The sequence below is a fragment of the Zosterops lateralis genome (assembly GCF_965231275.1).
Source record: "Zosterops lateralis genome assembly, chromosome: 1".
Taxonomy (NCBI): Eukaryota; Metazoa; Chordata; class Aves; order Passeriformes; family Zosteropidae; genus Zosterops; species Zosterops lateralis.
Genome location: NC_139762.1, coordinates 2,825,711 through 2,969,455, shown reverse-complemented (window position 1 = coordinate 2,969,455; position 143,745 = coordinate 2,825,711). Strand labels below are relative to the sequence as shown.

Sequence of the window (143,745 nt, the reverse complement as noted above, 5' to 3'; positions counted from 1 at the left end):
GACTGATCATTGCAGGTGAACTCCTCCTCCTTTTAGCAACAGTTTCTCCTGCATCTGAAACCCCAAACTGATAAATATTCCTGAGACATATTGTGTTGGTGTTAGAACTGGCAGGCAGATGGTGGACAAAGGTGGCTAAGAGCTCCATGAGCCACAGAAAGCTGATTAGGTTGCCATTTTAAACTTTATTTTTATAGCAGCATCTCAATTCTCAAAGAAATGAAGTCTCCACTGTGCTTGGTTTTGTGCAGGAGCTCAAACTCTGTATTTGAGCGTGGGCAAAGGGCTGGTCCTCAGTCATGCAGACGACTGGAACCACCTGCCTGGCATCCAAACTCACTTTTCCCTGAAAATAGTGCAGCTGCATCCCAAGTGCCTTCCTCAGGCTCCCAAACTGAGCCAGCCAGTGCTCAGGGTCGATCAGTGCCAGGGGACAGGCTAAAAATTCAATCAAACACGGATAATGCTCAATTCCCTGCCCTTTTTTTTTTTTTTTTTTTTTTTTTTTTTTTTTTTTTTTTTTTTTTTTTTTCTTTTGTGCTGCTGGAGAGGGGCAGTTCTTACCTTAAAGAGCTTGTGGTGAAGGTGATGGAGAGGGGGAGGAAGGGCCCAGCATTGCCCTGAGTGCAGCTGGGCCTGGAACAGATATCCCAGGAATTTGTCAGGGAATTGTTCTCAGGCTCACAAATGGCAACACTGGCCCCACCATACAGGTGGAAATAATGAGAATTGGGTAAAAACTGCATTTTCTGTATGAATTGCAGTTTCCTTGGGGGTTCAGAGCTCCAAGAGTGGCACTTCAACCAACAAATGGAGCACCTTGATTATTTTTAGTGAGGTTTTCATCATCACAGGAACTCAGGGAGTTGAGACCTGCCCAAGGAAAACCTTCACACCGATCAAACAGCTCTGCCACAGTGACCTGGACCCCAAATTTTGTCACTCTGTCCCCTGAGTGTTGCAACCTCTGCTTTTGCATTTCTGGACTTCTGGTCCTCTTGTTCTCCAATGCTGTTTCCACTACACAGGTGGAAATAATGAGAATTAGGTAAGAACTGCATGTATGGAGTGAATTGCAGTTTCCTTGGGGGTTCAGAGCTCCAAGAATGACACTTCAACCAACAAATGGCAGCAGTTTGATTATTTTTAATGAAGTTTTCATCATTATAGGAATTCAGGGAGCTGACACCTTCCCAAGGAAAACCTTTACACCGATCAAACAGCTCTGCTACAGTGACCTGGACCCCAAACTTTGTCACTCTGTCCCCTGAATGTTGCAACCTCTCCTTCTACATTTCTGGATTTCTGGTCCTCTTGTTCTCCAATGCTGTTTAGGGTTTATCTGCCCTAAGATAAATCAGATAAATGATTCCCTAATCCTTATTCCTCCCTGTTGACCCTGGGAGGGTTCTTGTGTGAGCAGCTCCCACCTGAGGTGAGCGGCAATGAATCCCATGCCCTGCTGCCTGCATCTTGCTGGCTTGTGCCAGCTTGAACACCAGACTTGTTCAGCTCTGTAGGATTTCATTATTCCCAGGCACCTGGAATCTCAGATCATCAACCTAGGAAATGAAATATATTCCTCAACTCGAGGAATCAGAGCCTGGGTTGGAGGAGCAGAGCATTGTCCTTGGAGTTAATGCCACGTGGGATTTGGTGGCACTGATGTCCCCCTTGTGCACATGCAGCAAAGCAGGAGGTGCAGCTGAACAATTTTCCTTTTATTTATTTTTTTTTTCCCCTTTTTGGCTGAGAAGGCAAGATTTGCTTCAGGATTACTTATGCAAGCAGCTTGCTCTCTGCATGGCTATAAACACTAATTTGGAGACCCACGGCGAGCCAAGAGCGTTGTTTATGAGATGTTGATGAGGCAGAGAGGCCAGAGAGGTGTTTACGAGGCAAAGCCAAACAGCTCCTCTGAGCCGTGACTGGCACAGCCCCATCTCTCCAGGCTCAGCCACAGAGGGAGCTTATTGCATTCCCTGGGAATCCTGATGAGGAACTCTTCCCAATTAACCCGGCTGTGGGATGGATGGGCAAGAACGGAATCCTCCCCAGGTCCTGGCAGCTGAGCAAGAAACTCTTTGCAAAGAGTGAGATGGTTCTGGTTGTTTTTACCCAATAATGAGATGACACAGATATTATTACTACTTTTGACCACCATTTATATTTTTGACCACCATTTATACTTTTGAGTCAATGATGGCCACCCAATGTGGACATTTTTCACCCAATTACAGAAAACCACCCAAACCCATGAAGGAGGAGGAAGAAGAAGGTGAAGAAGGAGGAAGAAGAAGGTGAAAAAGAAGGATTTAGACAACACCCAAAGCCCTCCATCTTAACTCACATGTATTACTATATACTGAAATCACAAAATCCAAGTTTCCAGAATTCCAAAGAGGACGGAAAAGCTCGTGTGAGAAGAAGAGTGTGGTGCTGAACTCTATGGACAGCCAGTGTCCATGGTGTCCTTTCCTCACCATTCTGAACAGCCTGAAATCCCAAATTTTTCACTGTTCCGATAAATTCATATAGGAACTGCAATGTTGTTTCAGACCTTCCCCCCATGAGCTCTTCTCCTCTTTCAGTTTGAGGCTTCCTATGCTTCCAACATTTATTTTTAAATGGGGTTTTTTATCTGTGCAGACATCATGTTCTTCATTGTCCTGTGGAGATCCTACAAAGCCTTTGGTCATGGAAAGGACATGACTGAGAACTGTCAAGGACTTTATGGGAGAAACATTTTTTATCAAGAGTTGCCTTCCATCAAAAATCGAGGTGTTTTGGGCAGACATTTGTCCTTAAACCCCCTGCTGAGTGAGGGCCTCTGCTTCTAGTTTTCAGCCTCCTCTTTTCCTGACCAAAATCTCTTCGAAGCTTCCTTAAAGTTATTTTTTCCCTAGGTACATTAGAATTTTCCTTCTCTACTATTTTCCAGCTTGTCTGCATCTTATTTAAAATTGTGTGTCCAAAACTAAACCTTTAACTCTGTTCACTTGTACATTGCTTAATCAAAGAATACTTTTAAAGTCAAGAACTTCTCTCTCTTCTGGTTATTCTTGATGCGAGATTTTGTAGCTCCCTGGTGTCTGCACTCCCAATGAGTATCTCACATTAAAAATTACAAAAAATTACAAATCACTCAAAAATTACATTCAAAGAGAATCACTTCAAGAGGTGTTTCAGCCCTTCCTTTACAAATCCCAATTCCTTACAAATCCAGGTTTTTGTGGATCAGAGCTCTGAGGCCTTTGGGGCAGGTGAGGTTCAGTGTGGAAGGTTCTTGGTACAAACTGTTCTGCCCAGGATGGAGGTGGAGAATTCTAAAGGGGGAACCTCATTTAAATTTCCTGTGTTAAGTTTTGTGTCACTGTTGAGATCCCAGCTGGATCAAGGGGATTCCAAGGAGTGGAGTGACTGTGTCCAGACTTCCCCAAGTTAGGAATAGAGGATCCTAGCACAGGAGCTGGAGGTGGTGAGAGGAAGGGGAGGATGAAGAAATGGCATTTCACAGCTCGAGGGGATGCTCTGTCACCAGGACAAGGCTGCAGGAGCCTGCTGGAGTCCTGGACAGGGATCCTGCTGCAATCAGGGAATGCCACCTGCTCCAGAGGCAGAGCCTGAACTTCTTCCCTCCTCTGCCTTCACCAGCACTGACCCTGTGCAGATGTTCACTGAAAATAACAGGGCCACAAAAAACCAAACCAAACTCAACTAAAACTGAATCCACCACCCCAAACATCTCTGTGGAGGAAAGCAGAGATCCCACATCATTTAATTTGGGAAAAAGGAGTCAGATATTATAATAAGAATATTGGATAAAACCAAGATTTTTTTTAAATAAAAAACACTGATTGAAAAATGAGCACGGGGAAGGAGAGATACCAGCTGCTGCCCCCAAAATAATATTGCAATTGCAATAAGAAACTCTTTTTATAATAAGGGAACATGCAAACGTCAGCAATGTGGCATCTCCCCGAGCTGTTTAGATGCTCCATGTTTATTTACACAGCAAAGAGCCACGTGGGAAGGTGTTTTGTCTGCAGCGAGTTGAAACCTTGTGGCTTGATTTAGAAGAAAGACTTTTCCAAGATAAACACAGCTGTTGTTGTGGCACGGGAACACGGGACTGGGGAAAAGGAAAAAATAAAATAAAAGCAAGCAAAGATGACGAGCCAGCATCTTCTCAACCTTTGGTTAGAGGCTGTCGGAGTCATAATTCACTCAAAGGCACAAGAACAAAACCCTCATCGTTGCCTCCCACCACAGTGAGATCTGAAAGCCTCAGATATTGTGTTGGGCAGGCAGGAAATGCTCTGTCAGGTGGGGAGATGAGGCTTTTGTTGGGTTGTGTGAGAGGTTGGTGTGTCCATCGCTGCCCCCCTGCAGCAATTACAGGCTGCCCGTGCCCTTAATAAAACAGAGGTTGGCTCCTTGTTCACATAATCACCTGGAAAATGTTTTTTCTCAGGCTTGTTCTTGGCTGTATCAAAGCTTTGTTCCCATATCTCTGCTTTTTTGTCTGTCCCCCCTCCTCTCCCCTCCGTGCCCCCGCGAAGGGACCAGGGATGTCTTGCAGTGGAGCCCTTGCCTGTGATTAACGTGCTGACCTAGCAATTATTCACATCTGGATGGGTCTTTGTTCCACTTTGAAGTCTCTCAATGACTTCTCTTTCCCCCTCACCTGTCTTCATTTTCCCCCCCATCCCACCTCCTCCCTCCCCACCTCGTCTATTAGCCCTCAGAAGTGCCAGTGGGCCCGAAATGAAATACAAGGATGAACCCGAAATTCCTCCCTAATGGGCCCAGGTGAGCTCGGAGTGGCAAAGGGAAGGTTCAGACCTTGAAGATGACCTTTTCCCAAAGTGCTCAAGTCAATAACAGCGTGCAACCCTCCCCAGCCCCTTGGTTATAATTGACAAGGTGGAGATGGACTGGAGGCTCTTTCTTCTCCCCAAGGATGTGAGATCTTTTAATCTTCGCCCAAAAAGGGGAAAAAAAATTAAAAAGGGAGAGGGAAAAAGAAGGAGCAAAGAGCTGGATGATGGAAAAGATAGAATTGGCTGGGCACAGAGTGAGGCTGGCTCCTCCTGCAGTGGGAGAAGTCTGGGGTGAGCAGCAACTCCTCTCAAAAATCATCTTTTGTACAAAAGGAAAGGAGGAGGGGACACCTCCCTCTTCCACATTCCTCCATCCAGCCACATCCAGCAGCCTCTGGAGTAGGAGGAAGATGAAGGGGTTTGTGGGGCTGAGGGGGGAGTGGGAAGTCCCTGTGCTTTGAGGAGATTAACTTTTAGGAGTAAAACACAGGGCGATAGTCTTTCAAAATTGCCTTCCAGCCGTGACAGGCAGTGCTCAGATTAATTAGATTACTGGTGCTCTTTTATATCTGGCAGATGGGTTGGGACAAGGTGGGCTGGGGGGCTGGGAGATAAATGCTTAATTTTTAATTTTTTTTAATTTTTTTTTTAATTATTATTATTCTATGCTGCTATTTTTTGATGCAACACAGGTGCTCCCCACCTGCTTCCAAGCCCAGTGGTCAGCAAAAGGCCTCCAAAGGGTCTGAGTGGGCTTTGGAAAACACAACTGGAGCAAGCCCTGCTGCAGGAAGAAGTGAAGAAAAGAGGTCCACAGTTTCAAAGGAAGCAGAAAGAAATGAAATGTAGAGATGAGATGGTGATATGACCAAAATGAGATTTTTTTTCTCCTTGAAGTAGAAGGTGTAGGTGAAATGATTGTGGGAAAACACAAGTTTTTGGTACCCAAGGAATTACATCCAAAGGAAGCTGTGCCCATTTCTAGCACAGAGCATTCAACGAGTTTCAGGCTTATGTTTACATTTTTTTATCCACCTGACCTTGAGAACCCCCTTTTTCCAAGGCTTTCTAGAAATAAGAAAGGGAAGCAGTGTGTGCTTTGCTCCTCTGGGCATTGGAAAGAGCAGGGACAGAAAAATACCGACTGAGGATACATTCAGGACAGAGCAAGAAAAATTATCAACTTTATAAATTACAAATTTATAAATTATATTATATAATTTATCAAGCCACAAATTATCAAATGCCTTACAAAGGAAACCTGCTTTGGGAGGCATTTTAAGACACTTTGCTATAGAATATTTTTATTATTATTCCAGACACTTTGCTACAGAATAATTTTACCTGTCTTTAGCTGTCAAAACATTTAATGTCAGACAAGGCTCCTCACTCTCCTTTTATAACCAACTGCTAGAAGCAGGCAACTCTAAGGATGCTCCCCTGCCCTTCAGATGGGATTAAATCCTTGGATTAATTGATTAAGTCTCCTTAATTGAAGGAGGCCATTATGGCAAATTGTCTCTATTAAATCTCAAATTACAGCTGAGCAACCTCAGATTGTTTTAATTCATTTCCAACTTTTGACAAAGTCAAGGATGGTCCCTTCCAAAACATGAGATCCACTTGGCAGAGGTTTTGCTGATCTTGGTTAACCTCCCAAGACGCAAACTTGGAAGGAAAACCATCCTGTCCATGGATGGTGATATGGAGCTGTGAGTTGATGAGGTGGTCTCCACTCTTGGTCCATGAAATTCAGCATCCAGGATTTGAGTCTCTCTCCAGGCTCAAAGTTGGTCACAATCATTCAGGTTGGTTCTTCCAGTGAGAGCAATCAGGGTTGGAAGATGCAGCACGAGATAAACTCCCACAGGGATGTAGTTGGATTGAAATGTGGAATAACTCACCCACATTTAGGAATAAAAAAAGCAACTTGGTGAGAATAGGGAGCTTGAGACCCAAACAGCCCAAATAAGACCTGAAGTTTTAAAGAATGAGTCCTGGATATTGGCCAGGATATTTATGATACTGCAAGTGCATGGCAAGTGTGAGAACAGCTTGTGTGGCCAAAATCAGGACATGGAATTCCATGGAACAGAGAATTAGCATTCTGTTTGCTAAGGAAGCTGCAGCTTGGAGAATTTGGGACACAGTTACTGGAGGGTTGTGTCCCACAAGTGGAGGAAGTGAATCCTGCAGAATGAGTCAGCCATGAGGATAACAGGAGAATGTTTCCTGGTTTAAGCCCTACAGAGTTGGACAAACCCTGGGAAAAAAGACACAGATGGAGACACTCGTCCCTTGTGTGGGAACCTCTCCAAGGTGCAACAGAGCCGTGCCTGTGATGCCTTGGGAAGGCTGAGCTGGAACAGAAACTGGACAGAGCTGGAGAATAAAGGGGATATTTGTTAAAAGGCTTTTTGGGTATACCTTGGGCAGGGCAAGAGCCTGGCCAGGGCTACACCCAAGGTGGACCCAAAATGGACACAAAATGGACTCAAAATGGACACAAAATGGACAAATCATCACGAGGTCTCACACTTTGATAAGTTTGGGTCCATTTGCACCTTGGGGTTGAATTGTCCAATCCCAGCTGCAGGTGATGCAGTCCCATCCTTCTTGTTTTCTCCCTTCAGCCACCGTTGTTTGTGCTTTTGGGCCTGAACACTTGTGCCAGTTGTCCTTGGTGTGCAGCAGGACAAGGGTTTGTTTTGTGTCCCTGCTGTGTGCAGAGAGCTCAGTGACACTGACTGGGAGCTCAGAGCTGCACCCCTGGCCACCACAGAATGTGAAATAAATGAAAGTTAAAATTTAAGGCATCATCTGGAGCATCTCTGCCACCACCACCTGCCCTGACCTCACTGGTCTCTGACAAGTTGAAGGGACCTCTCACAAAGATCGCCCTGGAATAGTCATATCAAGATAACCCAACTTTCCAAAAATTCATTGTATGCCTTCAACGACTATTTCCTTCTGCTCTCAGGACTTCAGGAGAACTTCAGGAGCCATTCACAGCCATGAGGTCACCCCAGTAACACTGTTGAGAGCCTGCAGTGGGGAGCAACAAGCACCTGTGATGCAGCACAGCCACTGTGAAACCCCTCCTGGCTCCATCCCCAAAATCCTCAGATGGAGCCATACTTGGAACTGCTTTTGGGAGCCCCTGGCTTGTTTTTCCCCCACAGGACAGGTGGACACATTTCCTAGAGAGTCCATCCTGGTCTCTGGTCCTGGCCAGTCCTTCCCTGTCACCTCTTGAGGCTCCCAGCCAGTGCCAGGCAGACATTCCATGGTTTGGAGGTGACACCAACACCACCTGGGTGACACCTGAGCAACACCATTTCCCTTCCAGCTCCATCTCCCTGTCCCTTTCCTGTGCTCCTTGCAAATGTAACCCCAGACAGGCCTAGGAAGTTTCTCCTGGTGGGACAAGGGAATGTTTGTCCATCACAGTGTCCCATCTGTGTGGGCCTGATATTTCTGGGTCTGAGAGATTTTAACCTGCTGGCAGCTGCTGACTTTTCCCCAAGGAAAAAAATCTCAAGAAAGTTTCTTCTCAAAACAATCTTGGCAAACAACTCTCCTTTCTCAGAACAATCTTTCTCCGGGTGATGTTTTGCTGTTTCTCTGGTTTAACCAATGGATCAGAGAGGTGTCGTTCCTATTCACCAACCATGTTCAGTCTGTATGGGAACACCTTATAAAAGGTAGGAAGAATTAGACAATAAAAGCCTTTTTTCTATGCTCTTTGCCTTCTGAAATACTTGGAGTCTTTCTTTCACATCCTGCAATGCCCCATCTGCCTCCCTGCACCTTCTGAACCGTTCCTGTCTCATGGAATCATGGAATTGCTGAGGTTGGAAAAGGTCTCTAAGCTCATCAGATCCAATTGTTAATCCAGCACTGCCAAGGCCACCACTAAACCATGTCCACAAGTGCCACACCCACACGATTTCTGAGCTTCTCCAGGGATGGTGATTCCACCATTTCCCTGTGTGGGAAGTGTGATCCTGTGAATTGATCCAGCTCAGGGCTGTATCCTTCATATACCAATAGTTTTATACATTCATCTGAGCTGAGAGGTCTAGAGAACTACATAAACAGGTTCATGGAAATAAAATAAAATATGAATCCAAATGGATTTTCATGGATGAGTGACCCTCATATGGCAGGCTCTGGTAGGAGAAGATGATTTGTTCATGCACATGGCTTTGTCTGAGACTCCACGAGCACCTCCCCATCCCAAATTGCTGTTCAGTGCCAGAACAAATGGCACAAACCCACAAACTCAAATGTCAATCAGTGGATCATGGCTGGAGAGACTGTGCTGCTTTTTTTCTCCCCTGATGTCTTTATTCTTAATTTTAGACCAGTGTCCTGTGGTGATATCCCACTCTGTTGCCTTTACCTCTCAATTATGCAGGGGTTATTGCAGAATTAAAGGTGCATTTATCAGGCTTTTAGGAGGAGCCTGTGCTCTGCCACTGGCCATGGAAATGAACAATTCCAGGGACTTTTATCTCCATTCCAACCAAGGCAAAAAGCCTCTTTTCAGCTTCCAAACCTGCCAGTAAATAACCTGCCTTGGGACAACCCCCGACCCTCCCTCCTGCCCTCCACACTCCTTCCACTCAGTTTTCTTCCTGTAATAGGTCTGGAAAGGTTGAAAGGTGCTGAACTCTTGTGCAGGGAATTCAGCTTTAAAGACCCTGAACTCTGAGATTCCCCGAGGGGCTCAGAGGAGGGGGAGGAGGAGGAAGGGGAGGGGGGTGTCTGCTGCTTTAGCACAGTGACCTAAATGATACATCTCATGTACGTGTCATGTCAAATGTCATCTCCAGGGCTGGAATTACTCCGAATAACCTGTCTGGTCAGTGGAGGTGACTGAAAATGCTTAGCTGCAAGCCATTGCTTTGAGAAAGGCTTGCCTTTTATACTTCCTCTTTTATTTATTTATGGGCTGGGGATTTTTTTCTTTGCACAAGACCCACTGAGTGACTTTTGCTCCGACCGATTGCAGATCTGCCTGAGGAGCAGCAAACGGCAGCTGCTAAACAGGAAGGAAACAGTGAAGCCTATTAGGAGGTGGTTTTTTGGGGGGTCAGAAATGAGAAACCAGGCCCAGGAACAAGGGCTGGAGGCAAAAGTTTGAGCAGTTCCCCTTGGCTGGGCTCAGCAGGGAGGAGAACACTCAACTGGGACCCTCCAGCAGAGCCTTGGACCCTGTGTCCTGCAAAGCCAGGAAATGGTGACATTGATGCCTTGGGAAGGCTGAGCTGGAACAGAGACTGGGCAGAGCTGGAGAATAAAGGAGATATTTATTAAAAGGCCTTTAAGGTACACCTTGGGCAGGACAAGAGCCTGGCCAGGGCTACACCCAAGGTGGACCCAAAATGGTCACAAAATGGACACAAAATGGACACAAGGTGGACAAACAGTCAGGAGGTCTCACACTTTGATAAGTTTGGGTCCATTTGCACCTTGGGGTTGAATTGTCCCATCCCAGCTGCAGGTGATGCAGTCCCATCCTTCTTGTTTTCTCCCTTCAGCCACCGTTGTTTGTGCTTTTGGGCCTGAACACTTGTGCCAGTTGTCCTTGGTGTGCAGCAGGACAAGGGTTTGTTTTGTGTCCCTGCTGTGTGCAGAGAGCTCAGTGACACTGACTGTCAGCTCAGAGCTGCACCCCTGGGCAACACAGACACAGGAAATACATGGAAGCTGAAACATCAACAGGCATCAACATTGTCACTGTCCTTGGGGGTGACAACTCCATTCTCCAAACCGTCTCCTCTCTCCCACCTTTTCTGTTTCACACCCTCCCACCACCATCCCTGGGGAAGCACTTGTGGATTTTTCAAGGGATGGTGTAAAAGGTGCCTTGGGGAACGAGCACTGCCTGCTCAAAAGCTCTTCAATCCTCCCAAAAACAGGGAGCAGGAGATGAAAATGTGGATTAATTCGCAATAGAAATAAGGCAGAAATGCCCCAGGAGGGCAAACCAGCCCAGCTGTTTGCCTCTAGCCAAAACAAATATTTGGAACAATCTTCTTGGCCAGGACCAATGTCCAGAATTAAAACAGGCCATGTTTGGGATGCCATCAGAGAGGGAGAAGATCCTGAAGCAAAACTTGGGATCATAAACTGAGCCTTCCTCTGCATCAACAGCAAAATAAATCCGTGCAAAGGAAGACTTGATGTTTGCCCAAGGTCTGATCTTGGACAGGGGGATCAGGAGCACCAAAACAGGAATAAAACCAGATCTGGGTGTTTCAGGCTTAGCATTGACTTCTGCACCTTGGGAATGGGAGATGCAAATCTTCATCTCAGCAAAATTACTGGGATAATTCCTTCTTCCAGGTGGGCTGAAATGTGTTTTTTCCAGGCAGTGGGAACTCAAAACTTAGAAATTGGTTATGTGAAATTCAGATCAAGAGCTTCAACCCTCCAGAAGGAGAAGGTGGCCAAAGGTGAGAAGGTTTTCCAGCACTCCTGTGGACACATCCAAGGTTTTTGTGTACCAACTTTTTGGAGGACAAGAAATCTTTTGCAAAACAGCATCTAACTCCTGTTCCTGCACAGCAGAGATTTCCAAGGAAAGATTTTTTTCCAAACCCAGCTCTGCATTTGCCTTTTACCAGCAGGATACAGCTCGTACTTGGGATTTCAAGTGGGAAAGAAAAACTAGATTAGACCCTATTAAAATTTGTTGGGTTTTTGTTTTGTTTTGTTGGGTTCTTTTTCTAACATAGATCTACACAGTGATGGAATTCCTTTGGCTTTTTGATAAATGCTTTGAACTTCCAGCTGCTCTCGTGGAGGGAAGAAACATCAAAGACTTTTCTGCAAAGGCCATTCCTGTACCTGAGCAGCTCAGGGCTCTGCTCTTCTCTTGAGGTGCCTCATGGAAACTGTAGGGAGGGATGAGGGGTGTGGAAGTGGCTTCACCTGGGAATTGAGGAGAATTCCCTCTTTTCTGTGATTGACTGGCTTCTTTCTCAAGCTTCATTAAAAATATTTTTTCAACCCATGGCTGTTCTTCAAGGACTCACAACATCTCAGGACTGATTGTCCCTCTGAGTGTCCAGTTTCTTTTCCAGGTCCTTCCACAATTAAGAACAATAATGCTTCAAAACACCAAATTGCAATTTGATGCAATTAATTTGCAATCAATAATTACTGGCAAAGACAGGTGAAGGATGGCTCTGAGGCTGGGCCAGTCCCTGTGGGTGAGAGAGAGAGAGGAAGAGGCTCCCATGGCACAGATTCCATGGGTGAGTCTCAGTTTTATAACCAAGTTCTTATAACTGACTTTTATAACTCAGTTTTTATAACCTCAGTCTGTGTCTTGGTTATAAAACCCAAAATGTGGGATTGCTCCCTCAGCCCAGGAAGGTTCCCTGATGCCCTGATGAGGCTCGGACAGGGAGGGTGGAAGGGCTGTGCAGGGTTTTGGGGCCAGGAGGATCCCCCTCCCTAAAGGGTGAAGGCAGTGATCCCCTGCAGAGAGCTCACTGAGCCTCCTGTGCCTGTGGTTTTGGGGAAAGCAGAATTATTTAGGAATTATTCAGCCAGGAGAGCAGAAATGGGTGATTTATCACAGGAAATATCCTGATATCCCTTCAGTAATGGCTGAGGCTCTCGTGGCAGAAGGTAGGAGTGAGTCAGGGAGCAGCATCTCTTCCTTTTGAAACCAGAGCCTCTGTGGATGCTTCCTGTGTGTTGGGACTGGAGACATGAGCTGCTCTTTTCCCACTTTAGTTCCTTTTATTCCTTTTTTTTTTTTTTTTTCCTCTTAGTCTCCTGAGAAGAAAGCCCAGCTTGCAGAGAATCTACAGGGACCAACCCAAAGGATTTCACAGTTAAAGGATCTGATTATGCAAATCAGTTTTTATTTTTTTCAGTTCCAGAGCTGAAGTTAACAGGGATGGAGAAAAAGAGGTGAAAATTTGTGGGGTTTATTGAGAGAAGGAAGTTGTTTGGGGATCTGGAGAGAGTTTCTAACATTGGGCTGGGGCCCTCCACCTGAAAAGTTACCTCAGAACAACTTCAGTGTCTCTTGGCCTCTTTTTTAATAGGAAATGAGAGAGGGAAGGGAAGGGAAGGGAAGGGAAGGGAAGGGAAGGGAAGGGAAGGGAAGGGAAGGGAAGGGAAGGGAAGGGAAGGGAAGGGAAGGGAAGGGAAGGGAAGAGAAGAGAAGAGAAGAGAAGAGAAGAGAAGAGAAGAGAAGAGAAGAGAAGAGAAGAGAAGAGAAGAGAAGAGAAGAGAAGAGAAGAGAAGAGAAGAGAAGAGAAGAGAAGAGAAGAGAAGAGAAGAGAAGAGAAGAGAAGAGAAGAGAAGAGAAGAGGCAGAGATTGGTGATCCAGGCCTTTCCAAAAAGCCCCAGTGACCTCCTGGATGTGGGAAGATCTTTGAGGGCAACCTTGACCTCCCTGTGGAGGAGAACACCAGGGGTGCATTTGTGAGTTTAGGACCCATGAGCATCCCTTATGCTAAAGAACATTTAATTTTGAAAGGAAATACAAGGTTTTGTGGAAATTTTGGGGGCAGATGATGGGGAAAGAGATGGGAAAATCGTGTCTAAGGTACTTGGGGTGTCTGAGTCTTTTCACTGAGCATAGGTGGGCACAGGAGGTTGGATTTGAGATGGTGGGTGCTGGATGTGACCTCCTAAACCTTGGACAAATGTGAGTGATCCACTTGCCTGATGGTGAAACAGAGGAGTCCCTTCATTCACTAAAAGTCTACCCTCAAGACAAGTTAAAAAAAAAAAAAAAAAAAAAAAAAAAAAAAAAAAAAAAAAAAAAAAAAAACACCACCAATAAAAAGGGCTGTGACCCTATGAAAATCCAAAATTACATTCTTGATAAACTAAAAAGGGCTGTGGCCCTATGAAAATCAAAAATTATGTTCTTGATAAACTAAAAAGGGCTGTGACTATGAAAATAAAAAAAATCACATTCTTAATAACCTAGAAAGGGCTGTGACTATGAAAATCAAAAATTACATTCCTAATAAATTAAATGATTGGGGGGAAATGGCTCAGAAGTGATGGAGACAAAGTCAGTTCAATTTGTTTTGTTTTGTTTTGGCATTTCAAATATCTCTTTGAAAATAAATTGTTTAAACCAAGGAAAAATATTTTTTTGATAACGAAAATGGCATTGAGCCAGGTCGAAGATTGGAATGTGCACATCTTCTTTTGGAAAGTCTGAAACAAAACAGTTGGATTTTCCTCAGAATTTTTTTTTTTTTTTTTTTTTTTTTTTTTTTTTTTTTTTTTTTGCAAGGCAAAATGAAGGAAAACCACCCGTTAGACTGCCCCAAACTTAAAATGCATTTCAGGACCAGGGAATATGGGGCCAAAAAAGAGATGATGGATGAAGAAAAGCAACTTTTGCTTTCACCAAGGAACTCCCAATACCAAAACAAAAACATTTTCCCTACAAAACCTGCGGGATTGGCTGGGCTGTATTTGGGATGCCCAAAGATGCTCCTCAGACATCAAAGGCTGAATTCTCCCCACTCCCGAGTGTGACACATCCCGCTTTTCCTTGGGAAAACAGCCCCCAGCGGCACCAAGGAGGGATGGATATGCAAGAACTCCATCCCTCAGGGGATGCTCCGGGGGGTTTTGTGAAGGGCTGGGAGCTGATTATTCCCCCCGAGCCTTTTTTATGGTCATTAGGGGGGAGAGGAGTGAGGGGATTGAGCCCCCCCTCGGGCAGCAGCTCCTCTCTCAAGTACCTGCTAACAGGTCCCCTGCCTTTGGTCCCAGCACCATTTCCTAAGCTAATAGGTGTGAGGGCAGCCAAGAATGTCACTCTTTTACTCTTTTTTTATTATTATTATTTAAGGCTTTTCAAGGCAGGTTGTAAACCTCTTGTTTTCTCCTCCTCCTCCTTGGATGGGTTTGTTGCTTTGCTGCCTCCCCCCTGCCCAGTCCCAGCTCCCAGGTGGTGTTAGAAGTCAACAAGCTCCTTTATCCCGGTGCTGTTTTCCCAATGTTTTCCCATTCTGTGGGATGCTGGAGCAAAATCCGCATCGCTGGGGAGGCGGCAGTGCCACATCCTTTGGGATTTTCCAAAGGATTTGGGGTTTTCCCCAGCTTGGCTGTGGCTGGAGGGAGCCGGGCTTGGAGAAGGGTCTTTGGTTGGAGAAGTTGCAGCCAAAAAGGGCTGGAAATTCTCTTTTTCCTGCAGTTTGCAGTGATGCAGATCAAGAAATGATGCGGGACTAGAAATCCTTATTTTCCTTCAGTTTGCAGCGGTGCAACTCGAGAAATGCTGCAGGAATAGAAATTCTCATTTTCCTTCAGTTTGCAGTAGCATAGCTCAAGAAATGTTGCAGAAATAAGTCTGGAAATTCTCATTTTCCTTCAGCTTGCAGTGGTGCAGCTCAAGAAATGATGCAGGATTAGAAGTTCTCTTTTTTCCTGCAGTTTGGAGTGGTGCAACTCGAGAAATGTTGCAGGACTAGAAATTCTCTTTTTCCTTCAGTTTGCAGTGGTGCAGCTCGATAAATGCTGCAGGACAAGGGCTGGACTCGGTGGTCTCAGAGGGTTTTTCCAAATTTAATGATTTGCAGCCCCAAATCTGAGGCTGTTTCAGTGGGTTTGGCCCAAATCCCCAATACTTTCTTTGAATTCCAACGTCCCAGATCTGAATCAGAGTTTTCTCTCCTCTCAGTGTAACATTTCCTTTAGGAATTCCTGGATGGTGTTGAGAAAAATTTGTGATTTCCCAACCAGCTTTGTAAAGATCTTCTCCTTCAGAGGAGGTGGATTGGGCTCTGCTCTCTACAGACCAAATTTTAAACCTGTGGCTGCTGGAAAAGTATAAAAAGTAGTTTCAGGAAAAATCATACAGGAAGGATCATCTCGGTTTCTCCAACCACCACAGTAAAAAAAAAAAAAAAAAAAAAAAAAGTATTTATGAGCATTTCCTCGTGTCACTGGGAGCAGAGTGATTTCAGAAGAGTAAATGTGTTATCAGGTGTGTTCTCTGACTGTCTGAGCAAGTCTCCCTGCCTCAGTTTCCCCCTGGAAGAAGAAGGATATAAAGGGGATGGTGAGCACAACTCTGAGCTACAATGTGGCTTTGTCTGAAAGGGCTTTAAGTTCTCTCCTCTCCCTCCTCACCCCACTGTAGAAGAAGAACCAGTCTTGAACAGTTTTCTATTCCAGTGGGTTTTTTTGTTTTTTCATGGCAAACACCAAATCCCCTTCCAAGGGGAGAAAATTCCCTGTTGTGGTGCTCAGAAAACTCCCACCAAAATGTTCCTCTGAGGGACACGGGGAGATATTCCACAGAATAATGGGATCACAGAATGGTTTGGGTTGGAAGAGGCCTTAAAAATCATCTGCTCCAACCTCTCCACCCCTATTTCTTTAGGTTTTGTAGAAAAGAGGCAATGCAAGAATTGTAAAATTAAATCCTGTTGTCAGGGAAATCTAAATGAACATCCTTCTGACCTGGATAAGGCAGCAAGAGTTGTCTGGGCTCCCCCAAAATTTGGCTGTGTCATTCCCTCTCCAACTGCACTGGCTTTCCCAGAAGAGAAATGGGATTTTGCTCTTGACTTCCCCTGAATTTTCAGACTGGGAAAATCCTCCAAGTGGCTTTGATGCCTCTTGTGGAGGGCAGTGTGAGATTTGTGGGTGTGAAGCCTGGGACATGTCCCTTAAAAACCTTGAAAAAATTCAGATGGACTCTACAATGCCTCTAAATTTCCATATGCACAGGGGATGAACAGTTGGATCATTCCCTCACAATTTTTTTGTCCATGGATTGGGTTTCAGACACCACCCTGAAGGTAGTGGATGGATGTGGACCAGGAGGTACTTTGGGAAGTGCAGCCCGGGGTGTTGGGGGTTAATTGTAAAAGGATAAATACCTGAGGAATTAATAATGATTTGCTGCTCACCGGGCAGCCTTCCTCCAGAAATGTAACGCAAGAAAAAACACGTTGGGAAATGTCAGAAAAATGCAGAGAAAAAACCCAAATTGTGGGGCTGTGGGGGTTGGTGGTGTGAGGGTTTGGGACCTCATTCTAGCTCAGTCTAGGAGGTTTTTTTCCCTGCTGGATGAGGCCACCCCGAACCCCAGGGCCTGGATCTGCCCTTTGCTCAACTCCCCCAAAACCTGGGAGATGGAAGGTTTTGGGGGATTTCATGCAGGGCACGACCTGTCTTTGCTGTGGTGCTGCAGCTCCATAAAAGGAGCTGGGGGAAAAAAATTTCTGTCTGCCTTGGAAGGAGAGGCAGGGCTGTGGTATGAAAAGCATTCCTGAAGAGGATGGATCACCTGGGCTCCTGTCAGAGCGAAAATCAGGGATGCAAACCCAGCACAAGCCATCGACAGCTGTGGTGTTGTGTCCCCATCTGGGGAATTCCTTGCTGTGCCATCATAAAAAGAGAAAGAGGGGGGGAAATAAATGGAGAAATAAAGTGATTTAAAGGAGTAAAAGCATCTAAAGGAGCACTTGGACTTCTGAAAGCTCATAAGTGCTCATGTTCCAGGGAATAAGTGAAGAGTTTTTTACAAATTTCCCTGTGGCCACCAGATTATGGCAGGGGAGTTGGGTGTCACAGGGTGGGAGATTGGGACACAGGACACATTCCTGCTGCTATCCCAGCTGTTAATGGTCCCCCCTCGTTGTTGGAATGAAAAATCCCATTTTCTCCGGAGAGTGAAACCCTTTGGTTCGTGTCATTCCCACTTTGTCTTCCTCATTGAGTCCCACCACAGATTTCCCTGGGGTGAGCCTGGTGTTGGTTTGAGACCTGCTGGCTCATGGATATTTTGGCATAAAAAGGAGAGTTTTGTCACGATTTTCCCTGTGGCCACCAGATTTTGGCAGGGGAGTTGGGTGTCACAGGGTGGGAAATTGAGACACAGGACACACTCCCACTGCTATCCCAGCTGTTCATGGTCCCCCCTCGTTGTTGGAATGAAAAATCCCATTTTCTCTGGAGAGTGAAACCCTTTGGTTCGTGTCATTCCCACTTTGTCTTCCTCATGGATTTCCGTGGGATGAGCCTGGTGTTGGTTTGGGACCTGCTGGCTCACGGATATTTTGGCAGAAAAAGAGAGTTTTGCCACAAATTTCCCTGTGGCCCCCAGATTATGGCAGGGGAGTTGGGACACAGGAAACATTCCTGCTGCTATCCCAGTTGTCCATGGTCCCCCCTTGTTGCTGAAATGAAAAATCCCATTTTCTCTGGAGAGTGAAACCTTTTGGTTCATGTCATTCCCACTTTGTCTTGCTCACTGATTCCCACCACACATTTCCCTGGGGTGAGCCTGGTGTTGGTTTGGGACCTGCTGGCTCATGGATATTTTGGCATAAAGAGTTTTGTCACAAATTTCCCTGTGTCCACTAGATTATGGCAGGGAAATTGGGTGTCACAGGGTGGGAGACTGGGACACAGGACACATTCCTGCTGCTATCCCAGGTGTCCATGGTCCCCCCTCGTTGTTGGAATGAAAAATCCCATTTTCCCTGGAGAGTGAAACCCTTTGGTTCGTGTCATTCCCACTTTGTCTTCCTCATGGATTTCCCTGGGGTGATCCTGGTGTTGATTTGGGACCTGCTGGCTCAGAGATATTTTGGCAGAAAAAGAAAGAGTTTTGTCACGAATTTCCCTGTGGCCATCAGATTATGGCAGAGATGTCCAGAAATAACAAAATTTGGGGGTTTTTCCTCCCATTTTGGAGCCTTTTGGGATCCCTACCCTAATTGTTAAGCAAACCACCGAGCTCAGTGCAATCTGCTGCTGTCGGCTCCATCACCAGGGAATGACACAGCTGGTTTTGGGCTCAGGGTGAGGTTTTGGATGAACAAAACCTTGATGTGTCACCTGTTGGGAGGTACCTGGTGCCCCTGACATGAAGCTACCTTGTTGATGATGCTGTTGAGAGCTGGTGCTGCTGCCAGGCAGCTCCTGAGCCACTTCTCAGCACCACCACTTCCCCTGCCTTTTGCCAGGAAGAATTTCAGCCTTGAAGTCGTGGAGCTGTTGAAATGTGGAGAAGGACTTTTGAGGAGAAATCTGCAAATTGTACTGTGCCCAATCAGCATGACAGGGAAGGGGAGGGGAGGGGAGGGGAGGGGAGGGGAGGGGAGGGGAGGGGAGGGGAGGGGAGGGAAGGGAAGGAAAGGAAAGGAAAGGAAAGGAAAGGAAAGGAAAGGAAAGGAAAGGAAAGGAAAGGAAAGGAAAGGAAAGGAAAGGAAAGGAAAGGAAAGGAAAGGAAAGGAAAGGAAAGGAAAGGAAAGGAAAGGAAAGGAAAGGAAAGGAAAGGAAAGGAAAGGAAAGGAAAGGAAAGGAAAGGAAAGGAAAGGAAAGGAAAGGAAAGGAAAGGAAAGGAAAGGAAAGGAAAGGAAAGGAAAGGAAAGGGACATGGCTTCTTCCCAGACATCTATTCCATTGATCTTGGTGAATATTACAATTAATTTATGAAAATCCAAGAACCTTCACCAGCCTTCAAATGCAGAGATTGAATCCTGGCTGTTGGATTTTTACTTCTAATATAATCCTGCCTAAATGACTTTTCCTGAAGCTACCATCCCTGAGAGGAGAGCAAGGAAAAAAAAAAAAAAATAAAAAAAAATAAAAAAAGGAAAACCAGGACAATTTGTGTCCATTTACAGATCTGTGGTTCAACACCCCGGCTCATTCTCTCCTTTCTAATTGCTGCTTTCTTCTCTTCTCGGGCTCCTTTGTCTCTCTCTGCAAGCAGCCGCAGCTTTCAGATGTTTTAGGGTCATTCCTCCATGTGCTGCAATGCTAATTATTTCTCCTGCCCTAATTGGGTTTTTCATATCACCCAGGCCACAGCAGCAACACACCCAATTTACGTGAGAAACCCTCCCCAAAGCCACACTCAGGACAACAAAAATAAAGAAAACAAGACAGTGGGGAGCAAACCACGGGTTGTGTCATTTCTTAATTGTGCTTGTCTTAATTAGAGATTTCCAAACCTGCTGCAGCCCTTGTGCCCAGTTTGCCCCACAAACACTTTGGAATGATGAAGATGGGATTGATAACAGCCAAGATTCCTTTTCCCGATTTTTTTTAATCCAAAATATTCCAAGTGGAAACTACTCCAAACACTTCCCAGTTAATGAATGATTTGGGGAAAAAACTGTCTCTCTCTTCCAGACAATAATAGAATTGGTGCTGATGTCATGGAGCTGGTCCCATTCAGAAAAACTATTGACAAGAGTCCAAATTCCCCCAACTGTTAAGTCTCCTTTAATTTCTCCTCTTTGTGGGGATATAAGCTGTGGGGGTTTTGTTTGTTTGTTTATTTCTCCCCTTGCGGAGAGTAAGTTTTAATTTAATTTGCATGTTGGGTTGCTGCTCTTTTTGTGTTGCTTTTAATATATTCAGAGCATTTGGGGAGCCTGAGGTTTGGAGGCAGAGGAGGGGGAGATTGTTTTCACTGATGGATGTGGCTTTGAGAAAAGAAAAACTGGGGAAAATAAATTCCACAAGTACCGGCACAGGCAAAGAAATGGAGGATATATTTTATTTTCACCATGCATTTTTTCCAGGAAAAATAAGCAAAACCCTGAATTTCCTCTTTTTTTTTTTTTTTTTTTTTTTTTTTTTTTTTTTTTTTAATAGTATCTGCTTTAATAAAAATAATTGCAGCAAAGGCAAGGAAAAAAGAAACCCAAGAACTAGGCAGGGATTAAGGTAGATAAATTCCAGGCAAAGATTAATCAGAGGGATTCATGAAGACATGCAGCCTGCACCCAAAAATACACTGGAAAATGAACATAAAGAGGATTATGCAGAGCTTTCCATGGCCATCCTTGTGTCCTGTGTGTTCAGATGGAGTTTTGCCTCCTGTCCATGAGGACGTGGGGATGGGGATGCACAGATTGTAGGGATGTTTTTTGTTCTATAAACCCCTCTTTCCTCCACATCCCTTCTTTTCCCTCCCCTCTGCACTTCCAGCTTGCTCCTTTCCAAAGTGTCATCCCCTAAATTCGTGTTTTGGAGCCCGAAATGAGCAAAACAGGAGTTACAAAGGAAAGAGGAGGTTCCCTCCAGGCTGAAGGAGGTGACAATGCTGAGGGCTCCTTGCTGAGGACCCTCATCCCTCCTGAAAAAGGATTTAGTATTTCTCAAGGGTTTAAAAACAACCCAAAACCAGCTGCAGGAAGGTTTGTAGCTGCAGGAATACGCTGTGCAATTCAATCACATTTTGCCACCCCTGAGGTTTGGTGAGGTTAAAACACAGGACGTGGAAAAAAATCACAGGATGCTTGAAAAATCTCCATTTTTTGGGACCGTGTGGCCAAATGAAAGAGGAGGGTCCCTAAAGGTGACCTCGAGGGTGTTTATTTTTCCTTTTTCACCCCCCAAAAAGGCACATTTAGAAATGCCACCCTCCCAAGGGACCTGCAGAACGGCCCAAGGGATGCGATGTCCATCCAGAGGTGGGGACAGGTGACACTCAGAGGGTCAAACCTCTGCCTTTCCCACTCCACGCCATCCCTGGCCCCGATGTGAATTCCAGGAGACAATACCAGCTGCCTCAGGCCGATGAAAGGCTCCCACCCTGCTGGGTTTTTTTGGGGGAGATAACCCCGACAAAAAAACCCAGAGGAGGAGGAGGGGGAACCCGCAGGGTTGTGTCCCCGTGTTTGCAATTTGTGTGTGTGGCACCATTAAGAATTGATATGCTCTATATGAATGGCCATACTTCAAAATGCATGAATAGAGTCCGAGCTTGCCCCCACCACAAAAAAAAAACCCAACAAAACCCCCCCCCCAAAAAAAAACCAGAAAAAAAATCCTAAAAAAAAAAAAAAAAAAAAAAAAAAAAAAAAGTTGTTGAAAAAAAAAAAAAAAAGTCCCCTACTCAGCCTGGGAGGGAAAGTTTGTGTATCAATCTAGTTTTATAATAGTGTAATTTAGTGTCTAGGCCCGGGCTCTGGTGGTGATATTGTACTGCAATGAATGAGACAGAGGGCTCCAGGCTGAGCAAGAGCTCGAGGACCCGGCTGGTTCTATTCAGGCCAAACTAATCGGCTTCAGCTCAGCTCTCCGCCAAAGCTCCCCTCTCAGTAGTGGGTTTTTCTCTAGGTTTTTGTTACTGTTTCTTAAAGAGCTCAGCTGGCTGCTGAGGCTGAAAAGAATCAAATTATTAAAGATTTTGTGGAAAATCCAGTGAGAATGGGCCCATGCAAGAATAATAGCATTGTGCCACCGTGGGCCATTCCCAGCTTCCAGTCGGGAGAAATTGTCAACTCTGTCTTTGTTTTCTTAACCCTTTCAATGGAAACAAAATAATATTTAGCTCAGCACAAAATACCTTCTTTTTAATTTCTAATCCTTTCAGGTTCTTTTTTTTTTTTTTTTTCCTCCTTCCCCCCTTCTCCTCCTCCTCCTCTTCCTCCCTCTCTTTCTCTCTCCCCCTCTCCCTCTTTTTGTTGGCTGTCCTCTGAAATACATTTATATCCCTCATACATTCCCCTTTTCCTTGCCAGTTGGCCGGAGGGGCATCTGTTATCAGGAAAGCCCCTTCTTTTTTAAACAGGATGTAAAATGGGTGATTAAATCCTTTATTAACAGTCGCCACCAGAAAAGGGAAGAGGAAAGGGAAACGTTTTCTTTCGAGCTTCTATTTTTAACGTTTAGAAGTGGTTAATAAATTATTAGTGTGTTGTTCAGTGAGTGGGCTGGCTGAAAAAATGTGTCACGTTTTTAAATGTCAATTTAAAAACTTAAATTTGGAGAAGTATTTAATTAGTATACTGTAATGGCATTAAGGATCAGTAAGGAAATGTCTGCCTGCCTGTCTGTCCATCCTCAACCCACCAGGGAAGACACAGGCAAGCAATTTAATCACTCCCCTCTTTTATTTAGGGGCTAAGTAGCTTTTCATGTGTGATCCATCTCTTTTCTGGGCTGTTTTTCCTCTGCACACACCAACCCTAAATGCACTGAGGGGAGGCATTGTCTGGGAGATGGGAGGAAAAAGCTGCTGGACACGGTGTGGGTGTTGAACCCAGCTGGACCCAAAGAAACTGGGTGTGGGTTGTGTGGAGCACCCCAACTTTCCTGGGGGATGGAAGCCCAGGGTCACAGCTCCTTTGCTTGGGCAGCAAAGTTGCTGCCACCAGAAATGGAAAAGGAGGGGGGAAAAAATCGAATTATCAAAACAAAACCTCTCCATCCCCAGAACGCAGCACCAGGGACAGGGTGACAAAGCACAATGCCAGATCTTCTCCTGGAGTAAAGCTGATGGCAGCAGAGTTAAGCTGGATGTAAACAAGGCTGCAACCCTCAGAGTTATAACGTGGATAGAAAGCCCAGCATCAGGGGCTGGGGGTGAAAATCAAGGGACAAAAGGGGCACTCACTGTCCCACTGTGGGAGATCCATCCCATCAGGATATTCTCTCTCAGCTTTGCTCCGCTCTAACCTCCTGACCACAGAACTCGGTTATCTTGGTGAATGGGGCAGATTTGGGGCCAGGTCTGTGTCTTTGGGGCTGGAAGGACACAGACCTTGTGTCCTTCTGTCCCCACCAGCTGGACAAGGGGGACACTCTGGCCACTCTCCCCATAACAAACAGAGGGTCCTGTCCAAGCCAGTTGGCTTTGGGACAGGGGAAGCTTATTGATGTTTTTAGAGCCCAGCCAAGAAGCCTGAGATGTTTTAGGCTGGGGGAAAGGCGTGGGGACCCAGGGCTGCTGTGCCAGCTGAGGGAGGGAGGTGTTGCTTTACCTCGGTGTTTTCTGGAGTCTTTTGTGTGCTCTCCCAGGGATAGAGTTGTCTCCCTACCCCTGACATAATGCTGGCTTGGGAGGGGACTTTTTTTTTTTTTTTTTTTTTTTGTTCTCCTGGCACTTAAAGAGAGGACAAGTCCACCCCTGCTTGCTTGAATCACCTACAACAGCAGGAGAAGAAGGGAGGATGTTGCTGGATGTTGCTGAGGGATCTCACCAGTGAGTCAGCCCAGTGTAGGTGGATATGACACTGCAGCCCAAGACACTGACATGTCTAGTGATGAGCCAGACACAGAAGAACTGTTGATTATCTTCCTCTGGACAAGGTGTTCATTCCCCATCCCACCTCAGGATGTTTCCTCTTCAGTCTGCTCCGAGGAAGGAAGGAGGGAACATCATCGTGCTTTCCATCTGAGCTCATGGGGGAATGTCCCACAAAAAAACACATGAAGCACCTTTATGTAATGTTGCTCCCAGCCCTTTTTCAAGTGTAAAAACATCATCAGATCTTTCAGGGCAGGTGATAAGAAGATTTTCTTCTAAGGAATCCTACCCTAGAGACTCCCTCAGACATTAGCTCACGGCCTTGCACGCCTTTTTCTGGTTAATCAAACCTCACCACCATTACTCTGCTCTCCTGGAGCCTTCTCTGCCCATTTTCAGGCATCGTTCAGGAATGTTACCTGTTGCAGTTCTGGTTTCTTTATCTCTGCCGGGGTCAGGATGAAAGACACAGGAAAGGTAGATTTGAGTTTGGACTTGGAGGTTTAGTGTTTCTTATCCACTTACAGTCTCATGAGCTGTGAGCTCTAACTAGCAAGTTGGAGAAATGAGGTAAAATGGAGAGCTTCCAATTTTTTCCAGGGCTATTTAAGTGATAATTACTCAATAACAAGGTGAGACCTGTATTATTTATGCTTTTGACCCAATAATGACCACCCAAGGCCTGCAATGTGGACCTTTTTCACCAAGTTACAGAAAACCACCCAAACCCACGAAGAAGAAGGAAGAAGGTGAAGAAGAGGGACTCAGACAACGCCCTGAATCCTCCATCTTGGCTCACACACATTACTATATACTAAAATCTTAAATCTAAATTTTTCACCCTGTGAGATCACACAACACCATTCAAACTACACACCCACAATCCCCAGTGCTGTTACACAATTTTGGGAGCCTGTTCCAAGGTCAAATGTGGTGCTTGCCCAAGGGTCAGCACCCCTCAGCTCAGAAATCCTGGGATTTTCAGCCTCCAGGGTTCCAACAGTCACCTACCCCTCTTTGGACACCACGTCCTGTGGATAACCAGGAGAGAACACCCAGCACAATCCAATGGGTTCTCCATGACTTTCATGCTGTGATTCCCACCCCTGATCTCACTCCCCAGCACCCTTTGTTGGACACATGAGGTCAGGATGAAGGACGTTCACCTGGAAGGGGCTAAGCAGGGGTGGCTCTAAGAAGGAGTTTGTTGGAGAAAAACCTTCTCAAGGACACTTCTCATCCTGAGAACACTCAGCTTTCCTCATCACAAGGAGCATCACAGGAATCTCTCAGGTTTAGTTTCCTTTTGCCTGAGATTTCAAGGCTGGTGGTTTGAGTGGGTCTTTTTCTGTCTCTGCTCTCTCTGACCTCTGAGGGTTTTAAATTGGCGTGATAATGAAGTGGAGTCTCAAGACCTTGGTTTTCTCAGTTTCTCGCGTTGTTTATTAATTCTTATCTTACAAGTTCTTTGTGTCTGGCCAAGGTGTTCACAGCAGCCTGGACACGATGTGACTCCCCCCGTGATGGGAGGTCACTTTGCTTTTATACAGATAACTACATGTCTATTATTTACCATTTCATACCAATGCCCAGTGCCTATACTAGAAGGGTCATTTCTACTTTGACCCAATCCCCTCAAACTACCTTGTGCCCACATCACTGCAGAAAATGGATGCCAAGGGAGAACAAGAAGAACCCAAGGTACCACCCTAATTCCTCCATCTTGTCCCCTTGTACCTACATTCTAAAAAAACCAAAACTACAAAACTTTCTACCTGGTGATAACTACACTACTGTCTGTTACACATTTGTGACTTGTAATTCTTCTCTGTGTTGGATGTTTTTCTCATGGACCAAAATCAAAGCCTGTGTCCTCCTGGGCTCTGTGCCAGGCAAACCCCCCTGCACAGACCCCAGACCCTCTTTTTCAGGTTCCAGGCCTCTCTACCGAGGTCTGTGACCTTCTAGGGCACCCAGAGGGATGCCCTGGACTCTGACAGAATCCTACTCAAAATCTCTTGGGGTCATCTCCGACTGTCCTCTTTTGTCTGCTCTTGGAGATGAATTTTGCAGCTCAGGGGACTTTTGGTTGACCCTTGAGAGCTCTCCTCAGGCTGTAGGATGCTCATGGACCTGCCACAGCCCGTGCTGAAGATACTGTTGTACCAGAGACAGTGTGTCCTAAACTTGGCTATATGCCTGGATTAGAAATTAAAGGCAAATAAGGCAACCTAAGCTCTGGAACTGCATCAAAGGCAAAGCCAGGGTAAATGGGAAGGATCCAATTTCACAGTTAAGCTTGTTAAAGAGGTGGGTGGTGGCTGCCGGTGGTGCGCACGTCCCTTTATTAACAATTTAAAAATGAAAGGTCCCTGCCCTGGAGATAGCTGGAGGATCAGAGCTTTTTTTTTTTTTTTTTTGGGGCTGCCTTGCCACAGGTGATCCTCACTCCTGCAAGGTTCCTGCTGAACCCAGCAGAGCTACTCCAGGCACAAGGACCATCCTGGATAAATGGAATGCAGAAGCAAGGACAGTAATAAACAAATGGAATACAGAAGCAAGGACAGAAGTAGTCCCAACACAGCAGAAATAATCCAACAAATCTTCCTCTTTCTTTTTCATTTGTGCGTAGTCCATGAGTGAATAAGCCCCAGACTGAAATTATTCATCTGTTCATTCACACAAATATATTTTTTGTTTCGGATCCTCCTGAATTTCCCTGGAATCAATTCTACTCCAGAAAGGTGTTCCCCTCACACTGAGCCTCTGATTGCTTTCCCTGAGGTAGACTCTGGTTAAGGACAATTTGGCAAAGAGGATTTGCCAGATGATTTTTTTCTTTGGGTACAAATCTCAATGCCATCGTTATTGCGTAGTCATTATAGCCAGAGTTAGTAGAGATTTCACTGACAGCATTTTTAGATCTCTTTGCAATGTAAAAAGGGCTTTGTATAGCCTTAGAAAAAGTTTAATAAGTTTCATTTAAAAAAGTTTAATAAAAGTTTTATTCCAAGACTCTCACATACGTTTGTTTGCAGTATTCACCGGACAAGAATTATTAAAGGTGTCCCCTCCACCTACATCAGCATCAGATGAATAAATATGATTTCCATTTATTTTTATGCATAACTGTTGAAATATTGCAACTTTTTTGCCTGATTTTTTTCTTGCTTATTGCAATTGATGATTCAATTGCAGACCTTTTGTACCTGGACTTTTCCTCACATTTACATTCTCAGCCATAAAGAAACATAAAAAAACTCTTCCCTGGGTTTTTGGCACTCAGAACTCAGGTTGGAGAAGCATTCCCGTGAGGACTCAAAATTCAGAAAATAAATTGCATGGATCCAGCACGAATTATTGCCGAGATGTTTAAAGAGATCTGATAACTCTGGCAGAGAAATGCCTGGAGAGGTTGTTGGGCTGCCTGGCAAGGGCAGCGCTACACGAAACAGCCCCGTGAACAAAAGGAGGTAATTAAAATACATTTGCCAGAAAAGAGCCCAGATTTCCCATGCAACGTGGAACACTGGAGACAGCAGAGCTTTTTCCTTTCTGTGCTCCCCTCAGCTCCTTGGTTTTTATCATCTCTCAGTCAGAGGCAAGCAGGACAATAGACATTCCTTGAGACATTCTCTACAGGGGACACGACGCCGAGGTCTGTGGTGCCAGTTTTACATCTCCTTAGGGCTTGTCTTCGTGGCAAGTGTGACCAGAATAGCTATTTTGGAATTAGCTTTCTATGGTGTCACTATTCCAGAGGAAAGAGATTTTATTCCAGATGAATTACCCCGTTGAGGAAAGCGCTTGTTGTTTTGCAGCTAAAAACACTGTTATGTGTAGGACAGCACATGGCAACGTGCAGAGATAGCTGACATAAAGAGGGTCAGATTGACAAGGCCACATTATTGCCGTGCTCAGATCACGGTTTTATCTGCAGCATCAAGTGGGAAAAATAGAGTATTTCTCCTTAAAATTTATTTTACTAAAATACCTTGTCCAGCACGAGCTGCCTTCCTTGTCTCTCTCACCAGACAATGGGGTGAGAGGCTCCTCCACAAGGATCTCAGCTGTTCCAGGTATCTCTGGGTGGAAGAATTGCTCTGTATAAAATGTTACCCATCTTTGATTAGAAAGGAAGCCAAATTTCACCTAGAACTGTGGGAGTGGTGGTGAAACAAACCCTCCTTCTGGTGACCTCTCTTCTCAGATGGAAAGTTGGACTCCTCCTGCCAGTTCAGATCAGCTGCAGGTTTTGTTCTCAGGGCCAGCAGATCTCACACAAAAGTTCTTGCAGTCCCTGAGATAAACATTTAAGATGCCAGTGGGTCACCTGTGGACAAAATCTGTGCCCCTGAGCTCAGGTCTATCTGGATTTTTCAGAAATTGCCACCTTCTCATGAATTCCCCCACACTGTTTCCTTTTGACAAGTATTGCTTTTTGTGTGGCTCAGTTCCCTCCACGTGCATGTTCTGCCCTGGATTTAAAATGTTTTTAAGCCTTTTGGCTCCACTGGGAAACTGGCCCCCGCTGCCTGGCACTGACCTGCCTGCAGAAATATCCACCCTGTCAGTGGTGGAGGTGCTGATTCTGGATTTTTGACCACATTTGGCCCATGGGGAATGATAAAAACAAATAACAAATAATGTTCAGGCAGCATTTCTGAGCCACAGAGCCCCCATATCAACTGCCCCAGAGGAGAGATGTCTGCATGGGTTCTCCCAGTTTGATGGAAAATAAATAATCTTATTTTTTAGGGGAGAGAGGAGTGTGAGGATGTTCCTTCCATTCAAGTATTGTTGGGGAAATTGGTCCAGCCCCTGATCTCAGACTGAAAGATGCTCCATAAATGCCAGAGAAAATCAACCCTACGATGGACAAGAATTTGTGGAGAGGGGGAATGTCTTTTACTGGGCCATCTGATATGACCAGAGCAGAGAAATGTGCTTCTGGGTACACAAGATCTTCTTCTCATCTAGATTAGTAAAAAATTAGGAGAGATCAGACAAATGAAGTCTGTAGATTAGACTGTGCCCTGTGGTGGTGAAGGGTTTGCAGCCTCCCTTCTGTGACGTGGGCTGAGCCTTATCTCATCAAGTTATGCTCAGAATGAACCTCAGGGGCCTTTTCCTGCTGCAATCATTTGTACAGTCCCTAAGGATATGGATGGAAGGCTCTGGAGAGCACAGGCTGTAAGTCCAGTGTTTTGCAAGACCCATTCCCTACCCAATATGTGGATCAAATGTTGGCAAAAAGCATCTTACAAGGGTTGGGTTGGCCCTTGGGATGGGGGGATTCAATCCCTGTGATGCCAGTGCAACACTGGGGGAGTTATTTGCTGTGGGACCCATCTCACATTATTTACAAAAAAATTAATGTCTAATCCAAAGTAGTCTTTCACCTTCTGCAATTAATTAGAGAGATCTGGTTGTCTGGAAAGTGATTTATCCCATTCATGTTGGGGGAAGAGTGAGACTCACTTCACACCAGCCTCACTTCAGCAGCTTTTGCAGAATGAGGCATCTCCATCTGCCTCTCCAGGAGGCAGAAAGAGACTCAACACCTCCAATTCCAGGAGACCAAAGCCAGGTGATTAAAAAAACCCCAAAATCATCTTCTGTTTTCTTTGTGCTTCTGCTCCTCACCTGTAAAATAAAGACAAGCAGCCTCTGCCCCATCACAGAGAAGGTGTGGATAGAGATGTGTTGAGGAACATGAGGTGTGTGCTGTGGTCACACAGCTGAAGCTGTGGCTGCCCATCCCTGGAAGGGCTCTAGACCAGGGCTGGACAGGGCTTGGAGCAACTTGGGTTCGTGGAAAGTGTCCCTGACCATGATTTGTTATCAAAAGAAAGAGTGGTGGAAAAGCATGGAGGATTGTTGTCACTGGTGGATGGTTGATCTGACCAAAACTGACCTCATGAGCAGATCTGTCCCTCACTGTGCTGCCACTTTTGGACTCTTAAACCTGACAGAAATGTTGATCTAAAAACCTTGACCAACACAGAGGAGCAAAGAGTCTCTGTCCCTATGAAAGCACTTTTGGTGATGGGTCCTTTGCAGCCTACAACAGCCACTGGAGATCCAGGTGCCTCAGCAAATCCCAGAAAAAAAATAGAGATAATGGAAATGCTGCACTTCAGCTCTGAAGGTGCTGGGAGCAATGGGAAAACAACACAGTGTGGGGCAACAGTGCAGGATGCCGCTCGTTTGGGTCACTTTTTCTTCCCTATTATTTCATCCTCTGAGAGGAAAATTCCAGATCGAATCCCTGTGCTGGTGACTCTTTGGGTTTAGAGAGTCCGGAGGGATTTACAACCAGCAAAGCTGTGTCTGGATGGAGACATCAGTGCTCAGCTTCTAGTACCTGAATTTCTTGAGAAGGTTTCATGTCATGAGAGTGGAGAATTTGGAGGGATTATTGACAGTCCCTCTGTAGGATTAAATTCCAGATCCTGCTTTTAGTGCTGCAGCTCTTCAGACAGATTTTTTTCTTGGAGGACTTCAGGGATCACCCAACTCTCTGCCCCGCCTGGACTTCTGCTGTCAAGTGCAGAAGAGTTTAATTTGAAGCCTGGTGGGACAAAACCTTCCTTTTTTCCCAACAGTTTGTTTAGAAGAGGAGAAACCAGATTGATCACCACCCTTTGGACATCCTCTGAGCTGAAATGAGAGAGGACTGGGGTGAGATACACAAGCTGTCAGCAGTTTCCAGTGAAATCCAACATTTGAGGCACCAAGAAGAGATCCATTGTCTCAACACACACATTTTGTCACATTTTTAGCCCCAAAGAATGGATGGAAGGTTTGCTATTGAAGAGGGAGGTGTGGCAGCACATGATGGTGCTTCACACAAACTCAGTGGTGTCACGTCTCTTAAGGGACATGTTCTTCTTGAGACACTCCCGTTCCAAAAACACCTCCCCAAACACACATCTCCTGCAGTTTTGCTTGCAGGAAATCATTCAGCCACCAGATGTCTCTCCATGCTGCCCCGGTGAACAAGGAGGACAAGACTTGAAGTCGAGTCACATGGGAAAAAAAAGCTCGTTTATAGATTTGCACTATTGTCTTGGAATTGGTTTTTCCACCATCTCGGTGGGTACTCTGCATCAGGGATGAGTTTTGAGGCATCTCCATGGGTACAGGAGGTGGAATAAATTGTCTCTGGAGCTCCTTTTTGCCCATGGTGGTGCTGCTGAAAGGTTAGTGTTGATGAGGTCACTTTGGAGGTCAGAGGAGATTTATGGAAGAGATGATCTTTAATGAAGGGGTTTCAAGGTGAGGAGTGTCCAAGATGGAGTGGAGTAGCCTAAGAACACCCAACCATGGATTTAGAGCATGGAAAACACACCTACAGAAGACTCTGTTCCAACCTCTATTGTTTTTCCAAACTGCTGATTCCCAACCTTTTCATCCATCAGACATCCAAGATTCAAACTATCCAAAGTCTGAGGCAACTTCTGCTTTTTATTTGTTTTGAGAAGTTTATGGTTAAAGACCATTGTGTGAGCTGGACACTTCAGAGTATTCCCAACAAATGGGGAATTTCATATGGAATTGCACATTCCTGAGACCAAGAGGTCATGGACATGGAATAAATGCAAGTTCCTCTGTCCTCACAAATCATGACTGACTTCATTTTCCAGTTGGAGCAATCACTTAATTCTGCTTGGTGGTCACCCTGCAGCGGGTTAGGAATGAAATGTCCCAAATTTCCTCTCTTTTCCCATGGAAAATCCACATTTTTCTTCAAAAACAGCAGCATGAACCGAGTTTGTGGCATTTGTGGAGTTACAGCCACTTCAATTTACTCTTCAAAATCACTCCCAAATTGGATTTACTGCCAGCTCCTGAATCCAACAGGAATCCTTGTGAATGAGGACAGCTCTGATGACTTTGGATCTGGAAGAGGAGCCCACTCACCACCACTGGCACAACTGGGAAAGATTTAGCAAGGTGAGGGCTGGGTTTGAACACCTTCAAGGTTTGGATCTTCCTTGCAGCCACAGAGTCGAAATCCAGCTGACTCAACTCGAGCCTTTTGTGCTTCTTCAGCAGCTGTTCAGGTTAATGCCATTAAGGATTTATTATTTCATGGTCTGGGCAGATATTGAGGCCGTTTTTTGGTCAAAAATGGAATTTGTTTTGGTGTCTTCAGCTGCAAGTTTCTCCCTGGTTAGAAGTGGCCTTCATTCTTCAGGTCCTGTGGTTATCAAGAGGTTTTCCTTTTTATGGAAGGCATTGTAGACTTCTCAGGGAGAACTATTTTTGGGCCAGGAGCTGACATGCTCAAAGGAAATTTTGATACCTAAATTTATTTAACCCATGCAACACATTTTTGAAACATATGCACATTTTCTTTAGTGTTTTATACTTTTTTTAAAAAATATTTTTCTAAGTTCCACCTCACAATCGAGAAACCTGCAAATCTGAGGTGAGGCATGCAATTTTGGGAAAGTTTCATCAGCCCTAATTTACACCTCTAAAAGTGAGATGCCCAGGTCCAACTTAGTCAGCCCAGGCTTGTTTTGTGGTCAAGGGAGAGGAGAGTCGGCCCGAGGGGGAGATTCATCTCCTAAAACAGGCACCCAAGGTTGGTCATGCAAATCACTTGCTGGACATGTCCCGCTCTCTCCTTGGCCAGAAAGATTTGTCAGGCTTTCAATCTTTTTAAAGTCAGGTGAAACGACCACTGTCTCCATTTTTTTCAGCCAGACTGAGAGAATAAATTCCCCTTTTTTGAAAGTCGTTACACCCTGAAGAGTTGAAAGAACAGTAGTCTCTGGAGGATCTGTTTTGTGGACATTTTATGATCAGGTTGAGCTGGCCCCATCTCCTGTCTCTGACACAGGCCAAGTGTGACTGGGGAAGAGCAGGAGAACAGGACAAACCCAGGGTGATCCTCCCACCCAACTCCAGCAACCCCCAGCTGGGATTTCCAATGGAAAAGACTTGAGTCTTTCAATATAAAATCTCTTCACATGTCTTTCTTTGGTTAATACTGTCCAGTTGCTTCTCAAGTTCAGATAAATTGAAATAAATTGAAATAAATTTAAATACCTACATCTCCCTGAGGTGGAGATTTCTTCCACCAAACCCCATGAGCAGAAAACCTCTTTTCTGTCGTTCTCACCCTAATTACAGTGGATGTCTCCTGGGTGTAACATTATGAGAAACGGTGGGTATTTGATCCATATTCACCTCTCAGCACTATTGTGTCCCAAAGCCTGCCTGCCCCAAGGATTTCTTCAGTGGATTATGCAGGCTTGCACCACAAAACCTGTGCTTACAGAGCAGTTCCCACCTTCTTCATGCCAGCAAGCTCTAACCACCCGCTTGATGAGCTAGCAGAACGTTAAGTTTTTTATTGGCTTGTACTAATTGCAAGCCGCAAGTGAAAAAAAGTAATTTCCTTGACATTACAGGTTTGATAAATGAGGCTGAAAGGTGGACCTGACTTTTCTCTAGTTAACCACTCATTGTGCTGTTAATAATCTGACTTTTTTTCTGCATTTAGATGATTTGCAAGACTTCTGCTTGACATGTAGAGCCGTGTGAGCTCCTTGGGTACAGTTGTTTTTACAGACAAAGTGGCTCAGGCAGCCCAGGGCCATGGCTGAGAGCTGGCTTTATTTATCAGCATCACTGTGGGTGTAAACAGAGATAGACAAAAGCAGATCACTGGGCCTGGGAGTTCTTTAGGACAGGGTCCACCACCCTGTGCTGTGTTTGGGCATCACCCAGCACGAGGGATGGTCCTCAGGAGTGAGGAGCCCAGAGGCACCACCACAAAACAAGGATTATCATTGTGATGGAGGCTGTGATAACGGCAATGACACCTGGATCTCATTGTGCTCCCCAGCTATCAAAACATCCTAATTAAAGGGGAGGAAAACTAATCTTGTCCAAGTTGCACAGCCAGTCCTTTGGTCACATTTTATCCCGTGTTTGGAGTGTCTGCTGCCTTTTAATGAGTAACCTTTCTCTTCCCCCAGCAGGAACAACATCTGCTGCTGAGGCAAGGTGTGTTGAGCAGCCCCTGCCAGCCTGAAACAGCAGCTGGGAGCCGGGGAACTTATCCAGAGCTCTTGAGGACCACTCAATTATCATTCATTAACAAGCCTAAAGGTCAGCTCCTTGCCAAACTCCTCCTGTGTGACTGTGGTGCTTGGAGGGTGGTGTTCCCACTCCATGGCTGAACCAGGAACGAGTTTCCTTATTGATTTAGCTGTTCATGTCAGCCAAAGTCCTTCCCTTGCCCACTTCAGGACTATTTACTTGTCCTGCCCCTCTCCACTTCATCGAGACACCGCGTTGTCCCAGCGGACATTGAGGAAATCACAACAGAGAGAAATGCCCTGCAAAGTCTTGGCAGAGCAGTGTGGAAGATAAAACCACCTGTAGGTGTTTGAAGGGGCTGTGTCTCATTACATCCTGCACTCACAGTGACAATTCTTTGTCAAAAAAAATCTCCCCCATCTTCATCCTGATTAACCAAAGTCTCCTGTGTGGTCCCTTCAGTGAACTTGTGTCTAAAAGGCAGAGGAGGACCCAAACTGCTTCTTTATTTTTGATGGCCCCTGGAATTTGGGTGTGTTCCTCGTGAAGGAGCAGCTTGAGGAGCAGAAATTCCAGAGGAAGCATTTGTCCTCTGGAAAGCAGGGGTTTGTTGAAACCGGAATTCCAGCGGGGTTGCTCAAGACCTGGAGTGATCAGTCCCTGGGAGAGGGCTGGTGACTCAGTCAGGGTCTGATAGGGAGGGGAGCCTTGGACCTGGATTTCCATATGCTGCCACAAAGACATTGACATTCCCAGGATGAAAGACACTTCCTGCACCAACCAGCTGCATTGATTAGGGCAGAACAAACAGGTTCAAGGCTCTCCCCGGATTCCTGCATGAAGAAAATTCTCACTGCAGGGAAGTTGGCACTTCTTCATCCCCACCACTCTTTCCCACACTCAGAATTATCTCACATATTCAAAAAAAAAAAAAAAAAAAGGATTATAGAGAAATATATTTCTGAGAGCTCAGAAATATATTTCTTGGTGAATGTAGTCAACTTGGGCTTGGTGAGATGTAGTCAATACAGCCTTGCTGTGCCTCCTCTCTGGGGAAAGAGTAGATGAAATTTAAGGTGTTGGGATGTTCCTGAACCAGGAGGAATGGCACAAGGATTCAAAGGGTCAGGTCCAGACCACAGATCTGTTTTAAATCCCCGTTAAAGTGGTTTAACCTCGCTGTCCTTGCACGAAACCAACTTGAAGAGAAACTGAGCTGACCTCACCTTAACACCACCACCAAGTTCATTAGTTAACACTTCACCTGTTGACACTCGCAGGCAAATCCCAGACTGGATTGTAGCCCTGTGGAATGCAAATCTGGCTATGTGCCTCCAAATGACTGCACGATGGGGGGAAAAAAAAAACCCTTCCACACCTGCAAATAAAAGACATCAGTAAGCAAATTCCAAAGCCAGGCTGGGTAGCAATGAGATGACAAAGCTTTCAGATTTTTATTGGGTCACGGTGTGTTTCTTTATGGCCTGGTGAGCTGCTGGTCAGGAGCTGCTTTCAGCTGGATTTCGCAGCTTCAAAGGATGTTGGATTGGGCTGATTGCTCGAGCGGGATTCAACTTGCAGATTAAGACATCATAATTTGGGTGGCAGTATGCAAAGTGCTGCCTGCGTGTGCTCCAAGGCTCTGAGCTGCTGTTACAGCCAGTGGAGACTGGGTTTTCTGTGTGCTTGACTGAATCCAGGACCATCTGTGGTTATCTCAGTGTAATTCCTCTGGCCATCCCCCAGAAGGACTCCCAGAGGGTCTGTATGTGCCAAATCCATGTGATATTCAGATTTCCAAAGGGATCCAGGCAGCACTCAGCCTTTATGGTGGAATGAGCCCCTCGACTTACTGTGAACCATAACAGGAACTTGAAACTCAGACCTCAACTTCAGGCAAATTGGGCTCAGTCACTTGGCTGAAGGGTCTCATGCCTGGTGACATATCCTGGGGCATCTGAGACATCTCCCTGGAGCTCCCAGACATGACACAGTCCTGCAGGAGACCCGTGGAGCAGCACCCAGAGGAGCTGGAAATGCCCCAAGGGCATCCCCGTGCCTGTCTTGGTTCTGTGTTTGTGCCCCGTCTGTGGTTCTGTTTGTGTCCTGTTTGTGCCCGGTCTGTGGTTCAGTGTTTGTGCCCTGCCTGTGGTTCTGTCTATGCCCTGTCTGTAGTTCTGTCTGTGCCCTGTCTGTGGTTCTGTCTGTGTCCTGTCTATGGTTCTCTGGGCACCTTCACTGCTGAGCTCACCCTGAGCTCAGCCCCACTCCTCACAGTCCCTGCAGCCTGTGTGCCAAGGCTGTGAGCTCATGGAGGCTTTGGGTGCCTTGCTCACATCAAGGGTGGATGGTTCCCACCAGACTGGGGCAACAGGACAATTTGCAGGGTTCCTGTGGGTCTGGCACATCCCAGGCTGGTTTGAGGCAGTGTTTGTGCAGGGCTGTGCAAGGAAAGCATCAGGAGAGGGGATGAAGTGCTGCCAAAGGTGTGAAGCTGGCCATGGTTTGCTGAGCAGCAGCTCAGTCAGTGCTGAGGTGAAAGGCTGAGAAATGTGGGGCTGTTCAGCCTGGAGAGGAGAAGGTTCTGTGGAGACCTCACAGCACCTCCCAGGATCTGAGCAACTGCATGAAAGCTGGAGAAGGACTCTTCATCAGGAGCTGTAGTGAATGAGGAAACCTCTTAATACTCAAGGAGGGGGAATTTAAGTTAGATACAGCAGAGATTCTCTCCTGTGAGTGTGGGGAGGCCCTGGCACAGGTTTTCCAGAGGATCTGTGGCTGCCCCTGGATCCCTGGAAGTGTCCAAGGCTGGGTTGGACAGGGCTTGGAGCAACCTGGGATAGTGAAACATGTCCCTGCCCACAGCAAGAGGTTGGAATGAGATGAACTTCAAGGTCCCTTCCAACCCAAACCGTTCTAATTCTAATTCTAATTCTAATTCTAATACTAATTCTAATTCTAATTCTAATTCTAATTCTAATTCTGTGATTAATTTTTGCTGGTGACTAAGCCTCACCAAGTTCAGTGCACTGTTCCTCAAAGGAACATGGAGCTCTCAACTCTTCTGACTGTCAGGTACCTGGTACACCTCTGCAGCACATCTGGGGATGAGGTTTGATTTTGGCTTTCATGTCAAATATCTCCCACTTGGTCGTGGAAGAGTTTTAGGTGATTTCTGTGACCTGGCCTGCCTTGAGCAAAGGCCATTGCAATGGCTAAATAGTGGCCATAGTTTGTGCTGCCTTCCCGTGGGGAAATAACTATTTAACAAAAGGGAACTTCATAATGAAAATTCAGGTCATGAGGCAGCAATAAGTTATCAAGACCTTGTTTTATTTTATTACTAAAAGGATCTGGGGGGGGTTAGTAGCATGTGTAAGCTGAGAGTAACTGAGATGTCCACTCATTTCTTAGTTTTCCCTATTAAGGTTCAAAAAAAAAAAAAAAAAAAAAAAAGAGAAAAAATAAATTCTTGCTCAAACCTGGTGAGGCAGGCAACACAGCTTAACAAATAGGCTTATCTCAAGTGCTCTTTAATAAGAATGTTTATCATTTATTTCTGGAAAATATGCTGAGCCCGGAATGCTGAAAGCTCTCCGTGGTGTTTGACCTGTGTGGTTCAAAGCCAGGCATGGGGGGTGTTTTTTGGGAAGGGATATTTTGTCTGGGGTGTCCCAGTGTGCTGCCCACCTCCCTTCCCAGGGAAAAGCTGATTTTCATTTATAGATGTGTTCATTTAGAGCTTTTGTAAGAAAATAGATTTCTCTAGAATTTGATTTATACCAGCTCAGGTCTGTGGTTTAAATAACTAGGATAAATCTCTGGATGTGCTAAAAATCCCCCTGTCAGTTATAAAGGAATCATCAAGATTGGTTTTAGACGAGGTTCTTGGTCTGTGAGGGATAAAGCTGGGTGGCTTGAAACTCTCCTGATATGAAGGCCACAGGGATTCCTGTGGGACCTGATCCATTCCTGTTTGAGTGGGGTGGGAGGAGAACAGGGACAGAGCCCCTGGAAATGCTGCCCTGTCCCCACTGCAGCCAACCCACCCCCATCCAGCCAAACTGAAAATTCCAGAGAGGAGCTGTGCTGCTTTCTGGATCCACGAACCCACTGCCTCTCCTCACTGAGGACAGAAGGATGGGAAAGGCTGTTCCAGGGTTCCTTTTGGGAGCAGATTTAGCTGCACACAGCTCATGGAAGGTTCAATGAAAGGAACATGGTTTTCCCTATTTTGCTGTCAACAGTGTCTTCCCCCTAATTGTATCCTTGCAATCTATTCCTTTTTCCAGCACAGCTGCAGCCTTGGGAGCTGCAGGACTGTCCAAGAGGCCCCCAACCTAAATTAATAACAGAGGAAGGAAGGAATTATTGAAATTGGCAAAACACAAAATTTCTTAGGGCCTTCCAGAGACATTGTGAAAACTCATCCCTTTGCCATTTTGGAGTTTTATTGCTCTGGAGGAAGCAACTGTCCTGGTGATGCTCAGCTGAGAAATGGACTCGTGGCATGTTAAGTGGATTTGTTTTATTCAAAATTTAATATTGTGGTATTATTTTATTTATTTATTTTATATTTGGGTTGTCACCTCCCACTGAAGCTGTGCATGGGTTAAATGGTGACAACACAGGTGACGTCTCTTCTTCCAAAGCACACAGCTCCTCTCCTAAAAGAGGAAGGAATATTTATTTCTTATTTCCCCCCAGTTGAATTTCAGCCCATGATAGGAAATACCATCCAGTCAAAACTACAGAACAGTGGGGAAAAAGCACCCAAACGCAGGTTAAAATTAATGCTTTTTTTTTTTTTTTTAATTTTCATTATAAAGTTAACACATCTATCAAACTTAACTGGTAACAAAAAACAGTTACAAGACATTGCTAATGTGCTGTCAGTAGAAAATAGGGTAAAAAGCCAATGAGGTCACAAGCACAACAGCAGAGCAACAACACTGTCCCGATGAGTTATTTCCGCAAATATATACTCTTACTAATATATACATTTATTCATAAAATAAATAATCATAAAAAAATCATCAGACTTAACAAAATACTGAGAGAGAGGGAAAAAAAAAAAAAAGGTGACAACTCCTCTACTTTGTACAATAGCTTTGGAATTCCAGGTTGTATCATACATGCAATCTGTACACGGGGGTGCTGGGGTGGGGTGAGGAGGGCAGGGGTTACAGACAGTGATGGAGCTTTGAAGAGGGCGATGTAATCAGGCAGACAGTCTGTGGGAAGGGAGAGCAACAATGAAAAAAAACCAAAAACCCACTCACAAGAAGGTACTTGTCCTTGACTGCTGGACAAGCATGTTTTGTACCGTGGGGGGAATCCCCTGGGGCAATACAGGTTTGTGTTTTGTGTCTTCCACGCTGCTGGTGGGCTTGTCAGAGAGTCCAAAGCTACGACAGGTCTTGCTCGGGCAGGTTTTGGTCCTGGGAGGGACAGAAAGTGATGCCACAAAGGGGTTTGATGGAGTGGGTCCCCCACTGGGATGAAGAGGTGAAGGCTGAGCTGCCATCAGGACAGGGACTGTGGGACAGCCAGGACTACACCAGAGACTCGGGAGAATTTTATCTGTACAGAAGTTTTTTTGGAGTTTTTGGGAGGCTGGCTTGAAAAGACTCAGGCCTCTTGTGCTTTCCAAGCGGGAGCAGCAGGTGGCAAGTGTTGGGAAGGAGCTCTGACACCATGGTGACATCCCTCAACACCATGGATGACACTCAGCTGCTTGCTCAGCCCATGCCTGTGGCAGGCCTGCCTTCAGGATTTTTTGGTGGAGTGGAATGAAAGGAGAGAAATAAATAAATAGTAATAAATAATAAGAAGAAACTTGGAAAAGAAAGGGAAAGGGGGAAAGCTTCTCCTCACACTTTCCCCTCTTCCATGCAGGGCTGTCCAAGACCTCCCTTGGTGTGCAGAACACGTGTGAGAAAAGAGACAGAGGAGGAGATCATGTGGAAAAGACCCTTGTGGCTTCAGGAATTTTCTCTGTCTGGGTGGTGTTCTCCTAAGGCCAGGATTCTGCCCGTGGGTGACTTGGTGGGACCTGTCCATTTCCATTATTTGTTCCTCAACAGGAAGAGCAGAGATGCTCCCTGGGGGCCCAAACCATGACAAACCTGGCAGTGAAGTGGATTCAAATAATTATTTTTACAGAATAAGTCCACCTCTTGCTCCCCTTGAGACACTTGTACCTGACTTTTTTTGTCAGTTTAAGTGAGAAGAGAATTGAGACCATGAACAGTTTTCCACCTTGGAGAATCTAAAGAGATTTTGGAATGTGAATTGGGATCCTGCTCATGGATAAAGACACACACACTTGTGGATGTCCACAGGCCTGTGTCTGCATGGGACTCAGACATCTAAACACCCATCTCTGATGGAGAAGCATCTGCATGGATCTGTCAGATATGCCCTGAGATTTAAGGGAAGCCCACATTCTTCCAGAGGAGCTTTTAGGAGCCAGTGGGGTACCCTGGAGCATCCCAGATGGCTCTAGACACCTATTTCAATAATTTAGTTCAGCCCTAAACGCTGAGTTTAGGCAAATGGAGCCCATAATTTGGCTTGTATGGGGGTTGAAGCACCTTGCACACATGTAGATACCTGCCTTGAAGCATCTAACTTTGTATTCCAAACCCCACCGTAGGTACCAGTGCCTGGGAATCAACTATTGGCCTCTTGTTTGTGCTTGAGAAAAATCTCCTCCTCAAAGGTGGAGCTGCACCAAGGACCCCTCTGGAAAATGCAGCAAAGTGGGAGCAGATGACTTGTCCAAGCCCATGAAAACACAGGGAGGGGTCAGGAATGAGGACTAAACCCCCCTTCTTTGAAAGGAGCCTCCATTTCCCACCAAACTGAAGAATCTGCACCCCACAGCTGTTAATGGAGACCTGAGCTGGAGGGTGAGGAGCTGCAGGTCAGGAACTTTGCTGGAGAAGACAAGAGAGGGCAGGAAACAGGAGGATGGAAGGGTTAAGCCGTGAAATAAAACAATTCAGCCAGATGCCACTGCTGCTTCCAGTGAGAGAGGGGAAATATTAAAAAAAGAGATACTCCCATAATGAGAAGTCACTACTAAAATAGCCAAGATTCAGCTTGGAAGAAGGTAGAAAACAGGAAACTATAGGTATGAAAAAGAGATCTTGTCCTGCCCACCTTTTCTCCCATCATCCCACACTCTCTTACATCTTCTCATCCCAACATCTGCCTGAGTTCAGGGATGACAGATCTGAGCAAACATCCCCCTCACCCTGTCACTGCCAGCAGGGTGATCCTTTCCCCTGCAGCCTCAGCCCTGCAGCAGGACTCTGGAAGAGCCAGGAGCTGTTTTTCCCCTGTGGGCAGCCCATGGAAGCAGGTGGAAAGGCTGATACCTGCAGGGCAGTTGGATTTGGTGCCTTTCATGGGCCTGTTTCCATCTTCCCGAATGGATTTTGTTAAAGCATCAAGGGAAGTCTGGAGGAATTTCCATAGTGCAGATCCCAGGGCTGGATTCACAGCTCCCAGCTCCTGCAGAGTGCTCATGCTGCAACCCTGAATGTCCCCAACAACATCAAACACCAGATTTTCAGCACTGAAACCAATCTTTGAAGCTAAAAGAAAAAAAAGGTGACCCAAAGCTCAGAGTGTTTCTCCTGTATATGAATTTAAGGATGGAGGCACGATAAGAATATGAACACACATGACAGATTCAACATAATCCATGGACATTTCTATGGCAATATATCTGAATGCAGTGAAAACACCAAAATATTTGAGATTGAGAGGCAGAAGAGATTGTTTTCTGAGGTTTGTCAATACAGAAAACCTGCAATGCTCAGCTTAGACGACAGCACTGCAGGGCTGACGTGGTCAGTGGCCAGTGACTCAGGGATTTCTGTGCCATGTTGCATTTTGTGGTGTGGTTGTCTCTGCAATCCCCTCCAAAAAAATTAAACCCAGACTGCCTTAGTTCTGTGCATGGAGCTTCCCATGAAGACTGGAAGCATTTCTGGAGACTTCAAAATGTTTTGGGGAAGTGCTGGGCACGGCACTCAACTGAGAGAGACACACCGGGGTCAAGCAACAAAAATGTTATGCACTTCCTTCCCCATAGTTTCATTTTTCTCTTGAGAATGAAAAGCCCCAAAATTCTAAAATTAAACCAAACCAAGAAAAAAAAAATAAAACCAAAACAACCAAAGTCCTAAACTTTCCATTTCTTTCATAGAAAGAAAAGAGATGAGGCCAAATTCGCCCCTCGCAGGTAACTCCACTGTCTTTAATGAGCTGGATGTGGAACTGATGGGGCCCATCCGACCCATCTGCTCAGCTAAAGGAGAGGTTGGATAGCAGCATGTGAGAGGATGGAATTATGGTCCTTTTTTACTTTTATTTTTTACATCTGTTCCTTTGTTGGGTGACAGCTTGTCCCTTTTCCCCGCTCCTGCCAGACACACCCCTGGTCCAAACCACCTGCCTGAGGACAAACCTCACCACTGGACACTGAAGGGAAAGGACACCAGGTGAAGATGGCCAGCTCCCATTTGTGGGAAATGAATGAGGTTTTCCTTTTGACTATAAACTGGAGCATTACACTGAGGTGGGGCAGAAAAACCATTTCCAGAGAAGAGCCCAATTCAACTGCCTGCACAAAGAACATCTCGGGTCATTTTAAACAACCAGCAGTCTCTGACTGCTCAGGTTTATGATTTGTGTGGGTCTTAGGCCATTGAAACAACATCTGGACCCCAAAAGAACATCGTAGGGCACCCATAATATGTCACCAGATGTTTATATTATTGGGTGAAATGCCATGACCCTTCCATAGGTAAGGCCCTGCTGTTTTCACAGGAGAACCTGAGGCACAAGGCAGCTCTGGGTGGTATTTAGACCATCTCCTATAGGGAAGGATGGCACCTCCCTCATCACTGACTGAATTTTTCTCACCAGTGCAGTGGAAACCCTGACTGGAGACACTCAGTGTAGGCAGTGGAGTGGGATCTCAGTTCTCCAATGACACCTCCTGAATTTATGTGTGGCAGTGAGCAATGGCCCAAAGCCCCTCTCTAAAACCATGGGGTGAGACACAGGCCCAGCTCCCAGACCCCTCACAGGCTCTTTTCCCCCCTCAGGGATGGGCAGAGGCAGACCCAGGGCTGGCACCCACCTGGGGTGATGAACAGAATTCACGCAGGCATTTTTCATTGACTTTAGTAGCAGCTGCTCAACCCCTTACATTGTGTCATCACAGAGATGATTAATTACACAACAAACCCAAACAAATACCCATTGGCTTCATTAAAAACCCCTTGAACGGGGAGTCCCCAACCACTGAGCTGGTTCCAGCCTGACCCCAGCTTGGAGGGAAGGAGCACAACTTCCAGCACATCTCAGATGATGATCAGGTTGTGGCTTCACCTCCTTGACTCACGCTGGACTTCACATCATCAGTCTGGACCCATGGAAGAGCTCATCATCTGCTCTGAGCTCAGCAGCTGAAGTCAGAGATACACCCAGAGGGCACTTAACCAAACATAGGTGCCATCCTAAGTGTAATGAATCACCTTCTGGATTTGTTTCTTGCCATTGATCTCAGCAGAAAATTAGATAAATAGACTAGACCAGATGAAGTAAATCCCACTGTTGCAGTCAAAAATTGTTCAACTCTAGAGGCAATTGCTCAGCAAATGCCCAGTTTCAATTTTTTTCCCCTCTGCTTCCCAAAAAGCTTCACCTGCTGGTGATGCTGGGCTTGTTCTGGTGCAAAAGCAGAAATGGTGGATGTGAACATGCTGTGGATGGGCTGGGGTCAAATTCCAGCTCCCACAAATGGAAGTCAAATCCTCCAACCCATTTCTTCATTGGTGTGATATAAAAGAAAGAGTTTGAAACCACTTGGCTTAAAAATCTTAAGGTAAAACCAGTTGTGGGTGTGACCCTGCTGAAGTCAATGGATTGAAGAGACCGTGGCCTGCAATGATTTGAATTTTCACTGTTGGGTCACTGTTTATTGACAGAAGTTCCTGGTAGGACGTGTCTGACATCTCTCACTGTGGCTGCTTGCACTGCATCATATTAAGTAAATCAGATGTATCTTCCCTTATCCCATCTTCTCCAATTTATCAATGTCTTCCACCCCATACATGCCTTTCTGAAGGATTTACTTTCTTGACAGATTGTGTTTGAATGTTGGTTATAAGTACAGTCTCCCCCTGCAGTGGCTTCCTTTTCTATTTCCATGACTAAGTTTTCCTTTTCTCCAAGACTGCACTATGAAAATCAGCCATGCCTCCATTAATTGATCTTTATTTAAGTTTTCAATGATCTATTGTCTTCTCCACTTGTTGTGTGCATCAATGGGATGCAGGATTTACACAGACAGATATCACAGACTGATCTTCTCTCCATATTTTTCTTTGCTTCTCTTGATCTCCTCTCTCCTTCTCTCTCTTCTGCTCTCATTTCACTGCAGCTTTTTTCTTTTTTTTTTTTTTTTTTTTTTTTTTTTTTTTTAATCCAAGGCACTTATTGAAGTGCCTCCATCAATAAGCAAATCTTGCTTGTGCCCTTGGGCACAGCCCTGAGACAAATGGGTGATGCATAAACTGCACCAGCCTAGGAGTAGTCCCAGGAGACGCTGTGACTCAGAGCCAGTCCTCGGAGGCATCATTTCCTCCTGTTTTCTCTCTGATGGGATTAAGCTCTGTTTGTTCCCTTCTTCTTCTTCTGAGTACTCCCTCCTTTGGTTCCCGGGAAAAGGCTGACACGCAGAGAGGAGCGCTCTGATTTCTCTACAAAGATTTCCAGGAGTGAACCAGCCCGACAGCCATGATCACATTGCCATGAAATGGGAATTAACTTGTGCCCCATTCCCCTTCCTGTGCTGAAGAGACAAAATAAACACCAATCCATTGTCCTTTTTGCAGGAGAGGAACCCAAAAGCAGGGGTAAGGCAAAGAGGACACAGGGCAAGTGCATCTGGGGCTAAAACAGGCTGTGACTCCATGCTTGGTTCACCCCTCCTTTATCCCAGTATTGACCAGGAATAACCCAAGCCGGGTTACAGTGCTGTAAACACCAAGGTGATGGGCTGAGTTCATATCTTATACCCTGAAGGAAGTCCTGATTGCCCATGGAGGAGGTGAGACCTGTTTCTGTAAACTGTGATCCTGATCTGGAACTGGAAGCAGAGCAACATGCAAAGATGGGGAGTCAGGGGTGAGCAGCAGAGATGGGCCAGCACTGCAAAGCTGGGATTTGGCTCTGTGTCCAAGCTCACCCAAACCCTGGGCTGGTTCAGACTCTGGAGTTTGTCCATTTTAACCTGTGCCACTTTTGTATGTGGGAATGGCTGTAGGAAGTAGGTGTGGAACAAGGTTTGGCTTGAGTCTGAGTCTGCTCCAGCTTGTGGGGTGTGGTGGTGACGGTGGGTTTGTTCACCCTTATGTAGATTAATGGTGACAATGAGTCCTTCAGATCCATGTTCCCAACACACCTGTGGGCTCAGGCTGTGACCAGATGCCTGGGAAGCCTGCATGAGGTGCAGAGAGTGGATGAACTAAGTGCACTTTCCACTGCTGGAGATGGAACTCCCCAACGAGGTGGGAAGAGTGAACACTTTCCCTTTCCATCCTTTGCCTGGGGGGCTGAGGAGATGGATGTCCTGTGCTCAGGAGTGAGTGTCCAGCCCCAGCGGACTCACTGTTTCCAAGGAAGACTCACTGGCTGAGCCACTGGGGATCTCCAGGCTGGAGATCTGGAGCAGCATTCCCAGCTGTGGGACTGGGTCCTTCTCAATGCACACACTGAGTCCTCTTCACTTCACACACAAGACACTGAACTTCTCCATACTGTGCCCATCACCTGTGTGCCAACAGGGCATTTACAGGAGTCATCAGCAGTTTCCTCTCTTTCTCTCCCTCCTGTTTCCCCTCCTTCCCTTTCTACAGATGTCACGGAATCCTATGTCAAATCTGGCAGAAGCTGCTACTCTAAAAACTTCACATCAAGAGCTTGCCCACTCTCCAGCTCTGTTAGAGGTTCATAGACTTCTCTGGTTCCAAGGCAAAAGCAAAGAAGTAGTCATGTCCTTTATTAAAAAAAAAAATCCTTAATTTATCTGCTTTTATTTCTTTTGCTGCTGTTGCTCATATTACACAGTCTGGCCATTTGTGTTTGCAAGAGACATCTCTCAGAAAGCTCAGTGCTGCCATTCAGCACAGCCACTGCCTGGCTGAGGGAAGAGGAGATGCTTAGGAAGATGCAAGTCTTTCAAAGGACACTTAATCACACGAGTCACTTCAGGTGGGTGAGAGCAGAGCAAATCCATGCTTTTACTAATGCTCTTCTTTCCAGCTCGGTGTCATGGGCTGATGGAAAAAGCTGCTCTCCTGCCGGAGGGGGCAGAACTTGTGTGACTGCCAGACGCACCTCAGGATAGCCCAGAAGTCATCAGACCTATTCTATCCAACCAGTTTTAGCCTTTTATATTTTTCATTATTTTTATTTTTTTTTGTCCAGTTTTTTAAAATCCTTTTAATATCAAAAAAAAAAAAAAAAAAAAAAAAAAAAAGAGCAGACTTCTCTCTCATGTCTGCAACCTCAGAGGAAGGTAGGCTCGAAATCCGTTTCTCCACTCGGAGCCCCGGCGGAAAGGGTTTGTTGGTTGGTTTTTTTTTTTGTTGCTCCTCTTTATTTGCACGTGTGGACGTCGTAGACCCGTATGCACTCCTGGCAGCGGACGTAGCAGCACCAGTGGAAGATGCAGTGACACTTCTCCTTGCGTTTCTCAGTCCTGGTGTTGTGGCCGCGCCCGCAGCACAGGAGGTCACAGCCATCGATCCCGTGCGAGGTGACATTGCAGATCCTGTCGCGGGTGCCGAAGGAGCCCGTCTCAGGGTTGGGCTCGCAAAAGTTCGGCGAGTTCTCGTAGTAGACCAGGTCCTTCTCGGTGGGGGCCTTGAAGAAGTTGTATTTGGGCCGCAGGGTCTCCACCCAGCCGCGGGACTCGCGGTGTTTCTCCACCACCATTTCCGAGGCGCTGTCGTACTTGTCCTTGAGGTAGTCGCCGATGACTCTGAAGTCAGGCTGGGACCACCAGCAGGTCTTCACTTCGCAGCTCCCCGACAGCCCGTGGCACTTGCACTTGAGGTGCATGAGCTCAATGATAGACTGCCAAAGAGAAGAGAGGCAAAGAAGGAACATGTTAACCTGACATTAAAACACTTACGATGTTCTATCGCAATAAGATACGAAATAAAGATGTTTGATTTTCGTCAGAAGGCAGTAGAAATCAGAAATTCTTTACAATTTATTCAGCCCTTTTATAACATGCTGCGCTAAAAAGTCACGTTATTGATCCATAGGGCTGACACCTCTCCCATTGGCTCAGTTACAGAAATAGCAAACAACACCTGTTGTTATAGGAAAGGAATATTGTTCACACAAGGTTGTTTTTGGGGAAAAAGAAAACTGTTGAAAAGTTTCTTTTGGGAAGAGCTCAGCAATTCTCAGGCTCAGAAAATATCGAGCCCACAACATTCTGCTGCTTAGCCATGATTTTACAAAGAATTATGAATGTTTTAGTAGATATATTTATCCTCCTGTGAACAACAATCCCCCAGTCAATGCCAGGCTCACTGTTGGGTCTAAGCCTTAAAACTTTTGTCCTTCACAGTTTTCAGTGACTAGTTCTGATTTCCAACTCAAAATTAAGTATTTACCACAAATTTTCACCAAAGAGGTTTCTGAGCTTATTAACTTCTGTCTTATCAATGTTCATGTGGGAGTTTTGCTGTGCTGTCACCCAGGAAAAGAAGTCAAACACATCTGGGCTGAGAAGCAAAGAATATACAAAGCTACTCAAACAATGCCTTCATAAATGAAAAATGCAGCTTTTCTGATGGAAACAAAAGGAACATGAAATGTCCTAACTATCCAGAACAGAACTCCATCCTTTACATATGTTTCCTGTTTATTTAAGGTTCAAGCCTTGCTACTTTCAGAAACTGAGAAGGAATTTATTTTTATTTTGAAGCCAGGGTTATGATTTCTCTAAAATCATTTCAAAGGAAAAAAAAAATTAAGAGCCCAACTTTTGATTTGAAAAGTTCAGGCTTCAACACAAAACACTTTCCTGGGATAAATGGGAGGGTGAATACTGATCCCTTGTTTTTTACCTCTTATAAAATAAGTTTAAATAAATAGAGGTGTTGCCCTCCAGTACTCTGAGGTGGGAGACAACCTTATGCAACAGCTTGATAATCTGCATTTTCAGAGTGATCAGCAAATTTCTGGGTACGTGAACAGGCGAGTGCCAGCCTGAGCCCCAGAGATTTGTCATGAATCAGCACCTTGGTGTTCACCAGGTGCTTTCCTGCGTTATTTACGGAGTATCACCCACCACAAAGCAGGTTGTAATTAGCCATGAGAGAGAACCACAGGAGGTTTGGTTTGTATAATCACCCTGAACTTAATCAAAACTCCTGGCGGGGTGGTGGGGCTGGAGTTCCTATGGGAACCAACATGGAACGTTGCCCGTGGCTCAGGTACAGCTGGAAGCACTCGAGTGTGGAGGCCTGGAGGAGCTGTCCCATGGGTGCTGGCAGGGTGAGGATGGAAAATACCAGTGCTTTCTGAAACAGGTCATGGTGTGACATCTGCTCTCTAATCTCTGACAGCTGTAAAATGTCCTAGAAGATCTCAGCACCAAGGAACAAGGAGTAAAAAAGACCTCTGCAGGCCTGTGATCACAGGGACGTCTGTTGGGTTTTTTTCCCCCAAGGATTCTCAGTTTAAAGCAAATCCTCACTTTAAAGGAAACCCCTCCTTTCCACTCTACACAGCTTCTCCCCAGCCCTCTTTTTCCCACTACATATCCCAGTAACTGCCACCAGCACTGCCCCATCCCTGGAGGTGCCTGGGATGATTTAGGCCAGAGCTGGAGGAAACCACATTATTGCTTGTGGTCGTCTCCACTGCAGACAATTTTGGTTTCTGGTGGTATTTCCCTTCTAAAAGTTGTATTCCAACAGCTCTGCTGTGGTGTGAGGTGGGAGAACACCACTGGGAATTCACAGGATCCACATCAGGAGCTCTCAGGAAACCCCAGCCTGCCTGAGGACAAATGTCCCAGTACAAATGTCCCTCTGGACTTGTGCAAGACCTTCTGCTGAGGGGATAAGACCACATTAACCTGTTCTCTGTTATCTCAGAGAAGCTGTGGACTAATCTCTGTTAGGAAGGGCTTTGTGGCTCAGTTTTACAAATTGTTTCCCACAAATTAATTTTTTCTGGCATTTATGGGCTATTCTTGAGATGAAGAATAAAAAGGAATATCCCCTTTTTGGGATTATTCCACCTAGGGAAAAGATTCATTGTGTATGAGGCAGATTTTGTGCTTTCTTTTCCCCCACATGTTTTGTTCCAGGACTGTTTGAAGTAAAAACAGCTTCAGGGCATGATCCAAGTTTAATCAGGAGGCACCAGAGTCATATTGCCTCTAATTTTGTTTAAATACCTCCTGGGAAATGGAACAGGGTAGAGAAGATGGGCTGTGGGGATAACTCTCCTGCTCTTCTCCTCCCTCAAGGCTGCAGAGAAGGGGAATGGACAACTGCACTCAAACTTCAGGTGCCCCACAGTCAGTGGAAGGGAACAGGCACAATTAGGACATCATTAACTCAGTTAATAACTCTAATCATGGAATCACAGAATGATTTGGTTTAGAATGGACTTCAAAATTGTTCAGTTCCAACCACCCTGGAATGGGCAGGGAGACCTTCCACTAGACCAGGTTGCTCCAAGCCCTGTCCAACATGGCCTTGGATACTTTCAGGAATGGGGCATCCACAACTTCTGTGGGTAGATATCCTCATAAGATGAGATGAAATTCCATCCTAAACCTGCCTTGATCCATCCTCTATAAAAGAGATCTGGACAGCTGACTCCAATCTTCACTCCATCTGTGTGGGTGAATTTATGTGGAGCTTTCACAGATCAGGCACATTGACCTAGAACTATCATACGACAGGTGTTACCATTTTGTGATGTAAATTTACTCAGATTTACATCTTTTGAGTCCCCTTAATTCCCTCTCAATATTTAATAGTTCTGATTGGCAAACGGTTTCTTTCCTGGGGAGAAATATATCCCGTGAAAATGCGAACCTTCATTTCTCAGAATACTTTAGGCCTAGTCCAACTCCCACCAGTCAATTACATCAGGTAAAAAAAACAACAACAGGAAAAGAGGTGAAACTTAAATGCCCTTACGGTCCTTCCAGCCTCGTTGTTGTGTCTGTTCATGGCCGAGCGGGCGTCGGGTCTGTTCTCCCGGGCGTCGGCGAACTCGCGGGACACCATGCTCCCGAACTCCACGTCCTCACTGCAGCCTCCCCACTTCCAGCCCTCTCCAGGAGAGCCTTTGTGGCGCGTGTCACACCCGCAGATGGTGGCCGAGCCCTCGGCACAGGATCTGGTCACGGCAAAAGCCACCCCGGCCGAGGCGATGGCGTGGACGAAGGCGGATTCCCTGGTGGCTGTGGGAGAGAGAAGGCAGTGAGTAAAAAGGGCCAGCAGAGGATGGATTTGATCAGTCCTATGAGCATCTTCTCTGGAGGGCATGGCAGAAGGCCAGGAAATCCTCTTCTCCTGTGGTCTGGCTTGGATCTACTCCAAAAGATGTTTTCTTTCGCTAGGAAATGAAGCTCCTGTGCAGGCAGGACCAGGCTTGATGCAAGGCCACTGAGGTCAGCCAAGAAGTTCTGACTGGGGTCATCCTCAGGTCTTTGGAGAAGGCCATGGGTACCACAGAAAGCTGTGCAAACCTGAATTTCAGTGGGCACACGGAATATTCTAGGTGGTGTTGCACCACACAGCCAGGCCCTGAGCCACGGGTTTCGCTTCAGACACGCAGGACTTGGGAATGTTCCCAAAAAAAGTGGAAAATGCAGGTTTACACTTAATGACAGCCTCATGCTTTACCTCATGCTTTACCATGGTTTAATGACAGTCAATGCACCCCACAGCCAAGCCTTGAGCCACAGGCTTCACTTCAGATGCACATGATTTGGAAATGTTCCCAAAAAAATGGAGAATGCAGGTTTACATTTAACAACAGCCTCATGCTTTACCTGGTAGTAGCACCAGCACCAGATAAAGCTCCTCTTCCTTGAAAGGGAGAGGTGCAGGTGGCTGGAAGGTAGGAAAATCCCAGGATGGTCACATCCTCAATCCTCAGGATGTAAAACCAAACCTTGTCCCCACCCTCCATTCCTTTTTCCCCCACCGAGGCTGTGCCTCCCTCTCAGTGACAGTGCTCAAGGTGCACCTTGCACCTGCCCCGAATTTTCCTTACTTGCCTAATTAAGGTCCCTGGCAAGGGGACTGGAAATGAGCTTTCCTTTTCTGCCCATTGCCTCAGGGCCAAAAGATGTCACGGTTAAGGACTGAGGAGTTTTAGTCTTTGTGGAGAACTTCCATCCCAGGGAGAGGTGGACAGGGAAGGCTTTCCTGGCTGCCAGTGCTTTTTCCACACCGTGCCAAAATGAAAACCAAACTTTTCAAACTGCTTTGCAAGAGGAGAAGACCCCAAGATATCGATTTTTATTTCCCTTTCTCCTCGCAGTTTTGATTTCTTCACTCACCAGAAATGACCCTGCAGTTCAACACCACCCCTCAGAAAACACCACTGCTTTCTGGCTGCAGCAAAATGAGATTTTTTTCCATGAACAGAGCTGTTCTCAAACCCTTGAGGTAATTCCAAGCAGACAAAATAATTCTGATAACTGGCCTCTCTTACCTCCTGTAAAATTCCCCATTCACCTCATGCTTATAGACCAGTTATCACTGAAATTGTGTTGTTTCTGACACTTTTCAGATGATCCCACTGGGCCGTTGAAATATGAATTCATCCATAAAGGCACAAGGTCACATTTTCATCTGATGCAACTTGACCAAACCTTCTACTGAGCTTTGTATCAGCTGACTACTCAAAAAACCACACAAACCTTCCCTGCGCTTTATTTTGCTGATCTGAGCTTTCCCTGGGCGTTTTGGCTTAATCTTTGCCTTCCAGATGCTCCCAGGCTTTACTAATGTGAGGAGAGTTTAATGCAGCAAGCCAAAAAAGTCAACATGTTTTCGGGGAGCAATCCCAACTGCGGGGCTGGATTGGAGGCTTGAGCAAGAACTCGAGCTTTGCTTTGGGAAGGCTACCAAAGACAAGAATATGCAAATCCCACACAACCTGCATGAACTTACAAGCTGGAGGGATGAGCAATGTCCTGGAACGTGTTTGTCAGGGCACTTGGGGAGGTTATTAAGTCACCGAGGGCTACAACTGAAAAAAAAAAGGGAAAATGAAGGAACCCTCAGGTCCCCAGAGTGATTTTGAAAAACCCGTGTTCAGCATCTGTCCAAGCCTGGAGGATCCCAGCATCCTGCAAATGATGACCACGCAGTTCTTGACTGTGAAAGTTCAGCTTTGAGCATGAACAGAAGAGCCCCATTCAAACAGGAATGAGGACTCTGCATGTTGTGTTTTCCTAAATCCAGCTGGGATCCAAAAACCAAATTTTGGGGGCAGAGAACTTCATATGAGGACTTCAAGGACATTTTTGACCAGTCCTGGAGTCTCTGAAAAATAAAAGGCTTCTCACAAAAGCCAGTGAGATGAAGTTGTTGGGTGAATGCCATTATAATGCCATATATCTCTCTGGCCAGAGAAAGGCTCACACACCCTCCACATCCTCTCAGTGTGGCCCAACTGATCTTGAAACCTTTCCATAAAATCACAGAATGGTTGGATTGGAAGGTCCTTAAAGGTCATGTAGCTCCAACATTCCCAGTTTTCTACTCAGGGCTCCTTTCACCCCATTCTCCACCCACCCTGTGTTTGGGATTGGGATTGGCCTGACCCTTGTGCAGGACCCTGTTGAGCTTCCTGAGGTTTGCATAGAGCCCCATCTCCAGCCTGCCCAGCTCCCTGGGGATGCATCCCCTCCCTCCAGCCTGTGGCTGCACCACTCAGCCTGGTGTCATCAGCAAACTGGATCCCACTGTCCATGTCACCACCAGACAGTGCCAATCCCAACACCAGCCTGGCACCCTGATTTTTCAGCCTTCTGATATTTTCACATTTCTACTGGAGCTTTCTCACAAAAACAAAGACTGATATTTTGCAAATAACACATTCCTTCCAGGGGGAAGGACAAATTGATGAACTTCTAAGTCGATCACTGGGGTCATAGAGGTGTCACTCTCGTCTCCCAATCCCTGAACTAATTCCAAACCCTATAAAAACCCCAAATCATAATAAACTTCCTCTTGCTCCCCTCACTTCTCAATCTGATGGGTGAGTGTGGTTCTTTCGTGTCCTCTAGTGACACCGGCCCCCAAGGAGCACCACTGCATCTCCTGGAGTGCCACCATACAGGTAACTCCTCACCCCCCAGGTGCTCCATCCATCAAATCCAGGTTATCTCCAATTTAGAGACAAGGATGATGTGCTTTCCTCTGACTATGATTAAACCAAACATTCCTTGGTTGGGTCAGCTCTGATCCCTTGGGAATCTTTCCCACCCCTTTCCTCTGCTCAGGAGATATTTGATCCAGGCCTTTGGCTTGTTGGGAAGGTGCTGTAGGTTCTAAGCTGATGTTTGCAAACCTCGTGGAGACCTCTTGTGCCTTGCCAAGCTTGGACCAAAAATAAAATGTCTACAGCCATGGTGTAAGTGCAGGAAAACCTCTCCTGTGTGGATGGGAGAGGGGTGGCCTTGGCTTGGGAGCTCATGATTTGTGGATCCCAGCTTGGATTCAGCAGGAGCCTTCAGCTCAGCACAGAGTTGTTTTTTTTTCCCCTGTGCATTCCTCTCACTACAATAAAAACCTGGAGAGGCTGGGGCATGTCCAGGGAAGGGAACAGAGCTGGGGAAGGGTCTGGATCACCAGGAGAGGCTGAGGGAGCTGGGAAAGGGGCTCAGCCTGGAGAAAAGGAGGCTCAGGGGGGACCTTGTGGCTCTGCACAACTCCCTGACAGGAGGGAACAGCCAGGGGGATTTGGGATCTGCTCCCAGGGAACAGGGACAGGAGGAGAGGGAACGGCCTCAAGTTGTGTCAAGGATTGGACATTAGGGAAATTTGGATATTTGGGTTGGATATTAAGGAAAATTTCTTCACTGAAAGGGTTGTCAGGCACTGGCACAGCTGCCCAGGGCAGTGGTGGAGTCACCCGGAGGGATTTAAAAAGATATGGCACTTAGGAACGTGGGATACCAGTGCTGGCTTCATCTTTGGGCTCAGTGGCCTTGTTGTCTTTTACAAACTTCAGGATTCTCCAATCCAATGACTCTGTCCAGGGGCAGAACTCACCAAACCCCAGGGAGCTCCAGGCCCACCAAACCCAGGGAGCTCCAGGCTCACCAAACCCAGGCAGCTTCAGGCAGCACAGCCTGGACAATTCCCGTGTTTTCCAGGACTTGGCCACAGCCGAACCATCAGCTCCAGGCAGGCAGTTCGAGCTGTAGAGACCAAACCCCAAATCTCATGTCCATCACCTGAACTCCCCACAGCTGAAAGGGCTGTTGATGGGATTTGCCTTAAGCAGCACCAATTACAGCGAACTCTTCTCCTCTTCCCAGAAAGCGCCCGGTGCCTTTTACAGCCTGGATAGGACATAATCACTCCTTTGCTTTTGAAATGCAGCCGCCACTTAGGAGCACACAACAGGAAGCAAATCGCGTTTGTATCTGATGGTAACTACCTGGGGAATGTAGGCAGGCAAGGCAAAGGAGCCGAGATCTGGCCCCGGGGCATTGAGGGAGAGGAGTTTTGTCTCTTGAGAAAGTCTCCTTTAATGACTCCTCTGCATTAGGGCACAGGGTTTAACATCTCCCACCTCCCCCCTCTAAGTTAAGGCACCGGGTTCAATATTGACGCAGATGGAGCCGTGCCACGGTGTGAATCACGTCCTGCCACCTCCCCAGCCATGGGACTGTCCTGGTGAGCAGCCCCGACCCTGCCCCGGCTCGGGAAAGGGTTTTGGGGATGTAGCCCCAGGCGGTGATGCCGCAGGAATGGAGCAGGAGTGGATGGAGATGGAGATAAGCAGGAGGAAAGCATGCACTTGTGATGGAAATGAGGGGTTATTAAGGTGCCATATAAAAATGCGAGAGAGATCGGGCGGAGATAGCGGGGAAGTGCCCTGTGTTTGTCAGGTCGCCTCGTTCCTCTCCGGGTGGTTTTGGGAGAAGGAGCAGTGGCTGGTTTAGGGCTCAAAGGAGCTTCTGGAAAGTCATCTGGTAGGAGGAGGATAACAGGGGCAGATATCTCACGGGCAGGTTGACTTCAGAGCGTTTTAAACCACTTTTGGTCACCAAAACTCCTTTAATTCCTGCCTGCTCCTGAGTTTCCCTGCAGGGCCCAGAGATTGGAATATCTGGTGCTTTTCCACAGTTCCCTCTCCATTCTGGGGGGATTGAATATGACTGAAAAAGTGCTGAGACTTACAGAGAGCCTTTAGAGGTGTCCCCAAGTCACTGGTCCCTTCTGGAAAGAGTTTCCTAAGAAGCACAGGCTGAAATCTGAGAAAACTGAATGTCCCCTGAATATCCCGTGCAGAACCTCTCTGACCACTTGTCCCACCACCAAACCCGTCCTGAGATGCAAAAACCACTTGGCTGAGTAGTTTAATTTTGATAACCCAAGAGGCCCGAGGATGATGTGACCTAAGATTTGCTTTCCTGTTGTGACAGGGCTGGTTTATGTGACTTTGGGCAAATCCTTTAGTCACTCTGTGCTTCTGCCTCCTTATCTGCACACCCCAGGACAATCCTGCTTATCTCCCCGGGAGTCTGCAATGCTAAACTCGGTGATGTCTTCAGAATTGTAGGCAAGGAGGAATTGGAGGGTTCTCAGATTGTGGGATGAGGAAGGCAAATGAATGACTGCATGAATATCTCATCTTTCCAATACGTGAAAACTGCTCTCCTCTGTTCTTCTGCCCAGACAGTGACTTATTTTCCCTGGATGATGAAATGATTAACCCCAGGTCAGGCAGGTATCCCAGATGGACTATGGCGATGCAGTAGGATGAATATAATGGTTTATTTTGCTCTGAAAAATCCCTTTTTAACCACATCTGTACTGCAACACTGAGCCCTGCTGTCCCCATTCCTGACACCCTGAATCTTTCCTTTCTGAAACAGAGTGAAGCACTGACTTAGTGCCTTTTTGGGCTGGATAATGTATAAACAACATGGAAAAGTGTATAATTGTCCCAGACAATGAGGGAAAGAATTCCCAGCCACATCTGCTCTTGAGGAGAGGATCCTGCTCCCTGTTCCATGATTTGAGAAGTGTGGCTGTGAGCCCTGAATTTCTGACACCTGCTGGAGTGCCCTTGGGAGAGGCAATTTGCTAAAAATGGAGTGAAATAGAGGAAATTATTTATCTGTTTAGCAGGACTGTGGGGAGGAGTCATGCTGACTTCTCTGAGTTTCGTTTTCCAAAGCCAAAACCCCACAGAAAGGTTCCTCTGGCTCCAGCTGCTTGAGACACCCACCTTTGAGGGGTGGAAGGTGCAAAGGCTTTCCAACGTTTTTCTGATAGAAATTGTTCCCTCAGAACATGAGGGAATGTGAGAAAGGGTTTCAATTCCCTCCTTGGCTCGAGGGGATATAAACCCACAGCTGTCAGTTAGGATTTGCACAACAGTTGACACTGCACTGACTCTGGATTAAAAGGGGAAAAACCCGACCAAATAAACTAAATAAACCCTAAGAGCTAAGAAACTGGAAATAAAGCTGGGAACAACCTGGTATTTCTGGTATTTGGAGCAGCACAAACCCAGCCTTTTACACTGGGGGCCTTTCCTAGCTCAGTTTTCCCTGGTTCCTCTGGTCCTCCCTGCACATCAGGCATTGGAAGGTGTTGTCCAGTGGAAAAAGGTGGTGAGGAATTTGTGAAGAGCTTTGGAAACCTTTGACTGAGGTGAATTTGGGTTTTGAAGATCCCCACCCAGCTGCTCTCAGCACTCTGTGCTCTCCTCCTCAAGCCCATCAAGGGAGAGACACTTTCCCTGGATGTGGGAGCAGAGCTGTGCCCTTCCCTCCTGGGGAGGGTCACCCAAAAACACCCCCATGAAGATAAACCAGAAGGGTTCGAAGGAAAGCTCACACTGCATCACTTGGGATGAAAAAGAAGAAATCCCAGAAAGTATTAAAATACCAAATGAGCTCAGTTTGTTGAGTAGCTGGTGGCCCCTGGGAAAAGGAGATTCTGTAGGCTCTGCCAGCCTTGCAGGCACAGCTGCTTTCTGAACAGCAGGAGAGAAATCACACAGGGACTGGTGAGTCAGAGCTCCCAGGATTTGCAAAAGCACACGGAGGCATCACTGCTGGCTTATACCAACACAAATGGCATTGCCTGCTGGCCCCAAAATCCACGTGCAGGAGGAGCAGGGCAGCCCAGCCTGTCCCAGATTCCAGCTGAGGATACTCCAGTCCCTCAGCACAGCTGGGCTCTGCTAAACCAGCAGATACCTGAAAAGCCAAAAACTGAGAACTCAGGATATGAGGGTGATGTTCCCCACCTTTGGGGTCTTAGGAGAGAGACTTCTCAGTAGGAACTGTTGAACTAAAATAGAGATAATGGTGTTAAACTAATAAGATCCAGACAAAAGGAAGTGATTTTTTTATGATGAGGGTGGTGAAGAACTGGAACAGGTTGTCCAAAGAGGTGGTGGATGCCCCATCCCTGGAAGGAGCCAAAGTGAAATTAGGTGGAATTTTGAGTGACCTGATCGATTGGAAAGGTGTCCCTGCTCAGTGGAGGGGACTTGGACTAGATGAACTTTAAAGGTCTCTTCCAACCCAAACCATTCCAAGAAATGAAGGTTCACATTTTCACAGGACATATTTCTCCCCAGGGAAAGAAGCGAAGGTGGGGAAAAAGAAAAAAAAAAAATAAAAGCCTTTTTTTTTTTAAGTGATCACCAAGCAGGAAATCATTTGCCAATCAGAACATTAAATATTGGCCCAGCACCAGGGGAAGGCAGAGAACAGGGAACTCATTGGCACTGGCTGACAGATCCATCCACAGACTGTGCCCGAGTGCTGGAGGGGATCAAGTGTCATTCCCATTGCAGGGAGGAAGAGGAGGAGGAGGATGAAGAGGAGAAGGATGAGGATCACAAGGGTGTCACAGCTGCTGGGACCCTGACAGTGCTCAAGGGGAAAATACTGGGAACGCTGGAAACCAAATATTGGCTCTGGCAACCTCGGAGGCAGCTGAGCTTCTGTTTCCCCACATTCCTCTCAATTATAGCAAGAGAGGATCCCATCTCAGATAAAAAAAACAGAAAGGTTTAAAGCCTGGCTTAAAAGCCTCCATAAGCCTGGCTCAGCCTCCAGCTTCCCTCTGGAGAGGTCCCTGTTCCCAGTGTTCCCATTTCCCTTGACCCATCCTCACCACCTGCAGCACCTCAGACCTGGCACCTCCTCAATTTCCCCTTTTCTCCTGAAAAGTGGGTCCTTATCCCACACTTGCTGTTTGCTTCCCACCCATTAGCATGGAAGTTGTGGCCTTGAATGGGCTCAGCACGAAGACTATAAAAGTAGGGGACAGGTCAGGATTCCTGAGATCTTTAAAGCTTTTGTTTCTTCCCTTGGTGTCACTCCCAAGCCTAAACCACCAAATGTCCTGACCCTGATTTTCTGCTCAAGCTCAGCAGCCTCAGCCAGGGAACCCTTGTGGTTACTCTGAGAAGACTCCAGAGGCTTTGGGAAGGTCAGAGCCTGATGGGGTTCATGTGCTGCACAAAGGGCCTCTCTGGACAGGATTGACTCCAAAACCCTGCCTCAGTTTCCCTGTTTGCAAAGAAAATGGGCAGAAAGCTCATCTTACACTCTCCAGCCTGAGCTTTGGGCACCATTTCAGCCTGCAGCATTCCACAGGGGTAGGGAAAAAGACAGGAGTTTTCTCCATCAGGAGTGATGCTGATTCTGGGATCACTGTTTATCCATGGGGCCTTCCAGGAGAACCTCAGCACCTCCAGCCGCCCCTGGGCTGAGCTGTGGTCATCTCATTGCAAAGGGATGGGACTACAGGACCTTTAAATGTCCCTTCCAACCCAAACTATTCCATTATTCCATGACATTGGGGACTTTCTAACCAGTGCCTCATCTGGTCACAGGTCTTGGCAGCAGCTCCAGGATGTTCCAGAGCAGCTCCACGTTGCACTAAGATGTGTCCAGAGTTACATAAATCCCCACCAATCTTATCCTTGATTACTTGATAACTTTTAAACAGCAGCAGAGCCTAAATGGGTGCCTGGGATCCCTTGGATGCAGAAGGATCACTAATTGCATTCCTCAAAGATCTCTTTGTAAGACTGCAAACAGAGAATCACAGAATCACAGAATGGTTTGGATGGGAAAGGACCTTAAGATGGTCTCACCCCAACCCCCTGCCATGGGCAGGGACAACTTCCACTATCCCAAGTTACTCAGAGCCCCATCCAGCCCAGCCTTGAACATTTCCAAGGGTGGGGAGTCCACAACTCCAAGTCTCCTGTACAGACTGGCCTGGATGATCTGGAATAATTCACCAGAAACCCAAACTCCTGCTGCCACTGCCTGTGTCCAGGCTTCTGTCACATCCCCTCCTCTTCAACAACATTCCCATCTCTCCTTCCCAAACCTAGGGAAGCCCACTCTGCCCTTGGGGGGCTGCAGGTAACCAAGGTTTTCCCTGGAATGGGATGAGGGTGGCTCCAAGAGCAGCTGCAGCTCTAAGAGAAACTCAGCACCCACAGCACAGCAGGCGATGCCAACCAGGAGCTGCCCCATGGGCTCTGTGTGACACCACAGCCTGTCCCCTTCCCCACAGAGAGCCCTGCCAGCCCCGTGCCCAGCTGATTCTTGCACAGTTTCTCACCAAAATCCAGCTCCAGGGTTTGCTTGGCTTTTTTTTTTTAACCAGTTGAAAATCAGGCCCATAAATGCAAAGCCTTATGCAAATGCACAGTAACAAGAAGTTAACCACACTTTTGCATATCTGAAAGGAAAGGTTAGGTTTGGGTCCCATCTGTGTTTTGAGCGGAGTTCTGATTGAGTTCTTGTTTCCTCTGAACCAGCTGTGCTAGTGTCAACACATCCCAGGGAAGATGAAAGGCCCTAAAAAGACATTTGATCAGATTAGCTGTGATTCAGCTCATTGGAGGGAAATTATTAAATGGGCAATTCCTGCCAGGGAACATGAAGGCGATACAGATAAGAGGGAATGTTGGATTGGAGGAGGTTGGATTAGCACAGCTTGTAAAATCCTGAAGGCCAAGTTTCCCCAAAACATCTGAATGATGGGGTTTTCTTTTTTCTTTTTCTTTTTCTTTTTCTTTTTCTTTTTCTTTTTCTTTTTCTTTTTCTTTTTTCTTTTTCTTTTTTCTCTTTTTATTCTTCTTCTTCTTTTATTTTTCTTCTTCTTCTTCTTCTTCTTTTTTCTTTCTTTTCTGTTTTCTTCTTCTTCTTCTTTTCCCTTTTTATTTTTCTTTCCCTTCTCACTTTCTCTCTGTTGGCTGCTCACGGTTATCGTTGCACCAGAGCTCAACAGAGCCGCGACCTCCAGCGCAGTGCTCAAACCTCCAAACCTTTCTGGCACTTCCAAACCTTTCAGGCTGTACCTGAAAAAGGCAGAGCTGGATTGCCAGACTCCAGGGCAGCCTGCAAACATTGTGCCCTGGGTTTGGGGCCGGTGGTCCCTCTGAGCCACCTGAGCCCAGGGTGGGCTGAAGGCTGGAATGTTCTCCTTAATTAGCCACTGTCAAAACAACCCCAGGTGATCTCGCAGGTAACCAGACCCCTCAAGACAGGCAAATCAGCGGGACAGTCTGGTATCTCAGACCCTGAGTCTGATACCTGCAAAGCAAACACCCCCTTATCTCTCTCTCTATCGCCTTATCTCTCTGCTGATCTAATTATTACCGTGGATGTTTCCCTGCCTATCCCCACTGAATGTTTTATCTTTCTGTTGGCTTGGTCGTGTGTGAAACGCTCGGGTGGCATCCGATCCCCCCATCATGATATCCCAGAAATGCCTTCTCCTGAATATTCCATCGTCCTGGAGCAGCAGCAGCCCACAGGTCCTCTCGGTCCGCCCCGAATTACCCCGAGCCCTGGTCTCCCCAACATCCCTGGGAGGCTCTGGACAAAAGGAGGCTGTGTGCCAATCGGGGGCTGATTAGCAGAGATACAGGGCGCTCATTGTGGCAGGACAGAGTCCTTAATGAAAGGGGAAGGACTGGGGTGAAATTCTCTGGGGGGCTTTGCAGGTTAAAGGATCACTGGGGGGGGGTCGCTCCTGGCCTCAGGGGGGGGGAAAAGAAATAAAAAATAAAACAAATAATGCAAAAAAAGAAGGCAACCCCCAAAGACTGCCATGCAAAACAGCCCCAACGGTCAGAAGGATACAGGGAAGCAAAAAAAGAAAAAAAAAAAGGAATATAATTGTATTCTGTTATCAAGAAGCAACATGGTGGAACAAAAGGATCACCCTCGCCCACCTGAGAATGGAATGTGAGGCTCCATTTCGCTGCTCTGATCGCATTTGACAGCCCCCCTCGAGACTGCCTGGTTGGTATGGCAAATCGTCCTTATTACCTGCTGGGGTGAATGAATCCCCCTTTGTGCTGCCACTGTCACGCCGCATTAGGTTGACAATGGCCCGAGATATTTTATATGAAATTTGCCCTCACTTGTGATTAGCCAGCACCAACTAAGTCATAGCAACCTAGAACTATGCATTGGCCGGGCCCCGTTGTCGGCCGAAAGGGAAATCCCTATTCAAATGGTTTAATAAAACAATCTAAAGGGCGTGTGAATCGTGAAAAGCATTTTCACTTTTCTCTTTAGCTTAATCTCATGGTCGCTGGGATATTGTGCTCCGAGCAGACCCCAGCAGGGTGTGGGCTAAGGTCCCCCATCAACTTCTTTTACAGCCTCCTTTTTCTGCGAGTTAATGATATACCGGTGTGATTGCCTCCCGCAGCAAGAAGAAACACGCATTTGATGAAAAGGATGGACCTCCTAACACATCCTAAATGGCAACAATTTCTCATCCAAAGGTCACAGGTCATAACCTGGATTTTGAATCACCACCCAGATCTTTTTCAAAGCCGCTGCTAAAGCCGGGGGGATTCGGCGAGGCCGTTTTACACACACACACACTGAGACACGGCGTTATCTCCAGAGGTTCCTGCTCCCCTTGAGTCCTGAGCTTAGTGCTGGGAAACAATTGGATTTTTTCCCTGGTTTGGGGCTGCAGTTTGCTGCTTTTCACTTCCTTCTCAGCCCTGGGGAGAGGTGGGCAATGCAGAGATGTGTAGTCCCTGAAGGGTCACTTGGAGCTCAGCAAAGCACCACCTTTGCTTGAATCACCCGTTCACCCCAAACCTGTCACACTCCCAGCACCAAACAACACCTCCAGCAAGGCTTCAAGGTCTCAAAACTCTCCCCACTCGCTTGAAGGTGTGGAAAAGCTCCCACAGTGCTGACCCTTTGATAGATGAAATCTCCCACGCAAGGGGTGAGATGCAGCCACAGAGATCTGGCAGTGGAGTGGGGTGGGAGGAGGGAGAAGGAGACACACAAGGTTCCCCTTCTGCATTTTTATCCACTTCCTCACTCAGGCTGGGAGGAAGCAGGGTCCCTGCAAGGCTGGTTCTCCTCTTAGAATTCACCTGAGCAGGGGAAAGCTTTGCCTCTGCAAGATGAGGCTGGAAATCCCCAAAATAACGAGCTCCCTCACAAACCTCCTGCAGCCCAGGCTCCCAGCACAAACCAAAGGTGAAGGGGAAAGCAGCACAGGAACCTGCTCACTTTTCCCACTTTTCTTTCCTCTTTCTTCCCCTCATGAAGCCTTAAGCCAGGTGTTCATCTCCTGGTTGAACACCAAGATTCTCCCTCCAGGTTTTCCCACCTGAGCTCAGCAGAAGGAGCAGGGCTGCACTTTCAATATCCTCTGCTTCTACAGCAGGTTATTTGAAATTTTGGTGTTTTTTTTGGAGGTCAAGTAGCCCAGTCACGTTGGTGAGGGCAAGGTGAGAGTTCACTGTTTTAAACCACAAGCAGATACAAGTTCTGGCTACTTCAACTGTATTATTATTAATAATACATTACTATTATTATTATTTAACCTCTTTAAGAGTGGGTCCCTCTCGTGAGGGACCAAAATCCACATTAACCTCCCCTAAAATGTGCTGTGGTGTGTTTCCACTGCAGCTCCCCACATAATTGCAAACTATCTGGGGCAAGGAATGATTGTGTTATTAAGTGCTTGTACACTATTTAGCACAATGGGGCCCTGATCTCTGCTTGGGGCCTCAGAGTCTACTGTAATACAAATAATTAACCATAATAGAGCTGGGAAAATATCTTAATAAAACCATGGAATCAATTTGAGGCAATTAAGCAATTTTTCGGCTTGCAGAAGTTTTGGGGTTTTTTTTGCTTTGCAGGCTTCATTTGGAGAAGAGAGGGGGGTCTGGAGGAGCTGCTCACCTCCCTGCAGCAGGCTTGGGCAATCTGTTATTTTTGGGGGGGTTTTTTTGTTTTGTTTTTTTGGTGTTTTCTTTTCCTGTGGGTTTCAGTTTCACCCAGCTGGGGAAGCAGAAAAATTTGATGCAGCTCCCACAGCATAAAAGCCACTTATTTATAAATAGCTTGTGAGAGGAAGCCTGGTTTGGAGGCTGGATCTGTGGTTCCTAAAGGAGAAGGGGCTCAACCCTACAAAACAATTTTTCAAACAGATCCTGTGCCCCAGCTGCCCACCTGTGAGAACCATCATTATCTTCCCACTTTTCTAATCCCAAACACTTGAGAACACTGTGAGGGAATTTCAGGTCTATTTAGACACCCAGGAATAAGGAAATTGCGAAGCCCCAGACGCAGGCTGGATGATTTACAAGCAATTTTAAGTCAGCAGATAAGCTGTGGGTGACAGATATTCTGAATATAGTTGGAGCTGTTGTGTAAATTTCAAGCAGAAAAGGGAGCTGAATATATTGGACACTTGTCTGAAATTTCTCCAGTTGTGGGAGAAGTTCATCCCTGGAGGAGTGCACATGAGGAAACTGCTCCTGAAGATGGGAACACCAACAAATCCCCTGCCCCACCCAACCAAAAGAGGAATCTCAAAACCTGGGCTGCAGCTCCCCTTCCAGAAGGAAATAGACCCACCTTCCATGAACACATCTGCTGCCCAGGTGGGATAAAGAGATGAAGACTGAGATAAAGACTCAGAACTTTGTCATGCATTGATTTTTATGGCCCTTGGCAGAACCATTTATCACAGAACCGTGGAATCACAGAGGGCTTTGGGTTGGAAGGGGCCTCAAAGATCTGATTTCAACTCCTCTGCCATGGACAGAGATCTTCCACAATCCCAGGTTACTCCAAGCCCCATCCAACCTGGCCTTGGACACTTCCAGGGATCCAGGGGCAGCCACAGCTTCTCTGGGCACCCTGTTCCAGGACCTCACCACCCTCCCAGCCAAGAATTCCTTCCCCAAATCCCATCTAACCCTTCCCTTTCTACCATAAAACCATCCCCCTTGTCCTATCACGACTTGCCCTTTCACCCTGACCCACAATCTTGTTCTGAGACATTCCCTTAAATCTTTCAGCCCTAAGAAGACACAGTCAAAATAATCAGAACAGCAAAAAATGGAAAAAAAATATTTCCTCCTCACATTGTTGTGCATTGCCAGCACGGCTGAGAAAAGCCTATGAGCTGGTGGTCAGCCTGGTGCTGGTCCCAGATATGGAGAAATGAGTCCTAGGGCTTAAAAACTGCAGGAAATTATCCTGACCATGATTTCAAAGCAGACCTCACCCTCTACTGCATCATGTCCTAATAATGTTTAATTTCAGCCACCATGAGGAGTCAGCCTGTCATTGTGATGGGCTGAAAATGTCATTGGTTTGGTTGGGTTGGGTTTGGTTGGGTTGGGTTTGGTTGGGTTTGGTTTGGGAAGCTGAGCAAAGCACAGAAAGTGAACTCACAGCATGGGGACCTCCTGGTGATCTGTCACCCTGAATAACGCAAGGACCTTGTGCTCTTGGTGAATAAAAGACCACAGAAATGTGATTTGTGGAAGTTCTCCATTGGCTTCAGTGTCAAATCATAGACAGAGGTTAAATGATAATAAAACAGCACTAAAATTGCCAGAGCTTGTATCTGCTTGTGATTTAAAACAGTGAAACTCTCACCTCTCCCTCACCAATGTGAGTGAGCTACTTGACCTCCAAAAAAACCCCAAAAATTTCAAATAACCTGCTGTAGAAGCAGAGGATACCAAACAACTCCAGATCATTTTCTTAATCAGTCATCATTTATATTCACAAGATAAATGAATTCCATTCATCTGATGCTTGCCTTGTTTTACCCATCTTTCTGAAGCTCAAATAATGATCATGTCTAATTAAAGAAATGCCTTGTGCCACACACTGGCCACCCCTCGTGTCCAGAAATCCTCTCTCTCCTGGAGTTAATCTCTTCCAGCCTGAACTGCACATGGATTTTGCCCTCCCAGGCAAGGAAAGGGATGGGGACCCAGAATGGGAATAACCTCTGGGTTGGGATTGGAGTCTCTCTGAAGGAACCAGGGTTAGAAGAGGATGGGAAGAGCAGGGAGGTGCTCTGAGTTCACCCATTTTAAGCCAAATGATAACAGATCCTCTGATGAACCCCTCCCTTGCTCAGGCTGTGTGTTATTACAGTATATTTTCTTCTTTTCTTTCCCACTATGAGGGTTTTCCAGAGCTTTGCCAACCTGATTGCAGGAAACCCTACAATTCCAGCTTTGGCTCTTCATTCTTGCTGCTGTCAATCCACCGAATGCCTGTTTGCTCTTATATCAACCCTGCCTTGATATTTGAGGACTGGACTTGATTTTATTCCAGATTTGATGTTCTGTCACAGGTTCTTAAAGAGCGTCCACAGCCTCCAGCTCTGGGTTTGTGCTCTCCAGAGTTGGTGGGAACAACTTGTGGCTCCTCATCCAGAGAATATTAACTCAGAGAGAAGGAGAAGTGATGACTTATTCTGGTTATACTGATTTTGGTGACTTTCGTGGGAGGAAAAGGCACTCGTCAGGCTGCTGGAGGAACCCAGCACCTTAAGGATTTCCTGCCAGTGCACATCTCTTTCATCCCTGCCTGTCTTGGAGCAACGAAATCAAAGCTCCGCATCCTGCTGTCCCTGGGGATGGGAATTGCTGAAAATTCCTCTCTTGCTGTTAAATGTGAGCTCCCTCGGTGGCAACACTGCTGCTGCCCTGTGTAATGAGTGGGGGATAGATGTGAAGTGCAAAAAAAACTGGGGGGGAAAAAAAAAGGGAAGAACAACCGAGCAGCCTTCGGAATTGTCTATGCAAATTAGTTACTGAATAAATCGAGTCGAGGAAAAATATATGTTTTGGCCATCAGCAGAAAAACACGTGGCCTGATTCTCCTCTTGGCCTGGTGTAAATCAGAATAGTTTATCTCTAATTCAGTGGAAGTGGCAGGAAAGTTAAGCCAGTGTCATTAGGGGCGCATCTTGGTATTAAAATACTTTTTTCCTACAGAAAACTTGGTTTATGACACATTTTTGATTTTGCACTAATACCTGGACAGACCGTCAGGCTCAGGCCGTGCTCCAGAAACACTTCAAATCACAGATGTCAGACTCGGGCCTCACACCCCAAAGGCAGGATCCTCTCTGCCTGAACTATCCCTGACAGATGTTTGTCTAACTTGTTCTCCAAAACCTCCCAGGTCGGGGCTCCCACCCCGTCCCGGGGCGATCTCTGCTCACGCCTGGTTACCCTCCCCGTTACTCCGCTCACCCCCGGCTGCCACCCGAGTGGACGTGGAGGAGAACTTGTCAAATTAACCCGGGAGAACTCGAGGAGAGGGTGTTGGATTGAGGAGAAGGGGAGAAGGGAGCCCAGGGAGTTGTGTAACAGATCTGGAGGCAGAGCTGGGAATGAAGTGCGGCTCCCTGGACTCCGCGAGTTATTCCTGCGTAAGCAAGGGAGCCCTTAATTCCCAATTCCAGTGGGAACCTCGCCTTTCTCCTGGCCTTTTTTAAAAAAATATGTTCCCTCTCCACGCTCGCTTCCATCTCTCATGCTAATTTCCCTTCCCTCTCAGCATCTCTCCCATGTGCAGCCCCTGACTGAATCATCATCCCTTTGCCTCTGCATGACTAACACCCCTGCTATTTGTCTAACTATTTCCACTGATGTACATTTAATATGTAAAAAGTTAATTAAAGCCTTGTTCATTAAAAAAAAAAAAAGAAAAAAATTATCTGGGCCAATTTAATATTTTTTTTATAAATACCTCAAGGTAATATTTCAATTAGGGGCTAAATGCCAGAAAACACTGTCAGATTCACCCCCCCACCACCTCCCCATCTCTAATCAAAGCATCAGGTTTTGATATTATAAAGGAAAAGCCACTAAAACCACAACAATATTTAGAGGAATTCGCTCTGCAGGTGCAGAGATCAATCCTGAGAGAAGGTGAGAACTTCCAGCTCTCTCTTCCTGAGAACTTCCTTTCTTTCCAGGTGGAAACCTGTGGAAGTTACTCTGAGGAGGAGCCAGTTCTGCACCCAGAGCTCCTTCCCAAGTGGATTTATGCTCGTGCTGGGGTTGGAGAACCTTCTGGATCTTTCTAATCAGTTTGGTCCAGCAACCTTTAATCATGCAAATGGCTCTGTGCAGCTCCAGACTTGCCAGCAAAAGGCAAAATCCCAATTTCAGTCCTGGCACAATGAAGCTGCTGATGGTTCCAGGCTGGAAAATGCATCCCAACAAACAGATGCTGCTCCCAGGTCAGCTGGGAGGAGTGAAAATTCTGGAGCTTGTGAATCACCTCTTCCAAACAGTCTTGTTAGTGGACAAGATCATTCAGGAGCTCTTGGATATCTTGGTATTTTGTGGAACCCCAGAATGATGGAATGGTTTGAAAAGGAACTGGAAGATCATCCAGTTCCAACCCCCTGCCATGGGTGGGGACACCTTCCACTACCCCAGGTTGTTCCAAGCCCCATCCAGCCTGGCCTTGGACACTTTCAGAGATCCAGGGGCAGCCACAGCTTCCCTGGAAACCTGTTCCAGGGCCTCTCCACCCTCACAGGGAAGGATTCCTTCCTAATATCCCATCTAGCCCTCTTCCCCTTCATCTTAAAGCCATTGTCATTTAATCTGTGAATGTCCCATCCCCTGTAGGTGACCCTAGAACCAGATGGCAAAGCCACCTACAGAATATGGATTCTACCCATGTCAGGAATAAGTTCTTTACTCAGAGGGTGGTAAGGCCCTGGAACAAGTTGCCCAGGAGAATCTGGGGAGGCCTTTCATCCCTGGAAGGATCCAAGGCCAGGTTGAACAGGGCTTGGAGCAACCTGGGATAGAGGAAATGTGTCCCTGCCCATGGCAGGGAGTTGGAATTGGATGATCTTTAAGGTCCTTTCCAATCCAAACCATTTTGATTTGGGAAATCTCAAAATCTGCTCTGCCAAAAATGAAAACACCATGTGCCACATGGAAGGAGCAGTCCCCAAACTCTCCAGCAGAGTGAGATCCATTCTGAAGAAGATTCTCCAAGCCCATTTAACCCAAGTCTTCATTTCGGGAATTTTTATGGGGTCATTTCCCTTTGTGCCTTCAGACAGAGATAGTGGGGATACCTGGAGCAGTTGCTGCTACGGGATTTCCCTCCATGGAGCCTTGCAGGGCTCATGTAGGAGCTGTCAGAAATGCAAATATGGGAGCACAGGCCTCAACTGGAAACCTTAAAGAGAGGATTAGGAGAGATGAGTCCTCATTTGGCTTCCCAGAACAACAGCAGAGATAAATCTGGCTGCTCCTTTGGGGGGTGTTAAAGGAGGATTTCCTGGGAGGTGGATCCCCCTCAGTGGGGTTTTATTGTGCTGGCAGTGGGGCGGGAAGGAATGGATTAAAACAACTGGCAGTGGGATGTGGGGCCTTTGCCTGTGCTGACAATGGATCTGAGCTGGGGAGGGTGGAAAGCTGTCAGTGGGTGTAGGAAATCAGGATTGGTTCCTGGATTATTCCTGGAGGCCACACTGCTGCTCTGGAGCTGAGAATTACTCCTCAGAATTTCAGCCCTGGCTCTGATGGACCTCCTGGTGTGGAGGAGGCAGAAGTTGGGTCACTCACACACTGCCCAGTTCTGTCCTGCAGTAGAACAATGTCAATGCTGATAAGAGATGTGATATCCTGCCCATAAATCACTCCTGGGTCCCACCATCCCCTTGACTTCCTTGAAGATGCACAATTTTTTATGCTGTTTCTTGGCTACAGCAGGAATTTTGGGGTGTTTTCCTTCCAATCTCTATGTTTGCTCTATTGTGGATAAGTCCTCTTGATTTTCTTGAATTTTCTTGAATTTTTGTGCTGTTTCTTGGCTACAGCAGGAATTTTGGGGTGTTTTCCTTCTAATCTGTTTGCTCTATTGTGGATAAGCACCAGTGCTTTGGGCATCAGCACCAACCTTGGTGCTAATTTTGGGGATTGGTGGGAGCCTACAGAGAGTTCAGGAGCTGAGAGCTCAGCTGAGCAAAGCAGAGAGAGATTTTGGTGAGGAACTGCAGGGATTCTTTGACTTTCAGGGCCTGTGTTTGCCCTTATTTTAACGCTGAGTGCAACACTCAACCTTGTGAGGCTCAGAGTCCTCTTGAGTAAATCCATTTTTTTTATCCCAAGAAATAAAATTCCCACTATCTGCAGATCCCCACAGTCCCACAGAGCTGGTGAGAGGTCAAGCACTGAGATGAAGAGCTCCCAGATGGTAAATCTTACACAAGGAAGACAAATGTCTCACCCAAGCTGGTTAACCTCAGTTGGGTTAAATCCGTTTTTATGGCAGGGCAGTTTGAGCACTTGCTCGGGAGAAGTTCAAGGCAGGTTTGGGTATTATTATCTTGGGGGAGGAGCTGTGAGGGCTGGAATGACTCCTCAGCAGCCTCATGGGTCACTTGTGGCTCTCCAATATTTTGTTTGTGGTTTCTGGCCTGGCTGTGCCCAGTGGGTGTTGGAGCCCAGCACCATCAGGATGTGCCACTCTGGGATGTGGTTTTTCTGCCCAGATCAGCTCCTGAGGAGCCACCACCACCCTCTGAGGGAGTCCTGGTTCACCACCACCACCCTGGTCCTGGTGATGTGCATCACCTGTGGTGACAGCGGGCAGAGGATCCACCATCCCACACTGAGGTTCATCCCGAGCTCCCTGATCCCAATCAGGACCAACTTTATCTCCTCTGTCATTTTAAACCAGGCTTACTTCCCCAATTTCCCAGTCTGAGCAAAGACTCCTGATTCTGGCAGCATTGATGGAACCCAATAAAAACCTAAAGCATCACGAGTCACAAGCCTCACAAAAGAAGGTGCAGCCCTGTTTTTCCAAACCAGCAGGGTTTGTAAACCTCCAAGCCTCTTAAATATCAGAGCACCCATCCCAACCCAAGGAAAGCCCAAAATACTTCCAGCTTTTAGCCAGCCACATTAGTGGTCAACCCCATAAAATGGGTAAATAAATACCTGCAGTGGATTGTCTGGGGTGCTTGATGCAGTGAGCTCACTGATTTCAACACCAAGGATTGCAGGATCTTTTCCAGCTGGAATGTTGATCCATATTATTTTAAATTGCACCTACCCCACTCTCCAGACTTGGAATAATTAATATTTTGTAGCCAGCACCAGTGTAAGAGAGCAAAGTATGATCTGCTTCTAAGGTATATATATGTGAAAAATCAGGTTAACTATGGAAATATGTTTGGAGTCCTTAAAAAAAAAATCAACCCACGAAACAAACACCTTCATTGTTTCTTTAAAAAAACATCACTGGCTTTATGTCAGGTTGGTGTGAGGATTTCAGGGATGTCACAGTAGCTTTAACACGTACTGGAAACATCCAAGGTGAGGCTGGATGGGGATCTGAGCAATCTGAGCCAGTTCAGGATGTCCCTGCTCATGGCAGGGCTTGGACTAGATGACCTTTAAAGGTCCCTTCCAACCCAAACCATCCTAAAAATGAACAAAATGATGGGGCAGGAATGTTCTGGAGGTCGGTGGTTGGCATTGCTTGAAGTGAGGAGGTTTTAGGGAGAGTTTTTAGCTTTAAATTAGTTGGATTGTTCTGGAGGTCGGTGGTTGGCATTGCTTGAAGTGAGGAGGTTTTAGGGAGAGTTTTTAGCTTTAAATTAGTTGGATTGTTGTTGGAAATGGATGATCTTTGAGGCCACTTCCAACCCAAACCTATAAATGAAACAAAAGTGTTAATGGCTGATGGGGCAGGAATGTTCTGAAGGTCAGTGGTTGGCATTGCTTGAAGTGAGGAGATTTTAGGGAGAGTTTTACTTAAAATTTGTTGTATTGTGGTGGGAAATAGATGATCATTGAGGCCCCTTCCAACCCAAACCATTCTGTGGTTCTATGACTTGCTTCTTCTCACATATTGGTTATTGATTGTTTGACTTAGTCACTGAACCCTGGGAAAAACACTGGAAACACAGAACTGAGAACTGAGGTGGTGATTCTCTGCTGGTGGGGAAGTTCAGAAGTTCTGTCCTCTTGGGAACCAACACCAGCAAACAAAATCCACTGTCTTTCCCAATGGAAAAACAATGAGAAAGAGAATTTGCTGATAAAAACAGATTTATCCTCTTCAATCTTCCCTGATCCATGGATATCAGTGATATCAGGGTGTGTTTGGGCCAGAGTTGTAATTAATAAAGTCATAACCAGAACTTTACAGAACTTAATATTTGCCTTCAGAGTTACCAAATTATGTCTGGAGTGTTCAGGTGCAAGTGGTGGATCTTGAATGAGAAGATCTCTTGCTCAGGGGAGCAAAACGCAGAGAATATTCTTAATTTTAGGCACAACTCGAATATAAATCTCAGCAGAGCACCACAGAACATTCCCCATAAAAAACTGGGCTCCACAGAGCTCCCATCTACCCCATCACATCTTCAAATTCATCTCTCAAGGAATCTGTATCTGAAATCCAATCAGGAAAGCAAGACTGGAAATGTTGGATGAACAGACACAAATTCCTCCACCAAACCCAACTGCACTGAAATGAATTTTCAAAAAATTTTATTTTTCTCTAAGAAAAAAATCTGCAGTTTTTTTACGGGAGCACCTTCATGTCAGGACTCAGCAGTTGTAACTTGAAAATAAACCACAGATTTGGGTTTTATCTCTTACAGCTGTGGTTTTATAGAGCTGTGAGACTGCTTTATGAATTTAAAGGGGTATTTAGGTGACCACTGCTCAATTTTAATCCTGGATTTAGGCAGAATGAAGGAGTTCAGAGTTCATATCGTGGCTAAGGTTAGTAACAAGGGACCAAAAAAACTTTAACATATTCTAGGAAATTCTGTTTTGCTCAATTTTTAAAAGTTGAAAATCTGATGGAACATGCAAGAGTCTGAATTTCTGGGCTGATGAAGTGTTTTATATTGTTAATGTCAGATTTTTTTTTTTTTTTTGAGAAGATAAAATCCTTCAGCTTCAATAATATAAAAAAAATACTTCTATAGTCTATAAAATGCTAAAAGTGTGATTTAGTTTAGTGTGATGGTTTAATGATTTTCTATTTTAGCCTAAGGTCACATTTAAATGAAGAAGAAATAAAATGCCTCATTTTCAAAAATTCAAATGAAACTATCTGAAATGTGCAAAAAAAAAAATTTAAAACACTACAAAAAATACCAAAGTTGTGTTTTTTTTTTCCCCCTGGAAATTAAAGGGAACCACCAAAACATCTCCAGTTGGTGCAACTTCCTTTTCTGATGGAAAACTGGCTCAGAAGAATAAATAAACACATTTTTTGATGAGATCTAATATCTCCTAGGCTGAATTTTGTGCTCTTAGCCTAAGGAGTCTCCAACTTTTTTCATGGCTTGGGGTGAACAGAAACAATCTCTCGGTGCCCTCCCCACCCATCACACTCCCACAACATCCCTGTGGGCAACAGCTTCCCTGGGAAAGCAGCAGCGATTAGGAAAAGGGATAAACCATCATTATTAACTATCACTGGACGTGATTTAGCACCTGGAACAGAATGGAGAGGAGGAAATGGTGCCAGGTGCTGAGTCAGCAAAGTGCAGCCTCACCAGGAAGGGTTTAAGGAGTCCTGATGATAAAACTGGGCGGAAATGTTCAGGGGGAGGCCAATAAAAATTCCTAAATTGTGTTACAAGGGCTGCAGGGCCTTGAGGGTGACCTTTGGGACATCCAGGAGGTTCTGTGGTGGCTCCATGTGAAATGGAGAGGCAGAGGATGGGGGATCTGCCCTTCTCTGTCCAGAACCAGAATCTTTTTTTCCTGCCTTGCTCCCCCATCACTTGCCCAGGTTGGGTCACGAGGGCTTTGTAAAATGTTTTTTTCTTCTCTGGGAAGGGTGGCATGAGTCAAAATGAAATGAAAAGTGAAAGATACTTTCTGTTTTTCCAGTAAAACTTGAGGACAGCTCTGCATTTCCCAGGATCTGGTGGCTTTGTGCGTTTCTCTTTGTGTTTTCACAGAAACGCACAAATATTTGGGTTGGAAGGGACCTCAAAGATCATCCAGTGCCACCCCTTGCCATAAACAGGGACAACTTCCACTGTCCCAGGCTGCTCCAAGCCCCATCCAACCTGGCCTTGGACACTTCCAGGGATCCAGGGGCAGCCACAGCTTCTGTGGACAATCTGTGCCAGGGTCTCTCCACCCTCCGAGTAAAGAACTTACTAACGTCTACAAAATTCATATTTTATGGCTTTGCCATTAGATTTTAGGGTCACCTCCAGCCAGAGCTTCCCTGAGGCTCACCAGGCCACCTTCCATCTCTTTGAAAAGCCTGCCCAGACCAAAACCAACCCACAAGAGTTTCCTTCAAGCCCTTCCCTGACCACTTCCCAGTCTGTGACATGTCCACACCCATATCCTTTTATGGGTTCCCCTGGCTGTGGGCAGTGCTCTCCAGAAGAATTTCTGTGACCCCTGGAGGTGGTGAAGGTGGGCAGGAGACAGAGCACCCCACACTCCAGTGTTTCATGTCCTGGGGTCAACTTGACACAGCTGCCTCAGCTTCACCCATCTCGTGCTTCTTCCCCCCAAAAAATGCCACTTTTGTGCATCTCCTTTGCCTATCCCAGCACAGGGAAACTTCCCACCTACATCAGGTGAAGCTCTCCCAACCCTTTGCATCCCCTGAGATTTTGGAGCCCCTCAAAACTCGCTTTCCTCCAACTCCTTCTTGTCCTCACTGCTCAGCCTCGAGCCAGCTGTGCCCTCATCATTCCTAGGAGCACAAAATCCACGTGAACAACAGAAATCCAGAGTCACACCAATCCTTTTGAGCCGTTCCCATTCCCTCTCCTGGTGACTGATCCCCCACTCTGTGCCACGGTGCATTTTGTGGTGTGGGTTGTCTCTGCAATCCCCACCAAAAATTAAGTCCAGACTGCTTTAGTTCTGCACATGGAGCTTCCCATAAAGACTGGAAGCGTTTCTGGAGATTTCAGAATGTTTTGGGGAAGTGCTGGGCACGAAACTCAGCTGAGAGAGACACACCAGGGGTCAAGCAACAAAAATGTCATGCATTTCCCTCCCTAGAGTTTCATTTTCTCTTGAGAATAAGAAGCCCCAAAATTCTAAAACTAAACCAAACCAAGGGGGAATAAAACCCCACTAAAAATCAAAAAAACACCAAACCAAAACAATGACGACAACAACAACCAACCAAAAAAAAAAAAAACCCAAACCAAACCAACCAACCAACCAAAAAGACAACCAAACTCCTAAACTTTCCATTTCTCTCACAGAAAGAAAAGAGATGAGGCCAAATTCACCCCTGGCAGGTAACTCCACTGTCTTTAATGGGTTGGATGTGGAACTGATGGGGCCCATCCGACCCATCTGTTCAGCTAAAGGAGAGGTTGGATAGCAGCATGTGAGAGGATGGAATTATGGTCCTAGAAGTTCCTAAATTGCATTACAAGAGCTGCTTTAACCCCGTGTTTAAGACCTCTCTTAACCCTTCTTGGATGGGCAAGTCCTGACTCTGAAGGAGATGCTCCTAGAGAAAGATTAGGGTGATGAAAAAAGGAATGAGAGAGGCTGAACCATCCAGGCACAGGATTCCTCCTGCACCAGAGCTCAGCAGGGAATGTTTCCTGCTGGAAAACACCGTGGTGCTCTGCAGGAGCAGGAAAAAAACCTTTAAACACCCTAGTTTTCCTTTGGCTGCCCTGCTCCAGCACAGAGAGGAGGAAAATCTCTGCTGGTTACACAGGAATCCAACCAGATGATCCCACAGCCTTAAAACCCCCCTCCTCTATTCATCACTGCCAGCTCCCAACGCATCTCCCGGGGAAGAAAAGCCACATTCACGGCCTGGGATCCCTTTTTATCGGGAAGCTTCGCTCCTTTTGGACACACAAGACAACGTTTATCATCACCACAAACCAAAACCCACCCTGGGCACGGCTCTCCCCCATTCCTGAGCCATCCCAAAACAACCCCAGGCGTTTTCCCCCTTTTCCCCTCCCAGCAGCATCCGGATGAAGGCGACCAAGCTGTCGCTGTTTCCCCCGCTTGGCTCCGGTCCATGGGTGTGTGTTGTGTGTGTTTGTGCCTCCCGTGGCGAGCCCAGGGCCGCTTTGGGGCCGGGGATTCTCCCGGGGACAAAGGGATGCTAATTCAGCTCCCTCTGCTGTTCCCTTTTGTCCAGGGCCAGCTCCCACGCTTGGACTTGGCACTCCGGGGATGCGGCAGAGGGAGCTGCTTGTGCCACCAACCTGAGGCTGATTTTTGGGGAATAGGGAGAAGAAGAAGGAGGAGGAAAAAAGGAAATAAATCCATAACTGGGCGCATTGTGAGCGCAGCCCGAGGCTGGAGTTTCCAGCGCCTCCCGCCCGCCCCGGGAGAGACGCCACCGGTTTTGTAGCCACGGGCTGTCTCTTGTTCCTTCTCTCTCTCTCTTTTTTTTTTTTTTTTTTTTTTTTTTTCTCTCTCTCTGATTCCCCCCCCGTCTAATGTTTAAGTCGCCAGGAAAAAAAAAAAAAAAAAAAAAAAAAAAACAAAAAACACAACAAACACACGACAACAATAAAACCCCCAATCAAATAAAAAGATCCCCAACTCCCCCCCAAAAAACCCTCCAAAATAAAAAATAATCATAAAAAACAACAAACAAACAAAAAAAAAAACCAAAAAAACCCCCAAAAAACCCAAAAACCCGAAAAAAAACCACAAAAAGGCAAAACAAAAGCAAAGCAAAGCAAAACAGAACAACAACAAAACAAACAAAAAAACCCCAAAAACGAACTGACAAAAAACTGCCCAAAACAAAAAAAACCCGCCCCAAAACAAAAGCAAAACAAAACAAAACAAAAAAAACCCCAAAAAACCAGAAAAACAAAACCCCCAAAAAACAACAATCAAATAAAACCCTCAAAAAATAAACAAAACCCACAGAAAACAAAACAAAACCCCACAAAAACTCCCAAACTGCATCTCAGGGTTGACAGATAAGTGGGAGCACAGAAAGCCAACAGGACGGGGCTCCTGGAATTGCTTTTCCCCGTTTCCTTTTCCCCATCCCTCCTCTCGGGGTTTGCAGCCTGTGTTGGGTGTTGGTGTTTAGGGCTGTTTACATGGGCTGGGCTGTCTCCTCTCCAATGCTCATCAGCCAGATCTTTATCCCAGGATTATTGTGCAGGTAGGAAGGTGATGAGGTCAGAACCTCGAAGAAACCCCAAAAATGTTTGAGCCTGTGGACCTGAGGGTACTGGGGATGGAGAGGTGACACACTCAGGGGTGATGTTAACCTCCTGTGGGCCATCCCTGCTCAGGGGATTGTCCTGGGACACCTCTGAAGTCACAAGAGGATGAAGTGACACCTTTGATGGCTCAAGAAGCAAGAGAAGGAACTCTTCACCACTTCACTGGACTCCTGCTGCCCAGGGATAACTGTATAGCCCTGGGTTTGTGCCTGAGAGGTTTTGGTTTTCTAAAGTTCCTTTCCCAGGGAATTTTCTCTAAACAAAAGACATATTTTTGTAAACTGTACCCATGTTTTCATTCCTTTCCCTAGGAAGGACTTCTTGCTGTCCCTCTGCTCTGACCAATATGAGTGAAGAGGTTTGTTTTTGTTTCACCAATCAAATTGGTCTGTGTAAAATAATATATAAAGAAGACACATCCCAAAAATAAAAGACTCATTTTCAGCCTTCTGAAGTCAAGAATCTGTGTCATTGTGGTGTAAAACAGCATCAGGTAACACCTTGGCACCTTTCCTCAGCATCTCTGTTTGCTGCCCTTGTAACCTGCAGCTCTTGCCAAAGCTCAGGGGAAGCTGCAAATCCCCCAGGACTCTGTGGGCTGCAAACCAGGGATGTGGCCACAGCTCATCCAGAGCTCCCCAAACTGCTTGTCCAATGTGCTGCAGCTCCAACATGCTGCCTGGACTGAGTTAGCCATCCAAAACCCAGGTCAGGAATGTTGCAGCCAGGAACTTGGGCTGGAATGGACTCAGCAGTGCAGCATCTCCTCGCCTTGTGCAGCAATCCCCAATCCAAGCTCAATTTATGCTAAATCCAAGCAGTGCTCCTGTCTGATGTGCCAGCCTTTCCCCCAAACTCTGTCCTGCTCTGACTATGGCTGAGAGGAGCATGCACAGCCCCATCTTCTATTCTTATCCTTCCAATTTCCTTCCCCATCTCCAACATGCTGCCTGTACTGCCCAAAACTCAAGTCAGGAATGTTGCAGCCAGGAATTTGGGCTGGAATGGGCTCAGCAGTGCAGCATCCCCTCACCTTGTGCAGCAATCCCAAATCCAAACTCAATTTATGGTAAACCCAAGGGTGCTCCCACCACTGTCTGATGTGCCAGCCTTTCCCCCAACCTCTGCCCTGCATGATTTGTGCATCCTGACTATGGCTGAGAGAAGCTTGCACAGCCCCATCTTCAATCCTGATCCTTCCAGTTTCCTTCCCCAGCTCCAACACGCTGCCTGTACTGCCCAAAACTCAGGTCAGGAATGCTGCAGCCAGGAATTTGGGCTGGAATGGACTCAGCAGTGCAGCATCCCCTCACCTTATACAGCAATCCCCAATCCAAGCTCAATTTACACTAAACCCAAGTGGTGCTCCCACCACTGTCTGATGTGCCAGCCTTTCCCCCGACCTCTGTCCCTGCAGGATTTGTGCATCCTGACTATGGCTGAGAGGAGCTTGCACAGCCCCATCTTCAATCCTGATCCTGATTCCCCAGCTCCAACACGCTGCCTGTACTTAGTTAGCTGCCCAAATCTCAGGTCAGGAATGCTGCAGCCAGGAATTTGGGCTGGAATGGACTCAGCAGTGCAGCATCCCCTCATCTTGTGCAGCAATCCCCAATCCAAGCTCAATTTATGCTAAATCCAAGCAGTGCTCATGTCTGGAGCCCCATCTTCAATTCTGATCCTTCCAGTTTCCTTCCCCAGCTCCAACACTCCTGGACTGAGTTAGCTGCCCAAAACCCAGGTCAGGAATGCTGCAGCCAGGAATTAGGACTGGAACGGGCTCAGCAGTGCAGCATCCCCTCACCTTGTACAGCAATCCCAAATCCAAACTCAATTTATGGTAAACCCAAGGGTGCTCCCACCACTGTCTGATGTGCCAGCCTTTCCCCCAACCTCTGCCCTGCATGATTTGTGCATCCTGACTATGGCTGAGAGGAGCTTGCACAGCCCCATCTTCAATCCTGAGCCTTCCAGTTTCCTTCCCCAGCTCCAACACGCTGCCTGTACTGCCCAAATCTCAGGTCAGGAATGCTGCAGCCAGGAATTTGGGCTGGAATGGACTCAGCAGTGCAGCATCCCCTTGCCCCCATGCAGCAATCCCCAATCCAAGCTCAGTTTACACTAAACCCAAGTGGTGCTCTGGTCTGATGTGCCAGCCTTTCCCCCAACCTCTGCCCTGCACGATTTGTGCATCCTGACTATGGCTGAGAGGAGCTTGCACAGCCCCATCTTCAATCCTGATCCTTCCAGTTTCCTTCCCCATAGTTACAGGGCAGAGTTTGTAGATCTCCGTTGTTGATACCAGGGCAGCTGCCCAAATTGCCATTGGCGGGGAGGTAGACGGGGTGTGGCTGGAAATCAGATCCTCTTGGGAAGAGTCTCATGAGAGAGAGGAGAGAACCTCCTACATTTAACAAACCTCCTGGATGGATCAGTATCTTGTGGCTTTCTGCTCATGCCTTACTTTATTGCAGAAGTGCAGAAGGCTGATCCAGAGCAGGGAAAAAAAAAGGAGGGGGAAAAAGTTTGGCTCGGAGACAAGAGAGATGCCAGAATGCCATCAGGAAAATATGATGAGATCTGCTGAACGTATTAATTTAAAATCATTATGAGATGTTATTATGCCTTGGGTAGCAAGGGACTGCCTGCATTCAGTGGTTCCAAGAGTTCCTTTCCATGTGCCATGTTTTTCCATTATTAAAACGGTCTCTACAACTGGAGCTGGATGTCAGGATTGCTTTCCAGCAGGAGAAATGTGAGGGGTGGGAACAATTTGCCCCCAAAACGGGCCTCTGAGAAGCACCCATGGAAGTCAGAGGCTGTAGCCCTAGGCTCCCTCTATAGTCAATGGGGAGAAATAAACATCTTGCTATGATTCATGTTATCCTGAGATAGGTGTCTGAGATAGGTCAGATGAATTGCTCCCCGGAGATGCCGATTGCTCTCCACTGGCTGCAAAGGGAGCCTGGGGTGACTCGCTCAGACTTTGACATCTGACTCTGGGAGATGAGATCAGGCCTATCAGGGAGCCTGGGGAGAGATGATGTTGTGACACAGCAAGAAAAAAAAAAAATATGGAGGAGACTCGTGTCTCCGAGGGATTCTAACTGAATTTAAAGGTCTGGTTCCATTCTTGCCTAATCTGGGGAAAAACTCAGGTGGATTTCACCAGACATGAGATGAGATTTCTCATCCACAATGGTAAAGAGGCAGCCCTTGAACACAGCTTTATGTGGGCTTTCTTGAGAGAAAGAACACACGGAGCTTATCCCCAGAATGTCTAGAGCCCGAAACAAACCAAACCTCACAAACAAGCCGTGCCCAGAATCAGCCTGGCTGCAAAGGTGACAGTGCCCAGCAATCCACAAGAAACTGGATGTGGTTTGAATCCCACATCTCTCAGGAGCTGGACAGATGCCTGCTCTGCCCTCCACATAGTGCCTGGGAGCAAGAGTCTTCCCATCCAGAGCCGGTCTCCCTGGATTCCCTCAGTGATTGATGGAGAGATGTAGAAACGTCACGGTGTGAATAATTTAATCCAAACTGTCTGGGATACATCAGATGAATCATGCCCTGGAGGACCCCAGCAACAACTGGAACTACCTCGACCTGTCTCGCTGTCTGGCATAAAGAACCCAAAGTTTTGCTGACCCTTCTGCAGGCCCCAGTTTTAGCTTTTTAGGGAGTCTAAGTAGGAAAGAAAATGGTCAGTGCTAGAAGAGAAAATAGAGGGGCTGGTTGTCAACAGCAGAGCAGCGGAGGAGATTTGTAAAGAGGCGGCTGTCTATCTCTTGGTGATATGTCAAGGCAAAAATGTCCTTTGGGAAGAGATGTTGCAGTCAAATTCAGATTTTGGTTTCGTTCCAGAAGTCTGGAGGGGAAATTCTCCAGTCTGGATCATGCAAGAATCCTGCTTGGATCATGACAGTCACGTCAGGCCGTGAACAGGCACCGTGTGCTCTGCTGTGGGAGGGAACGAGGCACTGGAAATCCAGGGATTTCAGATCTCTGCCCCTGTTAGTTCTGCCCCTCTCCACTGCCAAGGGACCTCTGAGGGGATTATTTGGTGTCACCTCCTGAGGGACACTCTGCCATGTCTGCAGGACAGTGTCATCTGCAGGAACGTGGGGAGGGAAGACTACAGGAAATTATTGTGGTCAGTCTGGGTAAGATTACAGGGACATCGCATCCCATCCCATCGCATCCCATCGCATCCCATCACATCCCATCCCATCCCATCCCATCCCATCCCATCCCATCCCATCCCATCCCATCCCATCCCATCCCATCCCATCCCATCCCACCTCGATTTGAGATGGAAGTGCTGGAAGACAAGACGCCTCTCCAGTTTAATGACAAAGCAACCCAGTGCTCTTAAACACTCCATATTTCACCCCACACTCAGCCTTCTGGCTGCCCAAACAGGAGCTGCACCAGACAGGACACGGCTTTGCTGGCCACAGACAGGATTAACCCCAAAAAAGGGACACGAGCAGTGGGGTCACCGTGCTCGGGGTCCATTATTTCCGGAATGAATTTACACCTCCCAGGCCTTGGTCACCCATCATTTGTCCTGTGGGTGGGGAATTTGATGCACATTCTGGCAGGGCGCATCCGATGGGTGCAGAGCTATGGGATTCCCCCTTCCCCAGCTCCTTCCCATCCCCAGGCACAAGAAAAAGGGCCGGGGGGCGGCTTCCCAAGGGCTGCACACGAGTGTTAAAGTCTAATAAACAAGCCCCGCCGGCCCGAGCTGAAAGAACCCGAGCCCTCTCCAACAAAGCATTTAATCCAGTTTGGCGTAACCTTTGACATTATTAGGGATCGCGGTGACCCTAATCCAATCAGATTGATTAACTAAAGCGGAGACCCCATCAGCAGACCCCCCTCTGGCCCCTGCTATTTAGCCCTGACCAAACAGTGGGAGAGACGTGCCGTATTTACACCACAATGGGTCGGCGCTGAGAACCTGTTTCATTACAGAGAGACTTAAACTCCCATTACTCCATCAATGTATCATTCTTCAATAGTTCATTAAAAGCTGCTCCTCCACAATAACTATTAACCATTTCTCAGCCCAGCTGGCAGGTTTAAAGCCCCGGCCAGTCTTTAGCAGAAGGAGGTGGGAGTGAGTGAAAGAAATAGATGGACAAGGGCTCTCTTTTTAAATTTAAACGAACAGCGGGTTTAAATAGTTGGAGGTAATTTACTTTTATTGAATGAGGGGGGGGGGAAGGAGAGAGAGAGAGAGAGGAAACTTTTATTTTGACTTAATTATGTGCCGAGATCCTTTAAAGAGACACGGCCATGATAAGCTTTTATTGTATTCCTTCTCTTGAGGTTGGTTCATATTTCTGCCCAGAGGAGTCTCAAAGGGAGCTCACGAGGCATCGAGAGGCTCTAAACTCACAGCTTAAGCATGAACAGCCTCTCCAGCCCACAAAAGCCTAAAATAAAGGCAAAAGGCACAATTCCCACTGCATGGCACTTCAGCTGGAGTTGGAAAATGCCTGGCAGGTTGTTGCACTGTTCATTTTCTGCTGTCAGTGATTCCCCTACATCCTCCAAAGTTTTATCCCACATATTTTTAGAGGCAACTCAAAAAAATCTTCCCTTCTCCTTGGTAAGCTGAAAGATGCAATAATTGCATTAAAAACCACCTGGCCTCTCAGGGAAGTGGCTGAGCAAGAGCTGTGGCTCTCAGGTGGTCACTTCAGGTCATTGTGGCCATTGCCATGTTTTCCTCCACTTCAGAAAATACAGGTGGAGAAACAAATAACAATTTTTTTTTCCTTTGGATAGTTACTGTTGGAAAAAAAAAAAAAAAAAATCAAGTGAGAGGTTCTTTCTACTGTCCAGCACTTGAGATTTGAGCTTCTGGGAGACCAGAAATGAGTTGTAGTGTCTTTATGTTAGAAATGGTAAGCAGATTGAGTTTAGGTAGAGAGAAAGAGATCAGACTCAATTGTCTCTCCATAGAGGAATCCTGGTTTTTGCATTCCAAGTAGTCCAAACTGACCAAAACTCCATTTCCAGGGGATTTGCAAGGAAGACCCCAAAGTGGCACCTGTCTGAATGTTTCTCAGTGAAGCTGCACACCTGCCCATTCACTCCCAAGACCACAGAGGAGGAGAAAAACTCTGTTCCACAGCCCTGAGCCTAAAGCTCAGGGACCCATTCCACAGGCAGGGACACCTTCCACTTTTCCCAGGTTGCTCCAAGCCCATTCAACCTGGCCTTGGACATTCCCAGGGATAGAAAGTCCACACCTCTCTGGATAATTGAATAGGGAAGGTTTATTTCCACAGCAAACCAGAGTAGACAAATAGGGTGGGATGGGGGATTTCTGCTCTTCCCCTGCCCTGGGTGACATACAAGAGCAAGAGGGATTTAGGGTCAAGCCTGTCAAGTGTTGCCTTCAACAGCAGCAGGTCAGGATCCCCTGGACAGCACCATTCCCTTCTAGCCCAGCCCATCAATGCCATTCCTGTTTAATGTGTGATTAATACAAAATCCCAGAACTGTTAGGGTTGGAAGGGACCTCTGGCTAAAATATATATATATATATACATAAATATAGTCTTAGCTAAAACATGTGGGATCTTTTCCCATGAAAAGGCTGATGGGGAAAAAGAGTCTGGTTTTAGATGAGATATCAGAACACGGCTCTTAACGGGACCAGAGTCTGGTGACAGTTTGGCACTGCTGAATCACAGCTCAAGCCGAGCCCTGAATGAGCAATGAGGTGCCACAGCAGCAAGGGCAGCCCAGACAGTGAGGTTTGGGCCTGGAAAGGATTTCCTGAAGGCATTAAAATCGGTCCTTTTCAGTGCCAGGAGTGCAGATAGTCTGTGGGGCAAAGCTGCTTTAGGAGCAGCTGAGGGAGGATGGGGTCCCCATTGACTCACACCAGAGCTGCACTCAGGTCTCATGTAACTTAAAATCCAAGCTGCAAAACAGATTTTTTTTGCTTCCTTGCTTTCTCTCTCTCTCCTTTTCCCCTTCTCCCTTTCTGGGTAGGAGCTCAAGTATGTTCCTACCCTGGGGGATCTGCCGCACAAGAATGCGACTGAGCTGTTTTTTTTCCTTTCCCCCCCCTCCTCTCCTGCTGTAGGTGAAGCAAAACTGAAGGGTGGTTTGATTCTCCCTCAAGGAACAACATTCTTCAGTTATGAAATCGTCCCAGTCTCCTCTCCCTCCCCTGAGCCCAGCTACCAAAAGCCTCCTCCAGTCTGCAGCAGGGACAGACCCTTGGTGGGAGATAAGAGAATTTGGCAGATTTTGGGATTGGGGTTCCTTCAACCCCAGGTCAGCAGGTCAGCAGGGAGGTGAAAAGCAGTTTATCCACAAGGATAATTGCTGCAGGACACGTGGGGTGTCTGATCTCAGACTGTCTGGGAGCCTGGAGAGGTCATGGACTCCCCATCCCTGGAAGTCCTCAAAGATGGGTCTTGGAGCAACCAAGTGGTGGAAGAAAATGCCCAAATCTGTTCTGAGCAATGCAGCAAGGGGAAAACTAAAAATCTAGATTGGAAGCACTGCAGAACATACCCCAAGGTGGGTAGAGATCAATTAAATACACCAAATTCCCTGAAAATATTCCAGATGCTCCCTCCTCTTTCATGGGAAGGAAGGAAGGAAGGAAGGAAGGAAGGAAGGAAGGAAGGAAGGAAGGAAGGAAGGAAGGAAGGAAGGAAGGAAGGAAGGAAGGAAGGAAGGAAGGAAGGAAGGAAGGAAGGAAGGAAGGAAGGAAGGAAGGAAGGAAGGAAGGAAGGAAGGAAGGAAGGAAGGAAGGAAGGAAGGAAGGCCCTTTTTTGCTAAAGGGAAAGGCAAAACTTATCCCAGACTTAGTGAGACCAGCAGGACCAGGCTGGATTTTAAAAGACACACAAACAAGGACAAGGAAGGATAAGGGAGCTCTCACAGGCTCCTACCAACTTATAAGGGAAAAGACCAGAAACTCAGGCTTAGCTTAAGGCTTAAATCTCACAAGATTCAACAACCCAGGGCAAAACATTTCCAAGAGTTCCAACTTCTGTCAAGGGGTGCAGAAACAACTTGCACCCTTGTTCCGATTTGCTGTGTTCACAACCAAGGAAAGCAGAAGCATTAATTGATGGTGATCTCCCCAGGCCTTAGATTTTCATTGTAGTTCATAATTGTATCAAAATTGATACTATCTGATAAGTCCAGTCCCTCCCCAATAGCCACCATTTCCCCTCTGCCATCATCTACAGGGCTGAAATTACAGCCCAGGGATCAGAAAAGGAGCCAGGTCCAGCTTGACCACTGCAAACACAACAATCCCCTGTGTTCCTTCCCAGGGGTGTAGGATCATGGGACAGTTCATCCTGAAAGGGATTCGGGGGGGTCTCTAGTCCTAAAAACTCTAGTCTTAAAAATTATTTTAAAAAATCTCTCTAGTTTTAAAAATTATTTAAGGTGACTGTCTTGGATCCTTGCAGCCAGTTAACTCGTCTCCTGAAGGGGACCTGGTCAAGGGGGACAGAAGTGAAAAGGAGGTGGACATTCACATGGCCAGGGCTTTGCTAACTGCAGACTGAGCTTTACAAATCCATCCTTTCCAGGCAAATAAGGACATCCATTTCTGGATCCCAAATGGCTCCTGCTCCCAGCTGGAACAGGGACAACTCCACTCCTTCACCCACCTCAAGCCCTGTCTCTTGCAGGACATTTTTACAGGTCATTTCTTCAGAAGGGAACGACTTCAGGGGAGGTTTCTCCAGACCTCTGCTGCCACTCCACCACTGATATTTATCCTCCCAAACGCACAGCTTTCACTCACCTTTATCCAGCACGGGCCCAAAGATGGCCAAGCTGTCGTTGACGGTCGTGCAGTTCCACCTCCTCCCTCGGAACTGGTGTTGGCATTCCTGGATCCCAATCTTGACCCCTTCTGCCACGCTGGGCATGATCTCCACGTAGTTCCGACAGAAGCGCAGCTGCTTGGGCACCAGGCCCGGGATGCTGCCGCAGAGGATGGGCTGGGTCCCCAGGGAGGAGTACTGGTGACCAATGGCCAAGGACCTGGGCAAAAATAAAAACAAAAACAGGGATAAAGAGGTGCTGTCAGGCTGGATTTCATCTTTGTACTCGGTTCAGAAGAATGGGGATGGAAAATTAACACCTTCGGTTTTTCTGTGTTTCACCAGAAAACAGAATTTTCATTGTCAGCCTTCCCCAAAATAAGATCTCTTGAAGTTCTCTACAGGCCCAGCAATGCAAAAAACTCTACTTTTAATATTTTATTTCCTTTTTCTTTATCCTCCCAAAGCCTTAATCCATCATTGTGCTGTGAAAGATCAGCTTCCTTCCTTCCTTCCTTCCTTCCTTCCTTCCTTCCTTCCTTCCTTCCTTCCTTCCTTCCTTCCTTCCTTCCTTCCTTCCTTCCTTCCTTCCTTCCTTCCTTCCTTCCTTCCTTCCTTCCTTCCTTCCTTCCTTCCTTCCTTCCTTCCTTCCTTCCTTCCTTCCTTCCTTCCTTCCTTCCTTCCTTCCTTTCTCCCTTCCTCCCTTCCTTCCTCCCTCCCTCCCTCCCTCCCTCCCAAAGATGCTCAGCTCACACAGATAATTTTCTCCACAACCAGGGGGTCAAACAGGTATTTTTCTCTTTGATACAAAAACACACCTCTAGAAGACGTTTTATAGGAAATTTTGGCAGCTGAAGAAACCCAGTGAAAAGCACTTTCAGAGCTACCCAAAGGAATAACTGCAGCAGCAGAAGTCATGGAGTATTTGGAAAGGCAACACCAAGAACTTGGGAAGGGGAGCTGCATCATTCTGTGGGGCTTTGGTTGAAGTGAGGGGAGTGAAATTAAAGCCAAACCGAAAACCAAAAACCAATCCCAGTTTAACTCCAGTGCAAACCCTGTGCTCAGCCCAGTGGAAGTCTTGGAAGGACTGTCCATGAACCTTTGTGTTGGTGAAGCCTTGGAGACAAACAAGTCAGCTCTGCAGGGAGATCAGCAGATATGCAGCTAATTAGATAGATGGTTAAAGTGTTTTTATGCTGGTGCTTCTAATAATAACCTTGATTACTAAAACTGAAGGGATTTTAAGAGTATAATTTCCTTTTCTTCTAATTAAATCTCTTGATTGTCTTTTCTGCCCTGAATTAATGACAAAGAGAAACCTGCCTGGGCAGTGTGTATTTCTGTTTACATTCATTTTTTCTGCTGTGTGGTTTTCATTTGGGAACATCAAATTTTGAATTATCAACAGGGCCATCAGGGAATAAAGCCTTCACTCTCTTTTGCTCTGACTTAAAAAATAACACAAGAATTCTATCGTTGCTGAAGCCCGGAAGAAAATTAGCTTGATTTTAGCAGTTCTTTAAGGTAGGATAAAAAATATTTTAAGGTGATTTTTTTAAAGAGGAGGGTCCTTGCAGCCAGTTAACTCCACTCCTGGAGGGGACCTGGTCAAGGGGGACAGAAGTGAGAAGGAGGTGGAGATTCACATGGCCAGGAGCCACATCTCGAGGGCTTTGCTAACTGCAGACTGAGCTCTACAAATCCATCCTTTCCAGCCAAATGAGGACATCCATTTCTGGGTCCCAAATGGCTCCAGGAGGGAGTTTAGGACCAGGATAATCAGCTCAGCCAAGGACGTGCTCTCCAGCAAATGAACTTTAGATGGCCAAGGTGGAAGGTGTGGGGAAAAGCAAAGGATTTCCAGCTGATTTCCTAAACTTAGATGCCTCTTTCCACCTCTGCTGAGTTTCTGGGAGATGATTGATCTCAGCATTAGAGGGCAATTCATCCTACCCCAGGGAGGGAAGCTGAGACAAATGGCATGAGCCACCTTCCAGAAGTGCCCCTCTTTTTCCATTGCATTAAAAGGGAGGAAAGCAGCTCAAAATTGTGTCCCTGTCACCCACATTCCCATGCTTGTGACAGGGGTGCCTCCAGGAGATCTGCTCACCCCAGGCTGCTTTTGTAATCAGCCAGTGGAGAGTGGCAGACACTTGTACACTATGACAACACAGACTCTGAGCTTCAGAAGGCTGAAAATGACTCCTTTATTTTTGGGATGTGTCTCCCTTTTATACTATTCTACACAGACCAATTCCATTGGTGACACAAAGACAAACCTCTTCATTCACATTGGTCAGGCCAGAGGGACATCAAGAAGAAATCCCTTCTAGGGAAAGAATGAATAACAAAGGTACAGTTACAAAAATATGTCTTTTGTTTACAGAAAATTCTCTGGGAAAAGAATTTCAGGAAAACCAAAACATCTCAAGCATGAAACCAGGGCTACAGACACTTCCATGCTGTGATTCCCCTGCCCAGTGGAGAGAGGCAGACACTTCCATGCCATGATTTCCCTTTGTGCCTGAGATGTTTTTGGTTCTCTGAAATTCCTTTCCCAGGGAATTTTCTGTAAATAAGAGAAGTGTGTTTTGTAACTGCAAATTTGTTTTTGTTCCTTTTCTCTAGGAGGGACTTCTTCTTGATGTCCCTCTGGTCTCAATGGGAGGGAAGAGGTTTGTCTTTGTGTCACCAATCAAATTGGTCTGTGTAGAATAGTATAAAAGGGAGACACATCCCAAAAAAGAAAGGTTCATTTTCAGCCTTCTGAAGTTGGAGTCTTTGTGCTGTGGTGTTCAACAGCATCACCCCTGCCCAGTGGAATGAAGCAGACATTTCCATGCCATGATTCCCCTGCCCAGTTGAGGTGTGTGCTTTGGGCTGGGGTGAATCACAGCCTTGCCCCCACCTGGGCTGTGCTGGCCAGACTCTCAAAGCCCCTGGGTGACAGGTGGGGCAGGACATGCCTGCACTGTGGGGTGAATCATCACAAAATCACAGAATCACAGAATGTGTAGGTTGGAAGAGACCTTCAAGATCATTGAGTCCAACCCAACCACGCCACAATCTCTGACAACGAGGATGGATCAGTTCCTTCAAACTGTCCCACCCAGGAAAGTCCAGCCCTGTGTGGAAGGCCATGCAGAGAGCTCAGCTGGAGGAAGGAGACGAGTTCCTGCAGAAAACCCACAGGAGAAAACTGAGGAAAGGACCCATTAAACTGATTTTTCATTATCTCAGTGGCTTGATATGGGGTTTTTCTGAGTTTTAGATTAATTCAGGGTGCACAGCTGGCAGAAAGCCATCTGTGAAATGGAGCCTATGCCAAGTGTACATTTTTGATTCACTGTTAAATATTATACAAAACACTGGACCACCATTTCTGGACTAAAGACACTTTCTAAAATGCTGTTTCAGGCTTCAGAGGGCTTGTTGAGTGTGTTGCCTTTGTCACCTTGTTGGGAATGGATTTTTAGGGTGCTCTAATACCAATCATACCTAATACCCAATACCCAGATTTTAATCCATTGAATCTCCCCCAAGACTGGGATTTAGGAGGCATTCACAGCTTTAGGATTGGGAGGTAGGTGGACCTATCTCTGTAAACCATCTGGAGAGAAGCCTTCATTGAAGTCTCCAGGGAAAAACATCAGTTTAGTTGTTCCTACTCATCCTCCAGCCATTGACTACAGAGAGTCCAAAATGTAGATGTTTTCTGGTGTCTGAAGTTAATTTTGGTGGGAACATCTGTAGTTTGTTTCCACATCAACTGCAGTCACCAACATCCTTCCCAAAGCTCTACAAAGAGAGCTACATCCACCACGTGGTGAAGCCAGAAGGAAATTTTTGAGCTACTTCAGTAGGACCCTGATGAAGTTCAGGATTCCAATCTCATAAACTTTAATTACATGAACAACCAAACTCAAGCCTGTATCTGGGTTTGGTGTTTTTTTTTGGTGGTTACTACAGTGGTAGAGTGAAAATACCAGTCATAGGAAGAGGAGTTGATGGGTTGGTGCCCTCAACTATTCATTTCCGTTGATGGGAAGATCATCCAAGATTAAAGAAAAACCAAAAAAATACATAGAAATACCTCTAATTGCTTTTTCACATTGCTCCCTGCTCAATACAGCAGGGAAGGAGTCACACCTCCCTTTGATCTGTGTTACAGTCTGGACAGTTTAATCTGCAAAAGACAATCTCCAGCATGAGCCTCGTTCTCAAGGTGTCATCAGGCCTCAAGATGGTGTAAATACAAATTTGGCCTTTCATGGGGAAGTGTGGAGTCACTTGACTTCCAGCTGGAGGTGGAACCTCCAAAAATCTCTCCATGAGCAGAGCTGAGCACAGTCCTCCTCCTCCTCCTCCTCCTGGCTCACTCACAGCCTCTGGAGGGTGATAACATCTCCCCCAGCACCCTCTTTTGGTTTCTACTTTGCTTCCAGGTGTAAACACTTTTTCTCTCTAAAGCCAATTTATCTTTAGGAGAACCCAGTTCTTTCAGCTCCCTGTCATTATTATTGATCATCAGGTGGGAACCTTCTGAACCTTCCAACCTTCTTCTCCACCCAGAAAAAAAAACCTCAACAACAACCCAACAACCAAACTTTGAGAAAAGATTGGGAAAGTCTATAAAGATCAGAATCTCATTTCAGTGTTGCTCAACTTTCTCGTAGCTCCCATCATTCATTTTTTTTTCCCTCACTGTTTCCAATGATCAAACCTGGCATTTGCATTTTTCCACTCTTCTGGCTTCTCCACCCAAACCATCTCCTTCATGTGGGTAATTCTGAGAATGTGGTGCCCAGAAATGAGCCAGGTGTCATCTGCTGTGGTCTAACCAGGCATCACCTTCAAATTCCCTAAGCACCAACACTTCCTGGATGCATTGACCTCTCCCTTTTCCACTGGGGAATTCCTGAAGCTCTCAATTTTACAAACACACACTCATGCCCAGAACAGGTGCTGCTCGAGCCTGAACCAAGGGAAAGGGTCAAAGAGTTGTTCCTTTCAAACCAAATCAGGCTTTTCTTCCCATTAGCACGGGAGGAGCCACAAAAACACAGCTCTGTATGTCCACAGCCAAAGTTCTTAGCTTATCTCTGAGCCTTGCATGCCCTGGAGTGTTTTATTCAACCTCCAGTGAGCATTTTTCTTTGCCAACACAACTAGAGAGCTCTTCATTTCCCTTATCTCAATCTATCTGCTCCTTCAGCAGAGCCGTTGTAAATAAGTACCTGGCCACCTTCTTAATAAATTACATGTACCCTCCCTCTTGGAATGGACACCCCAGCCGGGTTAGGAGGGAGAAATATGCAGGAAATTCCTGCTCAGAGCTTTTTTTTGGTTTTTTTTTTAGAAAAAGAGAAGGTTTCAGCTCTGGTTGACCTCGTTGTACAGCACCACTCTGCTGACTTTTCAAGGTCACCACCTTCTCTGCACGTCAAAAGTCCTTGACACATCAGGAGCAGCTTGTGGAGACTCCTACATCTGCTTGTTTCTCCCTGAATTCTGTCATTCCTGAGCTTTGCAGGAGGTTTGTTCTGCTGTTCATCTTGGGGAGGCCCTTTGAGAGTTTCCTCCTTCAAGGGACATCCTTCCAGGGTCCCCAACATGGGGAAAATAACTTCATTTATTAACGCTGAGCAGCAAGGGAGCAACTTGCCAAACGACCCAGGAGAACACCCTGAGTGCACTTAAACCCCGCCAAATATTGAGAACTGAGCACCAGGAGTGACTTTGCTCTTTTTGTCCAGCTGACCCTGGTGAAGAAGTTAAATTAAAGGATCTGCTCATAATAGAGGGGATTTATGTTCTCCTGTAGATGCCTTAAGTGCTTCTCCCTTAGCAACAAGATGCCACTCCTCCTCCAAACCCTTTCTTATCACCCATCCAGCTTTACAGAGGTTCAGCTCAGCCCCTGTTCCTCTCTAACTCATTTTGTTTGGGTCCCTCTCTGTGGTGTCATATCCCTCAGAAGAGTCTCAGCCACATGATGAAAGAGGGGACAAATTGTGTAAGGTAGTTTGTCTTAAAAATATGTATTTTCTCAGCACATCTGTGGTGTCATGATCCTAAAACATTGACATTGAGAAGATGGCTGGAGAAGCGTCCACAGGTGGTGAAAAGCTGTGAGGAAAGGGCTGTCTCACATCTCCTGGCACCAGAGGGGCTCACAGGGAAGCAGGTGATGAGTGGGCAGCCCCTACTCCATCCTACAACATCCCAAATAAACCCTCTCTTATCTCCCACCATGATCCTTCAAGCTGACCAGCATGAAATCCACATATCTCAGCCTGTCTAAAACCACTTTTTTTTTTTTTTTTTTTTTTTTTTTTTGAGAAATGAGCAGCTGGAAGCCTGTGAAGTCTCCAAAAATGGAGGCTGCCATCAATGGCTGATGGCACCGAGGCTCCTGGGGCAGGGTCTGTAAGTCAGCTGTGATCAATTCCTATAAACCGCACAAGACAGGTGAAGTGTGGTGTCCATCTAACATGGACAACTGGGAGCTGGGAAGGAAATCCCAGAAGAGGAGATGGAGTTGAACCTACTGTGCCACATGGGAAGGACATGGAGCCAAAACAGCTGTAAAGTTTGTTGGAGGGGTGGAGCATCGTTGCTGTAAGGAAAGGCTGAGAATTGTGTTTGTTCGGCTTGAAAAAGAAAAGACTTTCAGGGTGACTTCACTGTGGCCTTCTTGGACCTGAAGGGACCCATGATTAGGATGGAGAGAGACGATTGACAAGAGCCTGGAGTGATAGGACAAGGGGGGGTGGCTTCAAAGAGAAAGAGAATAGGGCTAGAATTAGATATTAGGAAGGATTTCTTCCCTGTGAGGGTGGGGAGGTCCTGGCACAGGGTGCCCAGGTAAGCTGTGGCTGCCCTGGATCCCTGGAAGTGTCCAAGGCCAGGTTGGATGGGGCCTGGAGCAACCTGGGATGGTGGAAGATGTTCATTCCCATGGCAGGGAGTGGAACTGGATGATCTTTGAGGTCCCTCCAACTCAGTCCATTTTATGGTTTTATGATTCTGTGGTTTGAACCACCAGCCCAGAGGCCAGGTGGGTGGACAGGCAGAAAAACTTCTAATTCTACATTCACTGGATGGCCTTATTTCTACACAGAAAATACCAATATTCCGGCACATGCTCTGATTTTTCCTCTGTTTTACTACAAAAACAAAACCTAGAGAAATTTTAGGATGAAAAGGAAGGAAGTAGAACTTTTCACTCCCCATTATTTTAAATGAAAAAAGGAATCATTCTGCTCACTAATGCCCCTCCTGCAATCAAAGTGGTTTCCTTCTATGATATTAAAACTATCCCAAACCCAAGCACCTAAAAAACGTGGACAGCAACAGAAATTTTAATTGATGTTTTAGTTGAAAACTGGGAAACCACCTTAACACAGATCAGCAAAATGATAGGTTTGGCTCTAGAAGACGTGAATCAAGTAACTGATTCTGATGAAAGATTTTGTTTTTCAGTTTGGGTTTTTTTTTGTTTTGTTTTGTTTTGGTTTTGTTTTTGTTTTGTTTTGTTTTGCATGCACCAGTAACAATCAAACTTAGGTTTAACCAGTCTAATTACAAAAGTGTCATATTTTAATATAGAAATTATGAGTCTCTGCAACATTGATTGCAGTGGGGTCTTCAACATTTGGCTCTGGACATCTCGCTATCAGGACTAAGACATTTCAAAGAGGTTCCCAAAAAGAAATCTAAGCCTGTTAGATAACTCTAAATTCACTGTGCAGGTGTCTATCTTTCCAGGTTTGGAAAAGAAAAAGGCTGCAACCTACTGTGTTAACTGTTCTTGTTGGATACCTCTTCATCCACCTCCAAGTCCAGCACAAGGGCTATATTTAAATCCCATTTTTCTCCTCTAACCCCGAGAGCACACACATAATTTTGTGGCTGAGTCCAACCAAACCTGCAAACACGCAGGCACAGAGGTGACTTTTCTCCCACAACAATTCCCTCACCCTTGCCCTGTGTGAACAACAAGGATGGTGATGATGATGCAGCAGCACCTCCAAGCACCTCTCACCACCAGAGGATCTCCGAGCGTGGGACTCACCTCACCCCACTTTGACCATTTAAAAGTTTGGAATCTCGGCCAAACTCGTTGTCTGCCCCAGTCCGTGGAGCAAGATCAGCATCTCCAGAGGGCAACTCTTGGCCCAGGCTGGGGGAGATGCCTCAGATAGGTGGGCTGAATCACTGGAGATGCCCAGGAGGCAGCACTGGCTTGGGAAAAATGGGGAGCATAAACTGGACACCCTTTTTTTTTTTTTTTTCCAAGCTAAAAGCAGGAACTAGGAGTGTCAGCCTTTTTTTTGTTGGTGGTTTTTTTTTTTTTTTTTTTTTTTTTTTTTTTTTTTTTTTTTTTTTTTGTTTCAGAATCTCAGAAATCCTTGGAGAGCTGGAGGAGGAGGCCAAGGAAAGCCTTTGCTATCTCTAAGCTGGGCCACGACAGCTTATTTAAGAGTAGTTTGAGGCTGGATTTGAGAAATAATGAGCTCAGTGGCAGCTTCAAGTGGGTGCTAAGAAAGCAAAATTCCCTGAGCTGAGGTTTGGCCAGGACAGCAAATTCCCACAGGAACTAAGGCACACCACAACACTCAGCACCTTCCACTCTGAGTGCAAGAGATGCTGCCTTGACTTTGTCTTCCCTAAGGATCTACAGAACACAGAGGAGGAGAGAATACAAGTATTAACAACCCGGTTCCTTGGAAAAACTCTTTGGAACTCTTTAATTACCCAAGGCAATTAACTCCTTTGCTACACATGTCATTCTGAAAAAAACAACCCGTGCAGCAGAATAATGGCCCCTCCAACCACGTTTTCGAACCTGGATCCAGGTCCCAGTGACCCTGGTGCTGCTTCCAGACCACATCCCACATCTGGGGCTTCTCCCTGGAGGTCTCCCCGCTGGAGATCTGCCTCCATCCACCTCCTAAAACGTGCCAGGATGGCAGTGCAGGGTTTTTTTAGAGATGTATAAGCCTTAACATTTTAATCTGCCACCTACACTGCAGTTTATGAGCGCTGTAAATCTCGTGGTTATAATGAACTCATCTAATGATATTGCTGATGGATAAATTTACCTGGGACGAGGCACAACAGTTACTTGCAAATGAAAGGGGAGTAATTTTGAAGTTTCATGTAAACACCTTCGCTGCCTTTTGCTTCTGACTTCTCCCAGCCTAACCCCTTCTCAGGGTTTCATGACAAATGGAAAGAATGCGTGTTTGTGAGGCAACGGCTGGAAAAGAACCTGCCTCCTTTTTTCTCCCCCAGCACAAATGCTTATATAACTCGGGCACTGGAATGAAGTTTTTAGGTGAAAAATAGCTCTAATTTTCTGGGTCAGGTGTGCTAAATTAGGGGAATGGAGGGAAAGGGATAAAGCAACATATTAGGCAATGAGAAATGCCTACACAACGTAAAGATATTTGGACTCATACTCTGAATTTCAATAATAATTAGGACTGTGGTGAGTCCTAATGCTCTCAGCTCCCCCCCATACACACCCCTAAAGCATCCCAACTTGAACCTTTTTTAAATGATCAGCAATATAAAGTACATCTTGTGGTTTCAAACCTCTCATTAAGGCTCATCCCCCAGCGCTGAGGTCTGGCCTGGGCTATGTCAGTGCTAAATACCTCGGAGGACTGGGCTCAAAGACCTCAGATCCCTGCAAAGATTGGATTTTGGACTTCTAAATTGCTTAAGTGCTTAAGTGCTCGGGGGAATTTTATCCTGAAACTCCTCCGTGATGGAGCCAGGTTTGAAAGGAGAGCCAGGGATGGAAAGTCATTTGGAGGTTTTGGGTGAGAACAGCAGGATTTTCGATGTCCACTGCTCTGATAAAGCAAATTACTGACATTTCTCACCCTTCCCTACAGGAAGGTGCTGAACACACATGGACCCTCAGTTGTGCACACACACACACACACACACACACAGAGGTCTGAGAGTTCCTCCTCTGGCTTTCACTGAGTCATCAGGCTCACCAAATGTGTGAACTCACGCTATAATGTTCTCCCAGAAAAATAACAAATTGATTTCATTTTTACAGGCTACGGCATGCTGTATAATTGGAGACACTGCCTTGTCAACTCAGACCGGTCTGACCCGACCAGAGACATTGCTTACAGCTGTTTACGGAGCCATAAAGTTTCCTCCTCTTTGTTTTTCCTTCCTTTTGCACTCTCTCTCTTTTTCTTTCTTTTTTTTTTTTTTTTTTTTCTTTGCCCTCTAATGAATCCTACAACTACTTTTTGTTCTGGTTGTAAAATACTCCCAAGGAAAATGCAGGAAGGCTTGAATTTAGAGAAGCACTTCATCTGGTTGCCTCGTGTTAACACTGGAATCAATGGGGCTTGAGCACATATTTAAAACTGAGAATGTGTTTAAGGGCTTTTATTGCACGCAGAGAGTCAATAAGGAACTTGTTGCCACACTTGGATGTGCTTTGATTTTTTTTTTTTTTTTCTAATTTAATTATCGATACTGAATTAGAAGTTTGGATTGGGCAACCTCAGGAATTGTTTCCTCTGCAGACCCACAGCAAAGCTCCAGTTGCATTGGGAATTTTGCCATTACTCATTGTCACTGTGTCCAAATCTTAAATATCTGAGGAAGGGCAAAAACTCCTACATTACTTTATCAACTGTACTGAAACTACAAGCCAGGACTGGGCACGATTTTTTTACAATACAAAAAAATGCTGAAATCTTCTGAGTTTGGCACATTTGCCAAGCTTAATTTTTCTAACCAATGTAAAAAATAGCAGTTTTGTGGAGGGTGGATTTGCAAATGATGTTATTTTGTGTAAAAATCTGTTCTGTTTATCTTAAAACACTCAGAAGCTCAACAGGTAAGTGAAATGTTTTGATTTTTTTTTTTTTTTTTTGGGGGGGGGAAAAAAGGATTTCTGATCACACACCTGATTTTGCTACCATGAAAAAGCTGCTTCACTTTGAACTAATGAACTGAAAAAAAAAAAAAAATCCCAAACCCAAAAAGGCTTTTCATCTGCTTGCACTATCCATCAAAATACCTTCTAAGTGCTTTGCAATAAATTATGGCTGTGCTTCCTTTCATATCACTCATCCATCACAGAATCTGCTCCTCCTTTGGTCTGAAATGTCACAATTCTCCTCTCTCTCGATGCCTCTGAACCCCTTGAGGACTGATCAATGGGGAATCAGCTGTTCCAGGGTCATAAACAGACAAACACATCTCAACACCTCCTTTGGGGACCATTTCTGTCACAGGGTGGACTAAGGGGAATATTTCTCTGAGTCCTGGTCCTGCCATATGGGAAAGGAGCAGGAGAGAGGGTCAGTAAAGACAATTTCCTCCAGAAATAAGTTTCAGGCCCATATTGCAGCTTTTAGAAAAATGTGGAAAGCAGCAGAAGGCAGAGAGCTCCTGATCCTCTCCTTCTCTCTCTTTGGGAAGCGCTGCAGCAAAAGATGACCTGGTATCAGACAATAAAAAATCCACATGGAGGGAGGGCATGAACAACACCAGAGCCCAAAGAGAAAACAATTCTTATTTAGCACTAAAACAGCAACAAGGCTGCCCTGAGACCAAAGCTCCAACTTTCTTTTACTGCTTATAAAACAATTTTTTTTCCTCAAATGAAAGTTCAATTTCTGCTGCAACAGAACAACTGTTTGATTTTTTTCTTTTTTTTTTTTTTTTCTTTGCAAAGAAACTGCTTTGCATGGGAAAAAATCCTCATGGCTCCTTGACATGTTTCAGCTAGATCTCAGTAAAATTAAAGAGGTACAGACTGATGAGTCGCTCAGAGGTACAGGAAAAATGCCAGTGGATGTCCTGGCATTTGTATACACCTCGAGAGGGAGAGAAATTCTCTCTCAGAGATCATCTCTCACAACAGAAAGAATAACAACCTCAATAAAACCTGGTGCAGGGAAAGAAGGGAAAGGTTTAATTTGCTTTACAGCCCTGACTTTTACCAGTGCCTGACTTTACCATTACTTCTACCACTGTAAACCTCCTGTTCACTGAAATGGATCTTCTTCAGCCCAAAATTCTCCTTCTGCTGTGAAGGGAACAGGCAGGGAGGTTTCAGCCATAAGGCAGCTGAATTTTCTTGGGTTGCCCAGCAAAATCCCTTCATTTGGCAACCCCTCAACAGTGACAATGACCTGAAGTTAAGTCAAGGTTTTATAACCTGTTTTGGAGAAAAGAAACCATATATATACATTTTGACCAGGTGTTACATAGGAATTCTTCCCTGGGAGAGTGGGGAGGGAATTCCTGGGTTTGGGATGGAATTCCCAGAGAAACTGCGGCTGTCTCTGGATCCCTGGAAGTGTCCAAGGCCAGGTTGGACAGGGCTTGGAGCAACCTGGGGTAGTGGGAGATGTCCCTGCCCGTGGCAGGGGTGGAATGGGATGAGCTTTAAGGTCCCTCCCAACCCAAACCATCCCATGATTTTATGACTCTCAAGTAAGAGAGTCATCCAACCTCCAAATCTCTTGGGTGAAGAAAAAAAAAAAAAAAAAAAAAAAAAAAAAAAAAAAAAAAAAAAAGGGTGATTTATATGAAAGCTTCTTCCAGACCTGGTCTAAATCTCAAATCCACAGCCAGAGAATTGTGACACCACGAGTGCAGCACCAGCCAGCACAGAGAAGGAGACCAAGCTTTCCTCTCCCTAAACCTGCTGGGGTCTGGTGTCCTCACCCCAGGAGCTGTGGCTCAAAGGGTTTCTCCTCCAAGTGGTTTGGAGATGTGGTGCCTTGATGTTCCTCAGAGGAACAGAACTGTTCTCCAGGGTGGAAACCTCTCAACTGGTGAGGAAAACATCTGGAAGGGGCCAGGCTGATGAATGGCAAAGAAACTGGGGAAAGAGGAAGAATCATGGAATCACAGAAACCCAGAATGGCTTGGGTTGGGAGGGACCTTAAAGACCATCTATTTCCAGCTCCCTTCCATGGGCAGGGACACCTTCCAACATCCCAGGATGATCCAAGCCCCATCCAACCTGGCCTTGAACACTTCCAGGGATCCAGGGGCAGCCACAGCTTCTCTGGGCACCCTGTGCCAGGGTCTCCTCACCCTCACAGGGAAGAAATCGTTCCTAGTAACTAATCCAGCCCTATTCTCTTTTGGTTTGAAGCCGTCCCCCTTTGTCCTGTCACTCCAGGTCCTCGTAAATAATTTATCTCCATCCTTCTTGTCGCTCCCTTCATGTCCTGGCCACAATTAGGTCACCCTGAACCCTTCTCTTGTCCAGGCTGAACCATCCTCACTGCAGGTAGGAAGGGAAAGATTTTGAGGAAAGCAAGTGGGTAGGGAGCTGTCCTTGGGGCAGCATAAACCACCCCAAATCTCTTGACTTGGGGGATGGAATGAGATTCTGAGTGAAGAGCAAACAACCCCTCAGTGCTGGGGGCACGGAGCCTCTATGGAAGGACTCAGAAATCTCTCCAGGTTCTCCAGGCAGCAGCAGCAGCACCTGCAGCTCTCCCTGAGCAGCATCCCAGCCTTAATGATTTCCTCCTGAGAGTGGCTGGGGAGCTGCAGACAGGCTGCCAGATAGAGATCAGCTCGTGCAGGGGTGATCACTACGAGGCAGAGATACCAGCTTTGACATGCAGCGAGGGGAAGTGGCCAAGAATTTTGGGAAAGCAATCCCAGTTTGCTGCTGCATGTTCCCTCTGCCAAGATACCACCTGTGTTTACCTTAGAAACTAGACGAGCCCTCCTCTCATAAATATAATAATAAAAATAATAATAATAATAATAATGAAGCATGGCCACAGGGACCATGCAGCCCCTGCAGAAGCAGCTCAGTCTCACCCAAGGAGCTGCAGGAGCCATCAGAGAGGCTGCTCACTCCCTGCTTTTCAGCTTTCCTGTGCTCCTAGACCCCAAATACAGAATTAGAGGATCATGGGATGGCTTGTGTGAGAATGGTTTGTCTGGGAACTTTGAAATTTATCTACTCCAACTCTCTTGTCATAATCTGGATTATTTTCAACCAGATCAGAGCTCCATCCAACCTGACCATGGATATTTCCAAGGATGAGACCCATCACCACTCTGGGAAACCTGTGCCACTGAAAATGCATCACAATGTGGAAAAGCAGGAACCTAAAGTAGAATAGACTTTTGACATATTAGACTAGATATATTTTTACTGGCCAGAAATGTTTAACTGAACAAATCACTCAAGATTTTAGCAACTTTTTTTTTTCTTTTTGATTAAGTAATATAGGAATTTTCAATTGCACATACTGCCTGGGAAAGAGAAAGTTCAGTTTTAAAGGAATTTTAGAGGAATAACACACTAAATGGCACAGAGGCTCTATAACTACTGCCTCAGAGCACAACTCTGGGGTTTATTACAGTGCTGAACTAATTAATTAATGGAACTCCGTTTTGCAAATTATCGCCGAGGTTGAGAGGAATAAAAAGGGATTTTAGCAGGAATAAGAAAGGCTCAGTTATTTTACACGGAGCAGGAACACCTGGAGATTTGACAGCACAAAGACTTCCAGGGGTTTAAAGGTCTCTAAGATCTTCACCAAAGGACATCCTCCTGTTCGTCACCAGCCAGGAGGGCAGAAAGGATGATTTCTTTGGAAGGAATTGCTCAACTACAAGTTTGAAAATAGCAGTGGAAGCAAAGCCATGAACACGAGAACATTTTTACCCCTAGTGCCACCATCAGATGTTCTCTGCTTTCTGTTCCTGTCCCTTCCTGTCTGTACCCACACATGGACACCCATTGACACATCCCTGTGTTGGGAGGTTGGATTGAACATTTCTTTGCTCTGGTGCACCCAGAAACATCAAGGGTGCCTCAAGGAACTCTTTCTTACACCTCCTCTTCCTGCTAATACTGACTAATGACATTTGGAAATCAGGAGCTCAGAACAAGGTGGGTCAAGCCTCCAAAAAGTTGATGAGGTATCTCCAGGGAGGGTCAGTTTTAGTGCACAGGGACATCTCACACCCTTCCAGCTGCACTTGGGGGTCAAACCTGACTCCCGCAGGTTTACTGTAGGATCTGTGCAGTGGCTTCCAGCCTTGATTGGGTGTCTCAGGTACCTGAGGGAATCTACACCAGGACTGGGAGCCTCTATGGGACCCTGTGGGGTTCAGCTGCTGTGGAAGGTACAACACAGACATCACAAATGTCCCAGGTGTCCAGTGGGAAGAACTGGACACAATTAGGAGACAAGGAGTTTGACCTAGTCAAGATACCAGTTTCAATCAGAATTTAGGTCATGGAGTTAAGTCCAGGTTAGTGCTGGACTCCACTGACCATGAAAGTGTAATGGAAGTGTCCAAAGCCAGGCTGGATGGAGCCTGGAGCACCCTGGGATAGTGGAAAATGTCCCTGCCTGTGGCAGGGGATGGAATGGGATGATCCCTCCCAACCCAAACCATCCTGTGATACCTCAGGTGGGAGTTACTGGCAGTGCAGGTGTCCAGTGGGATGAATCCCACCTTGACCTCAGGATTATTTATTCAGGTGATGCACAAGAGGTTTGTATTCATCTGAACCAAAGCCTTTGGCCAAAGGAGCTCTGGTTCTGAGCTCCAGAGAGATTTGCTGAGAGGAGAAGGGGGGCTGCAGTGGGGTGGAAACCCCCTCCATGGGAATTATAACAAACACAAGAACAAAGACCTGAACCCAGCAATTCCCACTGTAAACCAAGCCAGGGACATTCTCACCGGGACACAAAACTCTGTGTGAAGGTTCAGGCACGTTCCACTCATTCGTCTCCTTGTGAGATGGTTTTTCCTCAGCTGGGGCAGGGGAGCTGGTGACAGGCAGTCACAAAAGCTCAGGAATTCTACCGAGCTCCCTTCCAACAGCGCTGTAATCTCATGGATTCATCAAGGTATATAATTACCAGGTTAGACCACCCATTAACTCATCTCCTCTACACCACTGGCCGTGGCTGAATCACCTCCCCCAGAGAGGTGCCCACTCTTGATCCAGAGATATCCAGAGATGGGGAATCTACCAGGGATTTGCTGACCCATCTTCCCTGTGAGAGCTGCTGGAGCCAAACTCTCGTGGCAGTGGTAGCAAAGAGGTTTGTGTACAAAGGACTGTGGCTTTCCACTTGCAGATGGTAATTTTGACTCTGCTGAAATCCCCGAGACCTGAATCCTGTCTAGAACAGGAAACAAGAAGAGGAAGAGAGTCAGTCCCCCATAATTGTTAACCTGGGTTTGGTTTACACCCTTAAAAAATAATAATTAGAGGCTTCACCTTCTCCCTGCAAGAGACCATTTGTTGCTTCTGTTGTAAAAATGGGTTTGTAAGTAAATACTTTGGGTGTCTCCTGGAAGTGCCTGTGCTGGTAATGAGGGTGATCTCACCAAGGAACAGGGAGTGGGTGGTGGGGAGCAGGGGAAGGTTTTGGGGTTTTCAAGGGAGGCTGGTGGGGGAAGACAGGGATTTACCTGCCCTCCACCCCACTCTGCTTTCCCCTCTCTCCCCACCACATTCACCTCCTTTTCCTTTCTGAGCAGCAAACTGCTGCTGGTGTTATTGACACATATTTCAAACAAGCCCGTGCAAGGGACTCGAGACACATTACATTGCACATGGTGCCCCGGGCCACACATTCGCCTCCTTACACCGACAGCACGTTTTGCTTCATAAAGAATGTGCAGGCCTTCACCTGGAGCTATTTATCTGCTCTGCTCCAAAGAAAGGAGACAGGGAGAAAAGCCCCACCAACATGCCCACGTTGGCTGTTATTAACCCCAAGCTCCAAAGCTCCACAAGTGGCCAAATTTTGACCTCTCTGGCCGTGAGGTCTGGGCTGCTGTCTGCTGATGGACCTGGACAGATGCCTGCAGTCCATTTCCCCCAATTTTTCAGCAGCTGAATTTAGAAAAAGCCCTTTTTGCACCCTCACTGACCCACTCACACAGCTCCCAGCTCATGCTCCATTCAGGGAACACAAGCAGAGCTCCCAGACTCCCTCATCACCCCACCCTGGAAGAGGAAGCCTATCTGGTGATTAAAAGTTGCTGATACACACCTCTTTCCAGGATCAGGGTAATCTTCCCTTGCTGTTAGCAACGTTTTTTTTCCCCCATGCTTTCTCTAAATCTTTCCATCATTGTTATTACAACGATAACAACAATAATTATTACTATTATGCCTCGAACTCGAGTCTGAGATTAGGGCTCCCATTGTGTTAAGAGCTCAGCAGAGAAGTGTCAGGGAGATGTTTCCTGCTGTAAAAAAAAAAAAGCTCCTTTTCTGCATTCAGGCAGGACATGAAGGGGTGAAAGAAAGAGAGAAGGGGCCAGGAATGAGGTAGGATGGGAGGCAGCAGTGAGGAGAAAATGAAGAGCAGTTAGCAGAATAGCAGGAGTCAGCACTGGTGCTTTGCCTAAGCAAACCCCGCTCCTTGTCTGTGTCCACACATGTCAAATCTCGACAGGGAGAAGGGGAATGCTCCCTTGAGTTTCCCAGCTGCAGAAACGTGGATTCTATTTCTTTATTTTTCTCTTCTTTTTTTTTTTTTTTTTTTTTTTTTTTTTTTTTTTTTTTTTTTTGACACAGCAGAGCCTTCAGCAGCTGCTCACAGCCATTGCCTCTTCTCTGGTAGACCCCTTGCTCCAAACGTGTCAAATGTTCATTAAAAACCCCCTTCCTCAGTGGCAAAATCAGGGTGGAGAACTTTCCACCACAAAAAAAAAAAAAAAAAAAAACAAACAAACAAACAAAAAAAAACAAAAAAACAAAAAAAAAAACAAAAACAAAAACAAAAACAAAACAAAAAAAAAAAAAAAAAAAAAAAAAAAAAACAAACAAAAAAAAAAAAAAAACAACACCACAACTCCTGCACTACTCTTACCCTGAAAAGAAATACCTGCACTCCTGTCCTTTTGGGGGCTGGAAAGCTGCCAGGGATCCGGGGTAAGGAGTTGCTAACATCGTGCCATACTAATAATTCTTCATTTCACCCACCTTTTTTTCTGTCTCTTTAGATTAGATTTGAAGTGCTGCGGGGCAGGGACTGTCTCTGGCTATGTGCACACAACTTGGTGCTCAGGACAAGGAACCTTTCCACTTCCTTGGAACTGGCAAGTGCTAAGGCAAAATAATAAATAATGGGGAAGATCTTGAAAGGAGAGGTGCAAAATGACAGCGGGCTGGCTGAGAGGGGCTGGAAGGGTTCTGGAAAAAGTTTTGAAAGCTTTTTGTTTGTTTGTTTGGTAAATGATTTTAAAAAAAGGACATTTCTGGTTCTAATAAATTGATGATTCTACTGGGACTGTGATATAGGAGCACTGAAGTACAGTGGGAGGATAAAAGAAAAGTCTGTCCAGGCAGAGCAGGAGAAGTTTAAGAAAAGTGAATGTAATTCCCTAATTCACCTTTGCTCTTATATAAAAAAAAAGGAAATAAATGTAGGTGAAATCCCAATGGGGTGGTTTAAAAGTCATCCATCAGCTCCCAGCCCTGCTCATGAGTCTCACTCACCCCATTCCTCTGTGCACTCAAAAACCAGGTGGGAAATTATGAATGTAAATTAGGACACAATAAGGCAGATAAGTGATAAGGAAAGCCCACAGTGGATAATCCACGGTTAGTGGTGTTAAGAACATGAGGATGACCAATAAATAATTGTTTAATGTGTTGTTAGGGAACATCCAGAGATATTCATGCACGCATTTGTAGTCCCTAATAATATATTAACCTCCTGTAGATAAACAAGGAGATAAAGAAGGAAGGGAATCTTGGATATTTCTGGATAACTACTGTTAACATTCGTAATAAATCTCCAAGTGATGATGGAAAACAAGAGAATGCCAAATAGGTTAAGAATCCACTGTGCTGTTAAAGAGCAAATGAATAACTGTAAATCTGTTATCTGGCCCAAAAGGGAAATGGATGATACAAGACTGAACCCACAGAGGATGGAAAAGTTGTCATATAATTAGCCGTAGGAACCACAGTTCTATGGAAAACTAATTTCATGCAATTTTTAAATGAGACTGTTAAACAGAGATGATAAAAGTGGTGTTGGTGCGGCGTTTTGAGTCAGAATATAAAGAAAAGGAGTGAATAAAGAACTCAGAGTGCTCATATTTAGGATCAGCACAATACAAAACAAATACATGGGGAGCTGACAACCCTCCAGTGTCACTCTACTGAGCAATTGCCATCAAACAAGTCTGGTTTTAACTGGAACTCCCTGAGATCATCTCAGTGCTGTTGAACTTTCTTACCAACAGCCCGAAAAACGCCAAAAAACTCCACCACATCTTTACTGGAAAAGCCTGAAGGATATGGGGACACTGGAGGGATGAGAGTGAAGGACACGGACAGGGCAGCAGCACAAAGAGAGGGGTCAGGATGTCACCGTGTCACCACCCAAAGCCACCTCCCTGCCCCAGGTGGGGAGGACAGGACCCAAAATGCCACATCCAGATCTCCTGAAAGGCTGGACAAGGCCTGGAAAAGCAGAAGGACATCCAAATCTGAGAGGATTGACATTTACACCACCTGCCTCATCATCTTTCCCTTCACAGAGGAGGATGTTGGACATGGGACTGAAGCAAGCCACACACAGAGATACTTTGAATATCACCAAACTTCTCCCTGGTGCTCAGAACCAGAGTTTAAACCCGAATTATTAATTCCTTTCTTGATCTTTGACATTACAGTAACTTCCAATAAATTCCTCTGAGGTTTAAGAGCAGAGATCTGAATGTGAGCCACAGGAATTTTGGGAAATGCCACCCTGAGCAGCTTTTTGAACAGCTCTAACTCAAACAGGGGGTTGTTAGACCTGACAAAGGAGCCACCAGGTGTAGCCCTCATGGTCCTAATGGTCCTGAAGATACAGAGTCATACCAAGATTCCCTCGGAGGTTTCCCACCCAAGCAGTGACTCAAAGCTCCTCATTGTTTTGGGGAAGGAATCTGACACGATCAGGCCCGAGATGATGCAGAGCTCCAGGCCACAAAGTCCCCTATCACCGAGTGCTGTAAAATCCCCTGATCAGAGGAGCCCTCAAAGGGCTGAGCACCAGCTCCTGCTTGAGACAATGGGATGCAATATATCTACAACCATATAAATAGCGAGTTGGGTGAGACTGGGATAAGATCATGGCTTTACAATGCTGCCCCTCCTGCTTTTAACCCATCCCAGTGTCGGCTGAAACCCGGGGATGTGGCAAGCCTCAAAGGGATTTATGCTTTAGAATTGCCAGGCTTCTCCAGCCTTTACAGGAATAAGGATGTTGATTCTCAGCAGCAAATTGCTCCCACTCAGCACCCGACTTTTCCTCCTTGATCCTTTTAGCACCACCTTTTTTATGTCGAGAGAGCATCTAATCACTTATCAGCGAGGGTCTTCAACTAAAAACGCCTCAGCCTGTGGTCCTTTCATTCATTGTCCAGCAGCATCCTGCTCATCAAAGGCTTTTTTTGCACCCAAGGCTTTCCTGTGAGTGAGACTGGACCTGCTTTGGGTCATCGTTGTGAAAGACACCCCTGTGCCAGCACATGGGGAAGGGATTGCCTTTGCTGCAATCCTGATGCTGCTTGCTGTGACAGGACAGAAATGTCTCTTGGGTACCCAGAATTTGGTTGGCGCCAGAGCTCTGGGAACAGACTGAAAGGCGTGGGTTGTTTTTGGATGAATCATGTTTTTAATCATCAAACACTGCCAATCAGAACTGCAGCAGATTTTCCCCAGATTTTTTTTTTTTTTTTTTTTTTTTTTTTTTTTTTTTTTTTTTTTTTAGTGTGTGTGTATGTGGTTTTTTTTACCTTAAGAGTGATAATTTCAATTTCAGGCTGGCAGCTCTGGATTAAGTACACACACAGGAACCTCATGAGCACTGAGCAACCAAAAATTCTCATCCCTCTTGTTGGGGATGGAGAACCTTCAGCACTGACAGATTGGGTGGGTTATGAAACTGTCCCAGTGCTAGATTTGAGATCATAATCACCCCAGCGTGCACAGGGATCAATTCTACCAGTAAATTACTTTAATTAGGAGAGAGGTTGATGTAGTTATTGAGGTGTGAGTGTGGCACTGTGGACTGGGGGCATTTTGGTTTGCCTCAATTTCCTACCTGTGAAATGGGAATAACATCACTGTGCACATCCATGGAAACAGCCATTCCATTAGGGAATTAAGGATGGAACTGTTGACACGTAGGTGATGGATTATTAATGACTGAGCTGTATTTCAGTGGTGAGCTGCTGATGGATCACTGGGTGTATGTTCTTTACAAGAGCTGCACATCCTGTCTCTGCCTATAATCAGGTATTTGTCAGTGGTTAGGAAAAACTCACTTCCAAGCCTCTGTGGCACCTATAAACACAATTTTGGGTCAGGGACCCTTCACTTCTACTTCTATTTAGGAATCTCCCCATTTCACACATAAATTTTCTCCTTTTAATCTTTGGAACAACACCAAACACTGTTGCTTTCAGCATTTTCACTCAAGTCTTGTCTGACCACTGAGGGTTTTTTGGATTTTCAATCTTTCAACTCCCTCCACTAAATAGGGCAGGTGGTGAGAAGCTGGAAATCTCCTTTTCCCCATCCTGGGTCAATTCCATATTTGCTCCTGATTTACCCGATGCCTCAGCTGAGAGATGGATCAATGAGACACCAGCAAGAATGTTAGGACAGGATGTCCCACGTGCTTAAACTTGTGGTTTAGTGTTTGGCTCAAGCAGAGTTTTCATAAGGATTAGATTTAATGCAAGGAAAGTGAGTAATCCCACGCATGACCCAGGTTTCACTGTGTCAGGTTCTGTCACCTCGGACCCTACTCTGAGGAAGTGGCTGTTCCAAGGGTTTTAAGACTTCCATAATTTAAAAACATGAAAATCTCCAAGAATTTTAATCAATCAATAAATAAGTAAACCAGAATCAAAACCAGCAAAACCCCTCTCAGGTAAAACTGCCAATAAATCCGTATTCAGCTCTATTTTACCAGCCACAATTATCCACTGAGGGATTTCATTCAAAACTTGTTTACTGCAGGTGTTATTTATTCATATCACTTGCTAAATTAACAAAGATCTATAGGGATGTTTTAGCAGTAGCAGACAAAATTGGACATGCAGAAGGAAGGCTTGATCCATAACCTGATCCAAAATCTAATCCAGAGTAAGAGATTTCCAATAAAAAGACCTCCAGCTCTCCAGCTGGATGGAGCTGACTCGAAGGGGAGCCCAAACAAGACAAAACAATATTCCAAGATAAGAAATTGGAGCAGAGAGGTGACACAGTTGTACCTTTGCTCAATGTGTGTATTTAACATATTTTCACCTATTCTTTCTATTTCAGCATCTTCTTAAATGACGGCCAACAGGAAAAATCCAGGAGAAAGCACGGGTAGGAAGCTCAGATCAACCCAGGGAAGACTCAGACAACAATGTTCTAAGATTTGGTGCTCACAAAAGTCTTGAGCAGATCTGCCTTCAAGAGAATCACACAAACATGGCCCAGATTAGATCCCCGAGCCTCATCCTCACTTTAAACTTTTGATTTCACCCACTATTCCATGTGGTTTGTACATTATTAGTGTCTACTTTAATCAGCTTCCCTTTAAAACCACTCGGGAACTCCTGTTTGTGGGGTTTTTTTAAGATAGGAGGGAAAAAACCACTGGGACAGCCAAGTCAAACCTCTAATTTCTGAGAATATCATTCTTCAGGTTGGTTTTTTCTGCTATTTCTCCTCTTTTTTCACAGAGACAGGTAAGGAATTGTGGTGAGGCTGTTCCCTGGGAGAACAGGCTGTCCCCACCTGGAGGTTTGGAAATCAAAAGGCATTTTTGCCTGTTCCCTTCACTGGAAGCACATTGTTTCAATGCACTTTGAGCAAAATCAGTATTTCCTGGAAAGAGCTGCCTTCAGAAGTCTTTGGATGAAGTAAATCAGGATTCTGGTCATGTTTTTACACCCCGAGCCCTGTGCAGACCTGCTGGCAGCTTTGGGATGCCCGGCGCAGACGAGATCAGCTTAGCGTGCAACCGAGATTTGGGATTTGATACAAGAGAGGAGATAAGAACCCCCAAAGGCCAGCTTTATGGCTCTGTTGCTGATAAGGTGGCAGAGCAGGGACTAATCTAGATACCAGCATAATTGATAATAACCTTGGAGCTTCTCAGAGCTGTTTAATGACCCAGGAATCCGGGGAATGCTCCTGCCATGCTCCTACCTCGGGCTGTGAGAGGAGAAGTTGGGTCAATACTGAGCAAAAGGAATTGCTTCAGCCCCAAATTTTGGGTGCCCCAGGTCTCACACTCCTCATGCAACCCAAATCCTGGGACATGAAGGTGAATCCACACCATGAAGGTGAAGGAAAAAAATGTGCATCTCTCTTGGATAATTCAGCCCCTGGGAGACAATCCAAATCCAAAGCCAGCAGGCGAAGAGCTCACATCGAGGAGCTGGGGAGCTGCGTGTCACACCTCAGCCTGGAATCAAACAGATTCCAGTAGCTATGGGAAAATATGCAAACAGTGGCTTCCAGCTGAGACAAGTTCAGCATGGCTCGGCCAACGGGGTGGAGACTCCACTTTTTGACTCACCTAAAGGAGTTACTGCCTAAGGACCACCAGGGTCCATGAAGTGAGCCATGAAGGCCTCATGGAGAAGGGTGGAAAAGTCCTCCTGGAGGGCTGGGAGAAGGAGTGGACAGGAACTCTGGGTGGATTTGGCTGCCAGCTGGATGGGAAGTGTGAGATCCTGCTCCCCAGCTTGTCTCAGCTGGAAGGAACTCACCACACACATAATTCATCCCAGCTCTGTCCTTTCTGTACCAAGCCAATCCCAAGGTGTTTTGGGGCAGTGCAGAACATACCATGACAAGGCTGCTGGAACCCAGGGATCTCTGTCAGCTCCCTGGCATGACAGGCCCTCAGGTGGGGTCAAATAGGACCACTCCTGGACTTCCAGAAAGCCAGGACTCAGGTCCTTAACAGCATTCAGCAGCCAGTGTGTCCCTAAAGATACCAACCCCACCCCAGCTGTGATGACAGGACCCTTCCTCCTTCCTCCCATCTGCATTTACACAGGGATCTGATGTGACTCCACACTCATGGAGACCCCAAAAATTAGTTTACAAGTTCCATAGGCCCTTCTTCTATCAGTATCTCATCAGGTCAATCAACAAACCCTGACTGTTTGCTACAATTATGTGCATTTTTGGCCATTTTCTGTGATGAGCCTCTTCTTTTAAACACCAAATCTTTGATTAAGGAACATGCTGGTTGCTTATCAGCAGGGTGCTAAAGAGAGAAGTAGCACAGCCCTTAAACGATGTTGATCTTGAGATTCTTTTTTTTACCTCTGTTGTAGGTACAGCCCTTTCACACCCTTTAATAATGGGGAGTTGAGAAATGCCCACCTCACACACTGAGGGTGTGCCCACAGGAGGGGAATATCTGTGTCCTGCTCCTCTGAGAGGCACCAGATCAATTCTTCACTTCATCCCCACTCAGGAAAATCTAAAGGAAAGCATTGACCTGAGCTTGGGGGCTCTGATAAAGAATTATCTGTTCTCATGCACCCAGGAGCTTCTCAAAAACTCATTTACTGCTCAAGTAGGACCCACCTCACCAAACACAAACCACCTAAAATGTAGTTATCTAAATGTAGCCTGATTATTCACACAAGTCCTGATGAAAGGAAAGGTTTCCTTTCCTGATGAAAGGAAAGTTTTTTTCAGGCAGAAACTCAATTATGACAATCTAAATGAGAGAATTCCCATTTGTGGCACCACAGAACAGTTTGGGTTGGAATGGGGCCCTTAAAGCTCCTCTGTCCAATCCCCCTGCCATGACCAGGGACATCTTCAAGCATGTGGGGTTGTTCAGAGCCCAGGCCAGCCTTGAATGTTCCCAGGGATGGGTTATCACCATCTCTGGGCAACTTGTGCCAGTGCCTCACCACTGTCATCACAGAAAACTTTATTCCTCATATCTAATCTGAAAAAAATGTATTCCTTGTGTCTAATCTGAATTAATCCTTTCTTAGTCTAAAAACATTGAGCCTTGTCCTGTCTCAGCCACAGAAATGCTGAGAGGGCTGGGATTGCTCAGCCTGAAGAAGAGAAGGTCTGAAGAGACCTTAGAGTCCCTTCCAGTGCCTGAAGGGGTTTGCAAGAAAGATGGGGACAAACATTTCAGCAGAACCAGCTGAGACATGGACCTTGAGCCACTGACAACCACCACCCTCTGGAGGTGACCATCCAACCAGCCCACCCATCAAATCCACTCCTCTCCAGCTGGGAGGGAAGGATGTTGTGGGCACTGAATGCAGTGACTGTTCAGGTCAGAAGAGAAGTTTCATGATTCACTTCCAGGCACCCAAACCTGGTCACAGCAAATGACTGCAGCCAGTGGGAAGTTGTAATTGCACAGTTTGTTATCCCTGGTACACAAAGTCACAAATTGACAATTTGTGACCATTCAATTGGGAAATTGTGACCAATTTCACCTTTTTGCATCTAAAGTCCAATGTCCAAGTCCTGAGGCTGAGATACAGATAAAATGCCTGGAGAGTCCATCCAGTCATATCATGAATTCCAACCCTTCCACTGCCTCTCCCATTTCTTTGGATTCTGCAACATCTTTACTAAGGTCAGGGCACCTCTGGTGAGTCCCACCAGCTGAAGATAAACCCTCACTGAATTCCAGTGAAATATCACTCATTTGGTGCTACCCAGCCATAAAATAGAAACCTCCATCATACAATCCCATGGTTCTTGCCTGGGATCATGTTCAATAAATCAAATGATGATACTTTCATAATTTTAACATTAGTCCTCTTTACACTGTCACTCCAAAGCATCCAGGCAAGGTGTTTCCTCTGATATTTAACTGATATTTAACCCCTTTATTTTCTTCTCCACATTATGCCCTTGCTATCCTGGGGAACAATCCCTCCTTGCTTTCCTCTACCACATACACCTGACAAAAAACGTTTGAGAGCTATTATCCTCTCATTCCTTGGCCCAGGTGAGCACTTGGAGCTAATCTTTGCTCATCAGCATCAGTTCTTCCAGCCCTCTGGGCTCTTTGACTCCCCTCCAGTTTGTCAACACCTTCCTGGCAGGAGCAGGGGATGGAGCCTGGCAGTCCAGGTGCTCTCACTCCAGAGCTCTATCAACCCCATCTGATGGAATATCCAAACCCACACAGGCCCAGGGGTGCCCAGAAATGTGAGGACTGAATTAGAACCTTCAGGAAAACTAAAATACACAAATCCATGCAGATGTGAGGTAGAAATGCAAGTTTAGTTTTAAAATAAGTAAAGGATTTTTTTTTAAGCGCCATAGCAAAAAAGAGATTGAGTTGGTTAATAAGGAAAGGACCTAAGATCTGGTTTAAAGCTGGGTGGCATTGCCTTTTGCAAAGTTAGTTAAACTCTAGTTACAACAAAAATCATGTAGCCTTGCTGAAAGTTCCTAGATAGAGCAGATAAAGAATATAGATTAGATAGATATGGATAGAATTTGTGTAAGAATTCACAAAAATTGTCGCACATCAACTTTAGCTTACACTATTGTAAGAAGTTCATGTTTAAGCCTGATTGGCCAAAATTAGAGTAAAATGCACAACTTTGAGAACACACACACACACAGAGGACTCATGAAACATCACAAATGCTGCTGCTTTAGCTGCTAATGCAACTGCTACTGAATAAAGACACTCATGGGACACAGAATACAGGTGCTGTCACTGCTGCTGCCTCTACTGCTGCTGACACGATGGGATATGGGGACTTTACTGGCTTGGACTGTAACAACTCTGCTTTCACGAGGCTGATTCAGCCATGCAATAAAGGACTTTGCTTTTAAAACCACCCATCACCACAAACTTCAATAAAGACACTCCAAAACCTTGACACCCATCAGCTCCATCCCTGGGCTGGCAGAAGTGCCTCCTATGGGTTCTTCTGGCCTGTCCTCTCTCAATTCACACTGGGACTGAGGGGTGGTTATCCATCAGCTCCATCCCTGGGCTGGCAGCAGTGCCTCCCATGGGTTCTCCTGCCCTGTCCCCCCTCATTTCCCACCAGGGATGAGGGGTGTGTGCCCATGCAGAGCCCATCCCCTCCCATGGATTCCCCATGTGGAGTTGTGGAGTTTGTGCAGGTCGACATGGCAACGCTCTCCTCAAACTCTGCCTCCCTCTGTTTACTCACCAAGGTGACGAGGAGGGAGGTGTTGGCACACATTGAATGAGATCAAGTAATTCACAAGTTGCAGCCTGCCAGCAGAGCTGCTGCAACTGTCCGTGCGTGCGCTCCGAGCCTGCGCCGAGGCAGAGAGGCTTAAATCTCTTCCTTTGCCCTTGACTTTGGATTAAGTTGAGGTCATGCACAGGTGTTGCAGTGCTGCTGAGGGCTGTGAACGTGTCAGGCTGCAGCAGCTCTGCTGTAATCAGTCACCTGAGGATGAGGCATTTTTTTATATAGCAAAGGAGGTTCGATGCTTTGATAACCTGCCTGTCTTCGGTGCAGCTGCTTCTGGTAGTAAATTGAAGATTATCCCGTGTAATGCCATGACTTATCCTTCTAGGTAAGACAAACACCTTAATTTTCTTCTTCAGCAATAATCAGACCCAGATCTAAATCAGGACTGCTCGGTTACTCTTGAAAGTGAGAACTACTTAAAGTCAATTTAGGATCAGTGGCAGGCAGCAGGTTACCAGTGTCTGGAAGCTGTGGGCTTCCTTCATCTCCACACATCAAAGTGAACTTCCACTTCCCTGAGCATTGGCTCAGCCTGATCCAAATCAGCTGAACCAAAACACAGGAGGTTGGTCATTCTTTTCTTTCATATTTCCAGCCCCAGCCCTGGAAGTTCTCAAGGCTGGGTTGGAAAGGACTTGAGGCACCTGGACCTGGTGGGAGGTGTCCCTGCCCACGGTGGGGGGAACTGGGACTGCAGGATAATCCTTCAGATCCATTCCAACCCCCCTGGAATTCCCAAATTCTGTACTTCATCCCCCTGTCTCCATGATCAACAACTCCTCTGTGATGGTCAAGAGCTCCATGGCCAGGCAGAGCTCTCAGCCATCATTCCCATTATTCCCAGGATAAATCTTCACTGCTGCACAGAAGTGAGCTGACCTTACTTGACATAACAGCACTTTTAGTCAGGAAGACATTCCAAATCAAACCTTCCAACTGCTGCCTTTTGGGAGAAACTGCACACGCCTGCTTGAAATTCTCTGGATTTTTTTTTTCCACCCCATAGTTTATCACATGTTTGAATTCTCAGGCTGGAATTCAGCTGCTTGAGCACAGGTGTGTTGAGTACCATTTGAGGTGCTTTCCAGCATCCAGCTGGCTCCAGCCTGCCTCCCCTAAATTATGTGGAGTCCTGGGGTGACACCAAGCATCCCTTGGGATGACACTGCACACTCCTGGATACACAGTACAGGGAACCTTGAGTCTCCACTGGCTGGGATCACTCACTAGGCACTGGTAATGCAGAAAGCCAAATAGAAATATCTGCATCTGAAGCTCAGGAATCAATTCAATCAGCTCAATATTTCCTAAATATTTTACACGTGCAAAACCCTCTATGAGATAAATAAGACAAGATTCATGAGGGACCTGTGGGAAAGCTGTACATGGACTCCAGGGAAATCTCAAATACTTTAATCACCTACATTCAGCCAAATGTATCAACCTCTCAGGGAGGGTTATCACTGTTCTGTTTGGAAATTCATTATTTCCACAGGACTAAAGTCTTTTAGTCCTTTTCCCTGTTTAGGATTGTACAAGAAATTAGAAATGTTGAAACTGAGATTATGGAAAAGACTATCTGTATTAGGGAAAGGAAAACTGGAAAAGGTTATCTTTGTTAGGGAAAAGAAACTTGCAGCACTGTACAGGCTATTGAAAGATACTGATTTGAAAGAGTAAATAAGTGCTTGGGTCGTTATTTCTTAGCTCAAAGCCTCTTCATTCATCTCCTGTGCACTCAGTACCTTGGAACTTGACCAGTTCTACGATTTTGGCTCACACGAAGGCAAGGAATTGCACCCTGCAGAGAATTTCCAGTTCTCTGAGTCATCGTGAACACCTATAAAATGTACAGAAATCACTAATGATTTACCTACATGGGACACCTTTGCAGAGCAACCAGGAGTGGAAGTACATTCCTACCTATTCCTCACAAAATACAAACAGTCAGCAGCAACTGAATAATTTCCAAACAGGATGTCTCAAAGTAACTCGTTTTTCTTTCAAAGGTGCTCCATATTTAGGCCACAGTTTCTGAGATATCAGCAGGTCTGACATGGGAGCTCTGGGAGACCTGAGGCCTTTTGAGGGGCAGGTGGAGGCAAAAAATTGGTTGATAAAACTGTAATGGGAGGTGAGATCCATTTGTCCAGCTGAGGACTTCCAGCAGGCACGGAGTGCTCTCCATCTGAGCCACCCATCCAGCTTCTCCTCTCAGCAATTAAGAGAATTAAGAAACACCATCTGAGGGCACAGTTCAAGGTGTTTTCACTCTGTTTTTTTTTTTTTTTAAACATCTTCAGGGTGAGAATCATGTCTCATTAAAATCACTCATTGCTCCTCCTTATTGACCACGGAGGAGACAGGAGAAGATTTCTCTGCTTCAGATTTCTGTGGGGAATGGATTTGTAGAGAATTCTCAAACCCTGACAGAAGGCTCACATAGGATGCATCTGTGTGCAAACTTTGAGATAAGAAACGGTGACTTAGAAATGCCATGGGATAGGACAGACACTGTTGGGAGAGAAATGGAACTGGAAACAAGTTTCAAAGGACGGCCTTACAAATAAGACTGGACACTTTGGAGAAATAGAACTGTGAAAGGTGCATTGTAATAGGACCCATGAGGGGTAATTTTAGATGATTGGCTTTAAGGTATTAACAGCATTGTGTGGCAAAAGCTGATAGGCCAAGAAATGCTTGTAATGGATTGTCATTTAAAATAGTTTGACTTTTGATTGTGATGGTGTGAACTGTAATATCTCTATCGTCTCACCCTTGACATGAGACTGAAAATGGAATAAAAGTTTTTAAAACACCCCATCTCTGGGTCAGAAAAGGGGATAATCTGACAGAAGTGTAGAGTGTGGATGTCCTGGAGCACATCCTGAAGGAACCAGTGCTCAGACACCACCTCACGACCAACCCCTGTCTCCACTCAGGGCTCAACCTCATGGTCAAGCAAGCGGAGCTCAAATTACTCCCCTGGTGCTTGGCTGACCCACAGCAATCCTACACATGTGAATCCTTAGCCTACAGCAAAGGCTGGCGAATGCGATTTAAATTAACCCTTTTTTATTGTGGGTAAGCAAAGCCTAATTACCTGGCTTGCTGCGGGCGAGCCGTGAGGGTCAGCTGGGGTGTGGTAACTTGCTGCACCGCAGAAACTCGATCAAGAGTTTAATTTGCTGGGACTTCCACGGGCAGGCAAACCCTTAGACCTGGGTTCTAATTTCTCCCAAAGCCCCCGGGCGGTACAAAACTGACTAAAAAGTTGTATTAAGGGAGAGGGAGAGGTCACAGCGATGCCCCTCCGTGCTGGAAGGTGCTGTGACGTGGTGGGCTTCAGTGTTGCTTCAAACCCCTCCATTTTGTGCAAATCCAACAGTGATAACAATTTAAAAAACACACTTAAATTCCTAAATCTTTTTCCAGCTTAAAGCATTAAGAGCTGGTTGTATCAAAGAGCAGCAAATCTGTTTCACCAGAGCCACTCAGCATCCCTTATAATAGAGTTATGGTGAGTAGAAAACAATAAAAGGCATTTATTTATCACAAATAATTTGGGTTTTAGGTGGGTTAACAGGACTTTTGCTTCTGAGGGAGAAAACAACAAATAAATGTCACCAAAGGTCCTTAGCCATGGGTACCATGATAGTCCAGTCAGGCCTAAGTAAGTCAAAAACTCAGCCTCTTTATTGTTAGAAGAGACAACTTTCAGGACAGACACTGAGAATTTTACTCTGCCATCCCACCTCTGCTCTCTGCTCCCAGGACAGATGGGATCAGCAGCAGGGTATGACCATAAGCAGAGTCCTGCTCTCCTCACGAGCCTGGGACAGAGCACAGGAACGATTTGTTCCCAGACCTCCATGGATCCAGAGGGTCCACAGGACACTCCTGAAACATCTGCTCCAAGTACTCTTGAAATGACAAACTCACAACCAGACACTTGGATTATATGAAGATTTTTTTTTCCAAAGTGGAAGTGAAATGGGAACCAGTGATGGTTCACTGAGAGCAGCCAGACTCAGCTCAGAAGTAAAGCTGAAATGTGGTGAAGTCAATGAATTCCCCAACTGGCCAACCCCCTCAAGAGAAAAGGGTGGATTCTCCCAACCTGTTGATATATTCAAGATTCAGCTCAAAGCTCTTCCCAAAAAATACATTTCAGCTCAACTTGTTTGGGTGAACAGGGGAAAATGTGGTGGAATCTTCACTGCAATCCTAAAAAAAATGAGCCCACAGACCTTTACATCCAAACTTTCAAATGGGTCAAACTATCAATCACTAATGCTGGAAATTCCTGGGATGGGACTCAGTTCACAGACTGAGACCAACACAGGGATGTATGGACACAAAAATGTCCATCAGGGCTGATTCTGCCTTTACTAAATCCACTGTACACAGAATATTTGGCAATTAAACCTTATCCATCCAGGACTGCAGGCGACCTCAGTCACATCTGGGATCAAGCTCTCAGTATTTATAAGAAAGCCCTGGAAATATGGACCTGTTTTATGCTAAAGAGCTTAGCTTTCTGCTTCCACCAATCCCTCTGACTTCCTAAATAAGACATGGATTGCACTGTACCAACAAATGAAAGAAGGGGAAAATCCTAAATCCTAGGGGAAATATGATGCAAAGAACAGGAAAGCAAAGGAGAAGGTGTTCAGACATTGTGGAGTTACAGGAAAGTAGTTGGATGTTTCAACTGAAGAAAAATGTCAATCCTGTTCAAATTTTGCAGAGCTGAAACTTTGTATTAACTTAGAAACCCAGTTTTAATCACTTTTGCCATAAAGGCAAGAACGGGAAAATTATCACAAAAACCAAGTTGACCTGGAACTCTGGAGATCACTGGAGACTAAAGCCATAAGAACAGGAAAATTATCACAAAACCAAGTTGACCTGGAACTCTGGAGATCACTGGAGACTAAAGCCATAAGAACAGGAAAATTATCACAAAACCAAGTTGACCTGGAACTCTGGAGGTCACCGAAGACCAGACTCATAAGAACTGGAAAATCACCATAAAAACCAAGTTGCCATGGAGCTCTGGAGGTCACTTGAGACCAGACCCATAAGAACAGTAAAATCATCATAGAAACCAAGTTGACCTGGAATTCTGGAGGTCACTGGAGGCCAGACCCACTCTCTGCAAAGCCCCAGGAGTTGTGATGACATCCCTCAACTGCTCGGGATGTTCTGGGGAAACCTCCCCGTTTCCAGGACTCCTCCTCTGAGCACACATCCCCAAAAACCTCACAAAACACCCAGGACTGCTCTTATGAAATCAGTCTGGAGACAGAGGCTTTCTCACTGGAGAGCAGAGCAAGAAGGAAGCTTCCAGAGCACGGTTAGAACATTCCCTGGAGTCAGGGCTGCTGGAGGATCAGCACAATTAGATTTTGGGAGGACATGTAGGCACTAGCCAGCTCCTCAAGCCCTGACTCTGTGCAAGCAGCAGCTTCCTCAGCCACAAGGAGCTGGAGGTTCACCTCTGTGCTGTAACATCATCAGTGTGACATTTGTCACCTGCTGTCCCCATCCTCCAGGCTATGGAGCTGTGCCACTTCACACCATTCCAGCTTTAAACATGTACTCAAGGCTGCAGGACTTCAATAGATATGAACAAAAAAAAAACCCCCAAAAAACCCCAATCCATCTAGATTCACCAGGTCTGGAATTTCACACATGCTCCTGGCAGAAACCAATGTTCAATGGAGTTCATCTAATCTCTCTAAGGAACACCTTAGAGCTAGGAATCCAGTTAATGATATCACCCATAACCTCTCTGACCTCACAGCAGAATCATCAGGGCCACAGAAGAGCAGTTTGCTCTGTCCTAAGAGAGATGGCTGGAATAGGTGGGGTTGAATTGTCCTCTGGGGCAGTTAGGCACTAAAAAAAGGGTTCTACATGGAAATCATAAACCAGATGTTTTGTTTTGGGGGACAAAATCTTGCCACCATGAATCATGTCCTCCTGAGACACAGACACACACAAAAAATATCCAACAGTAAGTTCAGGGGGAGAGGGTTTAAAATCAACTCTCAGCTTGGTTTTAAACTGAAAGAGAAGAGATTTAGATGGGATATTGGGAAGGAATTCTTGGCTGGGAGGGTGGTGAGGCCCTGGCACAGGTTCCCAGAGAAGCTGTGGCTGTCCCTGGAAGTGTCCAAGGCCAGGTTGGACAGGGTTTGGAGCAACCTGGGACAGTGGAAGGTGTCCCTGCCCTTGGGGGGTGTTAGAATGAGATGATTTTCAAGGTCTCTTCCAATTAGATCCCTTCTACATTTCTATTATTTCTGTGATTCTGTAGTTAACACGCTCAACAACTCAAACAAAACACAACTCAAACACAGACAAACACATTTCTCCAAAGCACTGCCAAAGTTCTACCACTGGCCATTCACAAAGCATGAGTTACCCTCTGAAAGGTGCAGGGAAGAAAAATTGCTTCTGTTTTCTCTACAAGGTCTTGGCTGTCCCCATCACAGCCATAAATGGTTAGACCGGGCTGGTAGCAATGCTCCAGTCCTAAAGAAAAAAAAATGTGAATTTGCAGACCTGAGGTCAGCAACCCTTTCCTAGAGAGGCCAGAACCAGCTGCTCCAGAAAAAAACAAATGTAGGATTTTCATGGAACATCATTTCCTTGCAAAAAAAATCTTATTCTGGTCTTCATCAACCAGATGTCACTTAGAGCCCAAAAATTAAAGTCACCAAATGCTCTTTGTTATTAACTATGACAGTCCAGAATTTTTTGCAATAACTCTGTAATTATTGCCTGGAAAAAAATGTATTAAAAATTACTGTGATTAAACCAGAAGAGTTTGAAGAAGATTTGGGTCTTTTACCTCTTTTCTCCAGGCAAAATCAACAAAGAAGGTCAAGAACCTGACAAACACTTCAGGTTTCTCATCAGCCTCTCTTAAAATAGGGATAAAAAAACCTCCCAGACACCGACTGGCATCACATCAATGATATTTGTGGGGTGTTCAGGCACCCAGTCATCCCTCCCAACTTTACCTGTCTAAAAGGGAGGTGTTTGGGCTGTTTCTGGAGTGGATGGAGAAAGATAGACAACTCCAGACAGTGATTCATCACATCCACTAGGGAGATCCCAATCTCAGGAAGGATGAATCGCCCTCAGAAGGTGCCCAACTTTCTAAGATGGTTGGTTCAGATAGTTGAGCATTCCATGGCTAAAATAAAGTGAATTTGGTCCAGAGGTCTCTTAGGGAAGGTTCTGTCACCCAGCAGAGCAGAGATGCCATTCCTGGTGTGCTTGGAGACCAAAAGTGTGCCCAGATGTTCTGAGCAAACCCTGCTTTCAGAGCAGACTTGTCCCCAGTTGGTGGAAACCTTCCTTAAGGATGAATTGACTCTTCCCCACCTCACCTGAGAGGAGATGCCTCAGATAACTTGACTCAGCCTTTGGGATCATGGTGAGACAAAGTCCCAGCCCATAAGCAAGTGGGTTGTCAGTTTTGTGGGTATTTTTATTTGACTGGAACATTCAGTCCCATTTCTTGGAATGTTTTGAAGGCATTTTCTCCTTACTCTGGCCTTGGGCTGGTGCACAGTTATGCTGTGCCTGCTCCTAGGCAAGGTTTCTATCTGTGCAGCACTGGAAGACTCATAGACCACTGTCCCAAGGTCTTTCCTTCAGAAAATCGAGGTCTTTCCTCCAGAACACTTTGTGACCATTTCCCAGGTCTGTGGAAAGCACTTGGAAAAGCACCTGGTGACCTCAAGGCAACCTGGGAGCACTGCTCATCCCACAACCACACCACCCTTTCTCCACTGGCTAAAGAGCATTTTTATATACCTGACTTCATATCTCCACATGTTTAAATCTCTTCAGGGCTCGGGAGCTGGCTGTGAGAAACAGGAATTTTAATATTCTGTCAGTGCCCAGAAGGTCTCTCTGACTATGAGGCAAGAAAAGGTGGTTTGGTGCCTGTAGATTATCTGCCCTTGTTGGCTGATCCTGACCACCAGGACCTCGAGTTCCCTGCCAAAACAGAGCAGTGGAGTCAACCTCAGCAAATCCTTCCTGGCAAACCCAAGGTGAACTGAAGTAATTGTAATTTGAAATGAAGAAATGGCAAAACTGTGGTTTATGCAAAGCAGAGGAGTCGGATTTTTATTTTTCGGGGTGGCTTCTCAAGGGTACTGAGGTTAGAGGCACAGGCCCAAGTTACTGGGAGTCAAACCAGGGTGTGAGCCATGTGAACACCCATGTGAACGTTCTTGCCCCCTGGTAAATATGAACCATCTCGTGTTTATTGCAGGGAAAGAGCATTCACACGGGCAGTTACCACAGAAAAACTGGCATCTGATGAGTTCACACCCTAACTTACCTCGTGGTAATTTGTTCAGGTGCCCAGCCCCTAAGGTGCCATTCCCAAAGCGAAGTTGGAGGACGCAATGTCCCCTTTCATACTCAGAGTCAGCAACTCCGTGGTTATGGCACCTACCCATGGGATGGGGAAACGAGCTGCACAAGCTTCCTCTGCTCCATCCAGAGCAGGGGTTTTGAATCTGAATTTCCCAAAAATCTCAGCAGCACACCCTCACCAACAGGTTGTGCCATTCCTCAGAACTACCGAATCAATTATTCATATTGATTGAGGCTTGGCCAATGCTGGGGGTTCAGCCAGGAGCCTGTGGAGCTGGGAGCACTCAGCACCCATCACTGGATGCAGCTCAGGCTGCACAGGGCACAGATGGACTTTGTGAGTTCTGCAGGATATTCACCTTCAATTTCTGCTTATCTGTCAATAAACGTCAATTCCTGTGCTTATCCCTCAGATACGCAACTTCAGGTTCTGCAATTCTGCCTTTGCATGCCCCAAAACCCCATCCAGCTCCAAGCCAAGTTTTGCTGCACCTTGTCAGATATGTACAAGCCTTAACCGGGCTCCTTCTCTGCCCTGCACTGGGATAGGGGAGATGGGGCTGAGATATGCCTGTAATTTCCATACATTATTACTGCCTGTCCCCGATAGCGTGGATAATAACGTGCTGTGGATCAGCACAGGAAAACTCTCCCTGCTCCCAGGCTCCATCTCAACCCTTTGCCATCCAGCCCAGTGTGCCCGAGCACAGAAAATGAACAGAACTGCCCTGGTATTTAAGGATAAACACGAAGCAAACACGGCGCTTTCCTGGCCCAGAATCAAAGGGTGAAGCAACTGGAAGGATCCAAGACCTAAAGGAGCTCAGAGTCTTAAGACATGAGACAAAGGAATTGCACCAAAGCAGCACTTTCCTGGCCCAGAATCAAAGCGTGAGAAAACTCTGTAGGATCCTGAAGGATCTCAGAGTCCAAGACATGAGACAAGTAGGTTGTCCCAAAGTTTGTTACAGTGAAAGGAAGATTTTCCATGACTTCCAACTGTCTTTAGAGCAGAAGCCAAAGCTAAGAAGAGGGATATGGGATCTACCTATCTGTGCATACACATACAGGGTTATGTATTATATCTGTATTTAACTACCTTCTTTCACAATAAACACTTCTTCTCCCCAAAGAACTCTCACAGAAGGGGTTCACTGGACTTTTCTGGGACACATCCCTGGGAGATGCCAGCACCAATCCACCAGGGAAGGGAGTGACACGCAGCTGTGGCTGGGAAACACAGACCTCCAAAGCATTGGAGTCCTTCATTCTCCTAAAACCTGATGAGGAGATTCCTCCTCTTCATCCCTTCCTCAGCCACACAAAGCAATGAGGAGATTCCTGGCATGGCCCACTCCTCTCATAAATCACATCAGGAAGGAAGGGAAAGGAGAGGGGAAAGAGGGGAAAGAGGGGAAAGAGGGGAAAGAGGGGAAAGAGGGGAAAGAGGGGAAAGAGGGGAAAGAGGGGAAAGAGGGGAAAGAGGGGAAAGAGGGGAAAGAGGGGAAAGGAAAGGAAAGGAAAGGAAAGGAAAGGAAAGGAAAGGAAAGGAAAGGAAAGGAAAGGAAAGGAAAGGAAAGGAAAGGAAAGGAAAGGAAAGGAAAGGAAAGGAAAGGAAAGGAAAGGAAAGGAAAGGAAAGGAAAGGAAAGGAAAGGAAAGGAAAGGAAAGGAAAGGAAAGGAAAGGAAAGGAAAGGAAAGGAAAGGAAAGGAAAGGAAAGGAAAGGACCCTCTGATAATCAAAGGGCTGGAGCAACCACCCCACAAGGACAGGCTGAGAGAGCTGGGATTGCTCAGGCTGGAGAGCTGGGAAGAGCTCATTGTGGCCTTGCAGCAATTAAAGGGAGCTTATAAAAAAAGAAGGAGAAGGATTTTTTACATGGGCAGAGAGGGATTAGACAACAGAAACAGTTTTAACCAAGTGAGAAGAGATTTAAATGAGATGTTAGGAGGAAGTTCTTCGCTCAGAGGGTGGTGAGGCACTGGATCAGCTGTGGATGCCCCATCCCTGGAAGTGTCCAAGGCCAGGTTGGACAGGGCCCTGAGACACCTGAAGCAGTGAATGACATCCCTGCCCATCACGGGGGGTTGGACCTCAGAGGTCCCTTCCACCCCAAACCCTTCAGTGCTCTATAATTCCATGAAACAGGAGGTGAAATGAAGAAAACAATAAACAGAACAAGGAGTTATTCTGTGGGCACTGAAAGTGGTGAGCACTGACTCTTCTGTCTGGATTTAGGATGTCCAGGGAACACGGATGCACACACACACATGCTCACACCCTTCAGCCCCTGGGAGGACTCTGCTCACATTTCTACCCCATTTAACTGCCCATTTTTGTGATATTTCTGGATATCTAACGTTTTTCAGAAGCTCATGGGGCCAAGAGGTCTAAATGTCATTATGGGGACAAAGAGGCAGCAGGATTGCTTAAGCCTTGGATCATGCAGAAACGAGTTCTGAGAGGTGGATTAGAGCAGAAATGGATCTGAGAGCCCTTCCATGAGCCCCTCTTTACCCCAGCCTGGGTCCTCCTCCTGGGCCTGAAGAACATCAACCCCTTTGCTCAAGCAATTACAGCTTTTATTGCATAAAAACACTGTGGAAAGGCCTGAATTTCACAGAAAAAAAGAGTCAACATGGCTGAAAATTGCACAAATCACACCTGAGATGTCTCTGCCTATTCTTTCTTAAGATGAATAATAAAGTCTAACTTAGCACAGTAATGCCCAAGGCTAAGTTCATGCCTAACTTAGCACCCAGACAGATTTAATAGCAAAGCCTGTGTGGAGACCTCAAGTTCAGTCAGTTCAGAGTTCACATCACTTCCCTCACCCTTCCATTATATCGATGCCACCGTGTTCTTCTGGCATCAAAGAAAATCCCAGGCACCTCTCCTGACATCTCTAAGATCAAGGAAATTGGAGATAAACCCAACTCTTCCTCGTTCACAGTAACAGAAACAGTCTGGGAATTCGAGGACCAGACAGCACAAGAGTATGAATAAATTTGTGCAGATCTTATCTGCAAGGTCAGCAGAAGCACGAAAAGGAGCAGCTCAGAAGGCAACAGGAGTTGGTGAGTCCTCCTGCAGGGATTTCAGGGTCAGAATCATGATTTGGTTTTGAGGGTGGTCTCTGTCCAGGTGTCTCCACTTGGCAGCTCATTATTGGTTACAAAAAATTAGCCCGAATGACAAAATCTCTGACAAATAAAGCTTTTGCAAGGGCATTTTTCTCTGCACTGACATACCACAGAACCCTAAAAGGAGAGACTTTTGCAGAAATACAAATTCCTTGTCCAAGGGAAGGATGAGCTTAAGGATTTGGGCACGACAGAATTAAATTATCTGACCTAACCTTGTTCATGCAGGATTCGGATTCCCAAGTGGTCATCTCGGTTCTGCTGATCCCCGACAGGGAGAGATCCTTTCCTGCCCAGATTGACACTGATAGGGCTGCTGAGTCACAGCCAGGAAGGGCCAGCCCTCCTCCATGGACTGCACAGGGAGCTGGGAGGACTCCCTGGGATGGGATGTGCAGCTCTGAGGTGGAGGGTGATGAGAGCAGTGTGTGTGCACAGCCCCACAGCAGAGAGAACAGCCCTAAACTCCTCACAGCCCCACAGCAGAGAGAACAGCCCCAAACTCCTCTCTCGTGGTCCCTGCCACGCTGACTCACAGGTGTCCTGCTGAGGTTCTTATCCTCACCCAAAAAATGGTTGGGTTTTTTTAAATTTATACAATGAGTCAAACGTAAATCTGCCCAGCTTCTTCTCCTGGCTCTTCTTGGTGACCCCACCGTGTCCCTTGGAATGGGATGTGGACACTGATCCGATATTGTCCCTTAGAATGGGATGGACGCTGATCCCACACTGTCCCTTGGAGTGGGATGTGGGCAGTGACCCCACAGTGTCCCTTGGAGTGAGATGTGGGCACTGACCCCACAGTGTCCCTTGGAATGGGATTTGGGCACTGACCCCACATTGTCCCTTGGAATGGGATGTGGGCACTGACCCCACATTGTCCCTTGGAATGGGATGTGGGCACTGACCTCACACTGTCCCTTGAAGTGAGATGTGGGCACTGACCCCACAGTGTCCTTTGGAATGGGATGTGGGCACTGACCCCACACTGTCCCTTAGAATGGGATGTGGGGCAGCTGCCCCTGCCAGGGCCTGCAGGAAACTCTCATTTTCCACCTTTCTGATTCTCCTCTGTCCAGGACACCCAGCTATTTGTTTAGGGCAGAGAAGAAATGTGGCCAGAGGTCCCTTGTCCCAAGGATGTGTTTTAGCTCCTGAATTACCTCGTCCCCTAGTTAATCACAAAGTCTGCAGACCATTAGATAGCCAAGGTTGTGCATGTTGCCCTCCTGGTGCCAGAGCTTGCCAAAATGGGCTCTTACACACAAGAATCCAACAAGAGCCTGGTTTCCCTGATTTCTGGAGCCTGTCTGCAGGACAGAATTCCTCTGTTTGTTCTGAGTCCCAGCATCAGGGGCAGCAGGAGCCAGCACCCCTCTCATGCTGCTGGCAGACACCACCAAGGTATCCGTGGCTGTGAATTCAACCCAGTCTACACAAATCCTGAATTAGTTAGAATTTGGAGAATCTTCTGGCCAGCAGGACAGTTTTAGTGGCTCTGTTAGGCAGCTGTGCTGGGAGCTGCCTGCCTTGCTTTGGGCTGAGCTTAACCCTTCCATTCACCAGGAGACTGAGACCACACAATGAATCAGAGGCACAAACGGACTCAGAGCTGCTCAGGATCACAGACCCGCAATGTGCCCGTGGGCAACTTACACCAGGGCTCTCAGTGGCCACTGAATTAGCATTTCCCTGTCTGATCCCCCGATCTTCTGCTAATGTGTCTTATCTATTCCCTTTCAACTCTGTTTGCCCCATCTGTCTGGGCCGTGTATTCTGCAGGGCAAAACCCAGTTCCCACTGTGCCCTCAGTGCTCTGTTGCAAGTGGCTTTGAGGTTTTGCAATCAATCCGTTAATATCCATGACCCATCCTGCTAGGAAAAAGCAGCCCCATCCACTAAGCCCCTTCCTTCTCCAGATGATATTCCTGTTAGCAGTGACTCAGAGTTAGCTGAGGGCTGACATCCACCACTTCTTCACCATTCTGATTTAGGGGGATTTGCTCCAGCCCGGAGCATGTGAGGATGGATGAGATGATTCCTGGATTTCGTGGTGGTCACACCTATTTTCTGCAAGCCCACAAGTTTGGGATGGATCTCCAGTGAAGCCAAGGTGTTTGAGGGTTAGACAGCTAAATCTGTGCCGGTTAAAGTCTGTTCTCTCTGCAGAATGTGAGGGGAAATAAGCACTTCAAAAAAAAAAGCAACAGAGCCAATCCACTTTTCCTTACACTCAGAATGAGCTGAGGGTATTCATGGACCAGCCACTGACAGGGGGCAGGTCAGTAAAATCAGCTAACTGATCACGCTGCTGCCATGCCATCAATAAATCTGAGGCACAAAGCTCAAATTAAGTGTCCAAGTAACCCTGGAAGTGAGTGCAGTGAGTCCTCTCCTTCCCACCCAGCCTCTTGTTCTGTCTGAGCACTTCCAGCAGCAAATCTTTTAATGGGATGACCCAACCACAGCCCAGCAGAGCAGCTCTCAGGGCCTGGAGTTCCAGTTCTTTTCTCTATAGATTTAACAAAACCAGCTCATGTTGTTGCAGCCAGCTGGGAAAGGGGAGAGGCTGGGCTGAGCTTCCCAGCCCCTGAATCCTTCACTGTAGGAAAAGAATAGAATATATCAAAAGATGGGGCTCTGAACCACCTGGGACAGTGGGAGGTGTCCCTGCCCATGGCAGGGGGTGGCACAGGATGGGCTCTGAAGTCTCTTCCAACCCAAATTATTCTGGGATTCTGTGATCCACTGTCCTCAGAGCCTTCAGGGTGGCTCTTCACCCTCCCAAATCCACAGGATTGAGGTGGTACCCACCCTCCTGCTCTGGATCACTAATGCAACTTATTCCACATCAAATTCATCTCCATGGCTGTTGCCAGGACCTGCAAGGAATTGAAACTTCGTAAGAATTCCCCTCAAATGCCCTTCTGAGATGTGGGATTTTCACTCAATTCTTCTACAGCTGTGGAAAGCAGCACCAGGACTCCAAATGAAGAGTTTTTTTAAATTTGGTCACTAAAGATTCACACTGAAGGGTCCTCCAATGGAAATATCCTCTTTCAGTACTTCATATGTCTGTGTAGATCACAGAGAGATGCTCCTAATGTGTTTTAAAGCCAAACCTGACCTGTCTAAGGGGAGATATTTTTGTCACAGAAATCCAGGATCCTCTTCCAGGCAATGGTTGGGAAACTGGCATGGCTGGGATGGGATTCATCTCATCCCAAAGTCAATGTCTGACAGATGTTACATGAGCTGTATCTCATCTCTCACCACTAACTCTAAAGGAAATTTCACTGTAAAGTATCCAGGAAAGATTCTCCCTCCAGGAGGGATAGAAACCATCATGCATGTCCCAAAAAACCCTCAAAATAATTAGATTTTTGCATCTCTGGAGGAGCTGTGGCTCTCCTAGTAAATCCTGAAAATCTTATTCAATGCCCAGTGGTATTTCCCTGTCCAGACTGTCCCATTTCTTCCCAGCTACAGCAGGAAAAAAAAAAAAAAAAAAAAAAAAAAAAAAGGATTTCTCCCTTGTTTTCTGTCATGCCACACAAGCCTGTCTAGCCACAGCCCCTGCTGTTGTTCTCGTGGGGGCAGAGGGACAGGCTGAAAGGAAAGCTTGGCTGCTGTTCAAGGATTTCCATTCCTGCCTTCCCACCCCTGGGGAAATATCTCTATTAGACGAGGTGAACCCTCTGGGAGCACAGGGAGCTCCTCCTGCTCTGCCCTGTGCAGTTTGGATTTGGCTCAGCTGCAGCAGAGGTGGGCTCTGCCTTTTGTCCCTGCTCCATCCCACGGTGGGAGTTCTGCTGGATAAGGCTGACTTATCTCTGGAAAGGTGGGTGTGCAAAACTTTCCCCATAAAACTGCACCTTCCAGCAGAAATGCAGAGGAAATACAAACATGTAAAGTGAAATTAAGAGCCATAGACTGGGGAAAAGGGGAAAGAGTTTGATTTTAGAGAAAGCAAAGCAGAAGAATTCTTGAAATGCAGAAACATCTGTGACTGTGTCCCTCTGTCAGGACAGGGCCACAGGGAGACCACTTCAAATCTCTCTTTAGGAAGTTTTGAGACAAAGTTCCATCACAATCCTGAGGTAATGACTTGTGGGTGTGATTTGGAGGATGGTGGGAGACTCTGGATGTGTCTAAGAAGATGCGTTTATTCCCTGGATTAAAGGCAGGATTAGATATGTTACAGAGGAAGCTGAAGAACCCTCAAACTGCTGGGCTGGGACAGGACAAAACATGAATTTCCTCAGAAGAGGGGATGGTCTAGAGGTTTTTAGTACCAGCCTGGGTGTCATGAATGTTCCTGCACCTATTCCAATGCACCAATGAGCACTAGAGAGATTATAAAATACAGGAATGATGGATATGATGGATAAAATGATGGATATGAAGCCTATGATGGATAAAAAGCCCAGGACTTGATTTGACCCATGTGAATTTAAGTCTGGCAACAAAAATGATGGATTTTAACAACTAGGGAACAGGCAAGTGTGCAAAGACTTTTGTTTGGGGTATTTTTTTACTAAACCTGGATAACATTTTGGTGGAGATGGTCTCCTCCCCTGGCACAGAGGATTTCACCAGTCAAAAACACCTGAGACATGAATTGCGCCAGAAGAAAATTCCCAGCTCTCCTCAAAGAAAGGAGCCAGGAGCCCCTGGCTTGGATGGAGACACCGAAATTGCAGAAATGTGAAGTGAATTCCAGCCCTGGCTCTGCTCAGCTGCCTGCACATGGACACAGAGTGATGCTGAGATGCTCTGGGATTTTACTGACTGGTCTCCAGCTGCTGTCCAGAAAGGAGCAGGTCACCAGGGGGTTGTGTACAACCCCTGCCAGGCCTCTGAGGGTGACCAGGATGTCACCAAACACCTGAACCTGGCAGATGGGAACCTGGGCATCTCCAGTTGAGGGCTGGAGGGAATTCCAGGGAACACTGGGAATGGTGCCTGGAAGCCAGGAAAGCTCCCGAAGCTGTGAGGAACCCCAGGAAATGTGAGAGTCTGGCATGCCCCGAGATCGAGGAGCAGCTGAGGGACTCTCTGAGCTTTCTCCACCAACACTTTGACCTCACAGAACCCTCTGGGAGAGGAGAAAAGGAGAAACAACCACCCCAGACACCTGGAATCCCCTGCAAGGCCGGTGATGTGGGCAGGGAACCAGCCCAGGGGCTCTGATGTGACTCTGCTGGTGATGCCTGAGAGCGCAAAGGTGCGACAGGAGGGAAGAATTTCACAGCGTGAAGGAAAATCCACCTCAGGAAAGAGCAACAACCTCCTCACTAATGATTATCACTATCCACAGGAGAACAACCAGGACTGAAACCTCGGCCAGGAGGAGACCAAAGGCACCTTGAACTCCTTTGATGGCCCAGTCTCTACAAATGCAAAGCTCCCTCTGGGTAACAGCAGCACCCAGATGGGAAGGGCATGCCCCGAGCTCGAGGAACAGCTGAGGGACTCTGAACCTTCTCCATCAACACTTTGAGCCTCCAGAACCCCGTGGGAGAGAAGAAAAGGAGAAATGACCACCCCAGACACCTGGGATCCCCTGCAAGGCCGGTGATGTGGGCAGGGAACCAGCCCAGGGGCTCTGATGTGACTCTGCTGGTGATGCCTGAGAGTGCAAAGGTGCGACAGGAGGGAAGAATTTCACAGCGTGAAGGAAAATCCACCTCGGGAAAGAGCAACAACCTCCTCGCTAATGCTTATCACCGTATCCACAGGAGAACAACCAGTTTAACACCAGGACTGAAACCTCGACCAGGAGGAGACCAAAGGCACCTTGCACTCCTTTGATGGCCCAGTCTCTACAAATGCAAAGCTCCCTCTGGGTAACAGCAGCACCCAGATGGGAAGGGGACTGTGAATATGCAGGTGACAAACCGGGAAAAGGGACAAACAACACCTTTGTGATGCAGAACACTCTCCCCCCGCCTCACCCCCGGCTCCTGGGATGCTTTTGAAAGCCGTGCCCTATGTTAGGAGTTCAGAACAAGGGAGTTAATGTATCAGTTCTCCTTCCCTCCCTCCCCTCATTTTTTTGGGAGTTCCGGTGGAATTTGGAGCGAACTCATGAACCGATGGATTTTTTTACGGGTGGCGCTGAGATGACAACAGGACTTAAAAACAAATTCTGCCGCTTTCAAAGGGACAAAAGGGGGAAAGAGCATCATGAGTGGCACAGGAGAGATGGAAACAGTCATGGACAGTTCCACGAGTGGCTTTTCTGCACGACCAACCTTAGACCTGATCCAGCAAAGCCCTGATGGACACCCCATGGGAAGGATCCTGCCTGAGACTCCCTCCAGTTTCAGTATTAAGCCTCATTGAACTGTACTGGCTCTGAGCTTTGTCCCTGGGTGGTGACAGCACAGCAGAGCTGAGTTTTGAGAGATCTTTCGGGCTGGGGACACTCCAGCTGCAGCCTTGGGGCTGAGCATGATGTGGACAACCCATCTGCTCTGCCCAGGGCTTCTCCCCATGCTGTGTCCCCTTCCTTTCCCCCACATTCCAGTGGGTTTAACCCCAGTGCCAGCCACCACCTGGCCGGGCAGACATCACCCAGCTCCACATCACCAGAGATCAGTGGGTGGTGCCTCTTCAGAACCTTCTCCTTCCCAGCCACGACCTCCAGACCTCCCTCATCCTCATCCTCCTCTCCTCTTTCCATCCCCATTCTCCATCCACACAGGCATTTCCAGCCACATTCTCCATCCCCACAGGCTCTTCCTTGGGGACCATCATGAGCTCTGGGAAGGGAATCCTGCTCTGGGAAGGGAATTTCACCATGGACGAGGCTGTCCAGCCCCAAGGAAACACCCCAACTCAGCGCCCGCAGGATTTCCCCAGCACCTCCTTGTGCAAGGCCCGCTAAGTGTTCTCATTATACCCAATAAATCCCTTTGAAATGCGCCCTGGAGCTTTGAATCGACAACTCCAGGAAGGCTGAGCCAAAGGCAAAGCCCAGCGCCAACAACCCCTGGGATTGTCCTGGTGGGATTTTCCTGCGCAAAGGAAAAAAATATTTACTCCTCATGAGGAGGTCTAACGTGGAATAATCTCCTGCTGAATGCTTGAGCATCAGTGATGCAGGAATTGGGGATAGGGAAGGGAAGGGGAAAGGAAAGGGGAAAGGAAAGGGGAAAGGAAAGGGGAAAGGAAAGGGGAAAGGAAAGGGGAAAGGAAAGGGGAAAGGAAAGGGGAAAGGAAAGGGGAAAGGAAAGGGGAAAGGAAAGGGGAAAGGAAAGGATTTTAGGTTTGGGATGGAGGCACCAGCCTGGTTTCCCCTGCTGCAGTCAGCAATCCTTGACTTCCCTTTCTAGGAGACGCCACAATAAAAATCAAGGCCCATCCAGCCTGAACCTTTCAGAAGAAGGAATGGCCAAAAAAGTCTTTTTTGGCCTAACAGAAAACGATGCAATTCCCATCTCTCAATTCCAGCCACCCTGGTTGAAGATATCCCTGCTCACTGCAAGTCTAGATGACCTTTAAAAAGCTCCTTCCAACCCAAACTATTCCAAGTGCTCAAAACTTTCCCAGTGACAATTCTCAGGGGTGTTCAGATATCTGCAAAGGACAGGTTTTATCTTAGTTAGGAAAGGCTTTTTATTGAATGCAACTCCTTCAGCCAATGCTTTGAATAGCAAGTTGATGATTTTCAGGTTAATTTGTCTAATAAAGTCCTCTTAAAATGGAAAGAGAAAGTCAGTTAATAGGTAGCAGAACAACACAATTTGATAGAATGAGTCTGAAAGCTGAGTAGATGAGGGGTTTGGGATTTTCTTTAGGAAAGTCCCAGCCCTCCCCTTATTTCAAACAGAGACTTCTTGCAAAATTTTCAGTTCCTGCAGAGAAAACACCTCCTGATGTGATCTTTGTCCAGTCATTTCATCTCATCACAACTGGACTGTGCCAGGAAAAACACAAACACCATCAGAGTTTGGTTTCTTCAGCCCCACCAAAAAGAAGGAGATGGGAAATTATTTCCCTTCTCCTTTTCACAGAGCATCCTCTGCACAGAATGGACAAGAGAACAAGAAAACACAGAAAAGTCCCCTTGACCCTTTCCCATCCACTCCACTTCTGCCTGGGTGCAAACCACTCATCCCAAAATCCAAACTGGCACCTGAAAGTGGCCTAAACCACATTCTGTGATTATGGGAGAAAAACAGGGCTGGATCAGCTCCTGCTGTTACAGAGACACAAAAAGGGCAAATCAAAAAAGGGCAGGGACAGTGCTGGGTGCAGAGTGATTTCACTGCCACACTGATGGATTTTCACATCTCACCACAACCCTGCAGCAGGAGGGGAGGGGGTAAAGGTGAATTCCAGCACCTCACCCCGGGCCAATCGAGCAGAGAATGAGGAGATGCAATTCATATTTCTGAGCTCTAGAGATTGCTTCAGGAGCCAGCGTGGGGCTCAGGGTGACCTCCCAGGGCTCTGCCTCCCTCCTGGCCTCAAAACCAGTGCTCAGCTCCCTCTCTCTGCCAAACCAGGGCTGGGTGTGCAGCAGACAAGGGTTGGGTTTCTCACGGGACACTGAACCTGGCCTGGGTTTCACTCACTTTAAAGCAGGGGCTGTTCCAGCCACACTGAGGGGAGCAGATCCCAAAAAACAACAGGGAGAACAAGGCAGGAGCTCATCCCTGCACAGCTCCTGCATCATCTCCTGCTGTGGTGATGCACAGAACAGGGACAGGCTCAGGTGCTGCACCCGAGAGCTGCTGGAGTGATGAGGGAGCCTTTGGCAGGGCTCACTGGAGCCTTTACATTTCCTGAATTGCAAAAAATACAGATGGAAAGAGCTCTTAGAGCCTTTTTTCCTTTTCCCTTTCCCATTAGATCCCTTTTCCCCAGCTCTCACAGAGAGGGAATCCTGCAGGACATCACAGCTTCGTCCTGCATGGATGAGGAAATCCAGGGGGCTGCTGTGGCCAGTGCTGGGCAGGGAGGGCAAAGCCAGACCACAGGCAGGGAAATGTCTCCACACACATCCCCACATCCTTCACATCCTCTTCGAAACACCAGGCACCTCCAAGGACACTGATCACTGATATTTCCCAGTTTTCCACATCCTTCACATCCTCTTCCAAAGACCTGCCACCTCCAAGGACACTGCTCACTGTGATATTTCCCAGTTTTCCACATCTTTACATCCTCTTCCCAAGATCAGGCACCTCTAAGGACACTGCTCACTGATATTTCCCAGTTTTCCACAACCTCTTCCCAAGACCTGCCACCTCCAGGGATTCTGCTCACTCTATTTCCCAGTTTTCCACATCCTTCACATTCTCTTCCAAACACCAAGTACCTCCAAGGACACTGCTCACTGATATTTCCCAGTTTTCCACATCCTCCACAACCTCTTCCCAAGACCACACACCTCCAGGAACACTTCCCACTCTATTTCCCAGTTTTCCACATCCTTCACATTCTCTTCCACAGACCAGGCACTTCCAGGAACACTGCTCACTGATATTTACTAGTTTTCTACAACCTCTTCCACCTGGCACCTCCAGGAACACTGCTCTCTCTATTTCCCAGTTTTCCACATCTTCACATCCTCTTCCAAAGACCAGGCACCTCCAAGGACACTGCTCTATTTCCCAGTTTTCCACAACCTCTTCCTCAGACCTGCCACCTCCAGGGACACTGCCCACGCTGCTATTTCCCATTTTTCCACGAGGTTTATCCCATCCCACCCCGCTCTGGGTGTGACCCAGGAGCTGTGAGAGCAGCAGAGGGGACAGGAGCCCCCCCAGGCCCAGCAGGACAGACAGAGGAAGGGACAGACACCGTCCCCCAGAGTGATGTCACCTCATCAAACCCCAAACCTGTTGTTTGTTCCACTAAAACTCCTCTTGTCATCCCTCTCCAGGCACAGGATTTCACCTCACACATCCCAAAGCTGCCTCACACCCAGGGAAAGTGATGCCAGTTAATTTTTCCTACAGCAAAAAGGTCTCCCTGTACTTCCAGTTCAGCCCCTTCTGGGGTCATTCTCCCCCTGGAGCAGCACCCTGAGCTGCAGGATATTGAGATTCCCATCATGGAACCTCTGTGATAATTTTTTTACCTTTTTTTTGTTTTGTTTTTTCCCCCTCCTGAATCCATCCCTTCTCCCTTCTGCCTCATTTCTACCCACTGGCTCTGTTCAGACCAAGTCAGGCCACTTAGCAGGGATTTAAAACAAATAAAATAAATGAAATTAAAGGCTTTTTTTTTTTTTTTTTTTCCCATTCCACGTGGAGTGGGTCAAGGCACTGCAAAGCAGTTGGAAAAAGTTTAAATTCTGTTTGTGCTGCTCCTGTGACTCCCCACAGACCCCCAGACTCCCCCAGGACAGGGAACATCACATTTAATCCTCCTTTACCCACAAACTTTACTTGGGAATTCCCTCGGCCTCCCTTCACTCATCCCAATCTCTCTTTTTTTTATGATTATTATATATTTTTTAAAAACAAACCAAAAAATGAACAGCAGCAACACTTAAGAAAAGAAGCAAAACCCGAGAACAATCTGGTTTTTTTTGTTGCTGTTAATCTGGCCCCCTGGGTGTGGAAGAGCCTGTTGCTGCTCCCAGGAGCTGCTTTAGCTTGAGCAGCTCAACTCTGCACTGGGGAAAGTCCCTTGGGGGTTCCTATGGCACAAAAAAAACCCCCAAAAAACCCCACCAGAACATCCCTAAAACTCATCAATCCCAATGGGAATCAGCCCCTCTGCTTTGGTTATTTTTAAATAATCAAAATAATTTTAAATAATTCATAAGTCTCTCTTTAAATCCATTATTTGCTGGTTTTAATGAACTCACAGAGCTTCCCCTCCTCTCCCTCAGCATCATCAGGGATGGAGCATCAGATCCTTTCCCTTTTTCCTCCCCTGAACTTTTCCCCCAAAGCTCCCAGGGATGTGAGAATCTGCTCGGTCTGATTTAAACAGGTGCTCTCTGTGCCACAGTGGGAACAGCAAAAAAAGAAGCTACTTGATCCCCCTCAGAAATTCACATTTCCCTTAATTTTGGGACAACAATTAAGCAAAACTCACAGGAAAAGATGATTTCTCAGTCCCTGCTCTTTTTTTTTTTTTTTTTTTTTTTTTTTTTTTTTTTCTTTTTCTTTTTTTTTTTTTTTTTTTCCCACAAAGTGTAAATACCCACAGTCCCATGTGCTTTAATTAGAAATGATTAGTGGGGAAGGGGAGAAACATGATTTGGGGGTGGCAAATGACAGATTTTTCTGCTCTAAACACCCAAATCACTGTGAGGATTTTACACAGAGATGGTTGGGATGGGATGGGATGGGATGGGATGTTTGGTGCTTGCATGACCAGACTAAAAAAAAAAATAATCCTGGTTCTCTCTTCCAAAAAACCCCCATAAAAACAACAAAACAAAAAGAAGAGCAGCACAAAAAAATTAAATTAAAAAAATCCAATAAAGCAGCACGGATTTAAATTTGCTAAATATGGGAACAGCTGGGCTGGCCCAGCAGAAAAAGACCTTCCCTTTGGAAGTTTGGGATGTGCATCCCGGAGATCCCAGCGCCACTTCCAGGCCCCCCATTCCCACATTTTTCTCCAGGGTTTGCTCCTCATCCTCAACCACGGGGGTTCATATCTGGCTCGGGGATAAATTAAGAAGGAAAAGCTGAGGATAAATAAAGAGGGAAAGGAGTGGCAGGAGGGTGATGGAGGGGGGGGAATTTAAGCAGCCAATGCAACATCTCCCTGCGACTCCCCCACCCCAATCCGAGCCTCCTTTGCATTTCCATGGCCTCGGGGGGGTTTTCTCCTTGCGAAAGAAGCGTCTGAAACCGCTGCTCGGCAAGAACTGAGGAGGGAGGGGGGAAAAATAATAATAAAAAATAAATAATAATAAAAAAACACCCCCCAAAACCTCAAAGCGCCGCCGGTGCACACACCTGATGCACACACAGAGAAACCTCCTGTCCCTCTGCACAAATCCTTTTTTTTTTCAGAGTTTTTTCCCTATTTTTCCGCAGGGATGGGACAGAGGGGACAGAAGGGGACAAGGGTGACAAGTGAAATATTTCTCTATTTCTCCACCAGCACCAGAGGAATGCGTTTCCCCCCTTTTTCTCCAATCAGGAATGCGAGCAGAGTTCCTAATTATAACTTAGACTGACGGTGGCTGGGAATAAAACATTGCTTTTTAATGACTCCCGTCCAGGTGCTCTCGCCTCGCCGCCTGTTCTTCCCAAGAACGCATTTGCATTTTATTGCCTTTTTTTTCTTTTTTTTTTTTTTTTTTTTTTTTTTTCTCCCATCCCAACGAATTCCCTGCTTTCAGACATACCTGAAATAGTTGGAGAGGCTGCTCTGCCTTCAACACCCTCACCTCTGCACGGCCGGACAGGGCTGGGGAAAAGGGAGGGGGGAGAACCGACAGAGCATCCCGGACCCGCAGAGGGGGGAGAGCAAAGCATTAAAAACGCTTTAAAAATTAATTAAAATTATGGGGATAATTATATATAATTTTTTTCCTTTTTTTTTTTTTTTTTTTTTTTTTTGGGGGGGGGGAGTGTATCAGAGCTGTTTTCAGCGCCCCCCCCCCCCCCCACCCCCAAGGCTGGAACTGGAGTTTCCCTCCCTGATTTTTCCCTCTCTCCCCGCGTTAGGGCTTCCCCAGCGAGCGCAATTAACTCCGCGGGGTAATTAGTGCGGATCGTGCGCTTACATGCCTTGCCCAGCACCATTTGCTGCTTTTTTTTTTTTTTTTTTAATGTAGGGGGTTAAGGAGAGAGAGAAAAAAAAAAAAGCTCTTAAAGGCGTAGAGTGTAAAGCGCGGAGGAAGGAGAAAAATAGAGATTTTTTACCCCCCCGTTCTCAAATAAAAGCGGCGCATCGCGGGGAAAAGGCGCAAGAAACGCGGATTTTGTGCCTGGAGCATCTCCCCTGGTGCTGTCCCCGCTTCTCACAGCCCGGCCGGCGGAGCTTTCACCTCCTTTCTCTTTCTTCCCATTCCCTCCCCCCATTTATATATATATATACACATATATACAATTTACACCTTCCTCCCCCTATTTTATACATCTATATATACAATTTCCACCTCAATATTCCTCAATAATAATAATAATAATAATAATAATAATAAAAACACCACCCAAAAAGTTTTCTCGCTCCCTTCCACCTGACCAAGCTCGAGATCACCTTGAAATGCTCATGTCAACTTGTATCATTATCTCTTTAATTCAGGCAGCGCCTTTTGTTCTTCCCAGGAGAGGATCAAAGCGCTCAGAGGAAAAAAAAAAAAAAAAAAAACCAACAAAAAACAACAAAACTTTCCGATCTCTGGTTCTCCCTCTCTCTCTCTCCTTTACAGTAGGAGAAGGAGAGATCAGGTATAACCCAGTCAAAATAAACAAAGTGAATGCATAAATAAAAGAGGTGAAATGCAGGTTCTAAGAAGTTGCTGGCGCTGGAACAATCCCACCTCTTTTTTAGCTGAGTGGCACCGAAAGGAGAATTTCAAGTCATCTTTAAGCGCAGGGGGTTTGCAGAGAGAAAACGCAGAGGAGGGGAAAGAAATAAATGAAAATGAGCGAAAAAAAAAAAAAAAAAAAAAAAAAAAAGAAGAAGAAGAATAAAAAACTTACCACCAGATTGGGTAACTTGACAGAGCCTGACTCAACCCACAAAGAAACAGGAAATATCCAAAAGAGGCCATTGATGAAAAGTTGTCTTTCTCTTTTTTTTTTTTTTTTTTTAGGAACCAGAGTTGCCAAAAACCTTCCTTTCTTCTGAGGCAGGATGATTATTTTAATAATAATAATAATAATAATAATAATAATAACAATAATTTAAAAAGAAAAAAAAAATAAAAAGTCAAATGAAGTGAACTCAGCCCGACCAGGTAAATCCTCTCTCGCTTCCTCTACTACTCTCAAGGAAAAAAAAAAAAAAAAAATCTCAGAGAGGTAAAAAAAAAAAAAACTCTTCTCTCAGCCAAGACACTGAAGGCAAATATTAAAAAAAAAAAAAAAAAAGGAAAAAAAAAAAAAAAGAAGAAGGAAAGGAAAAAAAAAAAAGAAAAAAAAAGAAAAAAAAAAAAAGTTTGAAGTAGCTCTCCTTAAAAAGGACCCAATCAGCACTTATTGCCAAAGGGAGAATTCTGATGCTTTGGCTTGTTCTGTCAATCAGGAGCGTGAAGTCAGGAATGAGCTAATTGCGAGGAGATAGTGTTTTAATACTCATTAGGGGGCACGTTGGCCCACAAGGCAAGGGATAAAATGTAGTTTAAAAAAAAAAAAAAAAAAAAAAAGGGGAAGGAAGATTTAGGGGGTTTAAATAGACAGGGGGGACCCCTGTGGATTTGGGTAGCTATAACAACCTGCCCGGATTTCACTCCCTGGGTCGAAGCTACTAAAATGCAAAAAAAAAAAAAAAAAAAAGCAAAAAAAAAAAAAGAAAAAAAAAGGAAAAAAAAGTGTGAAAGTTTTTTTTCTCCTTCTTCTTTTAAAAAAATTATGATTTTCTCAATTTTCTCCTTCTTGCCATTCTGTCTTCTTCTTCTCAAAGCCCCATTTCCTCACAGGGGACGGTCAGGATGCATTTGAACCAACTTTCTAGAAACTTTGCGGTTGTGTCTCCTTTTGAGGGGGGGGCTTTTTTTCCTCCTTTTTTCACGGAAAAAAAAAAAAAAAAAAAGAAAAAGAAGAAAAAAAAAGAGGATTTCCACCCAGGCACGCAGACAAAACCCCCCCAGGCAGGCACAGACCCCCCTTCCCCACCAGTCCAAGGCAGTCGCAGATCCAAGAGCTCCACTGAAGGACATCTGCTAAAAACTCGATTTCTTCCATGCAAATCTCCAAAGGGCTCCTTCAGATCATCCCAATTTCCAGGAATCCCAACCCCGGACATTGGGAAGGCGCTGCTGCTGCTGCTGCTGCTGCTGCTGGGAACGACTTCATCCACCAGATCCACCCCACAGGGCAGCAGTAATTGAGCTCTTTTTTAATTTCTCTCTCTACATATTGTCCAAATTTCTGTCTTTTCACAGCCGGTGGTGGGGGGTGATTTCGGTGGTCCCAAAAATTCGGATTTTTTTTTTTTTCCCATAGAGTGAAAAGATAAAAAAAAAAAAAAAAAAGGGGGGGGGGTGGAAAGGGAGGAAAATCATTATTATTAATATTAATATTATTATTATTATAAAGATGTAGCTCCTCAATTCGTGGTCCGTGGTGTGGGATTTGCTGCTCCTCTGGAACATATTGGTTAAAGCTGGCTGGGGCTGGGAGCAAGTGTCACCCAGAGCTGACAGGCGTCCCCTGCCCCCGGCTCATTTGAAAGGGGCTGGAGAGGCGAAAACAGGGGATGGAGACACGGCAGGAGCCAGGAGATATTTTTCACCCTGGTATAACAACAATTATCCTCTTTTCCATGGTTTTCTTTTATTTATTTATTTTTAAATTATTTTTATTTTTATTTTTTTGTGTGTGGTTTAGTTGCTTGCTGCCTGTTATTTATTTATTTATTTGTAATTTTTTTATTTATTATTTTTTTAAAGGGCTCAGCGAGCCCGGAGGAGTTTTTTATTTATTCCCTCGACTCGCTTGAATTTATTATTATTTTTTTAAATCTGCGAATCAGAAAAAAAAATAAAAAAAAAAATTCTGTGGCTCGCAGGGAACAAAGAAAGGCACAATCTATTTATTATTTTTTTTAATGATTTTGTTGGGGGAAGCCTCGCAAAAAAAAAAAAAAAAAAAAAAAAAAAAAACGCATTAGCTCAAATCAAAATGCGCTTTCATCCTCATTAAGAGCCGCGTTTCTAATTTTTTTTTTCCCTGCGTGGGGAATATATTTCCATTTCCACACACACACACACACACACACACAGGGCTTTGACATCTAAAGATACGTTTGTGTGGAGAGAGATGGAGAGAGATTAAACTCATTCTAGTGAAATTATCCCAGAAACGCGGTTCATTCGGGGATATTTAAATCGCTGGGAATTTGGCAAGGGGTGGGGTCGAGCCCCCTGATTATTTTTTTATTTTCCTTTTTGGGGTTGGATGTGTAAATGTGAGCTCTGGCAAAGCGCTGGGAGATTTTAATCGCTGGGGGTTGATCCCGGCAGAGGTTTCCAGAGGAGGGGAGCGGATGCTCCGAGCGGCTCTTCCCGGCAAATCCCCGCCGTGTTGATGCTGCAATTATTGCCGGGGTATTAAATCCATCCCCCGCTTCTCTCTCCATCAACTCCTTCAGCAGCTCCCAAACCTCCCCCCTGGAGCAGCCCAAGGGAGTTTTATTGCATAAGGTGGGATGAGGGAGAAGGAGGAGGAGGAAAAAGAGGAGGAGGAGGAGAAAGGGGGGGTGGCGGTGTGTGAAAAATCATCTTAAGGACTTTCCCTGTGTATTAGAGAAAATCCCATCCAATTATGGCATTACCGGGAAGAGCCAAAACACGGCAGCTTTCAAAGGGAAGGGGATTTCTCCGTCTTTTCAAGTGGAATTGCTCACGCTGCAGACTGGAACACACTCACACACACGCACAGAGTCCTGGCCAAGGGGAAGGATGGACAGGGCAGGACTCACATCCCTTTCCAGGGGTCGAGTTAATCTCCCCCTCCTTTTGTCCCCCTGGGCAGAGCTTTAAACATCTCCCAAAGCCTCTCTGCCCCTCCCTCCAGGAAGCGAACTTTACCTGGAGGTACAAATTCAGCTCACTCTCCCTTTTTTTTTTTTTTTTTTTTTTTTTTTTTTTTTTTTTTTTTTTCCCTCTCCCTCTCTTTGCTCCGCAGCTCGGGAGGAGGAGGATGGAAAGAGAGAGAAAGAGAGATAATCCACTTTGTCAGGGGCACCCAGACACAAGCACAGCCCAGGGATTGGGCTGGATTCCCCCTGGGATTGGGGCTGGATTCCCCTGGGATTGGGGCTGGATTCCCCTGGGATTGGGGCTGGATTCCCCTGGGATTGGGGCTGGATTCCCCCTGGGATTGGGGCTGGATTCCCCCAGGATTGGGGCAGTGGCTTCAAATGACGCTGATTAAAAAAAAAAAAAAAAAAAAAAAAGATAAAAAAAAATTAAAAATAATAAAAAAAAGGGTTTCTGGGGTACCTCTGATGGCTATTCAGAATTCTCCCAGTGATGGGTTATCTGTTAGCGAGGTGACTTCTGAACCTACGAGGTTTTTGCAGGTAAAAAAAGCTGCCACAGGGTTTTAGGGATGTAGGACAGCCCCAGGGAGGTGGCACTGATGGAGTTTGATGCTCAGACCTGCAGGGTTTTCTCCCATTTTTTTCCCCCCAAATGTTTGTGCATCATTCAGACATTCACGTTGAGAAGGGCAGGAGCTGGCCCTCAGTGCAGTGACAGCGGAGTGGCTTTGGCTGCGTCTCTCCTCATCAATATCTGGGGAATTTGGGGGGAATTTTTGAGAGGAGAAGCTTTGACTGACCCTGGGAAGTGTCCAAGGCCAGGTTGGACAGGGAGCAACCTGGGGTGATGGAATGGGATGGCCTTGAAGGCCCCTTCCAACTCAAATAATTCCATAATTCCACAAGAACCTTCCAACCGCAACCATTCCAGGATTCCATAATTCCACAAGAATGCAAGAGCAGGAGCTAGACGACCTGGGTGACCCAGCTGGGATAGGGAAAAAGGACATGGACTCGTTGTCACGAGGGGCTGGAATGTCTTGTGAAGAAGGCACTGCTCCTTCTGTCCTGCTTGCTCACCCCCATGGCCCAGCTGGCATCTCCAGGGGACACTCCAGTGTGTCAGCAGAGCTGGATTTAGGAACATGAGCCATCCCCCAGAACATCCACAGGGAGCAGCTGAGCTCACCCACACTCAAAAAAGGCACATCCAGGGTGCTCTCACCCCAGAGAAACCTGAGGAAAAGAGGTGAGGGGGGCAGGAGGGAGTTTTTTTGGAGGGATCCAGACTGGTCACAGCTCTCAAATACCTCCTGAGTCACTCCTGCTGCTCTCCTTCCCTCTGTGCCTTCCATGGAAGAGGCTGCAGGATGGGAACATCACTCTCATCACCCTCAGCCAGAACCAGGGTGGGCTCCTTGTGGGGAAGAAGGTTTTATTTCATTTTACTGAAGGAGGCCAATGTGGTTTTGGCCCTTCCCTCCTGAATTTCCACTGATCGACTCCGATGATTTTTTCTGCTTCCGCAAATTTCAGCTGGAATTGGCTCTGCCTGGGCTGTGCCCCATTTCCCCCACTCACAATTTACTCACTCTGTGCCCCACTCATCACCCTGGCAGTGGGAGAACTCCACATCCTGCTCTCCCTGCTGTGCCCAGAAGCCCAAACTGACTGTTTTTTTAGTAAAAATTCTCCTTTCTACCAATAAATCCCCACCAGGCAGCTCTGCAACCCTCCCTAAAACCAACCCTGATGTGGAGACCCCAGAACAGGTTGGAGATCCAGATATCAAGAGATAATAAACTTTTTGTATCTGATTTCTATGAAATTATTCTGGGATTCTGGATTCCTGCCTGCTGGGGTGAAGGAGGCCAGGTTTTGTCACTTGTGCCATTTTAAAATCTTTCACTTTTAATGCCCCTAAAGACTCCAGATCCAGCTCAGCCGTGTCACCCCCACATCCAGGAGTCACAGCAGCACAAAGAAGGACAATTTTGGGGAAAATCCACCTCATCAGTGTGGGGGGACATGGCTGGGGAGGTGACAAAGGTGGATTGTGGTGCTAAATTTGTGTCCTCTCATCAAGACAGGCCTGGCTGGAACTGCTGTCCCACAAGTGGAGGTTGCTCCCATGCTAGAGAGGAGTTTTTTATTAAAATTATTTCACTTTTCCTCCTCTCCAACCCTTCTTGGGGTCAGGGGAGACCTGAGCAACCGATCCCAGGCTGTGGAGGTGGGGTGGGTCCCTCCTGGAGCTGCATTCCTGTGTTTGGGGTCAGCTCTGGATTCATCCCCAGGGAGCTGGAGCTGCCTGAGATGCCCAAGGGCCCTGAGGAGGCGCTGATAGCACTGAGCAAATCAAGGGCAAATTTGGGCGCGTTTCTCAGCTCTTCAGGCTTCAAAGAGAGATGTCCTCATCAGGGAGGGGACGGCAGACATGAAAGGGAGCAGCAAACGTTTGACTGAAACAGCCCTGGCTGGGATGTAACCAGGTTATTCCAGGTGTGATTGGAATTTTGGCCGCTCCTGGAGTCTCATTTAAAAATAAAATTCTCTATAATTGTATTATCTTCTAATCTCAGGGCTCCTAAGGGAAATGGAGGATGGCTGAAAGTGTAAAATCCAGTGGTGGAATGAGCCCAGGAGGGGTTGGCTCTATCAGCTGGATGGAGGCAGAGCACCCAAAGAGCTGCACTGGGATGCTCCAGACATGCCATGGTTAGTGATCCTTT

At 46.2% G+C, this 143,745-nt stretch overlaps 1 protein-coding gene across 1 annotated transcript; it reads right to left on the bottom strand.

The window, feature by feature from the left end:
* Window positions 1-46,203: 46,203 nt before the first annotated feature.
* Window positions 46,204-139,262, bottom strand: WNT3A (Wnt family member 3A). Its single transcript, XM_083876470.1, has 4 exons — window positions 138,010-139,262; window positions 85,535-85,776; window positions 50,158-50,423; window positions 46,204-47,056 (listed from the first exon to the last, which is right to left on the bottom strand). Exons 1-4 carry the CDS (start codon window positions 138,078-138,080, stop codon window positions 46,577-46,579), a joined length of 1,059 nt encoding a protein of 352 aa, XP_083732596.1. The 5' UTR covers window positions 138,081-139,262; the 3' UTR covers window positions 46,204-46,576.
* Window positions 139,263-143,745: the final 4,483 nt, after the last annotated feature.

What these genes read in the sequence shown, in the direction of transcription:
- WNT3A (XM_083876470.1), bottom strand. Translation starts at nt 138,080, where the DNA reads ATGGCCTCTTTTGGATATTTCCTGTTTCTTTGTGGGTTGAGTCAGGCT. An exon ending in TCAAGTTACCCAATCTGGTG is followed by an intron (nt 85,777 to 138,009) that starts GTAAGTTTTTTA and finishes ATTTTTGCCCAG; the next exon opens with GTCCTTGGCCATTGGTCACC. An exon ending in TGGGCCCGTGCTGGATAAAG is followed by an intron (nt 50,424 to 85,534) that starts GTGAGTGAAAGC and finishes TCTCTCCCACAG; the next exon opens with CCACCAGGGAATCCGCCTTC.